This window comes from Triturus cristatus, chromosome 7 (assembly GCF_964204655.1).
Source record: "Triturus cristatus chromosome 7, aTriCri1.1, whole genome shotgun sequence".
NCBI lineage: Eukaryota > Metazoa > Chordata > Amphibia > Caudata > Salamandridae > Triturus > Triturus cristatus.
The window spans coordinates 1,616,235,718-1,616,379,896 of NC_140590.1; the positions used below are offsets into that span (position 1 = coordinate 1,616,235,718).

The following is a 144,179-nucleotide window of genomic DNA, read 5'->3' on the forward strand; positions in this document are numbered from 1 at the left end:
ATAAGATGTTTTGCACAATGAGTCACCATGTCTTGCAGTTTTGGTGAAACAGGAAGAGTGGTAAGCACCTGATCAAGTGGTAAGGGTCCTACAGATGGTCCAACTGCTGATGATGATGAATCACATTACGCCTCTCTTATCATCCACTACGGCCAGTCCGGCCCTGCTCTGATACCTTTTTGTATGTACGGTTTTCAGGTATTTCGAAATGGATGATTTGCCATGTGTATGCTTCTTCAGAGTATTTCCTGACAGTTTATTGCTGCATATATTGAATTGGAAACTAAACACCAACAAGACAGAAGTACTCATCGTGGGCCCAAACCCCGAAGCCTGGAATGACACCTGGTGGCCCCTCGCCCTCGGAAACCCGCCCACACCCACGGACCGTGCACGCAACATAGGAATCATCCTGGAATAAGAGCTCAAAATGGCCCGCCAGATCAACTCCGTCTGGTCCTCGTGCTTCCACACCCTCCGCCTCCCACGCAAGACCTACAAATGGATCCCCATCGCACACTGAAAGACCATCACTTACGCCATGGTCACCAGCCGACTTGACTAAGGCAACGCACTGTACGCCCGAATAAACACAAACCTCACTGCAAGCTACAGAACATCAAGAATGCCGCCGCAAGACTGGTCCTCAACCTGCCAAGACACTGCCACATCTCCCAGCACCTGCACACACTCCACTGGCTCCCCATCGAGGCTAGAGTCACCTTCAAGATACTCACCCATGCACATAAGACCCTCCACGACACAGGACCAGCATACCCGAACAGCAGACTCAAATTCCATGAACCCCAAAGGATCCTACGATCAGACCAGCTCTCCTACACTGTGGTCCCCCTGCACCAGAAAATCCAGATTGGGAGGCCGCTCCTTCTCCTTCCTCGCGGCCAAAGCCTGGAACGACCTTCCGCTCCACCTCAGACAGACAACATCGCTTCCCATCTTCATAAGAAACCTCAAAACCTGGCTCTTCGACAGACCCCCTCCTTGATGGACTGGAACCTGCATCCCCCCACCCCTAGCGCCTTGAGACCCTCACGGGTGAGTAGTAGCGCTTAACAAACACCTGATTGATTGATTGATTTTGGAAGTGGTAAGTGTTCTTCTTCTTTGTCCTGCTCCTTACATTGTTTTCTATCTTCAGCAGAAGAGATTTTCACTTTAATACTCTCTTTTTTTTAAGGTAAGGGAATTATACAATGGGGCTGTGATGGAGAGTCTGTCTCCAGAGAGATGCGATACTAAAATAACTGGTATGGTTTACAATGTGGATGGGTAGCCAGATTTGCAGTAGCATCGTAGCAGATTTCCAGATCCATAAAATGAATGAAAATCAGAGAAAAACGTTATGGTTTGCATTTGTAAATAGTTTAAAAAGTTATGTTATGTTTATTTGTTAATTGCTTATTTTCAATTGAATAATAATAATTGTGTTAATAAAATGCATTTATAAACTTGTGAAAATGTATATTAGTCAATTGAAATATTGGATCAAATTGTGGTACAATTTATATTTACATAAATCTGTGAAATTCACTAAAAAAAAGAAAGATTACAGGAACGTAATAATTAGGAAATAGTATTAAAAAAACCCATAGGAATTCACCCAAAAAAAAAAGGTTACAGAGACGATATAGTTAGGAAATAGCATAAAAAACTGTAGAAATTCACTGAAAAAACCAAAGGTTACAGGGACGTTATAGATAGGAAACAGAATTTAAAAAACGTAGAAATTCAATAAAAAAAACAAAGATTACAGGGATGTTATAGTTAGACTCAGACTTTACACACACAAAATCATACATTTTCAGCAGTTATACTTACCTGAGCTAACTATAACTTACTCCCCCACAATGTACTGCTTATGACCTCACATATTACATCACTCATGAGATGGTCAGTGATATCACTCATGACATCTCAAATGACATTACTCATGACATCATCCAGCAAAGTAAACTTTAATATACTTAATAAAATACCATTTAAATTTTTTACAACTCAGAAGAAGACTCAGGTAAGAGACGTACAGAACAGAGCTCACCGCAACCTGATCAACTACCACACTCACTTATCACGTAAGAGACAGTTCTCAGCGGATAGTCCAGTCTCTTCTGAACCACTACTCTAAATTCTAATGACCAAAGAAAAACGTGTATCTATATATGCTATTGTATTACAAATCACAACAACACCATTCGTCAACCTGGAAAGAGGTTTTAGTGCAAATGTCAGATTTACAGAAACCACTACAACATACAATCAGTACGGAGATCTTATCGGACAGATGACTGTGTGACACACCACTAGTAAAATTATTCTTTATGCTGGAGAAAGGTGTGAACAGAGAGGTGAGTCTGTTGTAAATGTCTACTACATTGAGCAATCACCTTGTATAAAGGTCTTAATGGAAAGATGAATTGATTGCAATCTACTACTACAGTCCTACATCACAAAGGCCAGAGGTATAAGGAAACTGGTCAGTATGTCATAAAACAAAACTATCCTCAGACATCACTGTGGAGGGAAGTCTCAATCATCAGCTTAGACGGTCTCAAAGTGCTACTATACACATTGGCGGGGGACATGTGTTGGTGTAGAGACTAGTTCACACATAAATAGTACACCTGCTTTAAAAACGAGAGTAAAGATTAGATATCATATGCTACAAACAGTATCGCTCAGTAGTACAAAAAGAATAGTATTTTAACGTATGCAGTAGTTTAGTATACATCTTTAAGTCTCAGAAACTTCTAAGAAACAGTTACACTCATTGGATGATGTCATCAGTGATGCCATTTGAGATGTCAGCAGTGATGTCACTCACCATGTCATGAGTGATGTAATATGTGAGGTCATAAGCAGTGGATTGCGGGAGCGTAAGTTATAGTTAGCTCAGGTAACTATAAATGCTGAATTTCTATGGATTTGTGTGCATAAAATCTGAGCCTAACTATATCATCCCTATACATTTATTTTTTGCAGTGAATATATATAACTATCTATTTATATATACATATATATATATATATATATATATATATATATACACACACACACATATATATATTAATTATTTGTGCGAAATCCAGTCCAACGGACAAAGGAATGGGGCACACCAATCCAGTACACAATTGTGCAAAAAACACAACACATTTGGCTGGAATGGCCTTTCTCAAGTTAATGTATGATGCTTAATGCAACTTAGAAATATGTTTGAATATCAGAATTTTAGATGTTTTTATCTAAAACCCTTGTTTGTCACCCATAATATTATGTCACGCAAAGTAGCAATGACATCTTTGGTGACATTAGGTGACCCCCTGACACATTACAGTGTTGACCTGTTCATTTTTAAAGCAATTAACGTGAGAAAAATTATCAGAATATAGTAGAAAAGAACTGATTTGTTTTTATCAAACCTGTAGTTGATCTTTCCATATGCTGTAATAATGTTTAGCCTATTTTGATGCCATTAATGTGAGAATGTCTCTTGATATATTATAAGAAATGAAATGATTTTTAATAACTGTGATTGCATCTGCCTTTTTAACATGTTTCTTAATTTCATATGATTGTACTTTTATGGCTACCTTTTTTTGATATTTGAATAAAGATTTAAACCTGAAGCTGACAGCATAAGTCAATACAAAGTGTTCTGTAAAGGAAAATTGTCACTAAACTAGCTAAGAGCCTACTCTACCCTAATAGAACCCATGAAGAGTTCCTTTGTTGGAAAAGAGCAAATTGAACTTCCTGTAAACAGATGTCCTGGTAACTCAGACGAGTTTCCTACAGTCGCAGTAGCAACTATAAAAGTATCAGTAAAAAAGGAATGATTGTTGCAGTGGCATTGATGAGGAAAGGGTATGGGTAAGAAAGTGTATAAGTCACCTTTAGTAATAGCTGTCAGCAACAAGGTAAAGTCTCCTCCAAGCAATTCTTGAGTCTGAAAAAGGGAATGTCTGTGAGAATCTAGGTAAGTCTGTGTCTCTGACTAGCTAAGAACACTCATTAATATAAAGTCACACAATCATGTATCAAAGCTACAAGGTGTTGGAAGGGAAAAAAGTAGGTGGTAGGTTGATGAAAGGATGGAAGTGAGAGGATGGAGGAGCAGAGAGAAAAGAAAAGCCACCCCTAGCCACTGTAAAGCAAGAACCAATGTCAGCAGTGAATTTTTACATCATTCAATCAGAGCACTGTGAGACCAAAACACTCCTGAGTGGGATAAACATGAGAAAAGGGAGGAAAGCCATAAACCTGAAGAAGGGAAGTCAGACAGACAACAAAGCCATTCAATCATGAGCAAGGAGCTGGCCCAAAGCCCAATCTGAATAAATGTAAAGTATCAGAGAAAACAGATCTTGCCGACAGACAGATAAACTCTCTACAGCTGAGACCTACAAAGTAGCATGAATAACTTTGCAGGCCATTCACCAGGTCACCCCTTCACCCCAAGATTCCCTAATAAGCTGCAATGCTTTGATGATGTACTGCTTAATACAATTTGAGATAATTATACAATTTAATACATTTAAAAGAATGAATTAATTCATACTGAATTAGAGTTTGTTAAATGCAAAGTTGTTAAAGCTCAGTATGAATGCATGTTTAGAGACGGATTTCCTAATAGTGAAAGGATTTAAAGGGGTGGTTCTATATTGTGCTATTTATTCAGATTGCGGTTCATAATTATTTATTCATGAAGAGAAGATACACCACTGTGTCTGTACCTCTACAAGGCTGGCACGTTTGAAAAGAGCAACAGATGCCTCTCTGAATGAAAGCAAAATTCAATACCTTTTCTCACATCCTATAATCCCCAAAATTCACAGACATAGCACATGGTTGAGAAATGTCAGGGTATTCCTGAAACGGGATATGATGAGCTCATGTTATCATCAAGTCCTTTGTACTTCCTTTTAGGAGATGGGTATGAATCTGGACATCCATATACTCGATTGTTGAGGCAGCTTTCCCCTCCTCCCTTTCTGGTATTCCAACAAATTTAAGATTAAACTTTCTTGAATGATTTTCTCGATTCTCGAGCTGTTCATAGAAACAAATTCATTTTGTAAAGTAGAGTTTGTTTTAGCAGGCACATGCAAGGGGACAAGCTCGGGTGGGTTGGAGTGTTGCAAGGACCAATATCTGTAGAGTGTTGTATCACACAGCTTCTTTAATTCTGTATCACACTAACAGCGCAGTTCATCCTGTATTTTCATAAAGGCTCATTACTGCTATGTCTACACCTAGATGGATGCTGCTGCTGGCTGGTATAAGATAAGGACAAAGGAGAACTAAAAGTAGAACAGACTCTGGAAAATACAACTTTGATATTCCTTGTATCAAAACCAAGCAAACCACACATTTGCAAAGTCGATACACCTGACTTGCTCTGTACAAACTGTTCTGTGGAGAGATATCCAGGTAGAGCTGCCTCACCAAGTGCAGTTAGAATATTGAACCCAAAAATATTTCAGCCAAAATATCTACTATGACAATATATTGATGTCAACTTATTATAAGCATATTTAGATTTACTATTCTTAACTACACAACAATGTTTCTTGATATAAATACATTGAGCGATAGCCCGTGGAATCGAAGTTTGCCTATCTAGTACTGCACATTTTGCCTCCTTCCGACCTCTTTTTGCGATTGAAAGATTGCAGGTACTACCCGGTGAAATATGCACAGAGAGCAGTACAGGGGCAGCTGTACAACCAAAACCCTGAAATAACAGGATACTGTGCAAGCACTACTTCCATCCAATAGGACTTGCTGAGGATTGCGTCTGGCCTGCTACCAGAATGGGCAGAGCCCCGACCTAGGCTATGACACACCCATAGTGTTGGTGGCCCTAGTGGTGATGTGTTGGCCACCCCAGGTGATCAATGATCAGTGTCTCAGGAAAAGCACAGAACAAACCTGGCTTACTCTCTGAATCTTTATCAAGTCATGTCACACCCTCAAGGGGGCCTTCGCTAGGAAAGGCACACCCTAGCATTCACTGATGGAGGTGCAAAGCACATACAAAATGTACAGATCCATATTGACCGATGTCAAGTATCGCTAGTGATGTGTGCAAAACACAGCATGGAGAACAACAGTCAAACCCTGTTAAATCTTTGCAGTTGCATATATCAACATTATCTTAACAGGTGAACAGTAAACTGTACATTTTTTAGAGGGCATTATATAAAGCAGTGATATTTTTGGAACTCGAAGCATACTCAAATTGAACATTCTCTTTTTTTATTATCCGCTAAACAGCATTTTACTGTACAAAGTTAGTTCTCCTAAGCAATGCTTTTGAAATACCAATATTCCGGCTGTAAGATGGTTTGCGTCAGATGAGTATATTGTTTAAGCATCACATGTGCACTACAGCGGCTGCAGGTACACGAAAAGAACACATCCATTCGATTCCTTGATTTAATATTAGCTTTGTCCTGTGCCAGATCTCCCTACAAAGCTTCAATTGCAATTATGATTATTTCTATATTACAAAAATCTGAGAAAATGTCTTTATCCAGGAGCTTTCTAACAAATTCTTGAAATGGCCGACAGTCTGCAGCGAAGAAAAGGTAACGTGCACGTGCTGCTGTGGACACACTGAGAATAGGCAGGGTCTTCGCTGGAGGTAGGTCGTTGATACACATGCATCTTCACATTTTCTGAGTGTCCTGGTCCCACCTGTGCTCGATTACGTCCTGCGTACTGACGTCACTTAGGAACGCTCGATGCAGCTGTGCTTTGTTTTGTTGAGTACTGCACATCTGAAGCAACGAGCACGTGACCCTGTGGACAAAACACGAGCCAGTGTCAGAGTCCCGGATTCAGCCATCAGCACATGTGCCAACCTAAATATATGTTCATCCGATGAGTGATAGGGAGAAAGGGGCATGGTCTTGGGGAGGGTTAAGGCAAGTTGGGCCTTGGACCCGCTGCTCTGCCTAAATAGCCATAACTGCTCTCCCCCACAGCAACGTGGAACTCATATGGCAATAACTCACATCTCCTGGGAGTGTTTTTTTTTTTTAAATTGGAGCCCGGCTGAGTAGAACATTCACACCTGAGCTGGAAACACCTTCTGGTCAAGGGTTTATAGTTCACTGTGTACTTGCGGCTCTTCATCGTGTGACTGTGTGATAAGACCATGTGTCACTAGTGCTTAATTTGCAAAAGAATAAGCACCAGGGTGCAATGTTTTGCTCAGAGGCCAGCAACCAGCTCTATCAAATGTCGAGAATGATGAATACCAAGGCTGCATAGTTTTGATTCCACTTCTTGCCTCTTTTATCCTCCACCGGACACTCCCATATCATTTATCTCACACTTTCAAGTTCTTTTTCATCCCTGCTTTCTTTGTTTGTCGCAGTTTTTCTGTTTTTCCCTTTTTCCATTTTCTCCCCTTTTGTGTTTTTATCCCTCTTGCTGTGGGTGAAAGTCTGATGAGGAAAATACGTGCCAGAACCGCAAAAGATAGTGCCACTTGCTTATACCTGCTCAAATTAAGCACTGTGTGTCACACGGCAGGACTTTGGGAGCTGGAAGGCCTGCATCCGGACAGGGTAGTGCACAAGGAGGGGGGGGGGGGGTGTTAGAAGAGTGGCATTGAGAAAAGGTGGGCTGCAGAGCATGGGGATGTGGGGCAGAGCACCAGAATCAGGCGTCACGCCCAAGCACAATGCAGGGATCAAGGAAATGGGCAGGACATCAAGAAAGGAACAAGGTATACATCCAGGGACAGGTTTTGGGGGCGGGACAAGGCCTAGAAACATGAAAGGCATGGATGGGGGGGACAGGTCATTAGGACAGAGGCAGAATTCTTGAATGGGTCAGGGCAACAGAAAAAGGTTAGGACAGGGATTATATGTTAAAATCTATTAACATTGTTTCTAAAAAGAATTACAAATATATTATATTAAAAGGAACAATATTACAAGGCAATCATGGTAATGGTTTCTTGGTAATGGGGTCCAGGCATTGGGTTCACTGGTAATTGATTCACAAAAACCCCATGGCAGGGGCAGCACATTAACCAGTAGTAACTAGCAGGAGCGAGACTAGGGACCGAGATGGGTCATGGAAGGATAACTTGGAATAGTCCAGGGCAGTTGTGCATAGGAGCTTGCAAAGGAAGTCCAAAGTATACACGTACATCAGTGAGAGTGCATACGATAGGATTTAAAAGGGTAAAACCTACAGTATGATGTATGAATGGATGGTATAAGCCTGTGGTCTATACTCTATAGTACTCAGGGTGGATGCACTTCAAGGGCTGAGAAATCTTCCTATTCAGGAGGGATACAGACATAGTAAGGGTGAGGGGGGCATTAAGGGCCTCGTTTATCAAGGTTTCACGTAGTGCAGCAAGCCACCTTATTGCACTGCGTGAAAGGGAAGGAATGCTCTGTATTTAACATAAAACTGTGCACTCCTGTCCCTTCCTTGAGTTGGAGCTCTTTGGGCTGCCTAACGCCAACGCAGGCACCCTTGCACCATGGTGCAAGGTGTCCTACGTTGTGAACAGGATTGTTTTTGTGCAGGAAGGGGCACCTTCCTGCACAAAAACAATCCTCTGAAGCATGTTCCTCTTTCTATGTGTGCTGCAGACATAGAAAGAGGTCAAAATAAGCAGAAATGAAGGTATTTCTCCTCGTTGCGCCCCACCTGGGGAAGTGTAGCATTTTGACGCATTCAAAGGTGTGCCAGTAATGGTAAATTTGGAAATGCACTAAAATCCATGGGCGGGTGCATGGGAACACCCATGCTCCACCCTTGGAACGCCTGTGTTGCATTACTCTGGATTTATCAAGTCATGCAGTACCACACAAGGGGGACTTGCGTGGCTCGATGAATGTGACTTCGGTTTTGCGTCACCCTTGTGCTCCCTTACGTGACATAAGGGCGACACAAAACCTTCATAAATATGCCCCTCAATGAATACGCTTCGTGTGTGTCAGGAGTTATTAAAGCCTGCGGCGCAAGTATCAGGCCCAAGTCAGCTGGATTTGTGCATGATGGGAGAGCTGTCCCACAGTGATTACTTTTCTCAGGCTGTGAGGTGTCAACCGAGCGCTGGCATAAAAGGTAAAGAGGGAGGGCTCAAAGTGGAAGGTGGCAGCTCCTTGTGAGTGGACATGTGATGGGGGCTCACTACTGGGGTTGCAGGGGCGCTGAGGACCGGCGCCCTCTGTGTTGCATGGCCGTTCACACTCACCTGGTTCACTGTGACACTGGGGTTCACCAGTCTGAGGTTGGCGATAGTGGGCAGCGGAAACCCTTCACTCAGCTTTTCTGGAAGAGAAGCAAGGTGCAGGTGAAATACCAGTCCCTGCATGGAAGACAAGGGTAACTACAGCACTAGAGAGTTAAATTAGATTGAACCGGACCCTCACCGTTTACTTTGGGCAGCACGACCAGCCTCAGGGCCCATGACAGCAATGTCTGGAGCGTGTCAACCTGAACATGTCAACAAATGCATATATTATAGTAATTTGTAGGGCGAAAAACATTAGCAAACTGTGTCAAAGCCACAGACCCATGAGGGCTGTGACAGGGTATGACTACTATGCAAGTGATTTTGTCCAAACCTGATTGGCTGGCCTTGTCAGGTGGTCCATTGACCTAATGTCTACACTGCTTCTGGGAGAAGACACTATGTGAGGTAAGATTGCTCACATAAGGGTGAACTTCCCTTCTTTCTCAGCAGTTTGTCTGACAAAGCTGTTAATCACTCGGAGGCGTGGGGCCGAAGAGTCCTCCGACAGGGCCCAAAACACAACTGTCAACAGTCTTGGCTTCAGATCACTTGATGCACACTCACATCCAATCACAGATCAGGCAGAGAATCAAGTGCAAACCTTCTAGAGGCGTTCATCAAACACCTCCACACTAGCAGAACTTGGGTCTCCTCCACTTCCCTAGGCCAGTCACCCTCTGATAGGGCACGAGGGGGAGTCCCACCCATAGGCTGCCATGCACTTGCTACAATTCCTTACACCCCGTCTATTTCCCTACACTTAATCCCACGCCCCACAGACCAGCCTCCTTCATTTCATTTCCAGTGCGCACGAATATCTCTTCTTCCTGCTGAACCTGACATTCACACACATAAGAGACACTTTACCTTGAAAGGACCAACTTCAGAGTGAACCAAGGACAGGCTGAAGCTGCAGGAGAGAAGTAACAAGCATCAGTAAGGCTTTTCATCTACAAAGTGTGAATCGCAACAGAGCTGCAGCCCCAGACTAGCACAAGAATGGAGACTCACCCTCAGAACAAGCAGCCGGACAGAAAAACATAAAGTCAAGACAGAACATTCTTTGCAGAGCTAGTGTAGGGATGGAGTTACACCTCCAGCACCAGTATGAGGAGGGTTCTTCCTTACCTGCAAGATGCATTTCAGGACAACGTCCCCTCTACACTACAAGAGTTAGGTAGAGAACTCCCTCTAAAGAGCAAGCATCATTAATGACTCTCCGCCAACAGAAACATAGTCAGGAATGGAGCCCCACCAATTTATCAATGATCAGATTTCCATTTGCTGGCAGAAGGCTGGACTCTATGATGCTAGGCCATCTTTCCCATCCCTGACAGGTGGCTGGACTCTATGGTACTATCTTTCTAGTCACCTGCAGTAGGCAGGACTCTATGGGGCATATTTACAAGGCGGCGATAGAAAATCATCGCCGCTTTTGCCGCCGTTTTCGGCTCAAAAGCGGCGATAATTTTATCGCCTAATTAGCAAGGTCACACTAACACGTGAAACCTTGCATTAGCGCCCAAATTCTAAACGCTCAGCTTTGCATCTCTAATGAGATGCAAAGTGGGCGTTCCTGACCTGACATGACAGAAGACATGTCGATAAGCGATATTTCTCCTATCATCAAGCCCCACGCTATGAAGCATAGCGGCAGGAAAAGTAGCGATAACCCCGGTTATCGCTACTTTCCTTACGCCAGCTTCAGGACTGACTTAGCCATGATATCCTATGGAAGGTGGATATCATGGCTAAGTTTATGGGGCCCTATCAACAAGCGAACGCCACATTTCGTGAGATTATCGCTGGGTTTCCAGCGATAATCTCACGTTAGGCAGTTAGCGCTAGGATGTTTATCGCTTTTGAGATAAGCGTTGCTAATAGCACGCTATCTCAGCGATAAAAATCCACGCTAGCCGGCGATAATTATCCTAGTGCTAAGTGCGCTTAGCGATAATTATCGCCGGTTGTTGCTGATATGCCCCAAAGATACTAAATAATGTTTGCATTACCTCATGAAGGCTTGACTCCATGGTACTGGGTCGTGTTCTCATCTCCTGCGGACGGTTTAATTTTATGCGATTAGGCCATCTTTTCCTTCATTGGCATGAGGATGGTCTCTATGATACTGGACAACATGTCCTTCACTAACACAAGGGTGCAAGTTGTGGTACAAAACATTCCTTTCTCAACAGGAGGCTCGACTGTGGGGTCTCTGATACTACTCATCTCTTTTTTACTGACAAGAGACTGGATTCTACGGTAATAGCCACATGTAAGTTTGATGACAAAGGCCTGGACTGGGGTACTAGCAACACACAGACTATTTACCAATGACGTTAAGTATCCTGAAGCTTCCGAAATCCCGCCCATAGAATAATAATGACCATAGAGTGTTATGTATAAACAATCAGCTTCTGTGTGTTTAAGTGCTATAAAGCTGTTGGCTGTCATACCTTGGCCACAGAAGGTGCTAGAAATATTCAGGTTTTCTTAGGGATTTTTATATTTTAACGGTCATTCTTTTTTTACTTGTATAAATATAGATCTCTTATTTTCATAGGATATAGGCCATACTTTAATTGGGAGTATGATCGTGTCAAACTGTTTCTGAATGAGTAAACCCTGACTGTTCCACCTTGCTTCTCTTGGATAATTAAGTGTACTTAGGGATTGATTCCTGGAGGCTCACAGTCAGTTCAATAGATCTTAAGGCCTTCAGAAACCAGTAGAAAAGACCTCTCTACTAGCCCCACCCCCAGCCATTCCATGATCAAAAATGCTAGTTTTCCACAGGGTTGAGCAGGAAATTGTGTTTTTTCATGAAGACACAAATGCTAATGGTGTCCCTCAATACCAAAGGTCGCAGTCTTTCAAGGTTGATATTTTCCTGTATTGCAGTCAAATATGACGATAAAAAAGGCACAATGATAAGAGAAGCATACACGTTTAACAGAGGAGTTGGGCTAAGGGCTAGGGCGGTCGACCTCGGACCTGGGGAAGTGGGTTCGAGTCTCGGCAATGACGCTGAACATCCTGTGATTCTGGGCAAAGAACTTAATCTCCCTGTGCCTAACAAAGAATGAATGTGTGTCCTAATGTAATGTAACTGGTGCTATGTAAAGCGCTCCGATACCTGATTGGATTCGGGTCAAGTTCGTGCTATATAAAACTCTGCAAAACAAAAACAAAAAAATGTAGCCTCTGTATCTTTGATGAAAATCAGTGTTCTGTCCTGTGGCCTTATCTGTTTACTGTATGAGCAGTGTCTACCAGGTGCGGCCGGTGCAGGTAAAAGCAGTGGTGCAGGGCGGCGGAGGGGAGAGTTGACAGACAACGGAATATGGAAAATAAAATAAAAGAATCAATAAAACCACTTGCCGCATCGCCGACTCTGCAATGTAGCGAGCGCAAGGTAAGTGGTTTTATTTCTCTTTTTATTTTATTTACCCTATTCCGTCATCTGTTGACTCCCCAGCCACCCCCCCCCCCACGCCCCGCCACTCTTACTTGCACAGGTTGCGCTAGAGCGTTGCCTGAGAGGCGGTGGGGATGGGGGGAGACAGAGAAAGAAAGAAAGACAGACAGACAGACAGACAGAGAGAGAGAGAGAGAGAGAGAGCGAGAGAGAGAGAGAGAGTCTTTATTTGCCGAGAAGAGAAGGGGGCGGGGAGGATGGATTCAGAGCCGGCCTTTGCTAAGATAGCACCCTGGGGTGGGGGGCAGAATTTGGCACCCTTGTTGTTGGTAGTGAATTAAATGATGCAGCAGGGGGCCCCTTTTGTGTTCACTGGTCGGTACCTAGATGAGGAGGGAGTGGCCCCTGAACACAAACATCTCCGGACCTCCCCCAGCTCACCTAAATCCCCGGTAGCTTAGCTGCCTCACGCAGATGATGGTTTTGTTGATGCGTGTAAGAAGGGTCAGAGGCTGAAGGGAGGGCAAGGAAGGGGGTTAAAGGGGTGTTAAAAACATCAACGACGTATGATAATTAAGGACTAAAGCCATTTTTAACTGGCAAATCAGACAGAAAGGAACAGGCACGGAGAAGGAAAAGGCTGAAGCAAGATGAGAAGGGCGCTGCTGTTGGCATAACCTTATTGCCCACATATCCATGCGTCCCTCAGAAAATTGGCGCCCTGGGCCCAGCTCGCCCATGCTAAAGGCCTGCCCTGGGTGGATTGTTGCCATCGGTGTAAGCTAGTCCGTCAGATGGCTGAGCAGTGGAGGCCTAGGCTCCTCCGGAAGTTTGTTGTATTTAGTCACAGCTTATCATCAGAGAGTAACTGCAATACATTTTACTTCAAGATGACGGTCTCACTCCAGTCATCATTGCAAGCGGAAGGCTTTGATAGAACACCCTTTTCTTTTTAGTTAACGGGCAGCAATCTTTGAGTGCAAGGCCGGACTGTGAACGTAAACTGGCAATTAAGTCAGACCGGCCGCGGGGTTGGGGGGTGGATGCTGTTGGCAAAACAGCTACTGCTTTTGATACAGAGGATCGATATTGCAGCACTGCTGCAAAACCGGCCCCTGTACCACAAACGCCCCCCACTGGTTCAAAACCAGCCCCCACCCTTCCGGCCCACTGGGAAAACGCACGGTGCCCTCTATGGCCAGTCCGGCCCTGCTTGAGTGGCAAGAGTGCGAACTCAATGGCTTTAACTACATCTTCCCTTTGTTGCAGCAGACTCACCTCCAATGATCACGTCATCGTTTCATTCACCTGCAGAGGCGTTACTCTATCGCCCAAGGGTCATAGAGTTCTTCACTGGGCACTCTATAACATGATTCCTGTTAGAATGTTGACCTCTGTGGTATCCAGTCACCTTCCCCTTTATTATCAGAATACTAACCTCTATTGTACAGTACTACCTCAGGTCTCCATGGTACTTGATCAGTTAAGCTTTTTCCTAGTATTAGTTTATTACTCCCATACTTACTTCCCAAAGATTCGGCAAAAATACTCACTTGTTCAGCGCTACGGACCCGCCGATCTTCTGTTCAGAAACAACCACCTGTGCCTTCACACTTGCGTCCTATGAAGAGAGCAGACATAATGTTATCAGATTCCAGAGTCTCCCAGGCCCTGAGAGCACAGGATGGTGCTGGCCTTCAAAGAAGAGAGAGAGCCTTGTGTGGCCTGTTGTAGAATGCAGATCTCACCATACCGCTGCTCCCTGATCTGCACCCAGCCATGCTGTCAACTGATCCCGTCTGCCCATCCTTGCATGCTGTTATCTGCTGCCTTATCGGCACCCAAAAGTATACATAAAGTGATGGATGGAACACTTGCATTGATCTCAGCCACTGGTAATTACTCAGGCCACATCCCTATCCATCGTTATTTTGCACACCATGCCACCTCAGTTTGGACCCAGCTATATGCACATCAGTCTTGATCTTGCTCCAATGGGAACAGTGCAGCCTGAACTGCCAGGCCAGGTCCTCTCTGAACCAGAATCCCAGCAATCCAGGACCGGTTCTGCCCTTTTTATGGCTCAGCCAGGTATCGCTTGGTTCTAGTGACACAGTGTGGACGGGACCCACGTCTGGGCCTACCCGTCCCACTTAGGGCGACATAATACAAAATGGCTTAGTACATCAGGCTACCAGAGTGTTGTTTCCTGTTTTCTTTTGCTGCTGCTTTATTAATCGCTAAGAGGTGGATACCAAGGGCAATGGCAGAGGTACCAAAGGGCAAAGATGATGCTTAATTGAGGTCTATGCATTTATATTAGCCACTGGTTATCCTGAAAATCTAGCATGGATCCGACCATCTTGTACCTATGTTATATACCCCTGCTCTAAGTCACCACACTTCTTAGCTGCTTCCTATTACAACACCTGCTGCACCCTTTTCTCACCAGCTGCAGAAGGAAGACTGGTGCCAGGGTAGAGTTAGGGAGGACAACGAAGGCCAGGAGGGATCCATAGGCTGTCACTTCCAGAGATCCTGGGAGGCAGGTCAGCATGGGCTGCTTCAGAGCAGAGAGCTGCAGCATCATTGACATATTGGGGTACCGCTTGGGAAGCTGTGGAGAAACAGGGGAGAGAGTGATTGTTACAGAGAGCTTCATGCTTATGATTCTGCTGGTAGACAGACTTGGCAGGCAGTGCTATGTCATGAAGATGCATGAATGATGGACAGTGTAAGCAGTGACAGGGGAGGAGATACTGTGCATGGAAGTGATGGACTGTGGAATGAGTGACTGTACACCATCTACATGGAAGCCACAACATCGACTAACACTACAATTATCAGGTACATATGCACTGTTCTCCAGAATGATAACAACAAAACACACTCAAAAAGCCTACTATATTTGCAAGAAATATATTTATTTTGCCAACATACTCGTATTCCAGACAGTTTAAAAATATGCTTCACATGGTCAATTTATACATTCGAATGATCTAATTTTAGAGGGAAGGGATACGGGATCCTTTAAAACTGGGATTCGATTATCGTGTGCTCCATCACTGCGCAGAACCACAGCTGACACGTGTTCCGCAAATAAATTCCCACTTTATTAATGCTGTAAAAATATTTAGATACATGAAATTGAAAACAACAAGCTGGCATACATATTAGCTTGACTCAAGAAAAAATATCTAAAAATACAAAAAGAAAATGAACAGTTACACATAAAAACAAAATGACTGCTAAAACCTTGAAGATGAGAACATCTCAACTGGAGTATATATTTTGCCAATCGATTAATTATCTACAACCTGAGAAGGTGAAGAATGCACGGAGTGACTATAAGGTTATCGGGTATGAGGCACTGAGGATTGGGTAGGAGGATCAGGAAGAGACTGTCAGTGTGAAGAGTGACTACAATGGATCAGGATTAAATGGGCAGTGCCACAAGTGGCATTCAGTGATTAACTCTTTAGCATGGACACTGCAAGGGATGCCAGTCTGCCACTCATCAGAAGCAGAGAGTCCAAGCAGTGACTATCAGTCATCAGTGGGGATGAACAGAGCATGAAAGAGACGGACAGTGGAGGGAGTGATTATACGTGATCAAAAGATGGAGTGTAGCAGTACAAGGAGTGACTATAAGGCTCAGAAGGAGGGAGCGCAAGGAAGAGTGGTAGAGTGCAAACAGTGGTTGTATGTCATTTAAAGACGAAGGAGCATAGCAGTGCAAGGAGTGACCATTCGGCTTAGAAGGGGAATAGTGCACAGAGGAGTGGGGCAATGCACAGAGACTACAAGTGCTTGGATAAAAGCTAGTGCAAGGGGTGGCCAAAAGCAGAAGAATGTGTACACTTAAAAGAGTTACTGAAACGTGTGCCTCAACCATAGATAAACAGCATTAAGAGTGACCATCATGAGGGAAGGGGCAGTGAAAAAGAGTGGCCATGAGGGTTTAGCAGGAGGCGACAGTGAGTGAAATGAGGGCTCATATGTCAGCTGGAAGAGAGAGTTAGTGAAAGGAATAGGTGTAATCTGCAAGACCAAAGGGGGCAAGGAAAGACCTCGATAATCAGCCATGAGAAAGAGCCACATGATGGGGCTGCTGAGCGATTGGCAAGCAAGGACAGTCGAGGGGGTGATCAGAAGTGAGAGACACAAAAAAGGGACCAGTGGCAGGAATGGGTTCAGAGAATGGATGGGGGCAGTGCGAGATGAGCACAGTAGGAGAAATCAGTGTCATCATAAGAATTTTGGGGGCTCCGGAAGACATAAGCTGGGTGCCCCTGTTCATAGGAACACTGACATTTATTACACATTTCGTGGAGAAAGAGAAAGAGAGAGCGAGGAGATCAAATAGACAGAATGTTTACCTTCCCATGGGGGCCTTTGGAAGGTGGAGGCCCTGGGCAATTTCCCACTTTGCCCACATCTTAAAACGTCCCTGGGTGATGTGGGTGCAAACACAGAAAGGGGAACTGAGTGATGCATGTGGCAACACTGAAGGGTGCTTAGTGAGCGAGATGGTGCATAATGAGAAACAGGTTCAGTGCATAGGAGAAATAACTATCCTCTACAAGGAATCCATCAAATGCACAACATCGATAGAGAACACCACCCCTTTCATAAACACATGCACTTCAAGCTTTAAATCTCCGAAAAACTTCACCCTGAACGGAACTCTCGTTTACCGACCACCCGGATCATCATGAGCCACCTTTACCAACCTTATCACCAACTTCGTTGCTCCACTCATCATCGACCGCCAGAGTCTACATTTTCCACGATGACCTCAACTTTCACCTGGAAGACTGAAACAACCCCTGTGCCACAGCACTCCTGGAAAGCTTGAGCAACATTGAACTCACCCAACTCGTCTCAGAGCAAACACATATCGCAGGACACACACTGTAGCCTATTATCACCATGAACGACAGCATCAAATACAACTCCACAACACTGCTCACATGGACCGACCACTCCATCATCTACTTCCCAATCAACACTTCTTAAGTCAACACCCCTACCAGGTTCAGCGTTCTTTTCTGCAGCGGAGGCAAAAATCCCAGAAGCAGACTGGCCCTGCGCCCTCAGCACAGACCAACCTAGCCCCACAGACAACCTTGACAAGGACATCAACAACTGGATCAAGAACTGGGCAGACTCCCTTGCACCCATCAAACCCAACATGCATAGTAGATAAAACAAACAGGTCAGCTGGTACACAGAAGAACTCCGAGACACCAAACAACACTATAAACAGCTAGAAAGGAAATGGAGAACCAGCCCGACACCTGCGACAGAACTACTTAGAAGGCTGCACTCAGACGCTATCACCAGCAAATAAATGACACCAAGGAAAAAGCATGATAGTGGGCCGCATCAAAGCAAGCTCCAACAGCTGCAAAGAGATCAGCTCGATAAATAAGGTTTTTACCCAGTGGCCATCGACACTGTTTCACAGAACACCATCATCAGAAGACTCCACAAGATTGGTATACAAGAATCTGCTTTCAAATGGATCATAAGACATCACCATCATATCCTACACTGCTGACACCAAACTCATCATTTCCCTGATGGACAAGACAATCACCACCAGAAGCAACTTCATTAACTACAAGTCCATCATAGCAGACTGGATGTGAACCAAGTGTCTGAAGCTCAACTCCAACAAGAGGGAAGTACTGGTCTTCGGCAACATGTCCTCATCATTGGACTCCACCTGATGGCCGTCAGAGCTAGGACCAACACCCACACCCACAGACCATGCAAGAAATCTAGGGATTATCCTAGACGACAAACTCAACATGATGGCGCATTGTACACCTCATGCTTCCAGATCCTATGCATGCTCCGAAAGATATTCAGATGGACAGTCATGCAAGTGCTCATCACCAGCAGGCAACACACTATGCCGGAATCTACAAACAACTCCTACACAGACTTCAGATCATCCAAAACAATACCGCAAGACTCATATTTTAACTTCCCATGCTGCACCCACATCACACTGCACAGCACCTCAGGAAGCTTCATTGGCTTCCCATTCACAAGTGCAGCCAATTCAAACTTCTCACACACACATACAAACCCATACACAACACAGGGCAGGAATACCTGAACAGCCACATATATTTTCACCAACCCAACAGACACCTATGCTCTGCCTCACTCTTACTCGCACACACTCCTAGCATCCACAAAAGCTAAATGGAGGTCGCTCATTCTCCTATATCACATCCAAGACATGGTACGACCTCTCTCAACACATCAGAGTCTCCTCCTCTTTTCTTGAGTTCTGCAAGAAGCTGAAGACCTGGCTCTTTGTATAAGCACCTTGGGGACCACACACCTACACACCTGCCTAAGTGCCTGGATACTCTCTCGGTTGATTAGTGTGCTATATAAATCAACATATCATAACATACAGATGAGTGACAATTTTGTCTCCAGACTGGCTGAAGCTTTGCAAATCTGGAGATCCTCTCACATTGACTCTTAATACTTTTGAAAGTTAAAAGGGTCTCTTTTTTTAGTGGTTGCTTGTGTGATGTTTATGTGGCACTTTTGTCAGCGTACTAACAATTCGTACTCCCCAGTCTGTCTTTGCGCCCCAGGATTGCCGGTATTTCTATATATTCCTGGAAGTCGTAGGGAGCGCATTAGAATACCCCGAGCAGAGCACGAGTTACTATTCTCAGCCGGGTCCTCAAATATTTGGAGAAAGTGTTTTTGAGCACTGCCATACTTTCGGCAAACAGGGAGATTAAAGGTACATGCCAGTCGGAGCACCTGTGAAATTCCCTCCATGCACACCAAAGATTCAGTAGTGTAACAACAGCCCTGCAGCCCCAGGTGTGCGGATACGCCCCGAGCTCCAGGTAGCCTTCTCTGGCACTGTGCACGGGTGACAGGCCCCTGCACAGGGGGCTCCTGACTGGGTTGGAGCGTGGGCGGCTTCCTCCATGTACTTTGTAGGGGAGTCCCCTCAAGTTTCATTACACCACTGCAAAGACTGTGAGGCAATGACTGATGGGCAGCCTAACTAAATGGAACACCAGACACACAGATAGCAGACCAGCCTGTGACTTGTTATATGTGTTCTTCGATGGCTGTTTTCGGGAGAGTTTTCTACCAGTATACTCACCTCTGGAATAAAAGCGCCAAAGCTCTCTGTGTTCAGGTGAATCGGTGATTCCTTTGGGATCTAGAAGAAAAGACAGAGATCACGGTCATCCTTGGTAAGCATTAGGCTGAAGGTGGCCTGGTAGGCCAAGCAGAGGGAGCACAGATGTTTTTAGGCGACCCAAGCTCTGGCCAGACTTTGGCATGGTATTGTATACATCAAAGAGGATGCAACGCAACAGACACTCTGCGCCCTTTGGGATCAGGGCACTGACTTGGAAACAGCGCACTCCCTCACGTGAAATGTCTGGTTCTGCCCTTTCATTGGGTTGCGTCTGTGAAGTCAGTTTTCAGGCTCTCTTATGTTCCTTCACTGTTATGCTCAAAGCATGGCAGATGCACACGCAACATGACGCTGCATGCGGTTTCCTATGACCAGGGCTACTGGAATTATCCAGCATGGGAGAACCTATATGTGCGGCCAGGTTTATAAAATTATGGGGGAAAAAGCCAAATTATGAGGCATAACGTGACACATTTTGTGGTAGTGTTACATTAATTGATCATTTTTACACATGTTAACACTATCTGGGCAAAGGTTTCACCTCATTAGAACCGGTCTGACAGCAAAATACAGCAATAAGCAAAAGAAAGATGACCGGTCTAATGTTGCAAAGGGATTTTAAAGAGTTGCTGCATTTTTAGTGATTTTTGAGCCGTTTTAGCTAGAATTTTGTTTTTGTTGAAATCTGAAGATTATGCAGCGGATAACGGAGTATGTGGCAAATGCAGTAAATCCAAAATAATGAGAAAAAAACCCTGCAACCACAAAAATCACTTAATTCCAGTAGCCCTGCCTATGACAATGATGTATTTGAACTACTGTCTTGCTACACCCAGCCACAGCCATATCTGAGCCAGCGTGATGCACACTTTTAGGCAGTGTGAGCAGCTGAGCTGCCCCTGGTGAAAAGTGTGAGAAACTGGCACTGTTTGAGGTTGACAAAGGTGACAGTGTGACGAGCTGGCACTGGAGGGCAATGTGAAAAGGTGACAATGAAAGGCAGAAAGAGAAGCTGGCATTGTGTACAGTGTGTGGGGCTGAAACTGTTGGCCCACTTGAAAAGCTGGCACAGGTAGGCAGCACCGGAAGCAGGCAGTGGTAGGCATAGTGAGAAGCTAGCTCTGGAAAGCAATGTGCGAGCAGGTAAACGTGAGCAGTTTGGCAAGCTGGCACTGGTGGGCAATGTGAGAAACTGGTAAATACAGGCAGTGTAAAATAACTAGCTATGGTTGGCCGCAGGAGAAGCTGGTAAAATCAGGCATTATCAGAAGCGGTCCCTGGGGAATAGTTTTAGAAGTTGTGCAGGACATCAGTGACCAGTGCTACCAATCCAGCTTAAACTACCCGGTGATCAATTTGTAATGGATTAATTTCCAGGGCACTTATTAGGAGGCCACCCCAGGTTGCTCCACCTGACAGGGTTGTCAATGACAGAACCAACATAACTACTAACAGGGCTTTAAGTGGGCCGGGTCCTGCTGGTGCTCAGCTCCGGCAGTTCTAAAAAGCAGGTGCTGAGACGGGTCCCTATTGGGCCCTCTATTTCTGCCCTCACCCTCGGGATGGAAAAGAAAATCTTAACCCTGTAGCGGTGCCACCCTTCACTGCCTTTGATGAAACTTCAAAGAGACTCGTTATAGTTCTTTCACAGGCTCGTCATTTTCAGCATTTTCAATATTATATACAACTATGCCATAATTGCTGTTTTTTTAATTTATCCAACTAGCAACCATTGACAAAGCCAATAGCCCTGGCTTGTTGTAGGTGTAATGTTACTTGTTTTATTATATAGCTGGATGTAGTGACAGAAGCAGCAAAATACCAGTCGGGCGGCTCTCTACGCCAAGCAAAGATTTTTAGCACAAGTGTTTTAAGCCACACCCTTAATTACATAGGCCACGCCCCTTTGAGGGATTCCCCCCCCCCCCAGTTTTTTCATATCAGTTAAACCCCTGACTACTAATCATCGCACTGCTACAAGAGTAAAAATTCAGACTTTTCCAGGTCAACCAAAGCTACAGGAATGGCGTGGGCAGCAGGTGTTGTTCATTTGAATGTATGCTGAATTATTAAATACTATTTTTGGGCTCATCTCAACATTAAACAGACAGCGGCACCATGTGGTGGACTCTCATTAGTGCTGTGTTGGGAATTAAGCACCGGTGTCCAGCACAGGAAACCACTGGCTCAAATTAAGAATTGAATCTACCTGTACCGAATCCATACCTAAAATCCTTCCAGGCAGCTAGAGGTGATTTCATTTGCAGTGTAAAGTGAATATGATACCCCACTTACACATTGACACTCTCACTAAACACTGTTGAGTTAAGGAGCAGGAACACGAGGCACATGCCTTGGGCGCTGTGCAAAACTATTGTGTCTGTTCCTTTTAGCTCTTGCCCTCTCTAAACAGTGGCTTTTGACAATCAGGATTTTGTGTACTTTCGTAAATGTGACTTCGCCATGTGTCTGTCAGCCCCACCCCTGACTTTTTCTGCCTTTTCTCTGAAAAAGGTGACACCTTCAGAGCTCATGAACGGTTTTCGAGGATTCCATATTATACCACCCTTTTAAATCTGACTAGAGGAAACTTTAGCTGTGTTCCGGAGCTACAGTAAACACAACAAATGCACATAAAATAATGCACAAAACAAAATATATGTAGAAAGAGGCGTTGAGTCACGTTTTTTCGAATGTCAGTCATATTTAGACTAATCTCACAGGCGAGCCACTGGCCGCTAAAAAGTGTCAGTCGATGACATATGTAGAGTTGGCTGTTCATACCAGCTGCAATTGGCCATCAGCTTCATCAGTTTGCATGAAGAGTGTCTCCAGCCGAACCCCATTTTAAATTCTTTCTGTTGGGTACTAGCTTGAGTAGTTGACCCCTTCGGCAATCATTCCCACTTTTGATCAGCAAAAGGGGAAGCATGCACGGAAATAGTAGCGATGCAAAACTGGTCGAAAGCATAGAAGAGAATGAACACTTTTTCCCATATTAAAAGTGACACACTGACGGTGCAAGGGGCTTTTATTCTGACAGGAACAGTCTCTCAAATTGCTCACTCTGACCTCACTACTCTTCCCTGCCATCGTTTTTGATTGGATGACCTGCTGCTGGGTCATGGACTGCCTAGGAACACTAGAACGTGAGATCATGCTGACCACACAAGAGACTTGGGAATACATTAGACTATAAGGAGAATCCCTGCACCTAAGATGGGATCACATGAGTGTGATGGTGCTGGCACCATTGTAAACGAGAGGTTCGCCTCACAATCAAGTCTTGCCAGTGGGCCATTTCTAGGTCTGGCTGAGCCAAGACGTTGTGAAGAACGTACATAGGGGCCTTTAGTTCATCCCCCTTCAACCACCGTTTTTTATGGGTCAGCCCTCTTTAGACATTGGTTGTTTGAAGTGTCCGTCACATTTGGCGTCATCATCCAGCAGCATTTGCGCAGTTTTACGGTTTGTAGAAATGATTACAAAAGAAAATAACAGTTTTTGGAAATCTCCATAGCAATCCGAAACTCTACGGCCTCTGCCCAGGGTGTAGCTGGTGGCAGTGCCCACTGATGACAAACCACCTGTGTGCTGTTGCTGCCGTGAGCTTCTTGTATAGCGTAGAGTGGCTGGCAGGATCAGGCCACCAACCTCCACGCACCCATGTGGTGCCAGTATGTATAATCATAAGGGTGAATGGTGGCCATATTGGAATGGGGTTTTCTAGTGAAGGTAATGTAAAGCCTATTCTAAGATGGTTGACATTTATCCATATAACTGTAGAGAACACACAGGTCCTCAATAGAGGTTTGGCAGTCCTGTTGTCGGTCGGCCCGCCAAGCTAGTAGTGCGCCGGTCCGCCGGATCACGAGTGTAAACCATGGCGGGGGGGCGGTGCTGCGGCAGACACATGGCATTGGTATGTTAGGCTTATAGGAGAGTCTAACATGTAGATTGTCACACTGAGTGCACTCACTGCACGTTCCGGCATGCACCATGTAGTGCATGGCACACAGTGCAGGAACAGGGGTGCACTTCCAGGGGGGCACAGCATGTGCCCCCTGCATGCAACCCATACCCGAGAGTGGCAATGGGCCCTGTTAGGGCCACCTTAGTTCCCTCTCTGCCACCCTTTTCATGGTAGGCTCACAGCCATGAAATGGGCGGTGGACAGGCAACTCATAATATTCTCGGCAGTGCCGCACAGGCACCATCAGCATATTACTGCTCTGGACCGCTGCATCACTGCCGTAGGATCACGGCAAAAGTGGTGGTCATGTGGGGGTCCAATTGCCACACTCATAATACTGCAGGTGGATCCGCAGTGGTCGGGCCACCACCACAAGTACGGTGGTCCTGTGGACTGCCGTACTCGCAATAAGGCTCACAGTGTCAGAGTACTCAAAAAAAGGCGGCCTATCACCGCCAAAGAGAGAGAGGTGGAAAGTTTACTCTGGACGAATTGCCTGCGGACTAGTGTACCCCACCTGTGGAATTACGTCATCCCATTTACACTGCTCGCATAGCTAAACATACCACAATTTGGGAACAGATCAAATGTACCACCTTGCCTTGTTCCTATAGGTTGTAAAAATCTATAGAGGGGGAGGGTAGTTTTTAAAAGAAATATTGTTCATTGGCTGCCACATGACTTAATCCTGCACTAACACCACAAACCTCAATACCTAAAAAAAGAACATCACTCGTTCTGATCGCTGAGTTTCTTATTGTGGTTTTTGAACAGGGCTTGTCCTACTTCTATTTGAATCTGAAACACACACTTTCACCATCCAGTTGACTCTCCCTTTCTTCTGTGCATATCCTGTCTTTCAATTACACTTTTGTTTGAAGCGCTGACTCAAACTTTTTATAGTTACTTACTGCCTCCAGGTGAGCTGGAATATCTTCAGGCGGCCCTGGCTTTTTGGTCAACATCTCTTTGCATCATAGAGTGTGCAGTTTTGTGTTTTCCATTCAGTATCTGTACTATGTTATGTTATGTACATTTATTACGCGCACAGATACTCAAAGAGTGTACTAGAAGTTGGGAAGTATGGATATTGTTGATAAAAAGCACACTGATCTGCATAAAAAAAGGCTCTTGTGACTTGGAACTAGTGAAAAACCAAGGGCCTTATTTAGAGTTTGGTGGATGGGATACTCTATCAAATTCGACGGATGTCCCATCTGCCATATTATAAGGGACATAGGCTATAATCAGGCCAATGGAATCATAGGATTCCTCGGCTACAGCTTTTTTTTGTATAAATATGGATTTGCCGAATTTGCCACATAATCCATTATCTTCTCTATAATCTGCAGATTTTATGCTCCATCAGATCAAATGGTGCTAAAAAAGTGGCACACGGGAATGGGGATCAAAACATTAACACCTGCATCAGTCCTAACGTCCCTGATAATTATATCGAGCAAGATAAGGTGCAATGGGCTTGGGACACAATCCCCTAGGTCCCAAGTAGAGAAACAAGAAAAACAAGCATTTGCAATGCAATAGGTCTCACATTTATGAGAGTTCGATCTATTGAAACTGTAAATGACAATGCCTTTTATTTATGTTTTTTTTACACAGATAAATAAAGGGCATTGTCATTTACAATGCCAATAGCTTGAACTCTCGCAGAGACCTATTGCATTGGAAATGCGTTAGGAGAGAGCATGGCCTGTCTTTTCCTGTTGGCAACAGCAGGCAGGACAAAGCTCTTTGAGAAAATAGTGCTCAGAGGCTGTAATTAAAGCCTACTGTGCAACAACATTCATAACAGGCGATGTCCTCATGGGAGGTTACAAAATGGGAAAAGGTGGTACTAAGGAGGGAATACTAATCCTATTGACTAATGGAAAGTCAAACTTTACAATGGACAGTGACACAAGCCAATGAAATAAGAAATACCCCAACTGGGCAGTGATTGGCTGGCACATAGGCTATCGACTGTCTGTCAAACGTGTTAATTGGCCGATTGGATGATATGCTGATTGGCTAATTAGATGGCAGACTGACTAGCTGGCTGGTTGACAGACTGAATGGCCACCTGCCTGGTTGAATGACTACCTAGCTAATTGACTTGCTAACTGACAAACTGAATGCCTGGCAGGATACTGGGATGGCTGACTGACTGTCTTACTGGTAAACTGACTGGCAGGCTGACTAGCTGTCAATCTGGCTGGTTATCTGGGAAATTGGCGGACACCCAGAATTACTGCATCTCAATATATCAGACTGACAGGCTGACTGACAGATTGTCTAGATATCTCTCTAGCTGGAAATTCTGGTGTAAATGTGAGAAGCTCAGTCACGTCAGAGTTGCTCTCACCTTGTCCAAGAGCACACCAGTCTCTGCCAAAGCATAGCCAGGTAGAATAAACAGGGAGGAGGCGGTCTCAAAGTCGTAGACATCCACTTCCGGAACGAACCAGAGCTATCCTCGCGAGATCAGCTTAACCACCTGAAGTTCAGGAAAGACCTCTATTTAGATGAGAGGATGTAGCCTAACGGCTAGAGCGGGCAACCTCCAAGCTGAGAAACCGGGTTCCAGTCTCAGCAGGGACGCTCAACATCTTGTGATTTTGTACAAATCAGTTAATCACCCCGTGCCCAACAAAAATGAATGTGTCAGTTTGTAACGTAACTGGTGCTCATGTAAAGCGCCCTGATACCTTAAATAGAGTTCACGCTATATAAAACTCCCAAAAAAAACAATGCCTTTAGCCCACCGGTGACTGATCAAGAAGACGCTCCTTCCCGGTGCATAGGTCCCCCCTCTCACGAGGACATCTCCAAGTTTCCACAGGTCGGAAAAAATGTCAGCACGGCCCCTGTCACCAGAGCTTGGAATTAACCGAGTCGCACACGGAGTCCACCTCATAGCGCTCCAAATAAGCTGCAAAGCCCCAGATTTTAGCGCTATATGAAACTCCTTCTAAAAATAATAGTGACACCTAGAAATAGTGACTCTGGTGCAAAACACATCGTGAGGGTGACGCTGTTTAACTTAAATGTGTCTGAAACCTCTCAATTTCTCCACATAGAACAAGACAAAAAAACGTACGTGTTCCCTGAAAAGCACTTCCATATGAAGTATTTTGTTTACTTTTATGGGTGTTATTTCAAACGTTGCGCTTTGTTCCGCTCACCTGCTTGTAAACGGTGGGTCTCAGTCGCAGGAATACAACTCTGTGGTCAGTGTGCCAACTGCAGAGAGGTGTTTGTGCCCTACAGTCGCAGAAAGCCGGATCACAAGCACAGTTTGGCTTCAGAGAACGCACTGCACATCCAAAGCTGTTTAGCACCACATTTTGCACTCAGGACCTCGGGGTGCGTCTTGTGTGAATAGTTTTTGTGTTGTTTTTTTTTGTTGACAAACCCATGGGTCTCACTGTCGAGAAATCAGCGGGTGTGCGCGCTTTCCACTCCAGCGTCACAAGTCCCGATACAGTGTTCAATTCACAGCAGCGCCCACAGGGTTCCTTCGTATTTATCTATTTGAGTTTTGTGTAGCGCAAACTCGACCCGAAGGTATCGGAGCGCTTTACATGAGCACCAGTTGCATTACAGACGGACACATTCATTTCTAGACATGGGAAGAATAAGTGATTTGCCCAGAATCACAGGATGCGTGAGCCTCCCACCAGACTCAAACCTGGTTCCCTAGCTTCAAGGTCGGCGGCTCTGGTCGTTAAGCCACACCCCCCCTTTCAGCTCCTTGAATTATATAATATAAAATGTTATTATTGTTCGTTCTCTGCATAATGCGGTTTCATCGGTGTGTGCTTATCTCTGTGAACCTTACATGTTGTACGTGAAGCAGAGTAGTGAAGGATTTGAAGACTAACAACTGTCATTGACAACGCCTAGAAACGAAAAGGTGCCGCATGACGCTATATGCAAAGCTAGTGTGATGTGTCCCTGCGCATGTCGAGTCTCGGGAACCAATATAGTGTGCGGTAGTGCACCTAAGAACTGGAAGACACCCCTCACCCCAATCTCACCCAACCCGCAGTGTTTACTTGCCCGGGGCTGGGGGGGGGGGGCGGCGCCAGTGGCGTAACGAAACCTGAGGGGGCCCCCCTGCAAAGTACATGGAGGGGGCCCCCCCCACCGCCCACCACTTTGCCCCACCGCCCAAAACGGTGGTATATTTTTAATTGAAACCTCCAACATTTAATGAAATGCCTCTATATTCGAGACAGGAATCAGAGAAATGCCAAGGAGCGGTCCTATTGTTTGAGGACCTGCCTATCGCTGAAGACCAACTACATAGGGTCTGAATTTGAATTGACATTTATGGAAAATAACTTGAAACTCTGAAAGACAAACCCAAACCTGCAATTTAACAGACTAGACTGACAATATACATGAGCAGTACACAAGATATACATATCCCAGCATCCTGCCAGCTCCAAGAGAAATAAACTGGTGTGAATTATCTGCATGCCACACGCTTGCGTCTGTCAGGGATTTTGTATCATATTAACCACTCTATAGTAACTAAAATGAACTGAGGATGCAATTTCAATATCTACCATCAGGGCTTTATTTGTAAGCAGAGCATAAACAGGCAGGCACACAAGGTTGAAGATGAAAACTGCTTGGATGCTTCAGAACATTGATGCAGATGTGTGTCTGTATTTATCTTTTTTTTATTGTACACAAAGCTAATTACACAATTCCAGGTGCACATAATATAGACAGGTGCAAACAACACCATCAATAACGCATCATGGAGAATATAAATAAACCATATTAGCAAGTACCTAATGACAGAATCTATACTAACTGTAGCTGGTGAAACAAAGGAAAAACTCCAAATACTTTCAAAGTGCATAATAAAAGAATCAGCAATCCAGCAATATACAAAACTCAAGCGTGTTTTGTAAAGCAATCCCCCTTTCTTCTTGCATCAAGGTGAAAACAAATCCAGCAGTATGCAGAAATGAAGCCAGGTTGGTCAAACAATTCCCCCTTTGGTTTGTGTATGAAGGCGCAAACAATAACAAGCACAACAGAATGTATGACGTTACATCGCATACATTTACAACGTGGTATTTTACATCGCGTTCATTACAACACAAGTCGGTACAACGACTTGAGCTGGAGGGCGCTGGACTTAGGAATAGTATGATTTACTATTCCAACTCCAGTCTACGTACAGTAGGGAAGGTTTTGGAATAGTAAATCATACTATTCCTTAGGTTAGAGTGCCATCCAGCACAAGTCATAACGACTTGCATTGTAATGACTGCAATGCAGAGGCATTGCGATGCAATGCCGGCGTTGTAATGGATGTCTCCCAGCACAACAGCATACAAAAATCAAATCTAACCAGTTTAATCAGACTAAGGCCCTTTGGTTTGTGAATGGAGGTGCAAATATTTCACAATTACTTTTTAAACAATAAGAAGTACAGCAGGCAGCAGCATACAAAACTCAAACCAGTTTAGTCAACCAATTGCCCTTTGGCTTGTACATGCAGGTGCAGATCTTTCAAAGTTACTGTTAAAACAATAATAAGTACAGCAGGCAGCAGCATATAAAAATCCATGTACTGTACCCTTCCCAGGCACACACACATCTAGCGCAGAGTCACTGCTCCTGCGCAGCACTGCACATCTACCTGAAGTAGGCCAAGGGTGAGTCAAGCACACAGCAGCTAAACTTTAAAGTGAGCGAGCCTGTTAGCCTCACTCCAGTGACAGGGTAAAAAGGACCTGCTCACTTCAACTGATCACTACACAGTATACTGCCACCACTGCGCTTGTGCTGCTTCACACCTGGCGAAGGCTGTAGCCTTCCACCGCTATAAGGATAGCACTTTGGGTGCCCTCCTGGTCCAACAAGACCGCATACCGTGAGACAGACCTGTGTCATGGCGCACCCGCATGATCTGTGTTCACCTATGAGTCTAGACCATAGCAGAACGGAAAAGAGAGACCACGGAAAAATGAAAGCAAATGAAGCATACGGGAAAGGAAAGCAGAGAGCATGGGAGAAAGGAAAGTAGATACTAGCGGAAAACAAGTGACAAGTGCTAGATCCATGATTTTTCCACACCTGTCCTAATACTGATGGAGGTTGATTCCAAGCTGAGATTCTGGCTCAGAGAGCTCCACGGACCTCGATCCAGGCTCTGGGAGAGCTGCCTCCGTGCTTGCCCTGTTTTAAGACCAGTGTTGAAAATTAAGGGCAGCAAATGCATGTTTCTGTTGGTAACAGTAAAGGTGCGGTTTTTAAAAGTATAAACAGACTATACGTGTTTCGAAGGACGCCAACTGTTAGAAGATAAGGGAATATTTATAAAACGAAATTTGACCAAAGTCACACAATGTGATTAAATAGGAGAGGGGATGGATCCTGAAATTAGGATTACTTGGTTTTGTAGCATCAACGCTGAAGCACAATTCCTCTCCCTTTAGACTCAAAATCAGTAGGTGCATGCCTTCAGACACGGGCATATTGGCTTTAAAAAAGTGTGAAATCTCCTCTCCTGAAATCCGCGGAAAATCATTTAAACTGTGGGGGGTAGAGGCGGCTGGAAGTTGAGAAAAATCCAGGCCTGGCATCTTCGAAGTCACAATTGAGCCTCGGACAGCTTTCGGGTGTTTGTTTGGCCATAAAAGTGAATTCTAAAGCATCCGGACCCCAGTGCTTGGCGGCTGCTTGTTAAGCAGGGGTTTAACACTCACATAGCTGCCAAGGTTTCAGTTTGCTATGTGTGACATTTTCATAATTTCAGTGTAATTATGAGAGACATTCAATGACTATGAGTGACACTTTCTCGCGAGCAAAATTAAGCAATTTAGACCAGGGAAACATATAAATATCAGAAATTACACCCATTTGAGGAATGAAAAACTCTAAGAAGATCTTAAAACTACTGCAAAGCCCCAGAAATAGAAGAGCATTAACCTAGTAAAAAGCAGTAACTCATAGTTAATCCTCATAGAATACAATTTTGCGAATGCGCCTGGTTCATGTTGGAGGAGGTGTGTGCACAAAGACCTCTATAAACCTTCCAGCTGCCCTGCAGTGGGAGGATCAGTTACATGGTGTCCTGACACATTCCTGAGCAGGCTTAGGGCCTCCTGCAGTGACAGACACTCTGCGTGCCCCACCCATTCCATAGGACCCGGTTTCAAGCGCACTTCCAAGCAGGGTTGGATTGGGACCAAAAATGGGCCCGGACACCCGTAAAAAGGAGCCCATGTTTGTGGATCATGACCTATCATGAAACCTTGCTTGATATGTGTCAGTGGGCTAAGTTTTGAAAACATTTATGATAAATTTAGTGTTTTAAAACTTGTAGGGCCTGTCACTCTAGGTATGTTTTCCAGGACAACAATTAAAATGGGAAGCATTCAAGCAGAAAGTACTGCTTGTTTGTACCAATTCACACCTAGGAGTTCTCAGTAGAGCAGGTGTGTGCCTTCTCCACCATCATGCTCACTCTACTCCCACTGGAACCAAATAGACCTGTTTCTTTCTGCAGCCTTCACTCCGGACATGACTGCTTCTTGCATTGTCCTCAGTGACAAGAGTGTGCTTCCTGCATCCTCCAGACTGACAGAACCATTCTTCTGGGACATTCCCCAGACCTGATGTGTGTTTCCTGAACTCTCTGTATGGGCAGGTCTTGGCCTGATGCACTTTTCCGAAATGCAGGCCTTCGCTTACTGCATCCACTCCATAAATGGATGATGCACCTTGACCTCGATGGAACTGTATGTTGCACCCCAAGGCATAAGACATAACTCATGTCAAAGAGTATTTATGTGGTGCATATGTTGCCCCACGGAGTGTGAGCTGTTCACACGCTGCACTACACACAATATGTAAAACCAATGTATGCCAAGAGTGGTGCTTTTGAATCCGAGCTCTTTTTTTCAGTTTTGCATATTATTCTTTGCTCGGCTGTGTAACCTTCCCTTGAGAGAAAGTATGATTTGTTGTAAAGCACCTGAACATCAACTGGTGCATGTGTGCAACACACGACTCGTAAATAAGCAAAGCTTCTGTATTCTTTGTGATCTTTCTCTTCATACTCCAGGTGCTTTCATTGTTTGGTTCTGCTGACTCTTGTTCCAGTGGTGTAGCCTTCAAATAACTTTACCAGTGCATTTCCACTAAAGTTATGCCTGAAATACAGTACTGAACAAACTCCAGCAGCTCCTGCTTATTCCTGTGCAGGTAATCCCTCTCAACTGTGCCAAGGCACTCCACTAAAGTCTGGGGCACCTCCACTACTGAAATAATCAGAGTAACATACAGTTTAGACTAAGCATTTCAGTCACTTGCAACTATAATTGTAATTCCAGGTGGCACAAATGTGACCTTCGTTCTGTGCTCTGCAGAGAGGCCAAAGATTGGATGAGTGTGTAGTCAGAAAAACTTTATGACAAAGTGAAACTCGCATTGCTTTCACACTTAACTTTGGAGCCCTCAATGTTACCCCGTCAAGAACCCCTTCCACAATCTGACCAAGCCCTAACCCTTAGAAGCAACTCAGCTTGCGTGATGCGCTGCACAAGACTCAAACTGCATGACAAAATAAATTAATAAAAAACACATCTAGAAAAATTAAATACTCTTAGGAAACAGGCCTGCATATACTATACAACATGAGATCAAACTAGTAAAATGTAAATGGGACTGCATGGCGGACATATTTTTGGAGTTATTGTACATACTGTTGTGTTTTACTTCTATCGTTAAGGAGATGAATAAAGGAGTTATTAGGGACCGTTACTGTTTTTAACTGGACCCGTCCCACATCATCCTCTGGCCTCAGTCTCTACATGCCCGTGGGCTACTTGAAACCCGAGAGGCCAGTGTAATGCAAGAAGGCATTGATGCCCGCGGGGACTGCAATATGCCCAATTAACGTTAGCTGACCTGTCAGGGCACCGGAGTAACAAAACTGCTTTACTCCACCTCGTACCCTACTCCACACACCTCCTCATACATAGTGAGTGCCCTTCCTGGCATCTCTAGAGGATGCACAGGCCCAAGCACATGATCAGTTCGGAGGAGGCAAAGGCCTCACATTTGGTACTCAATCAGGACAGTCCATTGCTGTTCTGTGCGTGAGAGTAGGCCGAGCAGGCTGATAACTTTCCAAGGCTACAGCAGCTTTGGTTTGTATGAGGTGTTCCTGGCAGGTGGGTTTGCAAATGAGTCACTGAGGGTAAAAATACACCGGTTAATAGCTGGGCCTCATCTGCTGGCCCATCGCCCAATGCCTGAATTCCCAATCCCACCCTGCTTCCAAGACCCATAAATCCCCGATATGTGCTCCTGAACAATACATAATATTTTGCCCCACTCTGACAATCGTAGACATCCCATTGCACTACTTAAGTGCACTGTTGGCTCTCACCTGTGCCACCATGATGTGTCCTCCTGCAGTACCAGGGTGGTCCAGAGAGCATCTTTGACCAGGTTGTTGGAAAGAGGGTCACTCAAGCTGCACGCAGTAGTGCTGTAGACTGGCTGTAGGTGGCTGTTTGTACTGGTGAGAGAGTTGGCTTCTCTGGTTGATGCACTGACACTCACTGCCACTGCGCTAAGCTGCTCTCTATGATTGTCACTTTGATGGCCTTGGTCCGCTCGAGTCATCAGTCAGGAGCTATAGTGCACTGCTGTGGGCAGAAGCTTCCCTGTGTGCACGAGCCGATCTCTAGGGCCGCATTAGTAGAGGGGGCAGCTTTCCCAGGGCATGGCATAAATGGACTGGGATTGTTAAATACTTGCAGGATGATCCTGTGGGTTGAGTCAAGTGCTAGTATATTAAATTTAATTAACATTAATTAACATAACAGGGAGGGCAGGCCGAGCCCCGTTACCAATGTCTCGTGGCCATAGGCACCTGGGGCAGAGGGTGATGGGACATAGGTCTGTGGGGGGGAAAAACAGTCAGTCAGAAGATGATATTGTTTGGGTTACTTAGCTGCATAAGGATACACAACACTTCACACATAAGCACGCCTCATCAAATGGAGCATTAGAAAAAACACACAGCATTTAGGGACGGCCCTAGGGAGTTCCCTACAAGACAGAGGCAGCTTCAGCAACATTACAGGCTTTAATTCACAGCAAGAATCCAGACATATATAGGTTTATAAAATCGTGAGTCAGGAACAGCAAAACGAATGTGTCCTAGAGTGCACAGGACACCGCCATGTGTATAAAAAAAAGAAAAAAAACGATTGTTTCGTATTATTTTTGCTCTTTTTTTTATAAGCACCTCTGCAGTTTGAGATTGAAACATTCCTAGCGACAATACATCTATTCCTGGTGGTCACGTCACCTGCATGATCCCCGGCCCTAACAGGTTTTTTACGGTTACCCAAGAGGGCAGCCGAGGGGCAGATTTACTGCCAGGCTGGTCGCAAAAAGGGCCGAAATCTGCGCCAGAATCGGACTTTGCAACCCGCCCTATGTACTGGTGGGCTGGTTCTCAACCAATGTCCCCCTGACATCCTATGTCTATGTCTAGCGTCAAGGCGTGCCTTCGCGCCCTGCTGGGAGCTAGGCTCATAGCGGGGACTCCATCCCCTCTGCGGGGTGCAGTTAGGAGAGGGGTTTAGGCCAGGATTACTGCACCGTTTGTATGAGGGGTGGAGGAGTGTGTCCTCCCCAGAGTATGGCCGTAGAAGTGCTGTAGGAACTTTAACTATTCCATGTAGGGTCTGCTCATGAAATAAAGACAATGCCACCTGCACCTCGTGGAGCGCGTGCGCATCTGCAGAGATTTATTGAATGTTTTAGATATAACTTGGGCACTACTCATGGGCAGCGGCTTCAGATCACCTCAATCATTGGTAATGAAATCTGGAGTGCTCCGGGAGAAATCATCCCTAGGAGAGCACAAGTCTGATACACTTTTAACAGGAGTCACTGCAGGCAGAGTCTGACCTGGATAATGCCCTGAGAATAAGCATACGACCCGGGGGCCCTCCTTGCAGTGAGCATGGAATGTGGGGGCGGAGGAGGGGTCTGCGTAGGATGGAAAGACACGAGGCTGCAGTTCATTTGTGGTGGGCGTTCCTGGTGTTAGGAAAAGGGAGTTCGATGACCACCTGAGATTATTCAGTGATCACACGTCAAGCGCACACTGATTGACTTCCCATCCCAATCAGGCCGGATAATTACAGCTGTCAGTTCACCACACGCTGCCACCCGCACCCACAGTCTGCCTCCTGAAACTGTTATGAAATGAAGACCTGGGAACGGCGGGCAAGATGACGAAAGGCCTGCTTCGGTAGTGTCCACGGGAGCAGGCGCAGATGACTGCTGCTAAACTGACGTGCCCAGTTTACTCTGCGCACATTACCCACCCACCCTGCAGAGCAATGCGTGATGGCGCACAGACGGCGCACTAAATGTGAACGTGCGTGCGGCAATGTAAGCCCAGCCTCTGTCGCCGAAGGCTTGTTATAATAATGGCCTGCTGCCCGTGCACAGAGCCAGCCTTTGCGGTGCATGGGCCCGCAGGTCATTATCAATATTATAATGCTCCTCTGCCTCAAAGCGAGTTAATATTTATTTGGCCCCACAGTAAAAGCCAGTCTGCATTGTGCTGAGGGGGCCCCCGAGACTTGGGGGGCCCCCCCCGCACCGCGGGGGCTGCGGGGGCCTGTGTTACGCCCCTGGGCGGCGCACAGTGGCGTAATGCAAAATGTTTAGGCCACTCGTGGCGACCGTGTGAAATACTGGGGTCTCCTGCAGGGCAGGGGCTGCAGAGGCCTGCGTTACACCGATGTTCCTGTAGGGTGTGCCTGCCGCGGCATCGTTATTCGCACCCCTCTCCAACTCTCACAGCGCCGAAAACTCAAGACTTTTTAAACATGAACTACTGTGTATCAAACAAAGGAAATCAACAACGACGGGTACCCGGAGCAGGAGTCTGCTTCGCCGTGTTTACATTTGTTTGTTTTTGTGTGTTTCATCGAGAAGCATTTCTGTTTCAATACTCTGCGTCCGTGCACATCACACCTGGGCACTTGCAGCCAAAGGTTGTCACCGTGTGAGGATGAAGTCCTCTGAGGGGAGGTCACGTGCTTGGAGAATCACTCACTTATCTGTGCGCTAATAGCACGTTTTTTAATACTTAGTTGTTGAACCGGATTTAAGGCTGGCGTGTTTGTAAACTAGCTGGGTTTAAATGTGTGCAATATGAATACAGACACTGTTGTGGAAGAGGCCTGCTGGTGCTAAGAGCCCTCGCGCTGGGTATGATTCAGACTGCGTTGGCAAACAGTGAAACACAGTCAAGGCTTGCTCAAGATCACACACGTAAGTGAACTGCTGGAGAAGCTGGGAGTACAAGTCGGATCTCCTGGTCACAAAGTGAACAAGGTCATCCGTAGACTAAAAAAACAAGATTTAAAGGTCTGTTTACAGAAAGCGAGCTCGTGTGAGAATGCATTAAACAAGGTTTGGCAACGAGAGGGACAAACTCAAATAGCAAATAAAGTCAGCAAATAGAAAGCCAGAAAATCTGAGCTACAAACCACAAAGCCAATGCATGGTAAGCAAAGGGCGGAATGCATTCCTAGTTCAGCTTCATGAATGTCCTCAAGATGTTCTTAGCAAACACAGCTGCGCTGTCTGGTAGGTTTCGACCAAAAATCGAGGATAATTCCCTGTTACGAGGACAGTTTCTTTAGTTCTAACTTTTTATTCATCAAATACCTGTATTTTTCAAGTTGTTGCTTAAGCTTCAACTAATTAGGATGGCACAATTTTTTTGCAGCACGAATATTACCCACTGGGCTATCTCATTTACCTGTATTTTCTGGCTAAGTCTATCTCTTTATAACGCGAGTCGTTAATACTCATTGGCGAGATCTGTCCGTTATATAGACTTGGTTAAACATGTTTGTAAAACAACTATGGCAAAGGTCAAATCCAATGATGTCATTATCCTAGTTAGCATTTTTGAAATGTCAGAAGTCCTATTTCTGGACCTGGGATGTTGGCAAGCATGCCCCCACATACCCACAATTTCAGCATCCCTTTGAAAGGCGGCGCTGCAGCAGGGCTCCAGGAGTGTTGACATTATGGGGTAAAGCGAGCGCGGTAAGTATGTCCGCACTTGGAAGACCCTAGAGGCCTTTGGCGGGAGCGCCCCACTGAGGAGGTCACCCCCGGTGCCTCACTGATCGCCGACATACAAACACGTGGGTGTGATCCCGAGGCAAGGCCCGCTACAATGGACGCAGAAGAGAAACGATCTGAAAAGACACTGCACCAGGGACGAACGTCATAGGATATAACGGAAACGCGTGGAATGCTAGTAGTATAAAACCCACTCGTTATGAAATGCATACGTCTCATGACCGCTTTACATTCCAAAGCACGTGCGTGCAAGTGCAAACCATATATGCAAGCACGGGTGCCTTCCATGTAACCCGGTTTGACATCTGACACCAGCTGGGAGGGCAGATACTTAAAGGACCAGATAGATCAGCATTGTTCTCTTCTACTTCCAGAACTGCCGGTATCGCGGGGGTTCTGGAATTAGTGGATAAAAGGTCATGTGTAACACACTGCATAAACGTCGTGTTTTCCTTATTCTTATATTTTTATTCAGTGGACATGGGTTCAAATCGTTTCTAGATTATTTACATAAGATCATTACTTTCGAACTGATGGCTCATTTAATATTCGCTGTTCTTAGGTAGGAATGTGCTTACCTCATATTTCTGCTATTACTGACAATGTATAGAAATGTGATCTGTTTGCAGCGCATCTTGAGAATTCTGTGACTGATTACCAATAATTTTAGGGTGAATCTAGTGGAACCCCGGAGGTAAGGTCTGCAGCCAGTGCTACAGTAGGGGTTATTCCCGTCTGACAGACAAACAGACAGAGAGAGAGAACTCACCTGGAAACGTCCAGCTCTGGCAAGCAGCGTCAACACATCTGGAATTCTACAGCTGGAAGTTTGTTTTAATGTGTTCAGCACCTCTCCCGAGTCTCAGAAAAAGAGGCAACCACCTTACACTGCAAACAAGCGGCAGTAAAAGCGATCGCGAAAGCGATCGCTATTGAAAAAAAAAAAAAAACACGCCCGCGACTGGTGCGAGCGCACGCGCCACAGCGAGCCATCTGGTTTCCATTATCACGCCCGTGTCTGGTCACGATAATTGCAACCACATGGCCGGCGGTGGGCGTAACAGACACCAATAGGCCATGGGTGGAGCAATGCGCCCACTTCTGGCCTATTGCGTGCTCTGTTTGAAAAAAACACGTAATGAAAGCCCAATAGCGGAAGCCAAAAGGAAAAGCACACGCACGACCGTGTGCGATTCCAGGCTCCGTTTTAAAAACCCCAGACAAAAGGACTCTCGCTGCGCAAGCAGTGCTACGCACTGCATCGCTAGGCGCGAGACCTAAAAACCTTCTTGTCACTCTAATACAATATAGGCAAAAGAGCCAGTGGTTTCGAATTTTAAAGAATACATATAAAGAGTGACTTTTAACAATGCAAGATCTTACCGGCATTTTTTCTTCTGGGAAAACAACTGTTTATTGTAAATCTATGTTATTATGAATATGGTCTGACTAGGACATGTATATGTATTCAACACATGGAAGTGTGCAGGGATGTTATGCCTATGGTGCTAAAAAAGTGGTGATGTGTCCTTCGCAAAGGTTAATTTGCCGTCTTTCAGTTGCTTATTTCTGTATTTGGGTTTTAAATTGGTTCTAATGAGGTGAAATATTTGCCCAGACAGCATTACCATGTGTAAAAATGACAAAATGATGAACTAATACTATTAAAACAATGTGCAGCATTAGGCCACATAATTTTCCTTTCTTGCTGCATATTTTAGTCAAACCCGCTGCATAATTTTGGGCTCCCTTGATGCATAATTCCAGTGGCCCTGGCTATAATGCACTTGTAATATGGCAGACAGGACATCAGCCATGTTTTAAAGTTCTATGATTTTTCAATACTAGTAACTTTGATTTCCCCCTATCCTTTCACGATTGAACACTTGGGGAGAGGATGTAGCCTTGCGGCTAGAGCGGTCGACCTCGAAGCTGAGGAACCGGGTTTGAGTCTTGGCAACTACGTTCAACATCCTGTGAGTGTGGGCAAATCACTTAATCTCCCCGTGCCTAACAAAAATGAATGTGTCTATCTGTAATGAAACAGGTGCTCATGTAAAGCTCTCTGATACCTGGTTTCTCGGGTCTAGTCTGCGCTATATAAAACTCAAAAAAAATAATAATACTTCAAGTGGAAATGGGGATAACATTGTTTTGTGACAGCCAAAGTCTAAAAGCTGTGTTGTAATAGGCATGCCCGCTGAATAGAAAAGAAGGTGTTTTTTCTTATAAGTAGAAAAAGCTTTAAGTCTATGTCAGAGCTCGTCATTAAAATATAAAATAAAAACATAAATAAGAAACTCCTAAGAAATGGGAATGGAATGCAAGTTTCTTTTGTTTCTCATTTGTTGATTTGATGAAGAATACAATTGTCTGGCTGATGTAGGGAATTCCGCTATTTCCCTATGAACATATGCTATTCACTTGTCATTTATGTTGCAGTTTTTAAAAAACCCTGCCTGGTCACTGCACCTATATTGAAAGATAGACTGCCCTCTAAATCTACACTGCTATCTCACCTAACATAGATCTAACCCCCCCCCCCGTTCCCCATCGAATCATGATGCAGGTTCCAGGACATAGACTTCACCTCCCACCTCCTGACAAAAGGCTTTTGAAAAAATCAGATATGTGTGCACCCTGCACATCAAACCCACAGTAGTAGTAGTAAAGTTAGACTTTAGGTCTAAACTTAGACTTCAGGTCTAAACTTAGACTTTTGTTCTAAGTTTAATTTGGTGATTCAGGCCCTATATGTGTATTGGCTTTGTCATTACTTGTTTAAACGTGCAAATCTCGCTCCTCCTTCTTCCATTCTTAGTAATTGGGCAGCTTCATATGCTGGAGGCATATAGTGGAGGTGAGTGGTTTCTTTCACTTAGATGGATCAACACAATGCTTGGTTTGAGCTGGTGATTTCCGGTGCTCATCACTGACAACATATTTGTCAGCACCGACTTTTAATTGACGGCACTGGCACTTATGACAGCTGCCACGTGGTGGCGCTGTTTGTATAAATTAAAGATGAGCAGAACAGCAATTGTTTGTTAATTCAGTACGCATTAAAAACAGCTAAACCTGCCACCCAAGCTATTAGTATAGGCTGAACTGTCACACTTGTAGTGTGCTGGTTAGTAGTAGTTGTGCAGGTATTGTCATTTGCAACGACGGCACTGGCAATGGATGGTGCAAGCTGCAGAACCCTCTTGACTAGAGAGCCCTGGCACTTATGTGGTTTTTTTTTAACAAAATAAGCACTGGATCAACCGTGCCATCTTGTGGCTATCTTGGCAAACACGACTCGGGTTAGCAACACATCTGTTTCCACTGAACAAGCCTGTAACCTCAACCCAGTGCTTGAAATGGAAAAATAAAAGTGCAGGTACTCTGTAAAAGAGTACCTGCTTGTTTCTGAGAAGTGCCGGTACTCTCCAATTAAAGGTATTGCATTTCTCTCGAGAAGTGCCGGTACTCCCCTCCTCAAAATAAAAAAGTGCCGGTACTCCCCTCCTCAAAATACAAAAGTGCCGGTACTCCGTACCGGACAGACCCGGCCCATTTAAATCACTGCCTCAACCACTTCCACGATCTCAGAAACCCATCGGTACCTGGCATTAGCCAAGACAGTAGAATCTTCGGGTTGACAAACCCTCCCGTTCATTTTGATATCCCATTACCTGACCACCCGCCCTGAAGAAGCCCTAGGCCTGATGGCCAGTTAGAGGGCGAAACACGTGTTGGCTGTGCCATCCTTGTTCTTTTCTGACAAACAAATAAAAGCACAAACTTCTCACCAGTATCATTTGATATACTTGCATCAATTGGATATTTTATCATAATCAACCTAAAAATCCAGACTCTTGCCCGGACACACTAAACTCATCCTACTTCATATTAGGGGGATAGGGGTTTCTCCCCCTGTTTCTGGGCTAGAAAAAGTACAAGAACGATACACGCTTATTAGATGATGAGTAAGGGATGTGGATCTTTTTCCCCTCACCTAAACGCAACACACTCTGTAAAAGAGTACCTGCTTGTTTCTGAGAAGTGCCGGTACTCTCCAATTAAAGGTATTGCATTTCTCTCGAGAAGTGCCGGTACTCCCCTCCTCAAAATAAAAAAGTGCCGGTACTCCCCTCCTCAAAATAAAAAAGTGCCGGTACTCCGTACCGGACAGACCCGGCCCATTTAAATCACTGCTTCAACCACTTCCGAGTCGTACCCATCAAGTCATTACTATAACTTATTTATTCGAAATCTGAACATTTTTCTTTCACATTGTTCCTTATGGCCTGCGTTAAGTTGTTCATGGTTCTAAAACAAAGTAGCAGTGCACAGCTCCGAGTCAACAGACACTACAATTTCGCTTGGTCATAGCCTCCCGAATGTGTCCAGGTTTTGTTGTTGTGTTTTTTTGCATATTTACATAGCGCGAACTCGACTCGAAGATATTGGGGCGCATTACACGAGCACCGTATTTACATTACACATTCAGGCACGGCGAGATTAAGTGATTTGCCCAGAATCACAGGATGTGGACGCGACCCCGAGGCTCGAACTCTGGTTTCCAGCACCAAAGTCGGCAGCGTAGCCGACGGACCACATCCCCTCTCCTCGCCGGGATCTTTGGCTGGGAACGCTTGCAGAACGTGCTGAGGGTGGAAGCCAAGATTCGGGCGGCTATCTCTGCCCCTCAGCAGTGACGGAGATGTGCTAGCGAACCTGGCATTGAGACAGAAAACACAGGGGTGGGCAGCAGCCCGCCAGTAAAAAACTACAGCCATGAAATGTTTGTCTCAAGCAGGGGTCAGAGATAACTCTTCCACAAGAGAGGAAGTTAGGGGCCTCCTTCGATCGGAGAACTTGTACCTACATGTACAGGAGTAAATCACTTCGTATCACCTCTGTAAGCCTGGCTTCATTTCTTCTGAGGCTTCTCCAAGCAGTGGCCTCAGAGGACAACCTATTAAACATCTGCACAAAACTGAAACTTTGCATGCTTATCCAAGATATTCTTCCAAGTGACATTTATAGGTTTTTTTCTATAAACGTGTACGGCTATCCAATTATTTTTAAAGGAATTCTTAATTTAGGTAAAGCGAGTATGGCTAGTAGAGCACGAAAAATGCATTAAGATTCTTGTCATTTAAACATACATTCTTGTTTGGTGCAAGAGACGAAGAAATATACAACTGTACGCAGTAAAAGTGTCACCTGAGCAAATTGTATGATTAGTGAAAAGCAGTACAGAGGCGCTGTTCTTCATTATAACTTTCAATTCCAAGAAGATTCTGCTATCACATTTTTAATACAAATGATTTGTTTTTGTGTGGGAAACTCTGTGTTTCTGAAAGTACTTCTTGATTGATAATTCTTTCAAATTTCAGGCGATATGATTATGTGAAAATAGGTGCCAGGAAATTCCACATCTCATAAGCAGCAGAGCGACCGAATATGACATCACATTTCATCAAATTTCCTTTACTCCAGAGAGTAAGAGCCATGAGTGGCAAGAGCCAGGCAGCCCTTGTGAGATGTGTGGTAGAAAAGAATGTGGATCTTGGCACCCATGGGGCTGATGACAAAGGTAGACAATGGGAGGCCTGGACACCAATCAACAGTGTAACCCTCCGCAGACTGCGCATTCTGTGGGGGATCTATGAACCCATACAAGCGGTCTCACCATCCGCTAAAATCAATTTCAACGCCTCCAGGCCCTTCCCACATGATCCATAAAAGAACTATTTTACCACGCGCCCTCAAGTTGGGGAACACTAGCACATTGTTACTGCTATTTCTGGTTTGTATATTTTTAATTCTTATAGTGTTTTCAGATCATGGGCATGGCTATCAATGGTGCAGCAGGTGCAGAGGTACCTGGGCCAAGAGGCATCAGGACCTACATATGCCTGAGTATTTCTGTGTTCTAATACAGAAATAGCAGCCTGGGGGTATTTCCCTGTTTGCATTAGGTTCAATGGCACAATTGCTGCACCCCTAGTCCAGATACTCAAGAAAGTTGCAGAATGTACAGTTCTACTCCTTCATAGCTAGATAACTCTTGGGAGTAGTAATATATAGAACTGGAGAGGATGCACTGTCTCCTACCACCCCATTCCAAACACAGGTGCAGCGTTCTGTGGCGGGGCTCAACCTAGGGATCAGCCTGTGCTATGGCGTGGCACAGCCCATCTTCCTGCATCACCTCCCCCTGGTAGGCAGCATCTTCTGCCCAGCTCTACCCCCCCTCGCTGTTCACGCCACTGCCCACAGCTTACCATGGCATCCGTGAGGTTGATCTGGAGGACTCCTGACATGAAATAGACATATCCAGCCGAGTTGGCGAAGAACTCGGAAACTCCGATGTACAACATCTGGTTGTTCTGGTCAGGCATGGAGAAGGCCGCTGGAGGAAACGGGGGTTCACTGTGGTGCCCCACTTGGTAAAATTCACCCTAGGTGAGAAACATTGAAAGATGTGAATGGGACAAGGAGAGAATCAAGGATTGAAAAAGAGGAGGAGGAACGAGGAATGGAGAAGGAGTAAAGACAGGGAAAGTAACAGAACATGAGGGACTCACAAAATTCCTAGATGTGCACTCTTTACGTACTTCACTCGCTTCGACCGGCTGACCTCACATTAACCTGATGATCTGACACCAACCCGAAGCCTACAACTCCAACCCGAAGCCTACAACTCCAGCCTGATGATCCTACACCAACCTCTCTAGCATTTGACTCTAACCTCCTGACCTTCATATCAATTTACTGGTACCCAGACCTCCAATCCTATCTGCTGGACCACACTATAATTTGCTAATTCCACTCCATCCTTCTGATTCCTCTCCACCCTGCCAGACCCCCATTCCAACCTGCTGTGACCCCTCAGTCCAACTTACTGGTCTGCACTTCAACCTGCTGATCCCCTCCATTCTTAGGTGTTACCTTATTTTAGTCTACCAACCTCCAACTCCAGCCCCTTTCCAATACATTGAACTTCAAAACAATTTCCTGACTCTCACTCCAAGCCACAGACAGTCAAATCCTCTTACACAGTTACACATCTCTGGCTCTGTGCTCCCAGGCTGAAGATTTCACATCCCGTCTAGCAGCCGCCTAGTTCTGACATTGAAAGCTTGGCCAGCTTACCTCCTTCTCGCTACCCTAGATACTTTGTTTTTGGTAATCTGATGCTGAATATAAATTCAGGTATTTGAAGTGAGCAACCCAAATATCGTCTACCCACTAACCCAACACCATGAGCTTCAACCAGACCCTTGCTCTTCGATAAAACACCCTGATGCCACCTGGTGACCACAAACACCACCTGAAAAGAAGCAAACCTATATTAAATCCCTTGACCTTCAACAAGTCTGAACTCCAAACCACAGTCTGCCTTTAATGTTTCAAAATGCTGCTGTTCGTCTTCTCCTCCACCTTTCTCGATGCGTCTACGCCTTTCACCGTCTCCCCAGCCTTCCCTGGTTTGGTGTTACGAAACATATTGTTTTGAAAATCATCTGTTATAGAGCCTTTTGCAAAACTGGTCCTTTGTATTGTTAGCATATGCTTCGCCGCTACATCCAGGCAGACCAACTTTGCTCAGTATGTTTGAATTTTCTTGTTGTTCCCAACCGCAAAAATGCTGGTCAGGGTGGGAGGGCTTCCTCCCAACAGGAAGTCAAACACCGGAACCAACTCCCTGTTTCTGCCAGGCTTCTCTCCAACCACCTGATGTTTTGAAAAGCCCTAAAAAGTAGTTCCTGCCAATTCTACAATGGTGCCTCATTTGCTGCATCTCCATCAGGACGGCCCGCTCCGTCAGTCTCCACAGGTCTCAGGACAACCATTCGGATAAAGTTTGTGCTTTACAAATATTTAAAATGATGTACAATTGCTTGATCCTCACTTAAAATCCCTAATGCCTAGTTCAGCAACCAATCCGACTCCATTGCATCCCATAAAAAAAGATATCCTGGCCTTCATTCTAATGCCCCCGGTCTAACTCCATATCCCCATTGTCCTTGAATTTAGAACTCTGACATTTAAGCTGCCCACAAATGCTCAGTACAAATCCCCGACCTTCTGTCACCAACCTTTGAATCCTCAATCTCCAGGGGTTCAAACTCAAGCCACAGAACCATATCACAAGCAAATGCACCAGGCCACTTCCCAAACATCTGTATTGCTGGACAAAAGGCAGGTGGCCCAGATCAGAAGCTACCTTAAGCCAGACTCTGCAGTCTTCGGTCTTCACCATGCTCATATACCGGTTATTTTCGGTGCTGACCAATCCCTGTCCTACAAACTAGTCCTGACCTTCTCTGCCCTAGCATTTCCTATGCTGATCAGTTTCTGCCCTCCATCTCTGATGCTGACCAATCCCTGCACTCCTTCTAGAATGCTAGGCAAGTTCTGCCTGACCGCCACTGGTACCCGATACTGTGATCTGATCATAGTTTGTTTACCTTAAAATCCAAGTCCATGTGCAGATCCGTGATCTGTGGCACACTGATCAACGAATAATCAATTTCAGCAAATGGGTCAATCGGGGCAGAGACTGTGAAAAGAACCAGAAATGTTATTATAGTCTGCCAGGCTCACCTAGGTCCCCACACCCCACTCCGCCCCCCAACCCACACTCCCAATTTCGAATCCTACTTTCTCTTCCCTAACCTTTAAAACCACCATGCTGAGATCCCAGGGTCGCTGCACTCTGATCCTGTTTCACATTAACCCTTCAGTTCCTGTTTAGATCTGAGGTACAGTGCACACCACAAACCGAATTGACTCTACTAAGTAAACATTTACAGCCCAGTTGAATACTAGGCATTTAATCAACCACTAACAATGAGAGGGCTAATCAGTCATGTCTGGATTGATACCTTGGGTCTACAGGGCCATTTGCAGAAGGGTGCACAACTCACTGAGCAAGCTCGACCACATAAGTATTGAGGAACAGTACTTTACTTCCTCTGCAAATGAATGAGCAGCCTTTTAATATACCTGCTTCTTTATGGTTTCAGAGTTCTCTGCAAAAGGGAAGAATACTGGGAGAAATGAATTATTAAATAAATCCTGTAGGTGCCAACATGACTTGAGAGTCTGGTAAAAAAGAACAGAGAGCTTCTTTCTATGTATTGATAACTCCTGGAAGGGGTACCCGGCCGCGTGCAGCAGGTGTGCGGTTGGGCTGGTAGTGGAAGATGGAGCAGGAATAACTCTATTATTTTGGGTCCAGGTGTTACATGCAGAGTTCTAAACCTTGCCTGGCCAAGGAGCAGCCATAATGTTTTTCCTTTTATTCGTAAGAAGTAACTAAACCGCTCTAACCTGTCCAAGGGTGGCAACCTTGTTGGAGGCAGTTTATTGAAGAGGGTCTGAAGACCTTGTAGTTTGCACCTAAGAAGAGGTCTACAAGCCTCACATTAATTAAATCCATGTTTTCCCTTCCTGTCGCCTGTGCCACCCTGCTGCCATGCACTGCCCGAGGCCAGCCCCTCTGCCTGCTGCAGATTCTGGGAAACAGTGAACAAGAGCTACAGGGCGCGAGGATGAGCAGGGAACTCGGGTGAGCTGAACGCCACGGGCATCTGAGACTGAGCAGGACCCCTGCCTGTCCTCAGAGCGCATTACCCACAAAGCCATACACGGGCAAAGGCCGAGTATCCAACGCCAGTTTGTAACCCCCGAATAGGTCACTCCGATCTCCCAACCTGCACCTGGTTACCGTCCCCGCTGTCAAAAGAGCTAGACGTGGAGGACGGCAGTGGCATAACAGACCCCGCAACCCCGCAGTGCGGGGGTGCCGGAGCTCGAGGGGGTCCCCTCAGGCACTGTGTACAGGTGGGAACGGAGAGTTGAGAGCTCCTGACTGGGTCCAGAGCATGGGGGGGGGGGGGGGGGGGGGGGTCCCTCCATGCACTTTGCAGGGACCCCTAGAGTTTCGTTACGCCACTGGAAGACGGTCCTTTAGTTTCAACACGGACAAGCCCTGGAATTATCTTCCCTTGGCTATCCGGCCATAGACCATGCGCTGAGCTTTCCAAGGCTCTTGAAACCTGGCTTTTCCAAATTGGACTCTTCGGGTGTTTTTCTTGGGTCCTCAGTGGCTTAACCGCTCCTGACTAGCGCTGGGATGCCTACGGGTCGCCATGTGCTTTACAAATCCTTTAGCATAGCATAGCAGAGCGAGCAGGTGCATTAGGGGACTGAGAATGGAAATCAGCTATAGGGCCGTGTTGGGTGCCAGGAGCTCCAACCCTAACTAATGATGAGTAAATGTTCCAAGTCCTTAGGGTGAGCAAGGCCCCTGCTCCTTGAGGGTGAACAGAAGCCTCCAGACACAAGGTTCTGACCCATGGCCTGTTGGGTTACGGAACATTCAGGGATCTCAGGGGGAGCGCAGACTAAGGGACCAATGGGTGATTAACAAATTCAGCGATCTGAGGTGGAGAAATCTATAGATTATAGACCTGAAGATAAGGTGAGACCTGCGGGTCAGTTGCAGTGGAATAATGGTGTTTCTAGTCTGTGTCAATGCTAGTGGCTCTACAGGTTTAGAAAACTTCATTTATCAGCAATTTCTCCCCAAATTACTCCTTCGATACTAACCAAGCACGTTTCATGAAAGGTGATTATCCACAAATGCGGGGAACTTTTTAAGTCGAGCATTCGAGACCTCTTTATATACTTTAGTATATACACTTTAGTATATACTTATAAGTGTATGTACTTTGTGGGCTCTGGAGATTAGCCCTAGGACTTCTGCTTCCACTTAGGGACTGTTTTTTCTGTCCGACTGCCTCTATTTAACTGTCTTGATAAAAAACGACCAGCAGAGGTCAGTATAATACCAGAATTGCTTTCTGTTGAGGGACTTTCTTTTTTTAATTTTTCTGGCAACTGCCTCTATTAAACTTTCTTGATGGAAAACGACCAGCAGAGGTCAGTAAAATAGCAGAATCACTTTAGCATTCTCTAGATTCCAGGTAATAGAAATTGTCTTCCTCGGGCACCTGTACACAATAATATTTTTTTCAAATCTTGGATTTTCAGTGATATGACCACCGAAGGCCCTGCTTTCATATTAAAAACAGAGCTTTGGACTATACCATTTCCTGCTGAAAGGCAATATTTATCTCCATGTGTTCCCATACCTGGCGTGTCACGCAGTTTGGTGCTTACTTTCCCTCCATGTCAAAGAACAGTGGATGTTTCAGCACTCAGGCTAATGTGCTGCATAGCTAAATACAAATAAGGTCCCAAAGGCGAGACCGATTGCATTGCAAATGCTTGTCCTCATGGTGCCCAGGCTTACTTTTGGCCTCAGTCCGATCCTGCTGAGCCAGCAATTGGCATTATCAGAAGGACACACACAGATCTCTGCCACTTGTGTTCAACCCAATGAGCTATCTTATCAAGCTCCACAGTGGTGGTTGGCCTCAATGTCATCAATTATAATAGGAGTTTCAGAGCATTAACCCTGCAAGATATCTTGCGATACACTTTAATAGGGGAGCAGGTGCCACCTTAGCTTCATCCCTTGTGCTGTCGAAGAGAATCGGGAGCGTTCTTCATAACACATCAGGTTAGTGACCTTGCATTTAAGGGGTTTTGCAGCAGTTTCAAGACCATTTTAGAGCCTCTCACTGCTCAAAATAGAGTAATTTATGATATTTTTCTCTTTACATGAACATCATAGCTTGGTTTTACTCAGAAAAAAGTGAAACTCAAGTGTCATATATTTGCAGTAGAAAGTCACTTATATGAAGGCTGAAACAATGGAAATGTTACACGTAAGCAATCCGCAAACCTGTGTGCGTACGTGTGTTGTGTCTGTCGTGTGTGCTTGACCCATTCCCACATCTCTTGTATGGTCCCAACTAGAAGTATTGCATATCTGGAGTTATTTTCAGATATCAGGTTTGGGGACCTGAAATCCATATCCAGTCCCTGTCCAAACCAGATCCTCCTGCTTTGCCTGGGACAAAGCCCATAGCTCGCCACCAGATGCTTGTGGCAAACCTCGCCAACAATGGCAGTTTCACATCTGTCCAACTCCCTACAAAAAGAAAAAAGACTGGACCCCACTATGGGAATGCTATTTTTGACAATGTACAAAAATCCATTTTATTTTACTTTACACGTATATTTTTCGTTTTATGATCTCTCATCACTTTGTCTTTTATTTTTGATCCTTTTTATTTATTTGGCAGATGAAATTGGCATTTTGCGGACAAGAAAGGCAGGCGAGTACTGATGGACATTGGAAAAAATTTTCACTACAAAGTCTCGGTGCTCTCACAAAAGTTATTAACTCACAGCTTGGAAGAGTTCACTGGTCTTTTGGACCAAAACCAGTTAGCAGTAGCCAAGCCTGATGAGTTATCTTGAACCTTTAGCTGCCATTGGGACACCGTTGTACTAGCGCTAACTAGCACGCACAGGGTATGTTGTATTCCTCTGTTGACTCTCCGGGTGTTTATAAACATAGGAGTGATACCCTGAGACCCTACTACTTCCAGGTGATCCCAAAGCAACTCTAGGTGGTAGCGTCTGGTTTTTGCGTGTTGTAATACACTACATAAGCTGTTCTGGGTGGTACCATGCCAACAATTGGGGCAACATACTTGTGGTTTTCAATATTGGTTAATTTTTAAATGTTGTATGTATTTACGTGATGTGGAATCTGACATTAGTCGTATATGTTCAACCTTTCCAAGGTGTATTAACTGCGTATTTGTTTTTAGAAACATACCTTCGACTGACCCATGACATTTACTAAGCTTGAAACCTTAGCAGATATACTGAATCTGAGACCAATCATCACACCACATCCCCAGAGCACACCTTAAGTTCCTCACGACATCTAATTCTGGACAATCAAGGAAATTAAGGGAGTCTTGGCTAGGATTCTGTGGCAAGATTAGCATGGTACATGATCCAGTAGTGAGAACTGGCAGCATCATCGGTGGACCTACACAGGGCTTAAAGCTGAACCCGGAAACTGTTCAAAAGGCCTGGCAGAGTACCCACCAGTAGATCTCCATGTTGCCAGGCACATCACAGGACTGTGCCATGATGTTGCCCATCACAGCAGCTAAAAGGCAGGCTCACTGCAAGTATGCGGCATTGGAGGACCAGAATCTATGTCAGGGTTGAGCAAATTATGAGGCAATAAAAGGCAAATATTGTGGCAGAAAGCAGCACATTCTAGGCAGTACTATTTAACTTTCTCATCATTTTAAAACAAATTGATACTGTCTGGGAAAAGATTTCACCCACTATGTACCAATTTATCATCTGACTCCATCAATCAGAAAATAAAAGATGTTTAGTCAACTTTTGCAAAGTGTCTCCCACTGTATCACACCAAGTGTGGACCTTTGTAGTGTTTGACTCCTTTGAGCTAGAAGGAATATGCTACTTACCAGTATGCATCTGTTCTTGGCATGTAGAGCTGCAGAGCCACACACTTAGGATAAGATCGCCATCTGGTGTTGGGCTCGGATGATTGCAGGTTGTTGTTGTCTTCGGAAGAAGCCTTTTGGTCACGAGATAGGTGACTCCTCCTCTGGACAACAGTGCGCATGGGCATCCACTCCATCCTCAGATTGTTTTTCGCCATGATGGGAAATGATGGAGTGTATAAGAAAAAGAGAAAGGATGTCCGTGCGTAGTGTCTAATTAAGACAATGCTGGAACAGATACAGGTCCCGGGGAGGCGGGTGGGCGTGTGTGGCTCTGCAGCTCTACATGCCAAGAACAGATGCATACTGGTAGGTAGCATATTCTGTTCGAGGCATATGAGCTGCAGATCACACACTTAGGATAGACTATATAGCAGTGTCTCCCCTAGCGGTGGTCACCTGTATCCGTTGCAGCAGTTTGGAATAGAGTTTTTAGGACAGCTTGGCCTACGGAAGCTTGTTGTTTGGATTGCACATCAACACAGTAATGTTTAGTGAAGGTGTGTGTGGTAGACCATGTGGTTGCTTTGCAAATATCTTCTAAGGGAATGTTCCCTAAGAATGCCATGGAAGCCCCTATTTTACGCGTGGAGTGCGCCCTAGGGGGAACTGTAAGAGTGCGTTTAGCTTTTTGGTAACATATTTGGATACATTTAACTATCCACCTGGCTATACCTGATTTTGAAATGGGGTTGCCTTTATGTGGTGTAGTGAAAGCAACAAACAGCTGTTTGGTTTTGCGAAAAGGTTTGGTTCTGTCGATGTAATAAAGCAAGGCTCTTTTACCATCTAGGGTATGAAGGGCTCTCTCAGCTACTGAGTCTGGATTAGGGAAGAAGACTGGTAGCTCGACTGATTGGTTAAGATGGAAAGGGGAAATGACTTAAGGTAGGAATTTTGGGTTTGTACTAAGAACCACTTTGTTACGATGTAGTTGTAGGAATGGTTCTTCAAGAGTTAAGGCTTGTATCTCACTTACCCTTCGCAGGGATGTGATTGCGATAAGGAAAGCCACTTTCCATGTTAGGAACTGCAGTTCGCATTTATGCATAGGTTCAAATGGAGGGCCCATGAGCCTTGTTAGAACAATATTTAGATTCCACACTGGGGAAGGTGGTAATCTTGGAGGAATAATCCTTTTGAGACCTTCCATAAAGGCTTTCATGGCTGGTACCTTAAATAGGGACAGGTGTTGTCTATTTTGTAAGTAGGCTGCTAAGACTGCTAGATGTAGACATATGGAGGAATACGCTAAATTGCATCTTTGCAAGTGTAGTAAATAGCAAATAATGTTTTGGATGGAAGCATCCAGTGGACATATATCATTGTTAGTGCAGTAAATGGCAAATCTTTTCCATTTTGCAGCATAACACGCCCTAGTAGTAGGTCTTCTAGCTTCTTTTATGATATTCATACAGTCTGGTGGGAGGTTGAGGTAACCGAACTCTAAGACTTGAGGAGCCAGATTGCCAAGTTCAGTTGCTGTGGATCTGGGTGTCTGATTTCTCCATGGTTCTGGGTTAATAGGGCCGGGGAAAGGCGCAATTTTTGATGTGGAACTAGTGATAGTTCCAGAAGTGTCGTGAACCAGGGTTGACGTGCCCAAGTGGGAGCTACTAGGATCAGTTTTAGAGACTGTTGTTTGAGCTTGCGTACCACAAATGGAATGAGTGGGAGAGGCGGAAAAGCGTACGCAAATCTACCTGACCAGTTCATCCATATTGCATTGCCCTTCGACTGTGGGTGTGGAAACCTGGCGGCGAAGTTTGGGTATTTTGCGTTTTCGTGTGTGGCGAACAGGTCTATGTCTGGTTGGCCCCATTTTTGGAAGAATGGGAATAGGACTTTGGGGTGTAATTCCCATTCGTGGATTTGCTGTGTCTGATGACTTAGGAGATCGGCAACCTGGTTGTGAACCCCTGGAAAGTGTTCCGCTAGCAGGTAGATGTTTTGGGGAATTGCCCATCTCCAGATGTTCTGTGCGAGTTGGGACAGTTGGAGAGAATGTGTCCCCCCCTGTTTTTGTATGTAATACATTGTCGTCATGTTGTCTGTGCGGATGAGGACAGTTTTGTTCTTTAGATGTAGTTGAATGGATTTCAGTGCTAGGAACACCGCTAGAAGTTCTAGGTGATTGATATGGAGCAGTTTTTGTTGAGTGGTCCATCTGCCCTGAGTGGTGTGTTGAAGGATTTGGGCTCCCTACCCTGTGAGAGATGCGTCGGTCGTCAGCACTACTTGTGGAAGAGGCTCCAAGACCGGTCGCCCTTTGGACAGGTTGATGGTGTTCCACCATTTCAGTGAACGAAGTGAGCGACTGTCCACCAACACCAGATCGGTAAGTTGTCCGTGAGCCTGGTTCCACTGTTGTGCTAGACATTCTTGCAAGGGACGCATTTGAAGTCGTGCGTGGGGCACGATGGAGATGCAGGACGCCATCATGCCTAACAGTTGCATAAACACTCTTGCTGGAAGAGAGTGTTGAGTTTAAAATTTTAAGATGAGGTTTTGTATGTTGGCTATCCTGGCTGTGCTGGGATAAGCTATGGCCTTGGACGTATTTATGGTGGCTCCCAGATATTGATGTATGTGGGAGGGTTGCAGTTGAGATTTGGGATAGTTGATGGTAAATCCCAAGTGGTGTATAGGTTTGAATAGTGCGGTGAGTGTGGAGAACGCATTTGTCGAGAGTATTGGCTTTTATGAGCCAATCGTCGAGATACGGGAAGACATGCATTTGTTGTCTCCTGAGGTGCTAAGCATTTGCTGAATACCCTGGGTGCAGTTGTTACTCCAAATGGGAGGACTGTAAACTGATAGTGCTGTCCTTCTACCACAAATCTTAGATACTTCCTGTGAGCGGGATGCATGGGGATGTGAAAGTATGCGTCTTGAGGTCCAATGTGGCAAGGAAGTCGCCTTGTTGAAGTAGTGGGAGGACTTGTTGGAGAGTGATCATATGGAAGTGATCTGAGTGTATGTACTGGTTTAGTAGTCTGAGGTCGAGTATGGGTCTTAAAGTCTCGTCCTTTTTGGGAATTAGGAAGCATAGAGAATATACTCCTGTACCCTGATGTTGGAGTGGAACTGGTTCTATTGCGTGTTTTTGAAGCAAGGACCGAATTTCCTGTTTGAGGAGTGTAAGATGGTGTGGTGACATTGGACGGTGTTTGGGTGGTATGTGTAGGGGGGTGTTTGTGAGTTCGAGGCAGTAACCAAACTGGATAATTTGTCTTACCCACTTGTCTGTTGTGATGGAATTCCAGACAGGTAGGAACTGTTGGAGTCTTCCCCCGATTGGAGTGGTATGGTCTGGGGGGAGTGGGGGCAAGTCACTGTTTAGTGGTTGGAGAGGTGCGGGTGTTGGTATTGCCCCGTCCTCGGCCCTTGGTATTGTTTCCCCTATATCCTCCTCTAAAATATCCTCTGTTAGGGGATGTTTGTGCGGAGGTTTTGAAAGTGGAAGAGGTGTCTGTTCCCACATTTTTGGAGGCTCCCCTGTAAAAGGAGCGTCGAAAGGAGCCTCTGGGTTGTGGAGACTGTAATGCTCCATGATTTAGCAGTCTCGTTATCTTTCTTCATCTTCTCTAGTGCAGTGTCTACTGCGGGTCCAAATAGTTGCTCTTGGTTGAATGGTTGAGCAAGAATTGTTGTTTGTACTTCCAGCTTAAAGCCTGAAATACGTAGCCATGCATGGCGTCTAAGTAGTATGCTTGTGTTGACCGCCCTAGAGGCAGTGTCCGCTGCGTCTAGAGCACATTTGATTGATGCATTAGATATTAGTTTTCCCTCTTGGATGAGGTCATTGGCCTGGGATTTGTACTGATCTGGCAGGTGTTGTAAAAGATCTTCTAGCTGATCATAATGAGCCCTATCATATCGGGCTAATAGGGCTTGTGTGTTGGCAATACGCCAATGGTTAGCAGCTTGTGCTGCAACTCTTTTGCCCGAGGCCTCTAATAGCTTGGACTCTTTGTCTGGGGGCGGTGTGTCTCCTGTTGTTTGGGAGTTAGCCCGCTTTCTTGCATTTGAAACGACTAAAGAGTCTAGAGGGAGCTGTGCTTTAATGTACGCGGGATCCTGTGGGGCCGGTCTATATTTTTTTTCAATTCGGGGGTTAAGAACCCTAGCTCTAACAGGGTCTTTAAAAACCTCTGTGGCGTGTTTTATGACTCACTTAATCATGGGCAAGATCTGAACTGATTTTTACGACTGCTCAAATGTGTCTAGAAGAAAGTCCTCTTCAGGTGTATCTGAGTGCATGGTGACGCCATGGAAAAGCGCCGCCCTGTTTATCAGCTGTCCAAACCCTAGGTGGTCATCAGGAGGGGAGGGTTTGGAGGGGTATGTAGTGGGATCAGGACTATCAGGTAAAGGGTAAGCCCAGTCATCTAAGGGTGCCGTATCCGGGAGTGTGAAAGGATCATTAAGGTCATCCGGATCCCCCCCTCCCCCTAAATCATCATCATCCTGTGGAGGTGGTGTATGTGAAGGAGATGGTAGAGGAGAAGGAGGTGGGAGCAGAGGGGGTGGGATGAGAGGTTATATAGGAGAGGAAGGACGAATGGGTGAGGTGGCAAAGTCCTTCTTTATGGGAGCTGGAGGAGGTGTTGTGTCCAGCTTCCTTTTCTTGTATGGCACAGCGGTGACATGTCCGGTTTTTGGATTGATATAAATCCTTTTTTGCGTAGGATCCGGGCGAAAAAGTTCTTCATTGTCCGAAAGTGGCTTTGGTGCCGACTTTTTCGGTTCCGATCTATGTTTTGGGTGATCGGTAGAGTCTTTGTGGACTTTTTTCGGTACCGACGATGGTTTTGGTACCGAAGAACTTTTCGGTGCCGGCGGAGATTTTGGTGCCGAAGAACGTTTTGGTGCCGGTGGAGATTTCGGCCTCGATGGTTTCGGAGCCTGCTTCGGTGCCAAGAGGTGTTGAGTCTTCGGTGCCGAAGGTATTGTGGGCACAATAACATGTGGTGTGCTCGAGCCCGAGCCACCTGCAGGCTTATATTTCTTCGGAGCCGGGCCCGAGGGCGGGGCTTCTGAAGACAATTTTCGGTCGCGACTGGGGCCAGCTGGCGGAGTCTTGACCAATGTCTTTTTTGGGGGGGTTGGGGTAGGGGCACTGGTACTCACTCGTTGCCCCGGAGTGATGAGGTCATCAGAATCGTCCGCTTCGGATACGATTTGGAGGTCTTCGAAATCGTCTTCCAGGACATCCTTCCTGGGCAAAGATGTCCTCTGGCTCTGGAGCTGGTCTGGCCATGATATGGCGTCGAGCTCTTCGGTCCCGGATGGTTTTCTTGGAGCGGAATGCGGCGCAGGCTGGACAGTTGAATTCGTTATGTTCCGGCGAGAGGCACAGGTTGCAGACCTCGTGGTGGTCACTGTGGGGGAACTTTGCTCCACATTGGGGGCATTTTTTAAAAGGTGTCCTTTCCATGAGCCGTATCCGGAACCGGTCCGATTGGATTTCAACGTCGAGTTGTAAAGGTTGTTGGTTTCGAAAGCTGGATTTTCAGAAGTTTTCAGCCGGAGTGGAAAAGTTCATCCGAACCCAATGGCGGAAAAAAACAATCTGAGGATGGAGTGGATGCCCATGCGCACTGTTGTCCAGAGGAGGAGTCACCTATCTCGTGACCAAAAGGCTTCTTCCAAAGACAACAACAACCTGCAATCATCCGAGCCCAACACCAGATGGCGATCTTATCCTAAGTGTGTAATCTGCAGCTCATATGCCTCGAACACAGTTTTCTTATTGAAATCTGCAAATTATACAGCAGATGGTGAGATATGTGTGCCAAATCCATAATTATGCAGAACAACTTGCAGCCATGTGATTGCAAATTTCCAGTGTCCCTGGTTATTGAGGATTGTTGTGCTGGCTCCGAGGGCCAGCTGACATGAAAATAAGTGTAAAAAGCCAGGCAAGAGCTGAGCTTTGAGTAGAACATTCTGTAGCTCAGGGGAATGTAGTGCAGGTATGAGGCAATACTGAAAAGAAAATAAGACAATATCCCCTATGTAATGAAATTGGCAACTAACAGAGGGTCCCTCCAGCCCATCAGATGTTCCATGCATGCTTCAGCATCTGTAGAAGTTCTTGGAGGTCCAGCCCAGGGTGACCGAAGGAGGATTCCTTCTGAGGCTGTTGTTTGTAAGTCTGGACTGCACCTCCCTGCTGCCTCCTCCAAAAGCTCATGACTTACTAACAAGTCTACCAACTGGCGGCCATTTCAGCGTCCACAGCATTTGGGGGAGTAAGACATAGCGAGGAAGATAGCTCCTGAGCACATACTGCACCATCACTATGCTTCAGTTGAGATACTTTTGTGAGCTCTTCTTACCTGGTATGGTCTTCAGAACTTCCTCCAGGTCTCCGATGGCATTACCAACCTGCGGACACAGCTGGAGAGCGCAGAGGACAAGTCACTGCACCGCTGCAAGGTCGCTGGGCACAGAGCATGCGCTTACTTCAAACACTCCCATTCTAAAGACATCTTCGTTCCCCATCCTTCACACATCTCAAAGTTCAACTTTAGCACTCACCACTTGTCACACATCTCTGACTTATGCCATCAAAGACTGTGCTCTCCTGATGGTCCACACGCCTCTTCCCTCGCTCCTTATACATATCCCACTACTCACCCCTGTCACAAAGACTTTCATGCTTTCACCCCATGGCCTCGCAACCCACTAGCAACGACGAGAACGTCAAGAGGGTTTACCCCAAGATTAACTAATGAGGACATCTGTCCACTAGGAAACTGGTGGACACGGCAGGATAAGTCAGGAGCAGGGACACAGCAGTTAATAGTACCGAAGGTGGAATAGCATCATGGTCCAGAGGTCTGGGGGGGGGTCTTACTGCACCCGAATTACAGCTCTTTTTTACCATCAAACGTTGGGATAGGAGGACATTTTCCCTGCTTACATTAAGCCCCATGGCAACTTTGCTACACCATTGATCAGGAGAGGGGTAAGTCACACAGCGAAAAAAATATTTACCCACAATATAACACGCATGCCACATCACAGTTTCTGACATTCAAGCCTGTGATTGTTATGAAATGCCTTCTCGTTGGTTTACAGTGGTGTATGGAGCGGATGAAAAAAAAGAAAAATAATGCAATAATATTCAGACAATAAGCAGGAATATTGCATGCAAGGTGACTTTGAGGGACTGTTGCGGTTAGCCTGCCATGCCAAAATGATGACGCATGCTTCTCTCACATATTGGAATGGCACATACATAGGGGAGAGGAGCTGGCCTAACGGCTAGGGCGGTCGACCTCGAATCTGGGGAACTGGGTTCGAGTCTCAGCAATGACGCTGAACATCCTGTGATCCTGGGCAAATCATTTACTCTCCCTGTGCCTAACAAAAATGAATGTGTCCTCATGTAATGCAAGTGGTGCTATGTAAAGCGCTCTGATACCCGATTCGGGTCGAGATCGCACTATATAAAACTCTGTAAAAAAAATATATATATATATCAAACTGGTACATATAATGGAGCCACAGTGATAGGTTGACACACAAACAGAAAGGGTTCTGCAAAGACAGAAGTAGGGCTAGAGTCCCTCACACACAGAGCTCACACCGTGCAAGCAGCCAAGGCATGGCACCAGAACATCATGGACTAGATGTCCTCGGTCAGAAATATCAGCTCCTAAATATCGAGTAAACAAATATGGCCCCACTGGAGCTAATAATACAAAATTTACAGCCAATGGGTACAATGTTTTGGACAGAATATTTATGTCAAACAATATTTTTGTTATGGATATTCTGACATGCAACAGAGAGTCAGTCTCAGTCTCAGTCTCAGTCTCAGTCTCCTTGTTTTGCTTCCATTGGACTAATTAGACTAGCACACCTGAAATCAATGGTTGGTAGGTGAAAACTTCAGCGTCTGTAATGGCTTGGAGACAGGTGGTAACCCTACCTGCAGTTTAGTTAGTTTATTTATAGCTAAAACATATAAATATGTTACCAAATGAATGGTCGGTATAGGGCGATTAGAGGGTGAATAGTAAACAGTGAATTTGGGGGTAAGGGTGAATGGAATGCCAACAGAAAACCAGTGGCGGCTGCCACAGTGACGAGGTGGTGAGCCGGAGGGGGGCGTTAGGGAGCGTGGGAGGGAGAACGTGTGCGGGGGGTGGGTTTAATTATAATTTAAAAAATAAACACTTATCTGGAGCTGCTGCCTGCCTCCCGCCTCGTCCTTCCTGGTCCCAGCAAGCACTGGGGCAGCGTAACGGACTCCCTGTGCAATTCCGCGCTGCTCTCATACTATGAGAGCAGCGTGGGGATTGGCCTGAGCGGGCTGGGTAGATGCTCCGCTCAGACCATGGAGTCGGTGGATGTTTCTCCAGCCCAGCTGTTCGATGCTGTCAGGTAGGAGAAACCTAAGTGCGCATGTGTGTTATGGTCGGCCTGAGACAGCCGTCCAAACACATTTGCACACTTAGGGAGTGCACATAACACTCCTCCTCCCCATGCCCTGCCCCTCCTTGCACAAGCTGACTCCGAGCCAGCAAATGAAAAATAAAACGAAGCTAGAACATCGTTTTATTTTTCATTTGCTCGCTCTGAGTCAGGCAGTGGGGCGCTGCTCCTTCGCCATTGCGGAGGAGCCGCCGCTGCGAGAAACCCAATTTGGTTACAGAGGGATTATTTCAGCATTATATGGAACAACCACACCTAATATAATCTAAGGGACAATACAGAGGGACAAGGATTAAACCCTATGAAAGAGGGTCACCTCTGAGTTTAGGTGCAGCAAAGACAGCCTCAAATTTTGATCCTGGAGAAGTAAAGGATGCGACACACTAGGCCCTCTCACTGTAGAATGGATCGAAGAGCGCCCCGGGGATCACCATGAGGCTGATAGTGCATGTAGCTTTGAGTGTCAAAAAGACTCCTGCACAGTGGCTGCTTGCATGTCCTGAGGGTGGTGGGGCAGGTGGGGCACATGCAGGTAGTAGCACTTTAGTTTCATAAACACGAGGTAGTTGGTGGACTAATCCCCGAAAGAATGAAAACCCTAAATATTTTCTGGGCAGAAAGATCTTCCCTCAATCTTTCCATGAAGGCAGACACACTCTACTTCCCTACAGTAACAGTTGCCATGTCTGTCGAAGGCTGGACGCAAAGCCTTGCACCCCCCCCCCCCTCCCCTTTTATTGAGACATGCTCATTTCTCCATTTCATACTCCATCTCTCATAACCCTTTAATTGAAACCCACAGCACACCTTCACCTGACATCTCTCTAACATGAGTCAAGGGTCTCCACAGATGTGGAAGTATTTGATAAGGATCAGCCAGGCTTACATTTGAATTGATTGTATCCCTTAGAGGACCCTCCAGAGCCCCTGTGAACAGGTTGTACAGCCAGCTGCAAAGACAGAAACAAACACATCAGTCGTGGTGGTGGTTTGAAAGAAAGAGTACACATGGGGCGGCTTTGGAAACATTTCCTATCAGCACAGTACCTGGATCCACCATGGAAGGTGACATGAAGCGCCCCAATACTGGAGCTGCAGGTGTCCTTCCACACCGCTGGGCGACCACTATCATCCCGCGTCACACCAAGGACAGCCGAGATGGACAAGCCCTCCACAGTCAGGTCAAAGGAACCACTGTCTTTTCTGTGGACACAAAGCATGAGTGCGAGATAGATAGGCAGACATTTAAAATCTGGTACATAAAATTTAATCACACACGGTTACAAGCTATGAAAAGCCTTCACTTGGGCTAAATCCTCTGTCAGCAGAAACATGTAAGTTGGTCACAGAAGAGGGCTTGAAGGTGTTAAGAGGTGCTGAAGGTTGGGTGAATGTTAGAATGTGACCCATGCACCCACCCAAAGGAGTGGGTAAGGGTCAGAGGCTAGGTTTTGGGTTTTCAGACTGTAGGCAAGGGTCGGAAAATAGGGGAGTGGGCTGAAGAGGGTCTGAAAGCCAAGGTGCAGGACTAAAGTTGTGTAGAAGGGTCCGAAATTGGGGGTGTAGGTCTAAAACTGGGACATGACTGAGAAAGTGGCATGATGGCCTGAAAGTGTGGTCAAAGGTCTGAAGGTGATCGTGGTCAAGGTGGTCATCGAACAGCAATAGTCCTTTCCGACCTGCGCTATGGGAACTCTCCATTCATCGGTCTCCCACACTGGTTGACATTCAATTGGTACAAAAATGCTGCTGCCCGTCTTCTTCTCCTTAGTCTTCCCCTAGATGCAATTATGGCACAGCATCTGACTACCTTAAACTGTCTTCCTATTATAAGTGATCCTTGTTCAAAGCCCTCTGCCTTGTCATCAGGCTAGCCACAGCCTTTGCACCCATTACCGGCAAAATAGAATCATACGTTATCAACGCGCTCACCCCCACTGCTCTTTTGTACTTTCTGTCTTGATGGCCCCCAAGATCCTCCGTTCCAGGAGTATGGGTCGCATATTCTCTTACCTTGGACCAAAACACTACAATGCACTCTCTTCCTCTCTTCACACGCAACCAAATTATCTCCATTTCCGCAAATCACATAAAACTCATCTTTTCCCCCTGTGATTTTGAAGCTGTCCTTCCCTGCATTTTCTCCTCCAATCTGGTTCATCGCCAGGGCACCCATTTGGGTATTTGCACTCTCCACAAAAAATCTTCATCAGCATCACCTGGTCTGAAGATGGGAGTCTAATGGTGGAGCAAGTGTGTAATGCCAAAGACCTGGGCCTGGGTCTGCATGTGGGGGTAAGGAGCTCAAGATAGGGGTACTGGTTTAAGTTGAGGTGAAGGCCCAAGAGGCCATTGATCTGATGGGCCGCTTCCTTGAAGGTCGCTGTAGCTGAGGACGGGGGCTGAATGTGCTGCAGTGGGTCTGACTATGGGTCTGAGGATCGTTGTCTGAAATTGGAGGAGTGGATCTGAGACTATCCAAGGGTCTGAATGTTGCAGGGAATTACTGGTTTCATCCCTTTCAACTGTGGAGTGTCGATTCTTCTCTAGGTGCTGGTTCAGTGCGATTTGCTGCAAAGCACCAGGTTAACGTGAAGTGCCTGGCTTATTTCACAGTAAAATCCGGTGAGGCTCCAGCTCGCCTCAATCAGTTACATACAAATGACTAGTGAAATCGCTATGGAATTCAGATTTCTATTATGGCTCTGTTGACACTGCCAGCAAAATGGAAGAAATGATGGGCTGGACGTACAACAGAGTTTGCAAAGCCTGTGCAGTGCCAAAACCCACATTGCAGTGTGTAAAAGTGCCACAGAGTCGCAAGCAACATTGGGGCGTGCAATGTCTACACTGCGTATCCTGAAGAGTGACAAGGAAGAGGGAGCCTAAATTAGCATTGCGCTTCCTGCACTCACAAGGGTATGTATCAATGATTTGCAACCGCTCCTAAAGGGACACTGAAAGATGGCATACCGCGGAGAGCAGTCGGTAGAGTAGTAGCTGTCTTTGAGGGACACTTCCACTGTGCAAGTGCCAGCTATGGGCATCAGAGGGAGGAGACCCCAATCCCTCTGCCTACTGCTGGCTGCCTCAAAGTCCCTTCTGTGTTGGCCAACTTATTTGTTTGGTAATGTATCCGCTTCTCTAATAATGAGGGATAATGGGGATAATAAAAAAAACTTTGTGAATGCAAATGCAGTGATGTGGGTCTGCTGTCCCTTGTAACCCTTCCTATTTGTATTTGCAGTAATGTGCAAGGATTCAAGAGAAGGAAACCATACTTCAGGAATGTCAATGGAGCCGGGATCCAGCGAATCCTCACGATTGACTTCTTTCCCAGGTGTACAATTGAAATTGCTTCTACTCCATCTCCATCCAGTAGGTTGGTTTTTGGGATATGGGTTGCATATGATCAACAGAATTGGCTATAATAAATACCAAAAGTCCACTCACCAGTAAATAGAACTTGTAAAAAAAACAGGTAAAAATGGAATTTCCAAATGGGTTGCAGTGAATGAGTTGTTGGTGTAACCAGGTCTTGTGGTAAGCCGATGCATGATCTTCATCCTATAGGGGTCAACCTGAGAATATTTTAACAGAAAATGATAAGTGGTTCCAACACGCGGGAGAAGGGCTGGCTTGTGTAAGTAGCTCCTGCAAGAGCCGAACTGAAGGCTACCATGAGTCCAGGCCAGAAGGTTGGCCAGAGCCCCTCTAAAGGCTGCTTACAGGCACCGTGCCCATGCCAGGGAGACCATGTGAACTCAGAGGATGTAATTCACTCCACACATAGAACCAGGCCGTTCATGGCCTTTCAAGAGTCACCACCAGAGGTGATTGAGAGGTCACCAAGAAGAGAGCATTGCCGCCGTCTGCATACCCCTTAGAGCATGATGCTCTCTGTGACCATCTGGATTCGGGTGACCACCTCCCTCCAGGTCATATGGATATTGCTTCCAGACCTGGATTGTTGAGTGCTAGTCTAATGTCTTGAGGGTGTTGTAGTCTTGTTTTGCTTCCATTGAACGAATTAGACTAACATACCTGAAATCAGTGATTTGTGGGTGAAGAGTTTATAACTAGAGACAGCGCCTGTAATGACCTGGAGTGAGTACATCACCCTAATCTGGATAGTAAGGCCACATGTAAGTATAATATAAAACACCTAAATAGACAAAATAGTTCACTGCAGACGTGTTTTAGGGCAAATATGTAAGCTGATTCAGATGTTGTGGTCAATTGTAAGGCCCTGATTTACTAACATTTTGAGCTGAGTGTGTGTCACAAAAGTGCACTCATACTCTGATGCTGCACGTGTTACACCTACACATACTCCAAGGCTGCACTGGTTCCACGTGGGTTGTAGACACACTCCAGAGCCTAACTGGTTCAATTTTGTGTTGTACACACACTTCAGAGCCACATTGGCACCTCCAATTGAAAACACATCCCAGAGCAGTACTGGTTTTACGTTGGGATGTAGACACACTCCAGCGACGCACTGTTCCACATTGGGTTGTACACACACTCCACAGCCACACTGTTTCCACCTTGGGCTGTACACACAGTCTAGAGCCCTACGGTTTCCGCTTTACATTGTACATACACTCCAGAATCGCACTGGATTCGCATTTGTACTCACATGAACAGCACCTGCACGTGCCAGTTTGCAGTGATCATGATCTTGGCGTCACTGATCGATAACTTTATCCCGGTTCCAGGTACAAAGCCAACAGCAGACTCTGGAAGCTGGAAATCCTGAATCCGGATCCTGGGATGAAAAGTGGAGGAGAATGGGATCTCAGCAGATATCTAGCTGTGGCTACCCTGGAATAGATTCTTAGCAGCATCCATCATTACCCATCCTTCTCTAGCAATAGCTATCTCTTCACACCACCACCAGTTCCTCCTCAACACCCATCATCTTCATCCACACCCCAACCCATCCTTCCCAAACACCACCCATCCCTATCAAAGCCCACCCCTTCCCTGCTCAACACCACCCAACCCCGATCCATCATCATCAATCCCTCTTGAACACCACCCATCTCTGCCACACAACTGTTCCTCCCCAAACATTTCCACTTTTGAGTATTGTGACCCCATAAGCCTAACCAAGTACCTAACCTTAGTGTTTCCTGGCAGAAGAGCAGGGGTCACCTGCTTTGTCCTTCAGGGAGTGACCTTCCGTGATTACTTAGCTTGGCATCTGCCTGCTTCGTGATGGTCTACTGGAGATTTTGCAGGTACAGCCTCTTCCCGGTACCCTAGTGAGGATGCTTTTGGAGCCTCTCGTGTTACTTCTATGAAATGCCCTGTAGACTTCCCTAATTGAGCATTTGCTATCCCTCCCCGAAGTCGAGCTAACACTGTTAAGGGCTACAGCCTTGCGTACACAATCCTACTTTACAATGAGTCCTGTGGCATGCACCAACTGATCCTGTAAGGGGATATAACCTTTAAACTGATTATGTTAAAAACTTGGAATTTTCTTTGGAGAGTCTACTTGTACCTGTTCTATCAATGTGGGCAAGTATTAAAAACATATTCCTTTTAAAGCCAATGGCTTTGACCGGACTTTAACTTTAATGATTCCAATAGTTTTGTGTGAGCTTTGTGATAGCTTTCATCTTACTCTGGCCTCCAGACCATCCTTCCAGGGGCTACGCATTAACCCCTCAATTACAGTTACCACTGGAGAGTCAACTAAACTGGAGTTTTGTGTTCGACACCTGCCGGCCCAGTATCCAGAATCCTGAGCAGAATCCTGGGCCACAGATCTTACTCTCCAACATCATCCATCCTTCTCCATCACCATCCGTCCACTCAATCTCACTCTACAACGCCTTCCTCATACCTGCATCACTCCAGAATGTACCCATGGTGTTGGAAAGAAGGACCACCTTTCTGTGAACTACGTCACAGTGTGAAGTATAGTGCCTGGAGTCATTGGCATTAATCTACTGCATGTGTGTAGGTCTGGCTTGACATCTCAGCTGTCTACCAGACCTACAGTTACCAATTGTTCAAAATATACATAGAGTGGACTTTGATTCTGCCCACTGGAGTATAACTCTCTCACCTCATGCTATGGCTATTTGTTGTGTCATTCTTCCTCCTATGGAGTGCTTGCATTGCAATGCATGAGGGAGTATTTTACATCAAAAGAAGTCTACTAAATCATCACTCTTTAAATTCTTTAACTCATAGATGCATTATTTGTTTTCACTGCAGCAGGTTTTTAGGTTGGTAGTCAAGGTTCAAAATGCAAGCCAGACCTATTCATTTGCCAATGCATGCAATCCCTTGCTACCTGCAGGTATCTCATGTGCAGCTTTATTGGATTCCTATGGTAATGTAGATTTGCACCTAATTGGTATTACTATAGATCAAACTGAATGTTATGCAAAGGATTGCTCTCAAGCAGGTGAAAAGTTGATTAGATTATAAAAGGATTCCCCCATGTGACCGAGAGTTAAAAATTGATCTATAAAGCACTTTCTGGCCACACTGGACTATCTTACTGAATGAATTAGTACCTCTGCGCAGAATACTTACTCAGACACGGTGTAATGCACATCTCCGATCACTGGAACCGAGTATGTACCAGACTGGTCCGGAATTGATATTTTCTGTAGTTGTGCCTTGAGGACCTGCATGCCCACCTGACGCCCTAAAAGATTACATGAGCTCAAATGTTATGGCAGAAGAACCAATATCTTAAGCAGGTAAGATCAGGGCAGTAGTGAGGCACAGAAAAGGCAGTAAACACCCTGGTGGACCTCAAAAAAGTGAGTCAATTCTGATGCTGCAGAGGTACAACGCTTCTGGGCACTGCCCAAGACCATGTATTAAAAATGCAGAGTTTAGCTCCTTATTTTTTCTTGTGGTGGGAGGAGCCTCTTAAGGGTCTGCTATTCTGGAGCGGGTCGGATCTGCTCACTCACTGTAGTGGCTTTGAGCAGTACAGGGCTGGGAATGAGCGTTGGGAGTAGCATCCTAGTTGTATTCACCAAAGTCATTCGGGTCTACTAAACTCTTTCTCTTTATTGCTTCTGCCCTGGCTTTTTTTGAAGTGTATGTTGTTTTTTTTAATTAAGGTATTTAACAAAAACAGGATGCAAGGGGATAAAGTTTTACAGTAAGGTAAATTCACATTGAAGAGGCTTCCTGACGATGGGAATGGAATATAGGTATTTACATCGCATGCGTTTACACAGCATGCGATTACAACTCGATCCTTACAACGACCGCGTTGTTACATCGCAGTACCATTACAACACAAGTGGTTACAACAACTTGCTGTAGAGGGCGCAGTGGACTTAGGAATAGTATAATTTACTATTGCAACTCCAGTGTGTGCAACAGTAGGGAAGGTGTTGGAATAGTAAATTATACTATTTCTTAGTTTAGAGAGCCCCCTACAGCAAGTCGTTGTAACGACTTGCGTTGTAATGGTACTGCGATGTAGCAACGCAGTCGTTGTAACAACTGCGTTGTAATCACACACGTTGTAACGCATGCAATGTGATGGCTGTTTCCCACAGGAATGTTGTTCTTGCAAGAAAACTCATGCAACCTTCACATTGGATCCAGCAGAACTTCGCACCAGCAAAAATGTAAGTAGATGACAGTCTGTAGCCCAAAGGTAAATCACTCTGCTCACTCTAACCGGCTGCTGCTTCAAGGTATAGGATCCAGCACTTACCCCTTTGGGGGGCAGAAGAGTGGTGGGGTGTGTTTGTGTGTGTGTCTGTGTGTGTCATTGCTTCAGATTTACCTGATGGTGTCCTAACATTGGCCAGTTCTGGTTTCTTGGGATTTCTAGCGAGCTAAATCTCAATACAAACAATTACTATAATATTTCAAAAATAAAAGTGGGTATGCGTAACCAGGACACGAGTAATACGTTCATAGTAAGGACCGGTGGTACATACCATACTCAAGTCCCTGCTGGGTGATCCGTCCTTTCAAGCCAGCCTCAGTCGCCTCAGTGCCCAGGACAAAGAGCAGAGCAAGCACTCCCACCCAAAGCATCCTCTAATCAGAATCCAAGGTGGGCTCCTGTCCTGTGGGAAACACAGAGGTCAAGCACCATCTGGGCAACACAAACAACCCTAGAAATACTTACAGGCATCATCAAAAACACATAGGATGAGTGAACTTGAAAAAACAGGTGGCCGTATGCCCAATTCTACGAAAAGTCAAACTGTCGAGAATACCACCTACTCTACTTTCTTGTATGTATTATTACCATATATGGACCTGGAGTGCCCTGTTTGGTGAGTGTCCCATTGTTGCTTACTACTGCATTCCGTAAGCCTGAAAAATAGATTCAAGCTGTATAAACCCATGCAGAATCTTCGTTCATCTCAAAACAATCTTTTGTTGATCACTCAATTAAGAAAATCTCTCTCTTGTGAAAAAAACTTCCCGGTCCTGGCCTCCAAACTATGGAACAAGCTCACTCCAGGGCTCCTATTAATTCCCTCCCATTTTCTTTTCAGAAAGAGATTCAAAACTCATCAGTTCTCAATATAACTCTGTGCGGAGGTCCAGTCCCCCGAGCTAAGCCCACCACCCAATCACGGGAGAGAGTAGGGGGAAGATGGTGGATTGGAGGGAAATGTATTGTATTGCATTGTAATTGCATTTATATAGTGCTTAATACCCCTGATGAGGCGTCGTAGCGCTTTCTTTTTCGGAAAGAAGCACGCTACTCCGGAACTCATAAAGGATTAGTGTTGAATTAGTATACTGAAATATGACATATGAAAGTAATTTGAGTGATGGATACTAGTTAGTGGATTGAGAAGGTTAGCGGAGGGATAGAAGCGTGAAAAAGGTTTGCATGTATATAGCGCTTGTTACCCCTGATGGGGTGTTGAAGCACTTTTTTGGCGAGTAGCACGCTACTACGGAACCCATAAAGGATTTATGGTGTATTAGTATAGTGAAATATGAAAGTAATTTGAGTGGTGGATATTAGTCAGTTATTTGGATTGGCAAATGTGTGAAAGTGAAGGATGTGTGGAACAGATTGGACCAAGAATTGTAACACAGTTTGTCCAAACTCCCCAGCATGGGACGAGTGTGTAGTATAACCTGATATATTGTCCAAGTGAACTAAACAGACTTCCCTCAGCTGAGCTCATGGCAAGACAGAGCTAGCATTTCTGAAAGAATAAAAAAAAAGCTCTTAGGTTTATCTGCAATGTTTTAGATGCTACTGCAACATCTGACATTTTTCTTTAAAGACAAGCAGCTTTTTGTTACTTCTCACTCCTGTTTAGCACGGTTTCTATTGAATGACTGTCAGCAAGACAAGGCAGTTGGGATTTTGCAGAGATTTCGCTATTTCAGGGCACCTCTGTTTTGCCAATGTGCAGACTGTAAATCAGTCAGTGGATCTAACAAAGATGGTGGAATAGAGACAGTGCTTGTTGGAAGAGAGACCATCTCAAATTCTTAAATTCAGTCATTCCTTTAGAGAGCAGCAGACGGACATGAAAATACATCACGAGTGCCCCAGAGCATACATGCAAACAGACCCGATTCAGACGGGAGACTCCCGATTTTTAAAACCAGTGGTCTAATTTTAGCTGTTACCAACTAAAATTGAATCTTGTAAATGATAGTCAATAGGGAATATAAATTCCACAACATTTTTAGGTCGAAGCCTGCCAGATACAGCAGCTGTCTGGTTGCAAAGACATATTGGGGACATGTTGACAACTTTAATAATGTATTTCTGCCCATTGTTTACCATTGGCTTTGTGTTTTGAACTCACATTGGCTTGCTTTCTGTTTGCTGGTTTTATTTGTTTTAGGTTGTCCAGAAAGTCTTTGTGCCTCTTGTGGAGCATAGCCTGTTTACCACTACTCTGACTTGCTCTTTGTATTATTCCACGGGCCCTCGCTATCCGTGATCTTTTTTGTGAGGCACTCCACATGTGTTTTTAGTTGTCTCCATTGTATGCTAGTTCACAGCAGTAAACATGCTGTATTTTTTTTAAAAAGGTTTCCTGCCTCCAATCTTTCTGCTAGACTGATTTTAGTTATCTCCGCCGCTACCAGTTCAATCTCACATACCTGTGAGGAACAGTGTTCTGTCTATGACCGTTTTAGGTCTCGCCTGGCGATAGCAGCGCATGCGTTGCCCTCGCCATGCGAGTGCCTTTTGCAATCAATTCTCCCAAAGGCTTACATGCACGCGTCTGCATGGACAAAGATGGCTGCTCTCGTCATTTGTCCAAAGCAAACAGCATGCACGTGTCCGTAGGGACTGTGGACAGTCCGACGCCATTTTGTGGTCATAGCAACGAAAATGCCGCTTCGCGTATACTCGCCATTGTCACAAAGCAAAACATGCACGCGTATCTTGTTTTGCTTGTGCCAATAGCTTTCACACGCGCGCGCATGGCGGCGTGCTTTTAATTAGCCTGGCCTTCGCGCGATCGCTTTCACGGCTGCTTGTTCTTTATTCTTGCGCATTAAAAGTGAATAAACAATCTGGTGTGTATTAGGGAACATACCCGAATCTGCGGAGAGATGCCACCTTGCTCTTCCCAGGAGATCATAACTGGCCCAGCAGGTTCCCCAGCATTGCCACCCTTTTCATGACATTGTTTTGTGTGTGGGTTTTTTGTTCTTCCTGGCACTACTGCGCGGTTACACTTTACAACCCTACCACTGCAAGGAGTGCGGACCCTCATGCATAGCGTCGCGTGTGATAGGACTGGTACTAAAGACAAACCATATACCCTCAGACTGTGCCTGCATTGTCGCAGGAGGGAAAGACCGAGAATGAGGTCTGTGAAAAAACTGCACAGCAATCACAAGTTTGAGACACAGAATTTGTCCTTCAGCAATGTATTTTTGAAATGCCCGTACCGTTAAATTCATTACTTCGTTCAAATGCATTGTAATGGGGAGTCTATAACCGGTCTGAAGCAGTGTCAATCTTTTAAACTTGCTAATGTCGGGAAGCACTAGAGTGGGTGCGTCGTGCAAAAGTGAAACTGTGAACACCACGTTTGTTTAATTGGCTGTGTTCATCCCTGGTCAGTACTCTGGTTGACATTAACGTAACCAGTGCAAGCAGAACGTATTCAGTGAAAACAAACACCACATAAAAACCTCGGCGAAGCTCACTTGGGCGCTATGGATTTTTACAGATCTGTAACATTGATTCATCAGGCAGCTATCATTTGAGTGACGTAAAGGCAGCCCGTGATTCCTTTAAGAGTTCAACAAAGAGGTTTGGCAACACAGATAAATGAATACACGGTTTGTATTGCAAGTTGGTAAAAGAAAGCGAACTGTTTCAGTAGCGTAACGAAAGTTGAAGGGGCCCCCCTGCTCCGGATTTAATCTGGAGCTCTCCGGTGTGAGTACAGTGCTGAGGGGGCCCCCCTGCAGCTCGGGGCCCCCCCCCCCGCACTGCCTGTGTTACGCCCCTGAACTGTTTACGTTCCGTAAGGACAGCGCACACAGTTTACTTTCATATTAAATGCTGCCACCTGGCGGCCTGTAATTGCTCTTAGGTCTGGCGTCACCGACTGAGCTTGGGGCTTTGGCTGTAGCCACATGTTGGTATCCTTGACTAAAGCCAAGGCCACAGGAACTATGCGGTAGGGGACGGTCAAATAATGCGGCAGGTTTGAGTAAAGCAAGAAAGAAATTATGCAGCTCAATGCTTCACATTTTGTAATAATATTTTGTCGTGTTTACCCTGAGTAATCAATAAGCATTAGTTGCACCTCATTTGTACTGATTTAATATTCAATTATAGCAATAAGCAATAGAAAGGTGACCAGTCAATTTTTGCAAAGAGCCTTCAACTGAGCAGCAACACGCATCACTGCGCATTTAGTAACTTTTGAACCGTTTGAGCTAGACTTTTTTTGTGTGTTAAAATCTGCAGATTATGCAGCAAAATATGGATAATGCATAATTCCAGTGCGCAGGAGTATAGCATGTAATTGTACAGACATTGTGTGCTTCCACTGACAAAGGCTGCTTGAATTGTACTTGTTGAAATGCACTGTATTTTTGCAGACAGTAATTTTTATATGTATTTATATTTTAAGACAGTGTGCTTGGAGGTTGCATTGTGTACAAACTTGTGCTCAATACAGTAGGCCAGAGAGGCTGTAGGCCTCATTGGCCATAATTTTCACAGTGAATCAATGTAGAAGGGCTGATCGGTAATGAAAATGCAGTAGGCAACACTTGTTTACTGTGAAAACCGTTTGTTGAACCAACAGCGCTATATAGATGGCTGCTTATCACACTTTCTTAATGGCTGTAGACAGCTCCTTTGTTACATGGAATCTCACAAATTACCATGGCAAGTAAGTATTTTGGTGTTGTTTACCCACGCTGACAATACCTGGGGATAAAAAGTTTGCACAGTAATATTCCTTGGCAGGCCTTTTAGGAAGGTTGGATTTTGTTTTGCTGACTCCAATGTTCCATATATTTTTAATGTTATGACTGTATTCCTCATTGTTGCCTTCTGGAAAAGTTTATGCCCAATGCAGAAGGCCTGAGTTGGTTTAGGTGACAAGCCCACAATAAAGGCTATAGAGCTGAGTTGGTTCACTAAAAAAAGTAGTTGGATTTTTTCATTCTCATCTGTTTAAATATGAAAATGTACAACAAAGGCTAACATAACTATTGTGAAAAGCGCATATTAAAGCAATACACTTTTATGGGTAGATTGGTATTAGAACATGTTAAAGGCTTTAAACAGGCCTTTCGCCACATGGATTCTGACAGATTACAGTATGTTTGTCACACCATCTGAGAAACGTTTGGGGTTGATGATTTGTTGTGTGATGATCTTTGGTAGGCCCTTTTGAGAGAGGTTGCGTGATGCTTCGCTACCACCAGTTATTTTGTATTTATTTGTAGGTGCACTGAAAACAGCTTTGCCAGATGCCAAAGGTCTGATGTATTTACTTTGAAAAGTTATGACACAGAAAGTAAGCCTGACTTATTTATTGTGAAAATCATTTGTTAAAGCCAATATGCCTTGAAAGGTGGATTCATATGATTCTGTGCTAAAGACAATGAACAGGTATTTTATTTCATGTAAGGTCCCAGATGACCACGTCTGTCAAAGATTGCTGGTGCTGTGTACCTCCTTTGACAAACCCTGAGGGTGGAAGATTGGCACTGTTCGAATCCATTTTAGGCACTTGTTAGAGGGTTGTTTTATTGTTTTGCCAGCTCTAATTTTGTATATATTCATAATTTTATAACTGTATGTCTGAAGGTTGCCTCATGGAAAGCTTAGGTTCTATATAGTTGGCAGGAGTTGGTTATGGTGACAAGGCACTTTTAAAGATTATAGGCCTGATTGGTTTATTGTAAATGTTATGTCAGATGTCAACGACCTGATTGATTATGAAAAGGTATAAGCAAGGCAGTAGAAACAAGCATTGGCATAGCCAATAGGTCTCGCCTTTGGGACCTTATAAGTATTTAGTTATGCAGCACAATATCCTTGGTGCAACAACATCAACTGTTGCATGGCTAAACACGTATAAGGTCCCAAAGGCGAGACCTATTGGCTATGCCAATGCTTATTTGTTTTGGTCAATGCTCTTTACCAACAGCATAACAAACAATCCTCTTCCTCATTTTCATGCCCAAACCATAGCGCCTGGAGGTAGGCAAGGGGGCGGGGGTACACTGAACCCACTCCCAAAATAAACATTCTGGAGTTCAGAAATTCAATGAGCAATAAAGAGGTCTGTAAAGTTTGCATTTATTTTGTCACATTTGCTCTGCAGTCAATGAAGAGGTCATGTGTCAGGCTTTGTCTTCCAACAAATTGCTGTTTATTCTTGCTAACAGGAGCTTGGTGTTTATTTTTGTTTCTCTGACTTCAAAGTGAGAGGTGTTATGCCACACTCTTGCTGGGTACTGGGAGTGTGAAAGAGATGTGCATTTTATGTTTTTTCAGCGCAAAACAAACTTGAAAAGCCTGTAAATGAACTGTACACATATTTCAGAATATATCAGAATTAGAGGAAAACACAAATGAAGCACATTGGTTTGTAATTCTGAAGTGCGGTGGAAACACAGATTTTAATTCGATCAAAACTAATCAATAAGGTTGTTGTTTTGTTTGTCTGTACTTTACAGGCTCATGTTGATGCTTGCTATTTTGGAATCTTGTAACAGATCTCTACTTGCCTCTCTGTGATTGGCCACGGCCGCTATGTACCACAAAAATCCAGTAAAATGTGTTCTTAAAAAAAAGAAAAATATGTACAATAGTTGATGCCAATTTCCACACATTACCATTTGTGCGCTGTACAGTTTTATCAAAAAAACTGTATGTCTGTACAAACGTAATTGTCATTTCAATGGAAAATTTGTTGTCTGTAACGGCAGTTTGCTACCACGCCAAGTTTTAGTAACATATTTGCAAAAATGTGCTCCAAAATATACCACTAGCTGAATAGGACACTTTATTCCACACACATTTACAACGTGTTCCATTAGACCGCTTTTTTTACTACGCAAAAACTTTAACAACGCAGGCCTTTACAATGCAATCCATTACAACACATTGTCCATTACAACGCAATTTACTACCCTAACTCCACCCGGGCGTTGTAATGGGGAATGCGTTGTAATGGTTTGCGTTGTAAAGCCCTGCGTTGTAAAAGTTTTTGCAGAGTAAAGAAATGTGGCGCAATTACCTGCATTGTAACATATGCGGAATAAAGGATGTTTCCCCCAGCAGCTACATACTACAGGTTTACCACTCTCCCGCTGAATACATCAGCAACACTTGTTAACACACAAGTGATGAGAAAGACTAGTCTTCATCAATGAAACACAGATGCTGTATTATTTGTAATTCACATTTCAACATCTCTTTTAATAGGATCAGCTGAAAACAGTGCAGGGATACATTCAGAGGCCTTTTAACAAGGATCAAAAACTACTCAATAATATAATTAAGAGCAATAATGAACGTATGTGCACGGACATTGCAAACACAAAAACGCAATATCCTCCTTTAATCAGCAACACTCATTGTGCAACTTTTAAGAAAGCAGGGGGTCTTTGTCAAAGACTTTTTATAGCACTTGATACCTTAGCGGTGCCTGTTTCGAAGCATTCCTAGCTTCCTAATGTTCACAGATGAGAGACCAAAGGAATACGGAGATTGTGAGGCCCAAGATTCAATTTAATTCAAATTCAATAACCAAGTTACTTCCTTTGCACGCTTGACCCCATAAAGGTAGTGATAGCAGGCAGAAAAGGCTTACCCTAGGTTGTGGTAGAGCATAACCTGACATTCCACGCACAAGCCAGCAAGACAGTAGCAATTTGTTTTGGCCTGATCAGAATGGCAAGGAAAGTGCTTCCTCTGCTCCCTCCCCAAGCCAAGAAAATCATGGTCCAGTCTATTGTGCTCTCTAGACTGGATAATGGCAGTGCGCTCTATCTGGGAGCCCCTACCTCAGTAATCAATAAACTATAGATCATCCAGAACTATGCAGACAGACTGTTGACGGGAACATCCAAATCTTTTTCCGCAAAACCCGCCCTTCGTCTCCTACACTGGCTGCACGCGAAAGAGCGAATTAGCTTTAAATCGCTTTGCATTGTCCATAAATCCCTACAGGGGATAGGCCCTCCCTTGATCTCAGCCATAGTTCACCCATACAAAGCAAGGAGAAATCTTCGCTCGGATGACCTCCACCTTATCGAGACCCCCAGAATCAAACGAGCCAGAAGTGGCGGCAGACTCTTCTCTTTGAATGCAGGCAGACGTTGGAACGCCCTCCCGCTCCATCTCCAAAAAGAGTCTAGTCATGGCGTCTGCAGGAAACAACTCAAAACCTTTCTATTCCCTTAAATTAATTCATTCTGTCTCGCCCACCCGTTCACTAGTCACGCCTAGCGCTGGGAGGCCTCCGGGTAGCCATGCGCTTTAAAAATGTCCTTTTCATTTCATTTAATGTAGAGGGAAGTATGAAATGAAACCCTCAAAATGATGTCATAACTCACAGTCCACATCATGTACATCCTTCACTCCAACTACACCCACCTTACATCCACCTGCACCCTGACCCCCACCCTGCTTGCATCAAGGAAGCCCTCGACCACACGACAGACCAAACGTTTTGATCCCTGGGAAAATGTTTGCAGTGCCCATGGTGTACAGCATCACTAAAAACCTGTGGCAAAGCCAATAGGCCCCAATGGCAAAGACTAATGGCTCTGCCAATGCTTTTGTTTTCACTATCTCCATCTTTTCTGTTTGGAAATGTTGGACTGCATACCCTAATCATCCCCATTATTTCCTTGCTTTCAAAAATGAGTGACTGTGAAAGTCTTGATAATTCCAGGGATGAGGAAATAACGCAGAATACAAGTTTTTGGGGAATAACATGAAAGAAGCAGTGCTTCTACACTGACTCCCACATTATTTCCCCAGGTGTTTCCCATGGACGTCAATTCACCAAAATGTTAGGGGTAGCGGAAGTGACATCACATACCCTTTGACCTCTGAATACACAACAGGACATGCCATCACATAACCTCACTTCCGGCAGCATGAAAGGGAGTGATGTATTATGACCTTTGCCTTTCATGAAATCACAGGAAGTGACATCACCAAAACAGAAAAGTACAATGAGTGCAAAATTAAACAACATGTTCAGGAATAACAAAATAAAAAAATACGTTGTTAGAGGATGTACAAGTCTAATGTACTTATTAAATATATACTAACAGGGCTGCACCCATGTCAGGGATTTAACCAGCACACACCCAGGGTCAGCCATCATTTGCCAAAGACCCATACCATGCTGTCCAGTCAGAGCCCCCCACTGTCCAATTACTGCCACACGTGAATGTAATGCTCATCTTTATACTTTCAAACACCAGTGGTGATAAATTGTCACCCAACGTCAAATGTATGATGTTTTAACATCACACACAGGTAGAAAAATGAAGATGTCACACAAGCAAGGGGAAAATTGCCAGTTATTGCAGCGCTGGAGGAACGACAAACACACACTGGTGTAAAGCCAGCCTGCCAAGTGCCATACATCTTGGGTTGGCCTAATGTGCCCACATCATCACAAGGACTGAAGAGTTTCATGCAGTTCCAGCTGTGTAAACAAAGCTGAGTGTCTTACATGTATTTCCCTCTCCCCGTCTAGCAGTGGTGCCACGCTTCATTACAAACACAGGCGTGATACATCATGGCCGCTCATACTCATGCCTTACATCACGTCCTATTTATGACACGATTCAGTGCAATTAGTCTGATGCTTAACTCAAATTGGACAGCAACTGTGTGGTTTTAGCGCCTCCTTCTGGCAATCAATAAGTGATAGTTGTTTCAAAATGGCCATCCCCACAAGTGTGGTTCTTATTAGCAAACATCACAGTCATTAGAGGAAATAACCATGGAAGGGTTGAGCATCTGCCTTATTACCAAGGAGATTTTCCACTTTCTAAGAAGCATGGCCAGTGGAGTCAATTGGCAAATGGCACTGCCAGACTACCATATGTAAAGGCCCTGCAAAGCAACAAAAGATGGTATGTGGGCAGGCGGGACCTCCAATTGACTAGCAAATGATAGCCACAACCCACCTCGAACTTCACCATCTTCTAGGCAATACTCACTCAGGATTCATAAACAACCACAGCACCGAAACAGCACTCATCATGACCACCGATGACATTCAAATCATCCTGGAATGAGGAGAAATTGCAGCCCTCGTCCTCCTTGACCTCTTCGCGACCTCCAACACTACACCCTCTTCAGAAGACTCCATGAGATTGGCATAAAAGGATCCACTCTCAAATGGATCTGTTTCTTCCTCACAGGAAGAACCCAAAGGGTCAGGTTGCCACCCTTCACCTCAGAGACCAAGAAACTGATATGCGAAGTCCCACATGGATCATCCCTCAGGCCCATCCTTTTCAACAAATACATGACACCACTCGCCAACATCATCCGATCACAAAACAGCACCATCATCTCCTTTCCTTTGACATCGAACTCATCCTCTCCCTGACGGACAAGACAATAACCTCGAGAACAGGGCCGGCTCTAGGGTGGTGCGACTGGTGCAACCGCACAGGGCGCTGACTTCAGGTTGGGGCACTTGTTTGCAAGTATATTATGGTTTTAAAAGCACCTGCTGCTGCGTTCCCAGCTTCCAGTAATTTTCGGCCAACAATAAAAATGTCAAAATAACTCCAGTGATTAATGTTCTTCCTAGAGAGAGATCTGAGGGTTGTCTCGTGGAAGTTTTAACTCATGGTAAGGTAGCGCAGAGGGTTAATATGCCTGCTGCAAAGAGTGTCTATCATGCAGATCACAAAGTTCATATAATGTAAAGAGGTCAGTGGGTTACTGCTTTTGTCAGAGAGAGCCTATTGTTACTTGCATTTTATAAGTTTAAAACCTAATATGGAACAGTGAGCTGTTAACTGTCATCAAAGAGCTGCATGTAAACTGCAAGATATAGATTAGAGTGCTATGATTTTTTCCCCAGTCTTTCATTATCCTAATGGTGCAAAAATGGTTCATTTGGATAGAACTCAGTTCTGATTATTAAAGAAGACCCCCAACCAAGGTGCTATGTTTTTAAATCTGAGTTTGTGCTTCTCCAGACCAAGCAATCCCAAACTATAGTGTCTAGCAGTACGGAAGCCATCTGACTCCTACACCTTGTAGTCCTCTGTCTTATGTAACATTTCCTATACACTAATGTACACACGTATGATGGATTGTCTCTGTGTGATGTAAAGTACTCTGACACACTGGTATGAGTGGCGGTGGCGCTATAAAACGAATTAAATGCATCTGAAAGAGAGTGGTTATGGAGACTTGAGGGGCACTGTTAAATGGGGGTAGTGAGGGAATCCGTGGCAGAGGTAGTCATTGGTGGGCGCCAACAAACATTGTCACACTCGGCGCCGCCAGCTTTAAAGCCGGCCCTGCTCCAAAACCAACTTGAGCACTCAGATGACAATGGTAGCAGACTAGATGCGAACCAATTGCCTGAAGCACAACTCCGACAAGACAGAAGGGTCTTCGGCAAGAAGACCTCTTCATAGGAATCCATCTGGTGGCTGTAAGACCTAGGACCAACGCCCACACCCACAGACCATGCAAGAAATCTAGGGATCATCCTAGACAACGAGCTCAACATGACAGCCCAAGTCAATGCAGTGTACACCTCATACTTCCACATCCTAAGCATGCTGCAAATGATCTTCAAATGGTTATCTCAGAACACCAGACGGACCATCACGCAAGCACTTATGACCAGCAGGCTGGACTACGGCAACACTCTCTACACCTGAATCTCCAAACAACTCCTACACAGACTCCAGAGCAATCAGAACACCACCGCAAGACTCGTACTCAACCTCCTACAACGCAACCACATCACACCGCACCTCAGAAAGCTTTATTGGCTCCCCATTCACAAGCGCAGCCAATTAAAACTTCTCATGCAACATGCAAAGCCCTACACAACACGGGACCAGAATACATGAACATCTGCGTACACTTTTACCAATCCACCAGACAACTGTGCTCTGCTTCACTCTCACTCACACACATTCCCGCATCCACAAAACCAAAACCGGCGGTCGCTCGTTCTCCTACATCCCATCAACCTCCCTCAACACATGAGGTATCCTTGAGGGTGCACAAGATCCCAGATGAACATCGAGTAGTGGTTTGTGAAAACACAGGCCTACCGTGGGGCGGACAGAGGTTGGGGACAAAACCAGGTACACTCCCATGACAGCCATTTTGATTGCTAAGTTTGGACTGACCCCTGACAAGTACCAGCAAAGGTTCAGGGAAAGTCAGAAGCTCCCCAACCAGTCCTGGGTAGATTTTTTGGATTACGTCAAGTTTAAGCCATTATTCAGCACAAAGTGGACATGAATGTAACTGCTCATAATCTGTCAATAATGCCATTACCTTAATGCTGTATTGATTATTTATGTTTCTTGACTGGTAACTACCTTAATGCTGTATTGGCCTGAGGTTAGCAAACCAACATGAATGCAAACGCTTTAAAAAAATAATAATTAAAATGTAGTCTGTTTTACGTAAAGGAAAAAGGGCTACGTTTAACAAAAATAATTTCATTTTTGAAACGTTTGAGAGTACGGAGTGGTCCCTTGCACCACTGTCATTGCCCCCCCCCCCCCAACTTTTCTTTAACATGCAAGGGGATCCGTTCCCTTTTGCAGGTGTTTTACTAGGGCTTCAGTAACTTTTCGATGTTTTGCTACCAGATTTGGGCCCCAAAATATGTTCACATCGCCTTGCGAATTTCAATTTCGAAGGGATGCCGTAAACACGTCCCTTCCACAAAAACGATTTATGTATTTCTAAACCAATTCAGTAACCACTTTGCAGTCGCAAACCATATGAATTTGTAACTCGCAGGCTTTGCAACCGCAAAATGTTTTGTACATCTCACATCTTATTCTGTTTAGTCTTGCTCCCACAGAAACTCCCCCAAACATTATTTGTAAGTGGTGCCATCATGCACATTATTACATTTACTTGTAAGTATATGCTAATGCAACACTGCCCACACTCCGCTGGGAATCACACACATGCCAATAGACCCGATTACTTGCCTCTACTTCCATAGTAGGCAATGGGGGAAATACACTCTGCGGATAATTTTTTTTAGAATGTCCCTCTTTCCTCTTCCAAAGTGCTGGCATGTATGGAATCATCTCCGTTACTGCTTGGCCTTACAGATTAGTAACAATATGTCATATATGCTGAACGCGACACACTTTCAGCAAGTTCAGGGTTTCTAAGCCTACAACTCGTGTAGAAAGAAAAAACTACAAGTCCCAGAAAGCAACATGCTGTTTCAAATTACATACAAGGGTGGGGAGGGGCAGGGGCTCATTTGTGAACTTTAGCACATTAACACTGCTTAGTTTTACTTGCAGTAAAAGGGCACCACACAGAAGTCACATACATATTAGCAATATCAAAATGTAGGTGCTTTTGTAAATGAAAAGACATGTAAGCACCAACCGTGACTGTTTGCAAGGCTACTGCCAGCAGCGTACGGAGGTCCAAACGAACCGCTGTTGTCCAGCGGAACAGGATGACTGGCACCGAGTACCGATGGAGTCTTGATAATGTATTTCAAAGCGTTCAATCCGGAGCTTGCAAGTGAAGTATGCTGCTCCTGACTGGTGGAGCTTTGGGCCTCCGAGGCCTTGAAGGGTGTGTTGCTAGGCAACACTTGAGCAAGACCTTTAGCTGATGGGACAAATTGAAAAAGTAGCGAGTTTCAACTTTCCCCCAGCAAGAGAAGTGTGCATGAACTGCTTTTCGAAATCCTTTTTTCTTTGTATTTCATCTCTTTATTACATTTTTAACAATAGTATGCAAACAAAGATCAATAATCACTTATGTGCACGAAAATATAAAATTCCAAAAATACAGTTTGAAATAAAAGCATGAATAACACAAAAAAAGAAAGTAACACTGCGTTGTCTTCCTACGGAAATGTACTGCTTCCTTTGTTCCTGGTGCTGCTTCTAGAGGCGTAACACTAGCGGGGGGGGGGGAGGGGGTGGCTGGCCTTAAAGCTCTCGACAGAGTGGGGGGGGGGGGGGTCCTCCATGAACTGTGCCGGGAGGCCCCCTCTAGTTGCCTGAGTCTAGGGGTCGCAGGCGCAATGTCAGGGGGCGCATCTGCGACTCCTAAATGACGTCTTATGGTGTTTCCTGCTGAGATGGTGGTGGCTGTTTGCAGCAGCTGAAATCTGTGTTAAACTTTACAACCTGTAATCTGGATGGGTAATTGGGAGAAGATGTGGTCCATCGGCTAAACTGCCGACGTTGGTGCTGGAAACCAGGGTTCGAGCCTCGAGGTCGCGTCCACATCCTGTGATTCTGGGCAAATCACTTTAATCTCGCCGTGCCTGAATGTGTAATGTAAATACGATGCTCATGTAAAACGCTCCGATACTTTCGGGTAGAGTTCGCGCTATATAACTATGCAACAAAAAAAAATGGGTCTGGTAACTTCCGTTTATTCGGTTTAGCACACCATTTCTCCTTTCTAAAATATTAGCTGTGGGTAGGCGTACGTTTTGCAGGAAATTGTGTTTTACACTGCACATGTTACAACTGTTCTGGCTCATTCTGGTGTGTTGCGGCTTCTCCCCCACTCCGTTCAGGAAACCCCTTCAAACATCACTGACTCGATCATGGCCATCCCACAAACACACCTACCCATGGGTGCAGAAATGCGTCTTTACGGCTAATTTGCGTTCTTAATAGGACAAGTTAAAACAGTTGTTTGTCTCTCTCTGTTGAGACTGACAGCAATTGGGCCAAATAATGCAGATCTGAAGGTGGGTCAGAGGTGTGAGAAGACTGGAAATGAAGCCAGGCAGTTGGAAAGACAAGCTCTCCAAGATCAAATCCATGGGGCCACTCGGCCTCTACACAGAGAAAGGCACCCTGGGCTTTAAGTGGGGCGGGTCCCGTCAAGTCTGAGCACCAGCAGTAATTAAAAAGCATTTGCAAAGCCAGTGGGACTCACCTATGCAAGAGCTATTGGCTTTGGGCAATGTGTTTCAGCCATCATGTGCACCAGTGTGGATGCTGCTCACATTGGCTAAAAGTTAGTCGCATGGGGTGAGGGAGATTGGAGTGAGGAGACTGGGGTAGAATGGAGTGGGGTAGATTGGCTTAGAGTGGAGTGGGATAGAGTGAAATAGAATGGAGTGGGGTGGATTGGGGCAGATTAGAGTGGGATATATTAATCAGGGGTGAAGTGGTGTAGTTTGGGGCGGAGTGGGGTAGATTGGAGCAGAGTAGAGAGGAGTAGGGTAGATCGGGGTAGAGTGGAGTGGAATATATTGGGGAAGAGTGGAGTGGATTGGGGTAGATTGGAGTGGATTGGGGTAGATTGAGAGTGGGGTGGATTGGGGTAGATTGGAGTGGGATAGATTAATCTGGGGTGAAGTGGTGTAATTTGGGGCAGAGTGGGGTAGATTGGACCAGAGTAGATCGGAGTAGGGTAGATCGGGGAAGAGTGGAGTGGAATATCTTGGGGAAGAGTGGAGTGGATTGGGGTAGATTGGAGTGGAGTGGGGTAGACCAATGTGGAGTTGGGCATGCTAGGGTTGATTGGAGTCGGGTAGATTTGGTGGATTATAGTAGGATAGAATGGAATGAAGTGGGAGTAGAATTGGGTAACTTGGAGGTGGTAGAGTGTGGTGGGGAAGACTGGGGCAGTGGGGTAGGTCGGAGTGAGGTGGGGTAGATTAGAGTGGGTCGATTGGAATGGGGTGGAGTGAGGTAGATTGGGTCGAGTGGGGTAGATTGGGTCCAGTGGAGTAGATTGGAGTGGAGTAGACTGGAGTGGGGTAGATTAAATTTGGGTAGATTAGGGTGAAATGAATTAGAGTGCAGTGAGGTAGACTGGAGTGTAGTGGGGTAGAGTGGATTAGGGTAAATTGGGATAGATTGGACTGGAGTGTGTTGGATGGGAGTGGAGAGGAGTAGAGTGTGGAAGATTAGGGAGGAGTGGGGTAGAGTGGAGTAGGGTAGATTGGAGTGGGTTAGATTGAGTGGATTGAGGAGTGGGGTAGATTTAAGTGAGATAGACAGGAGTGGGGTAGTTTGGAGAGGGGTAGATTGGATTGTGTAGATTTGAGTGGATTAGACTGGAGTGGAGTTCGATACATTGATGTGGGGTATATTAGGGTGTGGTAGATTGGAGTGGGGCAGATTTGGTTAGGGTGGTGTAGATTGGAGTGCAGTAGATTGGAGTGGAGAGGATTGGATGGGGTAGATTGGAGTAGGGTAGTTTGGGTTGGAGTGGATAGGGTAGATTGGAGTGGGTGGATCGGGTTAAATTGGACTGGAGTGGGGTAGATTGGGTGGTAGATTGGAGTGAAGTGGAGTGGGGTTGATTGTGTAGAGTGGACTGGAGAGTGGTAGATTGGAGTGGGGTGGGGAATATTGAGTGGACTGGAGCCAGTAGATTGGATTGGGGTAGACTGGAGTGGAGTGGATTGTGATAGATAGGAGTAGAGCGGAGTGGGATGATTGGGTGGGTTGAAGTGGGGTAGAGTGGAGTGGGGTAGGTTGGAGTGGAGTGAAGTTGGGTAGATTGGAGTGGAGTCGAGAATGAAGTGAAATGAGATATATTAGGGAAGAGTGGAGTAGGGTAATTTAGGCCTGGATTTAGAGGAGGGTAGATTAGAATGGAGTGGGGTAGATTGAAGAGGGATGATTGGAGTGGGGTAAATTGGAGCGGGATGGAGTGAGGTAGAGTGGGGTAAATTGGAGTGGAGTAGATTGAGTGGAGTAGATGGGGTATATTGGAGTGGATTAGATTGGGGTAGGGTACACTGGGGAGGAGTAGATTGGAGTAAGGTATATTAGGGTGGAGTGGGGTAGATTGGAGTGGAGCGGAATGGAGTGGATTGGGTTAGATTGGAGTGGGGTAGATTGGAGTGGAGTGTGGCAGATTGGAGTGGTGTGGTAGATTGGAGTGGGGTAGCTTGTGTGGGTTGGAGTATGGTAGATTGGAGTGGAGTAGGGTAGATTGTGGTAAATTGGAGTGGGTAGATTGGAGTGGGGTCGATTGTGGCGGAGTGGGGCAGATTCGAGTGGAGTGGAGTAGAATAGAGTGAAGAGGAGCAGGGTATGTTGCAATGGAGTTTGGAGCTGAGTGAGGTAAATTGGAATGGGGTGAGGTAAATTGGACTGGGGTAGATTGGAGCGGAGTAGAGTGGAATGGGATAGATTAGAGTGGAGTCAGGTAGACTGGAGTACAGTGGGTTGGACTGGGGCACATCGGAGTGAGGTTGATTGGGACAGATTGGAGTGGTGTAGACTGGGATAGATTGGAGCAGATTGGGGTAGATTTCAGTGGAGTGGGGTTAATTGGGGTGGATTGGTGTAGAATGGAGTGGGGTGGGGTTGATTGGGTTAGATTGAGTGGAGTGTGATAGATTGGAGTAGAGTGGAGTAGACTGGAGTGGAGTGAGATCAATTGGAGTGGAGTGGTGTAGATTGGGATAGAGTGGACTGTAGTGGGGTAGATTGTGGTGGAGTGGGGTAGATTGGATCATAGTAGAGTGGACTGGGGTATATTGGAGTGGAGTGAGGTAGATTGGGTTAGAGTGGAGTAGACTGTAGTTTGGTAAATTGGGGTGGGGTAGATTGGGATGGGTAAATTAGGGCGGGGTAGAGTGGAGTGGGGTAGATTGGGTGGGGTGTATATTTTGTAGGTTAGATTGGGGTAGACTGTAGCAAAGTGGAGGGGTGGGTTAGGTCGGGGAACAGTGGAGTGGGATAGATTGGAGTGGAGGGGAAGGGAGTGGAGTGGAGGGGAGTGGAGTGTTTTGTTGTGTCGTGGAGTGAGTGGCGTAGATTGGAATGCCGTGCAGTTGATTGGCATGTCATAGAGTGTCTTAGAAAAGAGGGACGTAGAGTGGAGTGGTGTGGCACAGAGTGGAAGGGCATGGAGTGAACTGGAGTGATGCAGTGTGGAGTATGCATGGGGTGTTAGCACACTGCCATTACAGACAACATATTTTCAACTGAAGTGACCATTACATTTGTACCAAAATTTTGTTTTACTGCACACAAACAATAATGTGTGTAAATGTCATCACCTAGTGTATTGATTGTTTCCACCACAATTAAGAATTACAAAAAACTGTGCTTTATTTGTACTAGTTCTGATATATTCTGAAACATTAGCACAGTTCACTTTTTTATGTTGTGTGGAAAAAAACATCCTACATTCTCTCCTCTCACATTGGTACTCAGCAGGATTGACACACAAATTCTCCCACTTTGAAGTCAGAGAAAGAAAAGTAAACACCAAGCTCCCTCAGAAGAGAGAGCTTGACATTTGACCTCTGTCTTTGAATGCACAGCAAAAGTGACACAATAAGAGCAAGATTTAAAGGCCTGTTTCTAGAAAGCGAGTTTGCAGAAGAATGCAGTAAACAAGTTTTTGGCAACGGGAGTAACGACCTCAAGCTAGACAGTTTAAAGCAAATAAAGCCAGGACATAGAAACCCAAATTTGTGAGTTACAAACCACAAAGCCAAAGGTAAGCAACAGGTGGAATGCATTCCTAGGTCAGCTTTCTGAATGTCTTAAAGATGTCTTTAGCAATGTTAGTCTTCAACCTAAAAAAGGTGACTGAAACACGTCCCTTTCAGGTTCCATATTTAACCCCTTAAAATACAAAGCTGAAAGAAAGTTTGTCAGATCAGCTACACTAGGCCTGATAGGAAGTTGTATAATGGATTCGTTTTCCTTTGTATGGTTTCTCCTTCCACTCTCTGCAGCAGGACAGTGACAAAGTCACAAAAATCGAACAAGGCGTCTTTTTCGCTCTGAACCCTGGCCAGATTTTTAGACAGGACCCGACCTCAAACGTCCAGATTAAACAAGCTACTCCCCAATTTTCCTCAGCAGCACACTCCTGTCCTTTATAAATCTCTTCAATTTGACTTACAATACTCAAATGACTTCACCCTACTTTTCAAAAGTTTTAAACATAAATTCCTGCACCGGATTAGCAGTTGTTGACTATCTTAAGTACAACTATCTTTTCACTCCTGCTACCTGCCCCCCACTTACCTGTATCTCACTGTCTTACTTCCCCCAAGCCTTCCCCTTTTGTTCTACGCCCCTTTTTTCACTTCCCCTTTATTAAAGTATATCTTCCTCCCTCCCTCAAGATTATCCACTGTTACTTTTCTGCCTCCCATCACCTCTTGTTTTCTGACTATCACTCTAATGGACTAGTTTGCCTCTCCTGCCCCACTTACTTCTACTTAATTATTCCTTTCATGTGCACAGCATTCCGACTCTATGCTTCATTTCCCATTTTGTCATTCTTTATACTATTTCGCTGCTCTTACCTTACCAATAAATTGTAATTTCCTGACATCTATCCCACCTTAGTTGTGATAACATATTTGTTAAACTCTTCTTCAGTCACAGCTGAATGTACATTTACCATTCTACATATTAGTGATCTGTAAGAGAAACTAAGAGTCGCTGTTAGAAATGGGGGTCCCTAGTTGGCAAGGGCTTGAACCTTTGTCCAAATAGGGACCCTCTTCCTAGTCAGGATAAGGGAGTTACACTACAAAAATAAACCCTGCTCACCCCCTTGGTAGCTTGGCACGAGCAGTCAGGCTTATCTTAGAGGCAGTGTGTAAAGCATTTGCACATAACCCACAGTAATACAGTGTAAGCACTACAAAAGGACACAACACCAGTTTAGAAAAATAGCCAATATTTTTATATACTTTAAGAGAAGACCAAAAACGATAAAAATCCACAATACAGTACCTAAAAATCTACAGTTGTCAAAATAAGCTTTAAAAACAGGTCCTTGATGTCTATAGCTCCGTCCAGGGCTATCACGGAGTCGTGGGCAAACAAATCCCAACAGTTCTGGCTGTTCGCGGTGTCGCGGGCTAGCTACGGTATCGGGAAGACCCGCAAACAGTACCTTTTAGAAATGCAGGGCGCCGACGACCTCTTCGTTGAGTTTGCGAAAACACGGCATCCGCAGGTATCGGTTCGGGCGGTTGGTGCAGGAGTCGTCTGGGCCCTTGAAGTCACACGTGTTGCAGGTCGATTTCCTCTCTGTTGGGATCAGGAGCGCTTGCGTCGGCAAGCATCGGGTGCTGCGGTGCGAAGTGCAGCGGTGCGGCGTGCGGTGGCCTCAGGTCCCGGTGCGGGCAGCGGCTTGATGGCGGTGTCAGATGGCGTCGTCGGTGAGACCAGGGTCTTGATGCGAGATGAAGGCAGTGCTCGTCATGGTGCTAGCAGGTCACGGTGCAAGTAGCGGTGTCGTCGTTCCTGAAGTGCTGTCGTTGGCTGACGGACTGGAGTCGATGGTGCCGGCATCGGTAGGCCAAGGCTGCAGTGCGGGATGAGGGTGGTGCGTCGTGTAACTTTACGAGCGTTGCCCTTGAACCACGGTGCAAGCAGTGGTGTCGATTTCGGCGTGGAGCCACGGCGTCGAGGATACCAAGGCGACGTCATGAAGCGAGGCGGTGCGGAGTGCGGTGCCCACAGGTCGCGGTGCGAGCTGCGGCTCGATGGCGTTGTCAGCAGGCGTTGTCAGTAAGACCAAGGTCGCGTTGCGGCATTATGGCGGTGCCCTTTGCGGTGCTGTCAGGACACGGAGTCGGCAGCGGCGTCATAGACGTCGTCGAGTTGCTTTTCCTCTGTTGCAGCACAAAACACACAGTCCCTAGTGCTGCGGGCAGAAGAGCTTGAAGTCTTTGCTGTTCCTGAGACTTCTTGAACAGGGGGCAAGCTCTACCTCAAGCCCTTGGGGAAACTCACAGAAGTAGATTGCAGAAAGTTCAGTCCAGTCCTTTCACTGCCCAAGGCAGAAGCAGCCACTGCAGGCCAACACAGCAAAGCACACAGCAACATGGTAGTTCCTCCTCACAGCTTCTCCAGCCCTTCTTCTTGGCAGTCTTCTTGGTCCAAAAGAGTTCTAAAGTTCAGGGGTCTGGGACCCAATATTTATATCCCAAAGTCCTTTGATCCCTTAGGCAGAGAGTGTCTGTGCCCAGCTAGAATCAGTTCTGCCTTCTCTGGTGTGATTTCCTGGCAGGAGGTGGAGACAGCATTGTCAGAGGCAGACCAGGCCCTTTGGGGTGCATGGAAATCTCCTCCCCCTTCCCCCATTGCAGCCCAGGTCTATTCAGTACTTTCCTGACCCTATCTAGACTATCTGGAGCCACTCCTGCTCCCCAGCCTCCTGTCATCCAAAATCCAGACAGGCAATCCACATTCCAGCAGAGGCACACAGGATGACTCAGCAAGAAAATACCTACTTTCTATAAGTGGTATTTTCAAACACAGAATGTCAAAATCACCTTCACTAAAAGATGCATCTTTAGATTCTGAGTTCAGGCATTCTAAACTTTATTTTTCCACCTAGTTCCCAGGGCCAGTTATGTTTATAAGATGTTATAAACAAACTTCCCATTCTGTCCTATGGGGAACAGGTAGCCTTGCAAACGTGAAAAACGAAATGGGCTGTAGTTCACTATCAGGACATGCCACACACACCAGGGCATATCCTACCTTTCACATACACTGCACCCTGCCCACAGGGGTACCTTGGGCCTACCTTAGGGGTGGCTAACATGTAGAGAAGGGAAGGTTTAGGGCCTGGCAAGTGGGTGCACTTGCCAAGTCGACATGGCAGTTCCAAACTGCGCGAAGACTCTGCAATGGCAGTTCTGAGTTGCCTTTTTAGGGCTACTCACGTGGATGGCACAATCAGTGCTGCAGGCCCACTAGTAGCATTTGATTTACAGGCCCTGGCACACGCAGTGCACTTTACTAGGGACTGACAAGTAAATCAAATATCCAATCATGGAAACACCAATCCATAACACAATTTACCACAGGAGCACTTGCACTTTATCATTGATCAGTAGTTGTTGGAAAACGAGGCAGCATCTGTGAGGCCTGCACAAATAACATGACTATATTTGTCCTTCACTGGGAACCAAACACCCAATTGCAGCGCCTGACTCTCAGAGGGTAGCGTTGCAGAGCAGTCTGAGGCTTACTCAAGGGAGGTGGTGTGGGCTAGTAATCGTCATTTGCAGGTGCGCAGAAATAACACTCAATAAGTGATTGTCCAGTCTGTACTTTGCGTTATAAAAGTAAGAGTACATTTATTAAACACACACACTACGCAATACTATGCACCAATTTACAAATATACATAAGTTGTTGGAATTACTACTTTGTGACATTGCAAAACATCTCCACCCCTCCCGCAGGGGGGGTGGGTCTAGTACCACCACTCCTATGTATGCACATCATCTTGCCCCCAATGCAGTTAGTTGAACATAACCTGGAGCGAGGGCCCTGCGCACTGGCACCTTCCCAGTGGCGACCCACCCCACTACCTCAACAAACATTAAAAAGGGGTACACCTGCCTTGGTAACACAAGACCCTGACTGAGCATCTCCTACTGACCATAAAGTATGCGCCTCTATATCTTAAGGGCTAGCAGTCTGGGGTCTTCACCTAAGAGCAGCAGACAGAATACATGTTTACCCACACTTTAGAATGACAGTACTCAGCACATTTGTGTATCTTTAGAATGTAGTGAAATTACAGCCCTAAAGGCATCACAGATGAAATCACAGGATTACATATACAGCCAGACACCCTAGCAGGAAAGTCTGGCCACATAACCCCACTTTGCTTATGACATCACCTTATACAAGTTCTTCACATTGAACACGTGAACTTCAGTCCCTCTAAAAGAAATATCCATTAGTAAATGCATTTCAGTGCAATTGCACCTCTACACCTCCAGGGGATGCCCTTCTTTAGACATCCCCAACTCAGTCCTTCATCCCTTGGCACACCTTTCCACACAACTCCACCTGTAGAACAAAAGTTCCACCCCAGGAGATGTTCAAATGCTAGCTGAGCCCTTGAGGGGTTATTCTTTCTAGTCCCCAGGCCAACTAGGGTGGGACTTTTCTTCTTTGGGCTGGGGGAGGCTGCGTTGCTCCTGCAGCTCCCCCCCCTCCTTCAACAAATGAGGGTGACCCCCCTCCTCTGGGGGCCACCAGCACCCAAAACAGCCGATTTCCTAATGCCTTGCAAGGCATTCTGGGGCGCTTCAGGCTCCTTTCTTGAATAATACATGAGCGGCTCTCCCGCTGTGCCGGGGAGAGCCGCGCTGACGCTTTGCCGCCTTCCTGGGTCTCGTTGGGGGGCCCGGTCCCACCCAGACCCCCAGGTGAACTTAACAGCTCGGGGAGCCCACCCCCGGCCGATCGGCAGATTTTCAGGGACCCGGTCCCATGCGGGCCCCGCAATGCCCCAACACTGCTTCCCTGCCTTCTTTGGTGGAGGGCATCCTGAGGAGCCCACCCCCGGCTGCCCCCGCCGGCTCCCCGTGCGGCCAGCACCCTTGTGTGCTGCCGCGGGAGCCGGTACAGCAGTTCTGGTCTGCCCGCTCTGGCGGGCAGACACGGAGCTTCCCGCGGGATGGTCCGTTCTTCGGGGGAGTGTGACGGCACTCCCCCCACGCCCACCTTCACTTTAGGGCCCGGCGATGGGGTCCCGGCCCCCTCCTCATCTTCACAGGGGGAGCGACGGCGCTGCCCGGCTTTGGGGCCCGGGGATGAGATCCCGGGTCCCGCCCCCCTGCCAACCTTCACGGGGAACGCGACGGCACTCCCCGTCTTCATTTTTCGGTGGGGGCCATGGTGGGCTCCTGGCACCCCGCAGGGGCACCTTCATGGGAGCGCGACAGCGCTCCTCAGCTTACATCTTCGCGGGGGGGAGGCGCGACGGCGCTCCCCCGCCTCCATCTTCGGTGGAGGCCAGGGTGGGGTCCTGGCCCCCTCTTGGGCACTTCCAGGGGGAGCGTGACGGCGCTCCTCAGTTTCCCTTCTTCTGGGGGCAGCCCCCGGGACCTGACCCACCCCGGGGGCTTCTCTGAGACCGGCGGCTGAGCCCCACGTGCTTCGTCGTCGGTCTTCTTGGAGGTCAAAGGTCGCGTTCCTTCTGGGGGGCATATCTCAGCCCCCAGGGGTCCGATCTTCTCCATTTTCGCATCTTCTTGTTCCTGGTGGCGCCCCTCAGCCACTGGGAGCACTCTCCTTCGCCCTCCGGATCTCCAAGAGGGTGGATTCAGCAGGGATCTGTCTTCACTGGCTCCCTGCGCCAGCCTTTCGCCTGGCTCTCCTCCTTGGCCTCTCTGCTCTCTGCGCAGAGGCCACTGCTTCTGCGCACCGGTCTTGGGCTCTTCTTCTGGTGCTGATAGGGTCCTGGGGGCAGTCAGGTGGTCTCGCCTTCCAACTGCCCATTGCGCCAGGCTCCAGCACCTTCAGCCTCAGCAGACCACACCCCAGAGAGAGCTTCTCTTCCTGTCCAAGCACTTTTTAAAAGTTGAGTAGGGGGCTGGCAGGAAGTCTCTGTTGGTCCTATCAAACAGCGACACATCACTTCCCTGCCCCTGCTCCCTCCTTCTTGTCCAGCCTCTGGACTTGTTCAAAATGGCATCATCCAGGGTCTCTGGCCACATGCTCCCCTTCCCCCAGTGCTGCCTTCACCTTGGTTCAGCTTGGTGCCTGGCACCCAGCGACAGCGGTTGATGGATTGGCCTGTAGCTCCACCTATCTCCTTTCCCTTGGAGGGAAGATCTTTTCGCTCTGTGAAAGAAAGGTCATTAATCTAACCTGCCAGTGCCAGACCCCAGCCAGGGACTCAGAAAAATATGACATTTCTGGATGACCCAAAAGCAGTACAAATATGACTTTGGACTCTGAAGAATACTTCTTTTCACAACCGCTACAATGGAATTTAGTGTGCAACAATGGACTTTAGTGCGTGTCTGGAATCTGTAGGCCTTGTGGAAGTCACTCTAGCCATGGGCCCCACATCCCCGTAGGGGAATAATGAAGTGAAAACACAGTAAAACACTCTGACTTTCCCTGGCATGTTTCTTTCAAGTGTATAAAGCCTATTCCATGTCACCTACCAATTCTGCATAAGTCCTGCCACACCATTCACTTTGTAGCTGCTCCTGGACTGCGCACGCTAAGAATGTCCCCTGCGCAGCCCGTACACGTGTGCACACGCATGTACATATGTGTCTGCATGTAACCAGCCCAGTGTCCATTACTCCATCTGCTGCGCAGTGCCCTGGTCAAGCCAGAGGGACACAAGTAAAATCCCCATGCAGTCTCTTACATCCAGAGTTCACTGTGGGTGAGTCCCAGCTTATGAGGCTTCCCCACAGTAAAAGCTCAACAATCAGGTGCTCAAAAAGCGAAAAATCCGGGCCGCCCATAGTGTCAGAACCACCTTCTAACAGCAGTGAGAAAAGTGCGCAGAAACACTACGCCAGCAAAAACTGAGTCAAAACCGGGAGGTCAGAAAGCTAAAACTCAGGGGAAACACGCCAAAAGATGCCAAGTCTAACAGTCGCCATTTTGTTTCTTTATACAACAGGCCAGCATCTCTCTGGCAGAGTTGCGCTTTATGTTTAAAATTGATAGGACACCTGTGGCACAACAGGTACAGTCCTTCGCATTCAAATAGTATCGTATGCATATGACACACAACTTATTGTTATACTTATTAAGAGGAACGTCAAGCTGTAACACAACTTTCAATATTGCTTTACTTCAGTAGCCAAATGGCTAACCCCAAGCTGATAATATTCTCTTGAGTAAGGCCACTGTGTGGTGGTCTCCGACATCACAGCTGGATGACCTATATAAGTTACCCAAGGCTACATTGGCAGGAAGAAACCTGCTTCAGCCACTTGATTCACACCACTTCAAAACACCCAGAATAACCTTTGCTTATATCCCCCTGGAAACCTGTAAAACCATGATCCATGCATTTATAACCTCCAGGTTGGATTACAGTAGTGTTCGGCTGCTGGTAACACAAAATTTATGATGCATCCCGTCTAGAATGTCCAGAACGTGGACACTAGGCTATTTCTGAAAATGCCTAGACATCAGTCAGTATCCTCTGCCTTGGAAAATTTATGTTGGGTGCCTTTATGTAAGAGAATTCAATTTAAAGCACTTGCTCTCACAAATTAAGCTTCCACGTGCAGAAGGCCTAAATACCTGCAAAAAATGTTAACCTGGTATACTCCCACCAGGGCTCTTTAAGTCCTCCAAACAAAGACTTCTTTCTGCACAGAGATTTCAGAGATCCCGGATCGGAGGTTGTTCCTTCAAATACGAGGCTTCCAAGCTCTGGATTACTCTTCTTCCACCTCATATTATTCGCTTCATTTCTTCAGAGCACTCTTTCCGGAAATCCATTAAAACTTGGCATTTCACCGGTTAGAAGCTGAAATGAGGTTTTCATGCTACCACCATGGACTTCAATTTTGGTTCAAAAGAAGGCAAAGACAAGGAGATGATCAGGGGCGGCTCCTTCGTGTGGGCAGAGGAGCGTCACCCCTCTGCTTTCTCGCAGTGCGAGAAGCAGAAACATAAAATGGTATTTTAAATACCATTTTATGTTTCTGCTTCTCGCACTACGAGAAAGCAGAAGGCAGGGTTTGTTTGGGGGCGGGCATCTGGGCGTGTCTGCTGGAGGGTAGGGGAGGAGTGGCTTGCCCACTGTTGTGGGCGTTGACTGTTATATATGCAAATCAGTCTTGACCCTGTGCCTCATGGGAACAGTCCAGCCCGAACTGCCAAGTTAGATCTTTCCTGGACCTGAAACAAGCATCATGGGACCGGTTTTAGGGTAATACCCCTCATCAGCCAAGCTAGTTTGAATCCAGTGCCAGAGTGAGCAAGGGACCCACATCTGGGCGTGCCATGCCAACTTAGGGCAAACAAAGCAAACACAAGGAGATAATGGACAGAGCGTTGAAACATTTCAGACAATCACCATTAGTCACAGATCTGGGTTAAATCCATCATTGTTCTTATGCTTTGAGGTCGCCAGGGGTTGCAGCTGCAACCCCTAAGCCACCCATTGTGACCCCTAACACCTTACTTTTGCAGAGTTTTATATAGCGCGAACTTGGCCCGAATCCAATCAGGTATCAGAGCGCTTTACATAGCACCAGTTACGTTACATGATGACACACATTCATTTTTAGGGCTCGCGCCCTGCTTTGCACTGTGCAGCAGTGCTCGCGCAGGGGAGAGCCCTCTTGTCCGGGGTTTGAAAACGGACCCTGGAATCGCACACGCTTGTGCGTGTGCTTTTCCTGTTGGGTTCCGCTATTGGGCTTTGCATGCGTGTTTTTTGTAACAGAGCACGCAATAGGCCAAAGGCGGGCGCATTGCTTCGCCCATGGCCTATTGGTGTCTGTTATGCGCACCAAAGCCTATATGTTTTCAATTATCGTGCCCAGACACGGGCACGATAATTGAAAACATTTGGCTCGCAGTGTTTTTTAACAATAGCGATCGCTTTTTTTTATCACCGAGTCGGCTTGTCTCGCTGGTTCTCAATCGTGCACACGTCTCCCATAAAATGTACACAGTAAATACGTGTGCCCCATACATGGTCTTCGAGAGCACGCTGTCAGTGCTGTCGTGAATAAGCTTGCACTAGTTTTCCATTTCTACAGCCTCGTTTTGATCGTGAAAGCACCCGCTGCAGGCTCATCTGCGACCTCTCTGAGCCGTGCCCGGGAGAATGTTTTATGTTCCAGTGTTTGTGAGCTATGCGCATATTACATTACAGCATCACAATGCAATCTGTGCGGGATATAATAATGCGTGAGACAGAGTGTGTGTGTGTGTTCTACGTCAGCAAAGTGTGAGGACTGAAGCCACCACTCTGTGAAACGTCAGTGCGCAGCTCCAACACTAATCGCCCATCAGCATACGGCCACCAGTGCTGGCAGTGCCAGCCTTGCACAGCCTGGCCAGTCTCCCGCTCGGATACTCTGCTCACATGGAATCCTGGTGTGGGCTCGGTGGGCTCCTGGGCGTGTGAAAGTCTCTCGTTAATGATCGGTGTGTGTTTGGGGTAGGGGGGGGTGCTCTTCTACGTCCTTTTTGTATCTTAAAATGAACCCTAAACCCTACCTGCCCCCTCTGAGCCCAGCAACGAGCAGGAGGTGCCCCCATTGTGATCTTCTGGAGCTCCACGGGCTGCACGAGAAGGTTGCGCTCGTGGCTGTGGCAAAATGCCCCATATGTTCTTTAGCACATAACATTAGGGATTTTGGTCGCTAAGCAGATTCTGTATTTGTGTGACGCTAGAGCCGGTGTCTGTTTGAGTGCTGGTGTGTGTATGTGTGTTTGGGGAGGGGCGATATGAATTTATCGAGCACTGTAATATGTGCAGTGCTTGAAATTTTAAAATACCTGTTTGTTTCTGAGAAGTGTCGGTACTCTCCCCTCAAAATAACAAGCATTTGCAATGCAATAGGTCTCGCATTATTAAAGTTTGAGCTATTAGCATTGCTAAATAATGCAACACCAATAGCTCAAACTTTAAAAATGCGAGACCTATTGCATTGCAAATGCTTGTTTTGTTAGGCACAGGGAGATTAAGTGATTTGCCCAGAATCACAGGATGTTTAGCGTCATTACTGAGACTCGAATCCAGTTCCCCAGGTCCAAGGTCGAGTGCCCTAGCCGTTAGGCCAACTCCTCTCCCCTCTCCCCTACTTGCAACCCCTGGCAGAAAATCACTCAGCCAGTGTGAGCAGTGCTTGATTACACTACTGAAGGAAGCTCTGAGTGACTGCAACATGACTGCAGATTGCCTGAAAGCAGGCTGGGTCCACTGGCTTGGGCCTGTGCAGAACTCGTCCTCTCCATCGTTGCTATGGTGACCCTGGCCGCCGGTGCACAGTCCTAGACCTTTAGATTCTTGTGTATGTAACTGCTGTGCTGCGTGCCTGTGCCTCGCCTTAAGTTACTTGCAGGGCGGTCAATCTAGTATCAGGCGAAAGCGCTGCTACCAATGACGAATCTGGCAAGATTTATTGATCTCCCTCTGACTGGTCTCTCTCTTGGAGTCTGGCTTGTGTGCGATACGCGTGTCAGACTCCAGTGAGTTGTGGTAAATAAAATACCGGACTGAATTTCATACGGAATCTTAAAATAAAGTAAATAGCTCAAAATAACAAGAGGCAGAATCCGTGGTATAAGAGGTTTTCTAATGGGCTTTATTCCATTCAAAATGGCCGACTCGAGTCGCGGCCTTCAGGTTCCGTCACCACGAGGATTCAGGAAGTGAAGTACAATAATTTATTGATAGACATGTATTTTTATAATAAGTACATTACAATGAAACGAATGTAGAAGGCGTAACATTTGATAAGAAAAGTGACAAAACAGTGACATAATCGAAACTAGGCGTAATAAGGAATAAAAGAAACATGATTGGTTAGAATTATCAGACATAGGTGGATCTATAAGATAATACTTGGCATAGATGCGCGCGCAGCAGTATGACGTGTAATTGACGTGCAACTAGGGGGTGAAGGGGACTTGACATTTAGCTCTACATGTGGAGACGAGAAGTCTGGGGGTCAAGTCAACCTAATCCCAAATCATATCTAACATCCTATGTTTAAAGAACTATGTTATCCACAAGGAAGAGACTCTCGGACAGAATCTATTCTATACTGACTGTGTGTGCGTGTACAAGCGTCTAAGTGTCTATATGAGATGCGAGGGATAGAAAACTTTCCATGGCAACAGGGCTATGAATCACTTGCAGGAGGACGGAAAGGCTGAGTCCTCTGCTTGTGAGCTAAAGGAAATGTTTACCTAAATCACTGGACAGGAATGCATCGGCTGGAGAGCAAAATAGATAATTCGAAGGTGAAATACAACTTCTTGGCAGACAGGCGAAAACTGGCCGAGGCAGGCACCGTTAGCTGCACAGGGAGTAGGACAAAGTTCATGGATACAGATGCGAGCTCAAGCTGAAGCTGTCAGAGACAGAGAGCAGGGAAAGGCTTGAGGACAGAATCGGGCCTACTTGCCTGAACTGTAAAAATGAAGTAACTTAGCCATATAAAGTCGGTGGCCTTTCATACTTAGGAATCGAATATCCAGCCCATTGATGGCGGATCTGACAGAGAACATGTTGACGGTAGACACACATATGTTTGCGTCTTAGAAACTGGAACTGGAGGGAACATACATGTACTTGTAACATGTATATAGAACCGTTGGGGTCCAAGATAGGGGACATAACTGATCAGGAAAATCCACATTTCCACATTCCCTCCTTGTCCCCTTCTTGCCCTTCACGAGACATCAATCTTCATCATTCCATTGATTTGCTCATGGAGCATCATTTCTTCTTCCTTCCGGCATTTTGAACGAGAACTGTGATATGGAATGCATGATGTGGCACACAGACCACAAATCGCTGGTCCACATTGTAGGCATAAACAACAACTGAAGAGCATAAGAAGGCCAATACCTAGGAAGGATAAAACTCTCCATCCCCAGGCTGATATCACACTCCAAAACCACCCGGACCACGTCCAAGTGCCTGGATTTTCGTGTATCTGGCTTACAATCTTATGAAGGCGTGTTATAGCTTTATATACAGATGGCGAATTTTCTGGTATGAATATGCAGCAGCTGGATCCGATGACCCTGCAAGCTCCGCCCCTATCGGCCAGGATGACGTCAAGGACAAGACGATTCTGGAGAACAACAATTCTCATCACTGATTGTTCCTCTGTCAGATTGCCTAGGGCGGCTATAGTCTCGTTTACTACAGCTTCAAGAGTCTTCGTGAGTCTGCGTATCAGCTTACTATTTGATATTGTACCTATATAGGGAAAGATACCTTTATTGAAATCTACATACTTGTCCCATGCTGTCTCAGTATAATCGATAACTGGGAGATCTCTTTGTTCTCTATTGTGTACTAAATGAACATTTCGATAATAATCAGGGGGAGCTAGGAAAACAGGTGGCAAAAGGAATGCTATGTAACAGGTACCATCCCAATCTAGAGGCAGACGCATATATGCCGTCTGGCCACATATGAAGTAAGAATGGCGAGAAGCTCTAAATGAAGATTTACCTTGATCACTATATTCTACTGTAGTAACGCATTGGCTATGGCCCATATGTATGGAACCAACTTTTCTTACACATAATTCACCCTTAACTGGAAATACTGACATAGTGGGCAGAATTAGTTCAACTTCGGATTTGACATTCAGAATCATAAGATTAGGCGTAAAATTACCTAATTTATACACTTCATTTTCTAAATCAGTTCCTGTTCTACTGGGGTGACCCTCCTTATTAGGGTGACAGACTTTGAATAAAACTAGATTCAGATTTCCCCATATCCAATGTTGTTGATAAACTGCTGTGTCTGGGTCTATGGAATTTAATAAACTAAACCATGCTCCACAGGAGCCATTGTGTGTGAACGGATGTGGAAAGAAAGGCAGAACTCCTTTGGTATTCTGATAGGGAGGAAGTCGGCCACACACCCAACAATTGGTGGCATTACTAGTCTGATGGGAATGATGTAACATACTAATGAATGTGTTATTGCGCAGCGCAAGTCTATAAGATAATTCATGTGGCGGTAGGTCACTAAAAGAATGTTCATCAGTTATATTGAAAACACGTTTAGAAACAGGATAATACATATGCAACAATATACTTGCAGTAACTATTAAAAAACTCAAGGAAGACAAAATTAATAAAGTCACAATACAGTGGTTACGCAGTAATTTACAATAAGCATGTCGTTTCATTATGATTCTGGACTCTACGTGATTCAGACCTAAGGGGTACATGTCGGGACAGATTCAACCGCTTCACCTTGGAGAGGACTTAAACAATCAAATCGTCCGACAGTTTAGATCTGGACCTGAGTTTCTGTTTATAGAGTTCGGTGCTACTGGCCTCAGCCAAAGGTAGCTTTGAGTCAATGGGGGAAGACACACGGGCAGTACTGTCTGTGTCAGGAGGAAGTCCATGAAATTTTTTGATATGGCTGGAATGAATCCACCCTTTGCGTCCCTCGATCTTCACGGCTGTTCTTGTGGTCAACAGGACCAACTTGGGTGCTTTCCACCTGGGCTCCAGTTGACTTTTCCTGTCGAAATTTCTCACAAAGACAAGATTACCCGGAACAACGTCATGGGGTTTCGCCTCAGTGTTGTCGGGAAAGGCTGCAGCTACCTGTGAACGAGAAGATTGTAGTGCAGACATCAAGGAAGCCAAGTAATCTGTCAGCATGTTACAGTCAATGTCAGTTATTTTGCGTGGTATAGGCGTCCCCCACATATTCGGTGGTCTACCAAAGATCACCTCATACGGGGATAGCCCTGTTCTAGAGTGTGCTACCATTCTCATGTAAAAGAGTGCAACTGGTAATGCTACTATCCAGTCGACACCTTTCTCTCTACATATTTTGGACAGTCTGATTTTCAGTGTCTGGTTATGTCTTTCTACGAGACCTGCTGCCTCGGGGTGTCGGACACAGTGGAATTTCCACTGATATCCCAACAAGAGTGAGACATGTTTCATTAATTCGGATGAGAAAGGCTGACCGTTATCTGAATATACAACACGTGGTAAACCGTACCGTGGGAAGAATTCTCGAACTAGCTGCTTGGCAGTAGTCGGGGCAGTGTAATCTGATACGGGATACGCCTCTGTCCAACGGGAGAGAGCGCAGACAACTACGAGAACATATTTGAATCCTCGACAACGTTCCATCTGAATATAATCCATCTGGAGGACTTCAAAAGGATGGTCAGGAGGCTGAAATCCACCCTGCTCTACGGGAACACTCTTTCCTGGATTAAACTGACAACATATCATACAGGTACGAACTTTTTGTTTAGCTGCTGCTCGTAAATGTTTGTTGAACCAAATGTGCTGAATGCTGTCTAGCATAGCCTTCTCTCCTAAATGTGCTGGACTGTGAACTGTAGCTATAATGGCTTGAACCATGGAATCAGGGAGAAACCATACAGATTTCTCCTTCGTCATCCATCCTTGATCTGTCTGGATCCCTCCTAGTTCCGTCCACTTCTTTATTTCTTCTGCTGTGGCATGTGTCTGTATGTCAATTACGTCAAGTGCGGGATCCTTAATTGTCATACACTGTGTTGGTGTCTGAACTATTGGCTTTGTCATGTCTAATGTGCGATTCTGAGCAGTCTGTTTAGCTGTTTTGTCAGCTAAATCATTGCCTTGAGAAATGGTATCAGTAACCTTCGTGTGTGCTTTACATTTCATAATCGATATAGCAGTGGGTAGATGTATTGCGTCTAACAAGGCATGAATGAGGGGTCCGTGCTGAATGTGGGCACCATGGGACGTTAGATAACCTCTCTCTCGCCACAGCACGCCGAAGTCGTGTACAACTCCGAATGCATAACGTGAGTCAGTGTATACATTAACTTTCTTATTTGTGGCTTGAATACAGGCTTGCGTTAGAGCAATAAGTTCTGCTGCTTGGGCTGACAGAGTATCTATACAATGTGTCTCAATAACTTCAGTGTCTGTTGTGACTGCATACGCGGCCACTAAATCTCCTGTACTTGTTCTCATGCACGATCCGTCTACATACAACGTCAGGTCTGGATCTAACAATGGAACGTCTGTCAAGTCTTGTCTAGGTTTCGTCTTTATTTCAATGATTTCAACACAATCATGAGCTAGTGGGTCTGTTCCAATTACAGGTAATAGTGTAGCAGGATTCAATGTATTACACCGTCGGATCTCTATGTGTGGTTGAAACAATGTCAGTTCATAACCGGTAAGTCTTGCTATGGTCAAGTGTTGTGTTTGTGTTCGGTTCACAAGAACCTCTACTGCATGTGGTACTTGAACTGTCAATGGGTGTCCTAATACTATGGCATCGCTTTGTCTGATTGCTAAAGCTGTCGCTGCCACTGATTTCAGGCATGCAGGCAAAGCCTGAGCTACGGGATCTAATGTACTGGAAAAATAAGCACATGGCTTGCGTGATCCTGCTTGATCCTGAGTGAGTACTGACAAGGCAGTACCTTCGCGTTCTGTAACAAAGAGTGTAAAATGTTTGTTATAACATGGTGTTGCTAAAACAGGTGCTTGACATAAAGCTTCCTTTAGGCTTTCAAAAGCTTGTGTATGTTCCTGAGTCCAAGGGAGAACAGTCGATGTGGCTGCCTCCTGTGTGGTTAACTGAATGAGTGGTTTTGCTAGAAATGCGTACTGAGGGATCCACTGCCTACAATATGAAGTGAGGCCTATGAAAGCCCGCACCTCCTTTTGTGTCTGGGGTATTGACATGTTAGCAATTAACTGGATGCGATCTGGTGTAAGCTGCCTTCCCTCCTTGGACAGCGAGTGACCAAGATAAATAACTCGCTGAACACAGAATTGCAGCTTAGAAGGGGACACCTTGTGCCCCTTGTCGGCTAGGAAATGTAAAACTGTCAGAGAAGCTTTTTCACATTCTGGCTCGCTTCTCGCGGTGATCAGCAGATCATCGACATATTGAAGCAGTGCAGTATTGACTGGCATGTGGATACTGTCAAGTTCTCGTTTCAGTGCTTGGCTGTAGATGCTGGGGCTTTCTGTAAATCCTTGAGGAGCGCGTGAGAATTTAAAGCTGCGCCCATTTAAACTGAATCCGAACAAGTATTGGCTTTCCGGATCTATTGGGACGCTGAAAAAGGCATTCTTGAGATCAATTACAGTAAAAAATGTTGCTTCGGAATCAATTGCTGTCAACAATGATGATATATCAGGGACCACAGGGAATTGTGGTACAATACACTTGTTTAGTTCACGCAAATCAATAACCAATCGGTACACTGGTGGGGCAGTAGGATCAGTTCGTTTAAGAATCGGAATTATCGGTGAATTACATACATTGGAGTCTGTTTCTACAACTACTCCCTGGGCAATTAGCTCATCAATGATTTTCAGCAAAGCCACTACAGCATCATGCGGTAACTTGTATTGTCGCATTCGTGGTAGTACCACTCCTGCTTTCAATGTGACTCGATAGGGTGTAATGTTCATGCAGCCAACATCCGTAGGGCCTTGTGCCCATAGATGTACTGGTAAAATCTGTAGTCGGGGATCCATGTCTCTAGACACATAGTGACCTTTAAAATCACGCAAAAACAACCTTACTCCTTCCGGAGAACAACATATTATGGCTCCTAGTGCTTTCAGAGTTTTAATTCCTAACAGATTTTCTGGGCATGATTTAGTAAGCAATAAATCTGTAGTTCGTGTCAAAGGTCCTATCGTAAGTGGTAGAGGCTGTGATACTTCATTAACAATAGGTTTTCCTGAAAAACCAAGGGAAACATTTTGAGAGCCTGAGAGGGGTGCCCCTGGAACTTCACTACGTTTTATGGTTGTTCGACTTGCCCCTGTATCGAGTAAGAATTTTCTATCTTGACCTAATAATTCACTATGTACATAAGGTCCTTCTTGATCTACCGGAATCTCGATAAGCGGTAAGTCAACTTCCCTCTCTAGGCTGGTTCATGCGTAACGCTGATACTCAGGGTATTCATACTGTGCAGTCTGATACATTTGTCGTGTTGTGGTTTGTGTGGCAGTAGCAGGCAACGGTGGTGCAGCTGGCACAAACTGTATGGGTTGCTGTGAGGCTGGCATAGACTGTTGCTGAACTGGCATGGACTGTCCATGCTGCATAGCTCCTCGTTCATTCTGATCTTGTCTAACTAATCGTGGTCTCTCTTTTGCAATACCTGTAGCTATATTACGTTTCAGGACTTGACAATCATGTACATAATGGCCTAGTTGTTTACAGTAATTGCAGGTTCCTTTTACAGGAACTGCAGAATCACCAGAATGTGTCACACCCTTTTTGTGACCATCTGCTGGTACTGTCTGAGAAACTAGCATTTTCATTTTTGTATCCTTCATGCGTTTATGCTCGTGTTCTTGTTCATCCCTAATTCTATTGTGATGATACTGTAACATTTGTAGCATTTGCGACGGAGTGTTACTTTGCCAGGTACTCTCGAATTTCAATATTCTATTCTTCACTGGAGGCAATGCATTTTCCACTAATTTTGTCACAAATAGATGTGGATATGAGTCACTACTTGCTTTTATACCACTATTTATACCAAAACATTTTTCAAATCGAGCATAATAATCGCTTGTGTCTTCATCTTGCTTTTGTTTACAGGCTGTGATTGCACCCCAATCTTCCTTTTTTGTAGTTAATAAACGTGGCAGTACCTGTACTAGTAAACCTGGTAATAGTTTAACTTTATCCCCGAGCCCCGAACCTGCAGCTCGGCCCCTTTCTTCCTCTGCTAATGCTGTCCAGTCTATCTTTTGGTCTCCCACTTCCCACTCTTTTTCTTTCAGTTTTTCATAAATGCCAGCAGGCAAAAGCACCTTTAATATCGTCATAATATCAGGAAAGGTGTACTCTCCCATCAGTAACATGTCTTTAATTTCTCGGTGGAAACCCGCTGGGTCTTTGTCATGACTAGGTACTACTTTCTTCATTTCTAATAATTCCATTTTTGATATGGGTGTGTAAACAAATACACGGTGAAACTCATTGTCTTCGCCTTTTATTGGGTGCACTTCCCGTAAAGGATTTTGTCTATCCATGTAGTACGGTGCTCTTTCTCTGGGGGGCAAGGAGAGAGAATCTGGATTTACAAAAAGGACGTACTGCTTACGTGACACTAATATCTCTTTAATTAGCTTGTTACTAGAACCTCTCCATCTGTACGTAAGTAGTTCCGTTAATATATCAGGTAAAGGACCAGGGTCAGCATGTTGGCTCTTATATAATATGAGGAGTTGCTGAATCATATAGATTCCAGCTAAACGTTGTTCATCTGTACTGAGGTTGAGAAACGTGTGTGCTACGGTCTCATCACCGTATTTTTCAGGACTAACAACCCAGTGAACGGCTGATCTGGCTAATTCTTGCTCATCCATGGAATCGAGGAGGTGGTAACCTCTTCGTTCTCGTAGTATTTTATCTGCGGCTTGAAACGAATGTTCAGGAGATTTCAGATTTATTACAGGCGTCGGATACGTTCTGCTATTATTTGGACATACAGAGTGTATTGGATCAGAAAAACATCTAGTATTTTCACAAGATCTTCCTCTGCCTACATAGGCTATGGTCTCTGACTGTCTTGCGGAATTCCCTGATTCGGACACTTCATCTTGCTCAAACTCGTCTGTTCCCAATCTCTCTTCATGAATACGCTCTATTTCTTTACGGATTTTTCGGCACATGGCTATTATACAATTTTGCTTATCGTGTCTCCCTTCTGATATATTCTGACTCCATCTTGTAAGAATAAGCATTGCATTCGGGTCTACCCCCGGACGATCTTGATTTCTGATCACACAGTTTATGAGGAAACGTAACAGTTCCCCCTGTATCTCTACTTTCTGGAATTCCATAGCTCTGTTAATACATCCTGGATCTCGTCCTGTTTGAACAAAATGATATATGTTATCTAGATGCGTAATCATCCCTGGTAACCTCGCTAAATACTCTGCGGCTCGCCTGATACGTAATGATGCCAGGACCATTTCGTCCTCTTTACCAACCACCGGGTCATATCTACAATTTACAAGGAGTTCCTTAAGCGTACGTTCATTTACGAACTTAGGTGTACGTGAATGTGCTGACTCTTGAAAAACAAGTTTATTTATTCTAGGTGGTGTGAAGGTACTGCTAGCACCTCCCGTGGCCCTATCTGGGGCGTCGGGTGTGAATGGGTTCGTCGAACGTGACACAGCAACTATGGGTGTCGATACCCCTGTAGAGTCGACTGCGGAGACAGATGCGGAAACAGATGTGCTTGCCGACGCTTGTGTCGGAACTTGCTGTTGCACGGGGACAGATACCTGATCCTGACGTTGAACCCCTCCGCCAGACGGTCTATGTGGTGTGGCGTTAGCATACTCGGGAGCTGCATCGTCTAGATATGAGGAAAGAAAAACATCTTCTGCGGTTCTGGGATGCCCCTTTGGATGTACCTTAATTGGAAATAATGGGGGTGGCAAGTCTTTTGGCATCTCTGTAACAGCCTTAGGTAGTCCTTCGGCTAGAAGGGGATACATACCATTCATAAGAGCATTTCTTTGTCTATTCACTTGTTCTGATTTCACTCGGATACCTTCCTCAATTAATAAATTTTCTTGAACTTTATTTGAACTTTCTTTACTCCTCTCTTCTTGTCTACGTGCTTTTTCTGTTCGTCTATGAGATTCTTTACGCCATAACTCAACAGCGTCTTTCTGTGACTGTCTGACCTTTCTTTTCCATAACTCTTCCTCCACTTTCATGATGCACTCTGCATCCCAGGTTCCCGCTGCGGGCCACCTTTGACTTTCCGGTAATCCCTTGGTATAATCTACCCATAGATCAAGAAACAATATGGCATCTAAGCCATGCTTATGGTACATGAAATGTCCTGGAGTGTCTCTAGGAGGAATAGGAACTGCTTCTTCAAGCACCCCTTTTCTGGTAGTAATCTGTCTTAACTTCGAGAAGAGCGGCATATTGACAACTGATCTGATACTTACTCTTGAACTTACTTAATACGAGAAAAACACAATAATGAACAGTGAACAATGAACAGTCATTCATACCACAATATGCAAGACATTTCTGAATACTTTAAACATTAAACATTAAACATTATAACAATGATCGACAATGATGACAGTCTGCCTAACTAATCACCACGCTGAATTCTTGACAATAACTGAATACTTCGGAATACTTGATATACTGCTAAACAGTACATATACACTGCTAAACAGTGCAGACCGGATTTGTGTACCCAAATCCGTCTTGACCGGCACAACCTATGTGCGCGTCAACACGCCTCCCCGGCGATGGTACTCACCGAGTAGCTCCTTGAAACGGAAGGCCTCAGAGAATGGACAGGACTCGATAACTGCGGACATCGGACCCTCTGGACGTCGGGATTTCGGAAAACCTGGTGGGCCTCTGTATACCTCGGATCTTGCTCTCTCAGCTAGGCTCTGGTCGGGATACTTCGCACTTCTCACCGCCTCGTCTGGGTTGATCGCAGCCTCAGTCGCCCCCGCTTGACCGGAGGGAGCTTACAGGAAATCCTGCTGGTACGCGTTTATGGTCCGTCCAGCTGTGGCAGGAGACCGGGCCTGCAACGCACCGCCGGCGCGTGAGATGAGAAAGTGTCCCTGTTCGGGCGCCATTATGTGGTAAATAAAATACCGGACTGAATTTCATACGGAATCTTAAAATAAAGTAAATAGCTCAAAATAACAAGAGGCAGAATCCGTGGTATAAGAGGTTTTCTAATGGGCTTTATTCCATTCAAAATGGCCGACTCGAGTCGCGGCCTTCAGGTTCCGTCACCACGAGGGTTCAGGAAGTGAAGTACAATAATTTATTGATAGACATGTATTTTTATAATAAGTACATTACAATGAAACGAATGTAGAAGGCGTAACATTTGATAAGAAAAGTGACAAAACAGTGACATAATCGAAACTAGGCGTAATAAGGAATAAAAGAAACATGATTGGTTAGAATTATCAGACATAGGTGGATCTATAAGATAATACTTGGCATAGATGCGCGCGCAGCAGTATGACGTGTAATTGACGTGCAACTAGGGGGTGAAGGGGACTTGACATTTAGCTCTACATGTGGAGACGAGAAGTCTGGGGGTCAAGTCAACCTAATCCCAAATCATATCTAACATCCTATGTTTAAAGAACTATGTTATCCACAAGGAAGAGACTCTCGGACAGAATCTATTCTATACTGACTGTGTGTGCGTGTACAAGCGTCTAAGTGTCTATATGAGATGCGAGGGATAGAAAACTTTCCATGGCAACAGGGCTATGAATCACTTGCAGGAGGACGGAAAGGCTGAGTCCTCTGCTTGTGAGCTAAAGGAAATGTTTACCTAAATCACTGGACAGGAATGCATCGGCTGGAGAGCAAAATAGATAATTCGAAGGTGAAATACAACTTCTTGGCAGACAGGCGAAAACTGGCCGAGGCAGGCACCGTTAGCTGCACAGGGAGTAGGACAAAGTTCATGGATACAGATGCGAGCTCAAGCTGAAGCTGTCAGAGACAGAGAGCAGGGAAAGGCTTGAGGACAGAATCGGGCCTACTTGCCTGAACTGTAAAAATGAAGTAACTTAGCCATATAAAGTCGGTGGCCTTTCATACTTAGGAATCGAATATCCAGCCCATTGATGGCGGATCTGACAGAGAACATGTTGACGGTAGACACACATATGTTTGCGTCTTAGAAACTGGAACTGGAGGGAACATACATGTACTTGTAACATGTATATAGAACCGTTGGGGTCCAAGATAGGGGACATAACTGATCAGGAAAATCCACATTTCCACAGAGTGACCAACATTGACCAAGTACAACCAGGCATGTAACCTCTCTAATTATATAGGGTCTCCATCTTTTCCTGCTATATGATATGCAAAATGATCGGTTGGAAAGCAATTTTCCAAAGGATTAATTGGTGTGTGGTTCACTACATTAAAATTACGGAAATTCCAGCTTTAATTTCCTAAATTTTATAAGATATTTCACATTTGAAACTTTCTGGCCCTCAAAACAAATGCAATGCAATGGATATTAAAAAGTACACTCACACCATTGTTTGATGCACACAATAGAATGTACAGATGCATTATTCACACAATGCTTTTTTCCTATCCAAGAATGAATGTTGTCAATAGCATGTTGCGACAGACTTTCACGTTTTGCCAGAACCGTAGAGAGTAACATCCTCTTCGTCATTGTGGTAAATGAAGACGCACGGTAGTCCGTAGCAAGGTGAAACAGGATAAGGTTTATTCTTAAGATAAGAGTCTAAAGTTACTGGTAAATAAAGTATGAAGGAAGCCCCACCCGGAGCAGCATTCTTGCTGCTCAGCCCACGCATTCAACTGACACTCTCTCAAACCGTGCACACACCGGCATTCTAATTACATCACAGTCACTCCGGCTGAGCAGCAGCGGACATAACACTAAGAGGAGAATGCATGGCAAAAATGAAGATACCACACAATGTAAGAAAGATACTAATGTGGTGCCAAAAGCTGATAGGCCCCGACATAAACAAGCATTGGCATAGCCAATAGGTCTCGCCTTTGGGACCTTATAAGTGTTTAGCCATGCAACAGTTGCATAACTAAATACTTATAAGGTCCCAAAAGCGAGACCTATTGGCTATGCAAAGCGGCCGTGCGGCTGAGAAAGTGATCGCGATCAAACATCAAAGCGCCCGCGCACATGCACTGTAGCTCTAGGCTGGCCTGGTAGCACTTTTTGGAGCCCTCTCAATAAGTCTCGCCAGACCAGCGCATGCGCTGGGTCAGACGAGAACTAAAAAACAGAGTAGGACATATAAGATTTAGAATTGCTTTCACAGTAACAGCCCATGCGATTTTGACGTGTGTAAAGTTTAAAGTGTTCTCAAAATGAGTTGTAATATGATTTAGATGTTGAAGTTTTGTTCTTAACAATACATGAATTGTTCTATGTCGCTATATGAAAGCTTTCGAGTGCCTTTTTACTGTCCAAAAAGGAAATGTTTTGATACCGCTAAAGATATGCTACATGATTAAAGTAGCGAGTTAATCCGCATAATGTGTTTGTTTATATTAGATACATGGAAAAACATATATGTATATAAAGTGACATCGCACATTAATTGATTAGACCTGGAGTTAATAGAAGGAACTCCGAGGCCGAAAGATTTCTTTATTGATGGTGATTGAGTTAAATAAGGCAGCAGGGGCCCGTTTTGTGTTCGCTGGTCAGTCCCTGGCTGAGCAGTGACTGGCCCCTGAACACAAACATCTCAGGACCTCCCCCAGCTCACCTAAATCGCTGATAGCTTTGCTGCCTCACACAAATGAGTGTGTTGTTGGTGTGTGTCAGCAGGGGTAAGAGGATGAAGGGAGGGCGTGGAAGGGAGCTAATGGGTTGGTAAAAACATCGCCCACACCAGATTAAAACCACTTTAAACCTACGAACCGCTTTAAACTTGCAAATTAGAGAGAAGCGAGCCCGCAGTGACACAGACAAGACTGGAGCAACATGACAGGGGTGCTGCTGTTGAAATAACCTTAATGCACCCAGCTCCATGCGCTCTCAGAATATTGGCACCCTGGGCCCAGCTGCTCGCCCATGCTAAAGACTGGCCCTGCCACTAATCCAGCATAAAGCGCTGTTCGGCTTTATTGTCCACTTGCTGCTTGATAAACTGCTTGATAAACTATTTTTAACTGCATTCAATTCATAAATAAAAACCGAATTGTGCTTTGTGGTGGGGTTGAATTGGAAAGAGCTGGTTTCTCAAATATTGAATGATTCTCACTGGCTCAGCACTTGGGTATTTCAATCTGCCCTATGAGTCCGTAACACACACCTTTGAGCCTGTACACTGCTTGTCTCGAGCATATGTGCTGCTAATAATCCACCCTACACCTCTGTGTTGCTCTTTGCTACTTCTTCATTCCCAAGCCTGTGTGCTACTTGTCTCAAGCCTATGTGCTACTTGCCATTGTGGAACCAGTGTTCTGCTTGCCCCTGAGAACTTGTAAACCATCAAACCACCCTTAAACCTGTGTGCTCCTTGCCCACACTCGAGTCTGTTGCCTTCCTACCTGGAGCCTTTGTACTACTTGCCTCTCCTCCAATCCTGAGGATTACTTGCCCACTCTTGAGCCTGTGAACTTGCCCACTCTTGAGCCTGTGAACTTGCCCACCCCTGAGCCTGTGAACTATACACCCACCCTCGAGTCTGCATGTTATTGCTCACCAATAGACACCTGTGAATCCAATGCCAGTGTTGAAAAAATTCAGCGATAATCAGGGTTCAGTGAGCCCCTCAGGCATCTTGGCCCTGGTGCCACTGCACCTGCTGCACCAATGGAAGCTATGCCCACTGATTATTGCTGTATTTTGTCATTCAAACAGCCATGGGACCCTTTTCTGTATTGCACTAGGGAGCATGACTGGTGCTTCAAATGGGCTGGTGCTGTCAGGTTATTTTGTGAGGGCGAGTACCTGCACTTCTCAGCAGAGGTGCGATATTTTTAATTGCAGAGTAATGCCATTTCTGAGAAACAGTCAAGCAGGCACTCTGGCATTTGGCACCTGCCACTGCCAGTGCTTACTTTGAGCCACTGGTTGCATTTTTTTTCTTCATCAGATTTTGACCCAGAACAAGAGAGTGAATATCACACAAGGGGGAAGAAGCAGGAAGAGAAAGATAGAAACAAATGTGAGTGAAACCATGGGTGAAAAAGACCACGCAAAAGTGATATAAGGGGGCAGGGAGTGTCTGGGGATAAATTAAAGAGGCTTGAGAGATGGAATCAAGACTATGTAGACTTGGTATTTGGCACACTGGCATACAAAAGCACTGCCTGCGGGCTTGACAGCGAACGTTTGGGCCCGCCACTTATTCTTTTATAAATTAAGCACTGTTACCAGCAATTCTATTTTCCATTTTAAGCACTGCCAATGACACACTGGCTATGCTACTAATCGAACGTACACCCGTGAATATGGTTTGAAGTATTTCTGTTAATAAGGTACTTCTTTTGTATCTGTAGAGATATTCCAGCCTCAGTGTGTGATGTAAGTAACCAAAAGTTAGATGCATCACCTCCTATGATAGCACTAAGTCAAAGGTCATGCAATGTTGCTTACTTTAATTTCATGGGGGTCCGAAAGGCAGGTGATGTCACTTCCTGTGAAGTCACCAGGTCAAAGTTCATGTGATGTCACTTCTTGTGACACCATTCAGGTGGGTCAAAGGGCAGGTGATGTCACTTCCTGTGATGGCACCAGGTCAAAGTTTGTGTGATGTTACTTCCTGTGACATCATCAGGGTGGGTCAAATGGCATGTGATCTCACTTCCGCTACTCCTAGGATTTTGATGAATTGATGTTCGTGGCCATCACCCTACTGGTGTCGGTGCTGGGACAGTCAGGTCTGAGTAGCTGTTGCGCTTTGCAATATTATTATTAGTTCATTCATTTATACAAATAAAATAACATTTCGTGACTTGGTGATATACACTGTCCAGTGGCAGGTTTGAGCTGTTGATTTGTTTCTCTTTTTACCTTAACTTACTGAAATCTCTGTGTTTTTTGTATACATTTTTAGTAGTTATTGGATATGATGTTTTTTGTTTTAACTTTTTGAATTTATATGACGTGTAGAGCACATGTGGTCAAAAGCAAAGACCTGATAACTAGAAGTCAGGCTTAGACACAGGGAGGCCGAGGACACTCTGTTTGTGGTCAATGACAAGTGCTTGTGTTTATTTTTGCCACTGGACAGGTAGATCTGTTCCCAGAAGCACACGCCCTTTAGCTGCTCGCTTACAGTACCTCAGTATAGTTGTGGGAGAGAGGATTTTCTGTTGCTAAGGCCTGATAAACATCTCTTTGTGTTAGATGTTCAGAATGGTATGTGTGGTTCAATAAAGCAAAGCTTTACTGAGAGTGAACAGTGGTAGGGACTGCAGTGAACTGTGAGCTCTACTGGCATCATTAAACACTGATTTCAATAAGAAAATGTCTATAAATAATCGTGAACATTAATAGTTTGTGCATATTCATAAGTGCTCCCAGTAGGCTCCGATTATATGCAAATACATGTAGACAAATGGGAGCCAGATTGGTGGTTATTTGGTTTAAATGGAGAATCAGGGTAAAACAACACTGACAACATTATATATTGGGGTCCCATTATAAAAGAAAGACATTAAGTGTACTCATTGGTCTCAGGCCATGCATGGATGCAGCTTTATGACTTTAAGATACTCACAAGAAGTTACAGAAGTAAGCCTAAAAACCATACCCCTAGCAAACTGAAGTGAATTCCTGTTTGCGAGAGCAAATATACATCCTTATATCTGTTCATGCAAAAATCTGCCAAACAGGTGCAAATGTGTTCTAAGTCTTTTCTTCTTTTTCCTCCAGAGGGAATTTTGTTTTCCAGCTGGAGACAAAAAATCCTCCTTTGCCTGACCCCACCTTTGTTAGCGAGGAGGAGAGGTCACTTCCTGCCCTGGCAAAAGTTGTACTCCTGCCGTTATCAGGAATACACTTCTGACCATTTTGATGGTGGGAAGAGGTGAGGGAAAAGTTGGTGAATACCCTCAAACATGTAAGTGTGTTGGAGTGCACATACTCACAGGGCATTCCAGTTCTGGAACTACCAGTCTACTTCCAGCTCCTGCAAGAAGATTTGTTCATACAAATATATTCATGAGAGTAAATCCTTTGATGAGTACACAGCCAGCTTTTGCATTTGTGCACCAAACTTATAGCTTTGCGCATGAAGTCCAGAACTTTTTGGTTTTTTACAAGGTCTTGGAGAGATCATCTACTTGTAAATGTAAATTAGAAATGGATCTAGTACTTGGGATATGCTCGCAATCATGACAAATACGGGAACTGAGGCACAGTGAGATTGAATTATTTTCCCCAAGATTTATACAACATGGTCAAGTGGAGAAGTGTGTGTAGTCTAGTTTGCCCACAGTTGGAAACCTTGGAGTGAACTAGAAATTGAATCTGGATTTACTTGCAGTATAATATTGTGAAATTGTGCAAATGCATACAAGTAAATTTGTTAAAACAATTCACAAGTTGCTTCCTTAATTAAGTGAAAAAGAGAGCAATTATACATGTTGAAAAATGAAATATTGTGAACTCAGCTACAATTAGAATTTAGGCATGACCAGGGCCACTGGATATATGCGATTGTGTGGCTGTGGCATTTTTCGCATAGTTATAGATTTGCTGCTTATGCCACATAATACATCATCTGCTGCATAATCTGCAGATTTTAACCAAAAAAAATGTTCTAGCGCAGACGGTTCAAAAGTTGCTGAAAACGCAGTGACACGTGTTGCCAAGCAGTGGATGGCCCTGCGCAAAGGTTGACTGGTCACCCTTCTGTTGCTTAGTTTTATATTTGGGTGGTAAACTTGTACTAATGAGGTGCAACCTGTGTCCAGACGGTGTTAATTTGACTTTTCTTGCTGCATAATTTTGGCAACCTGTCGCATAATTTGGCCCTCCACCATAATACCAGTGGCCATGGCCATAACTAAAGTGCTGGCATGTTGAGAGCCCAACTGTGATCAGAACGCTGTCCTAGCCAGATCCCATTCATATAGAGAGTCACTTCAAAGCCTGTGAATATTCAAAAGTTTTACATAAGTAGAGCCCTGGTATCTTCAAAGTCCAGCATAATCATAAAGTTAGTTAAATCAAGGCCTTGCCATGGTCCAAATCTAGAGAAAATATGAGCCCTGACATAGTCAGGAAGAGTGTTATCAAACTCTGCTTTAATGACATTTGTTTCATAATTTGTCTCTTTACTGGATCACATCTAGCGGAACAAGTGTGTGTCTTTTTAAAGGACAAGTAGACTTCTGAAGCATCTTGGAAATGAAAATAGCTTATAAACACCCCTGTTGGACATCATTGTCAGCAGCCTTCTCCAACGCCTATTCTAACATGCCTACAGGCAGGTTTATGCTCAGATGTCATCTTACTGCATAGATTTAACCCATTATGCTCAGGCTGTACTACTTACCAACCACCCACCCAAGATAGCTGACTGAGTGGTAGCTTTGTCATCTAGCTCCTCAGTTCAAGAAGAGACCTTGTCCTTATTTCCCACTCCCTCCACGCCCTCCACTGAGGCTCTTCATCTGTCTGAGGTCCACTGTCAAGATCTACAGCTTACTGTTACCCTGGGGATAGAATCTCTCTCCCTTCCACACTAAGACTTACTATTGCTGAGAGATGGAGATCTCAAGACAGACCCTAGAGGCCGACCCTTCCTTCAATAGGCCTTCTCCACTCTTCAGCTGGAACCATACGGGTTCCTGTATCTGGATACTCCAGGTTTGACCTGCTGCATGACATCACCAAAAGACCTCACTCAATGTAAGCCGTCAGTTGCCATCACAGCGCCGCCGATGTGGCCATCTGTGGCATGGGTTCACCATGCAGGAGAGGGGTCCATTTGAAGCTTCATCAGTAAAATCAGGCGCACTCATCATCTTCACCCTCCAAGCCATCCTAGAACAACGCATTCCTCCACTTTGCTCGTACAGTGAAATGCACACTGATCAGAAAAACTACATCAGTTGACTATGAAGAAGAATCATCATGTTCTTATTTCAAGACAGCTTTTGCATGCAGCCGAGGTGGAGAATGGTTGCCGCAATCTGGCTCCTTCCAGTGGGCATTTGGTGGCCCCTCCTTCCATCCATGGCCCGACACTGTCCTTGAAATGCAAGCATGGCCCTGAAACACAATCTGGCTGAATTTCCAACTCAGCGTCCACTCTGATATCTGCAACACTAGACCTTCAACCCAAACTTCAGCGAAGAATGTGCTATTGCGACCTAACTACTCCTTGTTGGAAGGTCGTTGCCGAATCTGTTTACTTTACCACCAAAAAAAGTGCTGTAAGCTGACCATGAAAGGTTGGTCTACCTCTACGCAAGTGAGGGAACAGTCTCGACAGCCACCAACCGGCTTGATCGGAATGCGCTGACAGCGATCTACAGGAAGTTTCGACCTGATTTTGTTCTTTCACTTCCAGGGCAAAGAGCTGTCCTACTCCCAACAGCCAGCCTGCTGCCTCTTACCCATTGTACAATCTCTTAATTCTGATCCTAGCAAGGCCGCTTACCGGGTTCAAGTCCTCATGAGTCCGACTACACTCTGGCCTGTCCTTTTAAGACCACAAGTGTCCCTTCCATACAAGCATACACAAGCATACACAAGCATACACAAGCATACACGGATAGCAGTAGAAACAATGTGAGTTAAAAGACCCAGTCAACTCCTTTAACTGACCTGCGCATAAGTGATCAGAAGGTCTAGATAGTCACTCTGACAATTCTTACCAGCCATATGATAATATTTCATTCATTCTTTCTTCATTCTTTCAGGGTTTGTGCAGGCCTGCTCCTGAATTGACAGAAGTACCCATCTCAACTTCACGGGTATTCAGCTGAAAAGTACCCAAGTCTGAGACCTGTTCATATGAAGACCAAGGGTTTCATCTAATACAGACTCACCAGTCAACAGTGGCCATCATATGCCTCCCTGCTCAAAACATAGGAGTATCAAATGCCACAAACCTATATCTACAAGAAGGTTCTGCGACCTGGCGTGAATCAATCGCTCTAATGGAAAACCACTCACCCACATCCACAAAGTTAAATCAACTCAAGAACCACCAAAGACCATCACCCACAAATTGTTGTGCTGATAGAACAAACAAACTCATACCCATTCTGCATGTCGGAGACCTGGCTACATGACTTCTCGCAAAACATCATGGACTCAATCTCACACCTGGCTCCAGGATCAAACAGTCAAAGAAAAATGAGGTGTTGGGGGAAAATGTTCAGAGTCTCTAATTATTGTCGCCAGTCTAATATGCTTCTGTCATCCTTCTTTCGAATGCAGGAAAATGGCACTGGAAGAAAGTCCATCCGTAACCATCTACCCACATATAATGTACTGGCCACCTAAACCCTCAAACAACTTTGCGTGGTGTTCTCCAAATTCGTCGCTCTCAACCAGATATTATCTCCAACTAACAATTACTTGGGAGGCTTCAATATTGACTAGGGAAACCAGCACTCGATCCTCTTCTGAGAACTAAAGACTGACAATAGGATGCACCACCTCAATCAACATTGTACCCGCCCGACGCCTAACAAAGGAAGAATCTTGAACCCGATGTTCTCTTCTGTTGAGGGCTGCTCGTGCCTCTTCCCGATGAAGATGACTGGACTGACCCATACCCCCAACAGTTCAGCTTTCGCTTGGTAAACCTTTTACACAGGAAAGCTCAAAGTTCCAAAATCTGGGTACAAAACCACAAATAATTCACTACAGAGGCCTTAAACGAACGCCTGTTACCTATAACAAAATGTATCAAAATAACAAGTTCAATCTCACTTGCTCCCATTACATGAAAACAGTTGACAAATTTGCCAACTGCCTCACAGCAAAACTAAAAGCTCTGAAACGCACACCCAGCAAACCATGGGTCAATGAGGCCTTGAACAGGTGCAAAAAGAAATTGAAAGAGATGGAAAGACTACAGCAAAAAGGCAAGTTGGGCAGATCAAAATCTAAACTTAAGAAAGTCAGAAAGCTCTTTAAACTAGAAATTAGAAACATAAAAGCAACTTTTTTCGGGAATTTACATCCCACTCGCAGAAACCCTCTTGTTCCTTAATCAACATCATTTGAGAAAACACGAAGTCAGGAAGAGCAAAATGTAATCTCCCCCTACTAAGAAATGCAACAGATTCCTTATTTTTTCCTCTAACAACCAAATTACTAAACTTAAATGAGACCTTTCTGGTAAACCTTCCCTTTGGCCTATCTTGACTCCTAAAACAACCAACACTTGGGATTGATTCCAGAAGCTCAATCTAGCCAAAACACTTCATGAAATGCATCCTACAATCCTACACCGTATTTCAGAGACTCAATCCCAGCTAAAACAATCAAAGAGAGTTTTAAACTATTCGCACCTTTCAGCTCACACTAACCAATATATTACAATCCCAAGGTCTGTTCCCCAACAATCTAAAGTTGAGTCAGATCTCACTCATACACAAGAAATCTTATGTTGACCATGAAACCCTGGAACATTTCAGACCCATCAGCAACCTCTCATGTTACAATAATCCACAGACAAAATGTGTTGCCCTCCAACAAGCACATAAGCCACAATGACTTACTTTCATACATCCAAATAGGCTTCGGAGATGTTCAGAGCACCAAAACTTCAACTCTGAAGATCTTAGACAATGTTTCACATTCTTGACAAGGGTGAAGTTTGCCTACTACTCCTCTAGGATCTGTCAATGGCGTTTGACACTATAGACCAGAATCTCCCCCTCAAGACCTTGGAACCTAGAATGAGCCTAAGAGAAAAAGTTCTAAGCCGATTCCACTTTTTCTTAAATGGCTGGTCCCAGCTCGTAACATTGGGGAACTTCACATCGGAAACTGAAAGAATGACTTGTAGTGTTTCGCAAATCCTCTTCCCAATCTTGCTCAATGTTTATGTGGAACCATGTGAGCTGTTATTCAACAATATTGCCATAAACCTACATCAATACACCCATGACACGCAGTTGTACCTACAATTATATCTGGTGAAAGAATTATGCATCCTACAAAAGCAAATAAAAATAATGCATGACTGGATGGACTCTCATTACTTAAAACTTAACAAGTCGAAAACAGAGTTCTCCTAATCGCCCACAAATCCTCAAACACAATCGATCCACAGCTGCTCACTGGACTATCCAAGATGGGGCTTAACCAAACACAGAGCAGCACAGTCAAGCCCGTTGGGTTCACGCTGGACTCCTCTCTCACTCTGACAGTGAGCACAATGGTGCAATCTGCCAACCTCCACGTCCATCAACTGAAGAAAATCAAACATCTTCTCTTCCAAGTAAGCTCCGCAACCCACACTCTCATCATTTCAAGAAATGACACCAGCAATACCACACTAGCAAGTTTTCCCACATCAACTCAGACTACCCGCAAAGTCATCTTCCAATCCACAGCTAGACTTATTGCTGAGAAACAAAATTTGACCATATCTCCCCCATTTCTGAAAGATCACCATTGGCTTCTACTGGAGGCGTAGATCAAGTTCAAGTTCAGATGCATCACCCACAAAGCATTACACTACGACCCGGGTCGTAGTCACAATGACAACTTTCACACATTGGATTCACGGCTTTTAATATTTCTTTTTCCTGCACATTCATAACACTTGGTGGTCTTCTGCCTTTTGCTATTTGCTCTCTCGATTACTTACTGTATATAGAGAGGTTCTTGCTTTTGCAACCACAGTGGTTATAATATGAGCTTCCTTGTTTAAATTCTAGTCCTGAAAAAGTCAGTGGATATTTTCACGGAGACGAAACACGTGTTGGCTAGGAGTCCTTTTGCTGTTGGTTGGAGCCACAGGTTATGTACTTCTATGCTGGTGGCCAGAATTGACTGCTTGAGAACAAAGCTTGGAATAAATAAAGAACAGAAGAAGAATTCTGTGAAGTAATTTGTGTGGCCTTTTCTGATTACTATGGACTTTCTTTGCTCAGGCTATTCATTCCTTGTTTCATTTTATGTGTGGACAATTGTCTACACAGCTGGTAACGGTGGGTGATTGTTACCCAATATCCTTCAGCATTCCTATTTGACTATATGTACCTTGCATGACTTAGCGCATTCCATACCCTTCCACCTTTCTTTTTATATTCTTCGTTTTTTATTGTGTTCTCCCTTTTTACACTCTCCGTCTGCCCTCATCCCACCTTCCCTGCCTACAAGGCCCCCACCCCATTTTCCCCACCCTATTAGCTAATGTAGGTTAAGGTTGGTAAAACACTTTAATACATGTTCTGGTGACAAGGCCCTTCTTTAAAAACCTAAAATAAATAAATCAACAACCTTTCAGGAGTGCTGTTGGTTGGTGCCCTGGATGTGTTGCCACAATCAGTGCTTGAATAGAGTGGGAACCGGCGAGATCCCGGGACTGGCAGCTATTCTCGCGCTGGACCAGGTTCCAGGTTGACCCCAGAAAACCACCCCAAAAAATCCCAAATCACCACGTGACCCTATTGTCTGCTGACCCAGGAACACTTGCAGTGTCTTTAGTGCACATTAGGTTGGCTCCACTTTGTGGAGCTGCAACAGTCTTATTTTCCTTTCCATCATGACCAGCTGCATTTGTCCACTTCGCAGCCAATCCAGTCCATTTTGGTGAAGCAGTGGCTGGGGCAGCTGTTGGTCACATCTGGATCTCATCCGTAGCACTCACACACAGCAGCTCATCAGGACCCTTGACGCATGCTGCGGTGTCACTTCACTAGCTGCCCCTCGATAGAGATTTTAACCTGTTTTTTACTTTCCCAGGATCTGTGTCCATTATGTCTATTCATAATCAACAAGTGCACTTATATCATGTCAGGATACGCGTATTTGATTAAACTGACACATAGTACATAATATAATGCAGAAGGGAATACACAAAGAGACAAGATGGAATTGGTAGGCCAGCTTATTCAATTATGGCTGAAGTAAAAAAAAAATCTAAAAAAAATTTATCTGGAACTAATAAACATGGGGAACACGATTATTCAAAATCCAGCAAATGCATTTTTGGATTAATATCGGAAATTAATAAACAGAGAGAGGCAGAGTATGTCAGAAGGTTGACCAAGGAGAGTGTGTTAAAAATGATGTTTAGAAGAGAATACCAGATACGCTTGTCTAGGTTTGTATTTAATCTAACAATGATATGACTTTAAATAGTACATAATATACATTTATTTGCTTGGCACTTAATAAGAATTTATTTCTACGTATCAATACACATTTTAGCAACCTCAAAATACCAAAAATGTAGATAGTACCTGCAGGTTTTTTAACTTATGCCTCGCACGCTTGCATAGAACTGTCAGAAATGGACAAGTATTTCACCCACCTATTTTCCCAGAACGGCTACTTATGATAACCTGCAAGCAACACAATGATGTTTGGAACAAAAGCAGTAACCAACTGAGATATTTTTCTAAAATGCACATCTGTGACCTACGCAGCAAGCACATTACACACTGAGCTACATTTATAAAATATACAAGCCTGTGACTCGATGATTGAAACAGGCCTCGTCGCCAGCAAATGTATTCACCACTAGAGTTTTACAGGCGAACCTGCTGGATGCACATAGACCTGCGCAGCAGGTGCTGTAACAGTGTACGCTATCTTATAATGCAACATGTATGTAACTGTGTGGGGATGCCCAGTAGCTTTTCTATGGCATGTTGGCTTGCAGCTAATTCTTTAGGGCAGAGTTTGTAAAAGAGTAAAGTGTAACCTGACAGTCATGGGCTCTGCTCCCGAGGCCTTCGCCCATTTCTGTTGCTGCACACCCCTCTGATTTTTTTGTGTGCATTTCCTGCACTTGTCAAATTATAACTGCTTAATTTGAGCCGGTGGTGAGTGGGCACAGCGCTGACTTTTGGAGACATGGGTTTATTTGAGCTAGAGCCAGAGTGAGGAAAGCCTAGAAACCGATAAAGGATGAGGAAAGGAAAAATGTAAAACGGTGACCTGCAAGAGTTTAAGTCAAAATATCTCAGTGGGTTATTGCTTTTGTTGCATACATCCTTGTGTTATCTGCCTTATAAGTAGCCATGGGTTGTAGGCTGGCATACTGAAGAGACTTTTCCATATTTACCAACAGTCCCGATTCAGGGGGAATACTCGGATATTTTTAAGTCAAAATTGATTTTTTACAACATTCTGCATTTATTTGCTAATTAATGGGAGTATTAGATCCCCATAATTTTGTTTTCTTGATCCTCTTCATCTCTGCTCCCTGTTGTTAACATGTATGGGATGGTGGAAGAAAGAAGCAATGGGGTCGAATCCAGACTAGACAGCCTTAGTGTTCTAAAAATCGGTTCCGGAGACGAGCGCCTAAAAACCACTTTAAGCCTTTGTTAGGCGCTCGTCAGAATTGCTGTTAAAGTTAGGGCTTGCTCTTTTCCTTAAACAAGCCCTGGCGTGAAAAGCGCTGTTGGCTAGAACACGCCAGCACCCGCGGTGAGGGTATCACGTGACATCACATGCTGTCAGAGGCACCTGACAACTCGCTTACCTCTCTCTGTGATGGCTGGAGGGGAGCTCCTGTGTTGGAAGAAAGCGGAGTATTTGAGAACCAAAGGAAAAAAAACCACAGACCCACCTCAATGGAATGCAGAAATGGCGCAGCGCCAATATATGTGCGCCTGTGGGTCGAGTCGCACTACAGCTAGACTGGATCGGTCCGCGCGCGCCTCAAGAACTGAGGAGGAAATCTCAAAATACCCGTCGTCGCATAGTGAAAGAGCACAAATGAGGAAGTACTGCCCACCGGAGGGGGGTGTGGGCGAGAATGGGCAGCGTCTCGCGCACGCCCCTCCTGCCTGGTCCCACGGGGCTATGTGTCACCCTGGCCTACCGCACCAGACCCGTTCTTCCGGTCGACAACTCAGCACTTCGAACTCTTTAAGAAAGCAGGCTGGCACAACCGCACCTCATTGCAGAGACTGCCCCGAGTTCTGTCATTGCTTCCAGATATATGATACAACAACACCATACCTTGTCAGGACTATTGTCTTTGTCAATGGTTGTTAGTTGCATAAGATAAATAAGTACCAACTATGGCTTGTATATAATATTGAAAAAGCTTCCACTTAAAGCCCGGGTGACACCACGACGATGTTGCTGCTCCTGAGTTTCAAAAAGAGAAGGGTAATCCAGAGAGAAAATGACTCTCTTTAAAGGATTTCCCTTCCCCTACAACGCTCACCTTGCATGACGTCATGCCATAACTTCTCCACTAGTGAGAAGTGTGAGGAGCGCACACCGATGTGCCTGCTGTCACTGCAGTCCGGAAAACACGGGCCGCCTGTGCCAGTGCACAAAACAGACCCCGATAGAGACCCGTTTCAAGGCTCCCTTGAAAAAACATTGCCGGTGTTCAGACCGGGCCCACTTAAAGCCCTGTGCATATATATATACACACACACATATACACACACACACATATACACACACATACATATATTCACACATATACACACACATACATATTATATATATTTTCATTAGATGTAAACTTCTACACAGGGCCTCGCTTTTGTCTGACACCAGCTTTAGAACACGGAAGCTTCCCTTGAGAATAAGATAACACCCTAACGTTATATCTTGAGTTGAGATCACAGGGCCTTTTGGATGCAAAAGCTGTCCGGATACCCCGGCCTGGGCTTCCTGTTCCTGTTGTCCAGCCAATCACACTGCATATTGTAAGGGAAAGATCACGTCATGCTGCCCTGGCGCAGCTCAGCTCGTGGTTCCTCCATGGAGGCCACGAGGCCAAGGAGGAAGCTGGGCAAACAGAGGAACTGCAACGTGCCTTCAGGGCAGAAAACTGTGCCCATCACAGCCACGAGTGGCGACTCCGGGGTATATTTTTCCCCTCAAGCCACTCTTGGCGCTCAGGGTGCAGTTGTAACAATTATATCATAGAAACCAAACTTTACCAGTGGAAATAGTCTCGGGGCAACTGGCTCGGTGCTGGATTAGGGTGAAGACCACACCTCTGGCTCCGAACGCCATCTTCTCTCGCACCATCTGGTGGGGCGACCAAAGTGGTCGACCCAGGGGTGGCATCCGGGTACTGATGAGCACTGGTGGGAACAGGCCGGCTAGCTATCTACTGGCATGTTCTGGTAGTTTATACCTCACCAAATAAACGGGAAAGAGGTACCTCTCATACACCACCCTCCTAACTAGACCGCCAAACACACACAAACGAGGCGGAGGAACGAGAAGATAACAAAAGATGAATGTGGCGCACACAAGGTTTGTTGAAAATACCCTCTCCCACTAGTAGTGGCATGCTTCATCATTGGGCTTGTGAACAACATCCTTGCACAAACCAACACCTGGGATGGAGCAATAGGGTGGGGAAGACACTACAAACAAGCAATTTCAGGGATCATTCAGGTGCAGAAATTAAGTTTTAAACTGGCTCAGGAATATCCCTGTATATTTTATTCATGGATTTTCTGGTCAGGATAAAAAAACATGTAGAAGATGGGATGGTGGTGTTAAGGAGAGTTATTACCCCTACATCCCCCCTATCTGCAAGATTGTCAACATGTTTAAGCCGTTCTTAGTAGCCCATAAGGGTCATCCGGCCTTCGTCAAGACTATAGTTCCGGTATAACCCCTACTCTCCTACCTTACTTAGTCGGTAGACAAAGGTCTAACAAAATCTGGTCTGTTACAGTCTAGTCACCCTTCACTAATTCAGTTTCATATATTGAATCACTTGAATGGGTGTGTGAGCAGGAGCATCTCCATATTGTCACACATTTGTCAAAGAAGAGATGCCGCATCACAGAGCCTCCCTGTACACAGCGTTCTGTTAGGTGCCAGGATTGCCTTGGGCACCATCGTCTCTGGGGCTACCTGCCACAGCCTCCTCAGACAACATCTCGCCCTGCTCCACCTGGTCGTCACTCTGCTCCTCGAGCACGGGGACACTCGCTTGAACCATGACACATTCCTGGGTACCGTGGTGCGGCCTTGCTGGACAGTGACCATAGTCCCCAGGATGTCTACCACCTCCAGATTTCCTTCTCAAATGGCGCTTGGAATTTCCACCCAGGGTGGCGATCCCGCATGTCCATTAGGTCACCCATGGACAGTGCCGGGGCGGCAGCCCACTGGGCCCAGCTGGCACGGTTGTTGTTGTCCCTCGGTTTCTCCTGAACCTCTTGCAGATTAAGAGTCGCTGGCTGCCAGGTGGGCCCTGCTGGGATGCGGTCTCTGGTAGACCTATGTAACAGCAGATACACGGTCCTCACCCTGCTCCACTCCAATGCACGATTCAACGTGCGCATAAAGCGCTCCACTTCCGCATTCGCCTGGGGCAATTTTGGGGTCACTTTTCGATGGCTGATGTTGAATAATGATGGGTACTCCTGGAAGTCCTGCCCTTAGAACAGGGACCCGTTGTCGGCCTTTACTTAGTCTGGGAGGCCCAGCATGCTGAAGACTTTCTCTAGAACCGGCTTCACCTTCGAGAAGGTGATGGACTGTACCATCTCTAAAACCGGATACTTTGTATGACTGTCTATGATCACCTCTGTAAGCCGCCCATCAGGAAAACTTTCCAATTCCGTGCTAACTCGGGACCAGGGTCTTTGGCAGGGTTCCTCAGTGATAACTGGGGCAGACCATTGTTCCCCGGTAGCGACCGCGCAGGAGTGGCAACTGTGTGCCTTTTCATCAACCATGGTGTCTGGTCCCGGGATCCAGACTTTGTCTCATAGTCATGCCTTGGTCTTCACCACTCCTTAGTGACGTTAGTGAGCCAGGTCAACAACCCTGGCCCGCAGGCATTGGGCAAAATTTATGATGCATCTCCCTCATAACATCAGTCCTTCAGTACTGGTGTTCAGTTTATCCCTGACCCTCCTGAGCTAGGTCATTGTCGACTGTTCAATGGGAGTTAGCAACCCAGCACTGTCCAGGAATTTCCGCCACTGCTTCTAGAGGAGCGCCTCTTTGGCTCTGGACAACCTTGTGTTAGTCATGGTGGCCTCCATGACTTCTTCGATCGACAGGGCCCGGGGGAAATGCCTCCTGCAAGACTATCCATAAAAACTCTTCAGCCTCTTTGTCCTCCTCAGTCCTGCCATTGCCAGGCTGCTCCTGGTGGTGGTGAGACAGGTAGTTAGCTGGGTTGTTCACCCCAGACCAGTACACTGTTTCAAAGGGATAAGGGTGCAGCTGCACTGCCCACCGCTCAATGTGGGGAGGGGAATGTTGAAATGTTGCTGTGAAGAGCGGGACCAGCAGCGTGCAATCCGAGATGACTTTGAATTGATGTCCACACAAGTGCAGATGGAAGTGGTGGCAGGCCCACAGGATCATCAGCTCCTCTTGCACTATTTGAGCATATCGAGCCTCAGTGATCAACAGCGCTTTGCTGGCATATTCAATTGGGACCCATGACCCTTCACTTTTCTCCTACAAGAGGAGTACCCCCAGCCCAATGGGGCTAGTGTCCACAACAAGTTGTGTCTTACATCTTGGGTCGAAGTAGGCCATTGTGGCGGCTGCCAGCAGTGCATCCCTCACCTAGCGAAATGGCGTGGCAGTGCGTTCCATCAACTCCCAGGTGGCATTCAACTTTGTCAGTGCTCTCTGGGGTTTGGAAAACAGGGCCAGGTTCGGAATGAGTCGGCCACAGTAGGACGCCATACCCAGGAAGCGTCTCAGCCCCATGGCTTTCAAGGGAATTCACACCTTCTGTGTCGCTTCCACCTCCCTGGGATCCACCCTTAGCCCCGCTCTCTCTCACTCTCGAGAAAACATATCCAAAAAATGTGATCAAATTCTTATAGAAAGAACAATTCTTCCTGTGGAGTGACAGGCCACAGTCTTCCAGTCTCTCCAGCGTTGCTCTCAGCCTTACATGATGTTTCTCAAGGGTCTCGGAAAAGATCAGGATATGATCACTGATGTTTAAAACACCTACACGGCCAGATAGGCTCTCACGTATGGTGTTATAAAAACACCTCTGCCGCCGAGGATATGTCAGAATTTAGGCGCTGTTATCTCCCGAGGACAATGTTTGTCGAGAACGTTGTTATATAGCAACTGGTTGGATCCAGCTCCAGCTGCTGGTGTTGAGAACAAGTTTTAAAACCATTGTGCGCAGTTTAGGTCTGCCACTATGCCATCCATAGTAGGGGTGATATGCCGTTTACGCCGAATGGCCTAATTGGGGAAGCGCATGTCCACACAAAGCCAAACAGCCCCAGGTTGCATTGGTTTGGGCACAATTACAAGGGGTGCGACCCAGGATGTGGGCCTGGTGACTTTAAGGATCACCCCTAGCTGTTTCAGCTTCTGTAGTTCCTCTGCCACCAATGGTTGCAGGTGGAAGAGTGCTCTCTAGTAGCAGAGCACCGTGGGCCTCAAGTCGTCATCAATGCATAGCCAGACGTTGGCGGTCTTGAGCCGTCCCAGTCCTTCAGGCAGCTGGGGGAACTCTTACATGATAGCTGTAGCCTTCGACTCATGGATTTGCCTCGTGAACGATATCAGCCCGAGGTCTTCTGCCATGCGACAGCCCAGGAGGGTGCCGGTGTCACCTTAGGTGACATAGAAGTGGGCCCTTGTCAACCTTCCTTCGCTTACCATCACATCTTCCACCACTCCTACCAGTGGCAGCAGTTCTGTGCCTCCATAGGTGTATACCCTCGCTCTGGTGGGAATCAGCTTAGGGCATGGGGTTATCCTGTCGAGCTGGGTGGAGTCCATGACATCGACCAATGCTCCTGTGTCAATTACAGCCCTCACCAATGAGCGTCTAATTTCCACGGTGCACATGGGCGGTGAGCGTTTCCTGTTGCCTTCTTTACCCACACAGGGGATGGTGAACACTTTATTGTCATCATCTTCATCGAGCACAGGACAGGGCTCTTAGACTGCTCCGTGACGGCTGGTCCTTGGGCTCCTTCTCTTCCGATTGACAGCTGCCACAGGGCTGACCTAAGCTTGCCCCTGTTCGCCACTCTCGGCCCTCTCCCTTCGCTCCGGTACACTTTGGCAGAATGGTTCAGCCGCCACAACGAGAGCACAAGTGCACTGGAACAGGGCAGACACCCAATGTTTGGTGCTCAAGGCCACAGTAGCCGCATCTGCCCACCGGTTGTCACAGAGTGTTGGAGGTGCACAGGTGAGTGGGCCATCTCTGGCTAGCATCAATCTGCCCTTCTTTCACCTTCACAGCGCTAGTTGGGGACACGCCTCTCGCCAGAGCCACCTCCATGTTGTCAGCTCGGCTGTTTGCCAGCTCATGCAACCTTGCCAGAAGTAGGATGGCATCCAGGGTGATTCCCAGCTGGTGTACGATGATCCTTCGCAATACCGCCGCCCTTTAGCACTGTATCAACTGTGCCCTTATTTTCTTGGGTTGGTCAGTGTTGGCACACATACTCACCAGTTTCCAGAGGCGTGTGTAGTAGACATCAACGGACTCATCCTCCGTATCTCTAGCCTGTCGCAGCTTAAACCACTCGTAGTTTGGGTTTAGTTGAGGATCGAAGCGCCAGTCCAGAGCCGCAACAGCAGCATCAAAGTCTGCTTTGGCACCGGTGTTGAGCAAGTTTTCGAACAGTTCATACAGCTCTGCCCCTCCAAATTGAAAAACAGAGATCTCTTCACCACCCCATCTGTTTCGCGTCTGGTGTGGAAGCAGTTTTCCATTCTCCCAACCCATGTGTGCCATAGTGGGGTGACCATCGCTGGATCCACTAGTTCGCTGTATGGTGGCAGCGCTGTGACAGATAAGTAGGCATATGGGGTGGCTGGCAGCCCTAGGGGTGATGCCTGTCTCTGCTTGGACATTGCTTGAGCAACACCATGGGAACAGAAGGCCTCCGACTGCCTTCTGGACCTGAGTGAATGTGCAGTTGGTCATAATGCAAGGGTTGACATCAGTATTTCACATGACGGTTCCCCGCAATTGAGTGCTTCTTTGCTGGAGAGTGAAGCGTGTACCGCTGGTCGCTGCCTCATGCCAGAAAATACCCTTAGGCAGCCAAGGCAACTGCGGGTGCTCCCGCTGCACATCAAAACGTTCTTTCCCCAACTCAGGAGATTCCTCCATGAGGGTTCAATACTCAGTATGGTCCCAGGACACACTCTCACCTGGCAATCCTCCAGGCGGCGAGGTGATTGCAACACGCTAGCAAGTGGCGCTGCACACTCTCCCTCAGAGTAGGCCACCAGCCGCATGAACCTCACTCATGGCAGAACAGACCCGTAGGTGTCCGATACACCAGGGCCTCAGCAGGGGAGGGCCCAAGCCTGTAAGACCAACAGGAGCAGCAGAATGAATGGATCCTGAGGCCTAACGACAGGCCTCATGGGATCACCCCGTGCCCTATGCCACAAGCGGCATACAAACTCTCGTACCACCGGAGGTAGCGCTCCGTAGACAGCATCTGCGTGGTCGTGACCAGCCTCGTCACCAATGTGGAGCCACAGCAGCTCAGTGATGCAGGTAGATCTGGATAGATTAAAGCTGTATAAGAGAACGCACATGGACACTTAATATGAGCATAGCTGGAGTGCCACGAGCAGCAGCAGCAACGTTTATTTATACTCTCTGGCCGCGCCCGGCCCTAGGGGTGCACTTGCAACAACTGTATCGTAGAGACCGGGTGGCACTCTACACCTGGCTAAATGCCTCACAAGCTAAATATTGGGCCTCATTACATACCAATTCAGATCTAGCCCTGAACAACCCCCAAATGAAAAAAAATCTAACTGTACTTCCCTGCGTGCCTCCCTCCCCCAGTCACAAATAACCACATCTTGGGTTGCCACGTGGCTGGATTCTTTTAGGTCGAAGCCTACAGACAGCGCAACTGTCTGGTTTGCTAACAACATCTTGGAGACATTCGGAAAGCATTCCTGGGAATGCATTCCACCCATTGCTTACCATTGGCTTTGTGGTTTGTAACTCACATTTGCTTTCTTTCGATTTGTTGGCTTTATTTGTTATAGACTGTCCAGCTTGAGATTGTCGCCCTTGCCCAAACCCTATTGAGTGTATTCTTCCACTAGTAATGAATTTCTGTAAACAGGCCTTTAAATCTTGTTCTTGTCACATTTGCTGTGCGTTCAAGACAGAGGGCAAATGTCAGGCTCTGTCTTGCAGGGAGGCTGTTGTTTACTTTTCTTTCTCTGACTTAAACGTGAGAGGATTTTGTGACAATTCTGCTGGGTACCCATGCGAAACAGAAAGGCTGTATGATTGTTTTTTCTGGCTGGGTACTCGGGATGTGCTATACAAGGTTATTCTTTTTTTCTAGTACAAACAGATATTTCAGAACATGGAAACCACAAATGAATCACATTTTTGGTAACTCTGAAGCGTGGTGGAAACAAACATTTTAATTTGACCAAAACAACTCAATACACTAGGAGATGACATTTCCACACATTGTTTGTGCGCTATATACTTTTATCAGTAAAACTGTATGCTTGTACAAACATAATGGTAATTTCAATTGAAGTTGTGTTGTCTGTAATAGCAGTGCACTACCACGTCATGCATACTCCACAACACTGCACTCAACGCTGCACCACTCCACACTATGCCATTTTACTCGATGCCTCGACACCACACTACACCACTATGCACCGCTGCACTCTTGCCACTGCACTCTAAGCTAGCCCACTCTAATCTACAACAATGCCCTCTATGTCACTGCACTCTATGCCAATTCCCTCTACTCTGAAACAATCTACTCTATTCAAGTCTGCACCACTACATTCTACCCTTCTCCACTACACTCTACTCCACGCCTCTGCACTCTAAACCAATGCACTCTATGCCAATCTACTCTGCACCACACACCACTATACTGTACTCTGCAACACTCTACTCTATGCCACTCCACACTACACCATTGCACTCTATGTCACTTTACTCTGCTCCATTCTACACCATTGCACTCTACGACACTCTACTCGGAGCCACTAAAGAAACTCTGCACCACTAAACTCTACTCTGCACCACTCTACTCCAATGCACTCTGATACTCGAACCTATTGTGCACCACTCCACTCTATGCCACTTCACTATACACCACTCTACTCTGTGCCACTCTATTGTAAGCCAGTGCAATCTACCCCACTCTGCTATGCACCACAGCACTCTTCGCCTATGCACCACTCTACTCCAATACACTTTATGCCAGTGCACTTTACTCCAGTGCACTCTATGCCACTCTATTCTGCAAGACTTCACTCTCCGCCACTGAACTCAATGACACTCTATACCATGGCTCTCTACTCTGCACCACTCAACTCTACTGCACTCTATGCCAATGTAGTGTATGCCACTACACTCTACTCTGCGCCACTACATACCACTCTACACCTTGACGCCTCTGCGCTCTACCCTGCAGCACTCCACTCTACACTACTTCAATCCACACTGAAACAGTCTACTCTGTCACTGCACTCTAAGCCTCTGCAATCCATGCTGCATCACTGTACTCTACATCTCTGTACTCAATGGTCTCTACACCACTATTCTCAAAGCCAATGCACTCTATGCCCATCTACTGTACACCACTGTACTTTATGCCACTTCACTATAGTCACCTCCACTCCATTAAACTCTAATCCACTCTGATACTCTACTCCACTCTATGACACACCACTCTACAACACTACTCCACTCTACAAGCTCTATGCAACTCCCTCAACGTCACTATACTCCACTCTTTTCTATGGCACACTACTCCACTCTACTGCTCCACTCTACACCACTTCTATTCAATCCACTCCACTCCAATCTATGACCACTGTACACTACCCAACTCTACTCCATTCAATGTCATTCCACTCTCCTACACTATTACACTCTATGCCACTCAACTCTATAACACACCTCCACTCTATTCAACACCCTCCACGCCACTCCACTCTGCTCTACACCACTCCACAATGCTCTTTGCCACTCCACAACACTCTACTCTGCACCACTCACCTCCTCTCTATGCCCTTCAACTCTATGACACTTTACTCCCTCCACAACACTCTACACTGCTTCACTCTATGCCACTCCAAACCACTTCAAGCCACTCCACTCATCTCAACACCACGCCACTATGCGCCACTTCACGACTCTCTACGCCACTCCATAACACTCCACTCTACTACACTTCACTCTCCTTTACCCCACTAACCTTTAGCCATGCTGAACAGCAGCCACTCTGGTGTACAACATGGCTAAAACACATTGGCAAAGCCAATAGCTCTTGCATATGCAAGACATATTGGCTTTGCCAATGCTCATTTTGACTAGCCTGGCATATGTTTTTAAATCCAGGGCAGTAAATATATTGGGAAAAGTTGTGAAATCCAATATTTTTTTTCCTTGTGAAACGTAAGCCTAAAACAGAAAACACAAAGAAATCAGTTGAAACTTAATTGGAAACGGTCCACATCATTTCACAACGATTATCAGAGCACACAGAGGGGTAAATGCGATGTCTGACTGCGTCGGGGTTGACCACTGTTGAAGCCCTGGCTTTGAGACCCTGTAACACCGCTGTTAGACTTGGCATCGTTTGGCGTGTTTCCCCTGAGTTTTTTGCTTTCTGACCTCCCAGTTTTTTTTTTGTAAACAAATTTTATTCGTCAAAGACACATTCAGCGAAGCTCTGTGGACCAGAGACTTCAACCATAGCAAGATACAACATACCAGCTTTGACATTTTCCTCATGAAATATCGTATAAAGACTACAAAAGAGACATGCAGAACCAAGGCAGTCCCCTCCCTTAAAAAACATAACACCACCCCCCAACACACCCCCTCACCCATCGCACTGTCCATCTAGGCACAGCAGCTGAGCTATACACGACTACTATTCTGTTCTCTCCATGACCCATAACCCCCAGACCCGGCTGCGCCTGGTACTCCAGTGTGCCATGCCCCTTTAAAGATGGAGGGAGATGGTCCACCACCCATCCAATTATTCCACTAATATGGGCTCTAATTCCAGTCCCCTGTAGTCCGCCCAGCGCTTCCATATTTTATAATGTTTACGGGGGCAGCCCCGTGCCACATAGATGGGGGCCTCTAGTCCCATACAAAAATCGAGACCGGTCTTCCAGACAGATATTGAAGGTGCGACTGTCGCCTTCCACGCCCTCGCTATATCGCGCTTGGCAAGAGTAAAACCCAGGATCATCAGATGGCGCTTATAGACATTGCCCCCTATGTCCTCCATCACATGCAGGAGCACCAATTTGGTGGACCGTGGGAGATCCCAACCCAGCACCTCTGACAAACAGGTCAATACCCCCCGCCAGAACCTAGTTAACACAGGGCAGTCCCATACAGTGCGTAGCAGCGTCCCCTCTGCATTCAGGCAAAGGAGGCAATGCGGAGAGGCCACCAGGCCCGCCTTATACAACCTAACTCTGGTGAAATAGACTCTGTGCAGATATTTAAACTGGATGAGCCGAAGGCTCACAGCGACAGCCGCCCCGCGCGGCGAGGCCAGGGCCTCCGTCCAGTCCTCCTCCTCCAGCTGACCCACATCCTCCTCCCAAACCACACGGAGATGCTGCAACGACGGGGAGCAGTGAGTCACCAGGGATTGATATATTCTCGAAATCTTGTGGTCTCGTAGGTCCCCCATGAACACCTTCGCCTCAAGTGGACTAAAATCGTCCAACTCCTCAAGACCCACCAGACTGGGGGAAAGAGCATGCCAGAACTGCAAGTATTTAAAGAATTGGGTACGCAGCATATTAAAGTCCTTCTGGAGCTCCTGGAAGGATTTCAGAATGGGCCCCCTCATAACGTCACCCAAGGTGGAAATCCCTATCGCATCCCAGTCCCGAAATCCGGGGAGGGCTGCCAGTTGCGGCAGACCCCCGTTTCTCCATAGTGGCGTCTCCCCCGTGAGGCGATTCCACCAACCCATCTTCCGCAGCGCCTGCTTCCAAATCTGAAAGACCAGTTGCGTCACACTTGGTAGTAAACGTCGCAGCGGAGCAGAATCTGACCTCCCAGTTTTGACTCTGTTTTTGCTGGCTTAGTGTTTCTGCGCATTTTTTCACTGCTGTTCAGTGTTAAAGTGCAATAGATCCTGTTGTACATTGTGTTATGGATTGGTGTTTCCATGATTGGCATATTTGATTTACCGGTCAGTCTCTAGTAAAGTGTACCGAGTGTGTCAGGGCCTGTAAATCAAATGCGGTTAGTGGGCTGCAGAACTGGATTGTGCCACCCACGCAAACTGCAAAGATGCATCATTTTCTGAAGGTGATATTTACATTCTGTGTTTGAAAATACCACTTTTAGAAAGTAGTTATTTTCTTGCTCAGCCATCCAGTAGGCCCCTGCTGGGGTTGTGGATTGACTGTCTGGATTTTGGATGTAAGGGGATGTGGAGTAGTCGTGGCTCCAGATAGTCTAGGTGGGTCAGGAAAGGGCTGAATAGACCTGGGCTGCATTTATAGTAGGGGGGGAGGAGATTTTCTTTCACCTGATTGGGCCTGGTCTGCCTCTGATGATGCGGACTCCACCTCCTGCCAGGAATCTACACCAGAGAGGGCAGAACTGGTTCTGGCAGGGCACAGACACTCTCTGCCTGAGAGTACAAAAGCTTTTGGGCTATAAAAAGTGGGGCCCAAACCCCTGAACTTTAGAATTCGTTTGGGCCAAGAAGACTGCCAAGAAGAAGAGCTGGAGAAACTGTGAGGAGGAACTACCAATTTGCTGAGTGCTTTGCTGTGTTGGCCTGCAGTCGCTGCTTCTGTCTTGGGCAGTGAAAGGACTGGACTGAACTTTCTACAACTTCTTTCTTTGAGTATCTCCAAGGGCTTGAGGTAGAGCTTGCCCCCTGTTCAAGAAGTCTCAGGAACAGCAAAGACTTCAAGTTCTTCTGCCCTCAGCACTGGGGACTGAGTGTTTTGTGCTGCAACAGAAGGAAAAGCAACCAGACGCCGTCTACGACGCCACTGCAGACTGTGTCCTGAAGGCACCACAGAGGGCACTGCCGCACCGCAACCCTGGTCTCACCGACGACGCCTGATGATGCCACCACCGAGTCGCTGCTTGCACTGTGACCTGTGGGCACCACACTCCGCACAGCCTAGCTTCACGACACCGCCTCGTGCCAAGCTACCAAGGGGGTGAGCAGGGGTTATTTTAGGAGTGTAACTCCCATTTCCTGACTAGGACGAAGGGTCCCTACTTGGACAAAGGCGCAAACCATTGCCAACTAGAGACCCCGATTTCTAACAACCGCCATGCCGAGCCAAGTCCGCTGTCGTATGACCACCTCTGAGAGGGCGCACCATGGTCCCTGGCCCGGCGCCATCACTCTGGCCCAGGTAGCTGACGAGGCTTTGGTGGAGCGGCCTTTCACTTGGCCTGCTGTCCAACTGCTGCCGCGGACAGGGAGGAGGCCTGACTCTCCTGGGAGCAACTACAGGCTAATCTCGGTGCCTGGTACCCGTCGCGCCACTGGAGCACCGAGGGCCCAGACAGACTCCCGATACAGTGGCTCCGGAACATCTCGCAGAGAGCTGTACTGAACCTCCTGCTTATCAAGTCCCCTACTAGGTTGGGGTGAGAGCCTGCAGGACATATATACCAGCAACAACAAAACAGCACAGGGCTCAGGACAGCAGTGACAAGATTCCCCCCCTCCCCCCCCCCCCATCACCCCCTAGACCCTTGCGCACATGATTGGTGGCCCTCCTCACAGTGGCTCCACAGCTGAATACGCTTCAGTGAAGACGAATGTCACAAGGACTTTTGATCTTCTGCTGCCGCGTGGAGCTCCAGCCCCTACCGACATCAGGTAAGTTCCACAATAATCCACTTTATCCTGCACCTTGGAGAGCTTCTCCTGAGCTTCGAGCTATCATGGAGACTGGGCCTCCGCGCACCAGTTGTACTTTATGAGCCTGTATGCCGGGTTAGATGGCTTGGAGGGCAGCAGCTTGACCTTCACCTTGGCTTTTCTGGCGGGATTTTGGGTTCAGCCCCGAGCACTGCAGTGTTATTGGGTGAACTTAGGCATGCCCGGGGATCGGAGTCTACTGGCATATACCACGCAGCAGTACATCTGGAGTATATAAGTGGATACCTGAATATCGCCCTTGCACTGCACACTAGGGACGATCCCCATTTGGCTAAGACCCACGAAGTCCAGGGGGCTCCTTCCAGAACTCAAATCTAAACATCCACAGACGCCATTTCTTTGACAGCTCCAGCTTGTCTGCCGGGATACATAATTTCCAGACGGGAAAACTGAGGGTTCAACTCGAATTATAGCTGTAGGAATACTATAGGTCGAAGACATCATGGCTACTGGAAGGGGGAAATAGGCCTGCACACTGAAGGACATGCTCATTAAAATCCTCGGACCCCAATCAGACAGGCCCCCCTCAGCCTTAGGAGCAGTAACCGCACCGGACTCGGGGGAGGGTGGGGAGGACAGAGACCAATACCCCAGTCACTCTCTCCTTTATTCAGGCCCTGTTTGCTTCTTTGCATGATGATCTCCAAACCATTAAAAAGGATATCTCGAATGACTTCAAGGAGGTACGCCGGGACATAGATAGCCTCGGTGATAGTGTTTCGACACTTGAGGATCACAAATCAAGCCAGGATCAAGAAATTAAACTACTCTAACAGGAAGTCCTCCATCTCCGTGACCAACACTTAGATCTACAGGCCCACGCAGAAGAGCTGGAGAATCGGTCATGGCACAATAACATCCACATTAAGGGCATTTCCTCAGGTGCAGAAGGGTCAGATATTACATCATCTGTAACTTAATTTCTTCGCTCGATTCTGGAAGCCTTGCCAAAGCCTGTAATCAAACTGGATCGCATTCATTGGGTGGGCCCCAAAAGACCTGCTTTGGCACCCCCAGCTGATATTTTGAGATATGTCCATGAGTTTCCGCTGAAGGAACGCATCCTCCAAATGGCTCGAATCAAACACCTGCTACAATTCCAGGGACTCAATCCGATTCTCTATCAGGACCTTGCCACACCTACCCTTCAGACATGCAGGGTCTTTCGCCCAGTCACTACACACCTCACATCAGCTGGCATATCGTATTCATGGATCCACCACTCCAGAATATTTTTTTGACTAGATGGAAAACTCCATTAGCTCCGTTCATTGGAAGAAGAATGTTAACTACTGGGCATTGAGGACACTCCCCTTGAGCAGTCTCAAGCAGACCAGAGCAAACTAGGAACTGGAGAGACCTCACAAGGCAGAGTGCAAGACTTTCACATACAGAACTGCACCCAGATCCCAAGACCATGGCTGAAGAGAGAAAGTCAGTATTGGTGACACTCACTGGGAATTCAGCTGGTGCAAAGGCAACATGAAGCTGGCTGCTCCATTCCGCTCCCTTGCTATGCACTCGTCGGGAGGTCTGGGCGCTGGTGGTGGGTGGAGTACTGGTCATTGCACACCCTACTGTCTTCTCTTTCATAGTGTTACATGCCCTGAACACTCTTTAAAATGTTTCAATGGTTGGTTGCTTGTTTGTTTATTTTTTGGGTTTATTTTCCTTTCAGGGAACCTACAGACTGTGATCTCACCCTCAGATTGCACCACCTCCGATACTGGCCCTCTCACATTAATCTACGCGCTTTTTACATCTTGCCGAGCACTCCCCTTCAAGGCCTTTTCATAGCATTCTGTCCCTTATGCTCGGATGACACATGATCTATTGATTCTCCATTTAATATCAAGGGTCTGAATAATCCTGCCAAACGACACACCATTCTGTCCTACCTGGAACACTCCGAGGCCCACGTCTATCTCCTCCAAGAAAAGCACCTCCTCACTAGCGATACTCATACGCGCTCCAGAGCTTTTCCCCAACAATATTTTTCATCCAATACCACTAAAACTGCAGGGGTAGCAATCTTAGTTTCAAACTCCTTTCGAGGGAAGATAGGCCCCAAACAGTCAGCAATTAGAGGTAGATTACTTACCTACTCAGTGACAGTAGGCTCTCATACTTTCACTTTGGAGAACATTTACACCCCTAATGAAGGGCAAGAACCCTTCCTTCGACGCACAGTGTCAGAGGTGCTCAACACTCCAGACCAGTTCATTATACTAGTAGAGGACTTAAATCTGGTTTTCAATAACGATTCGGCCAGATCAGCCCAGTGTTGTGGTCAAGTCGGGGCACTCAGTCGTGAAGGGGCACTTTAGTTGGGGGGACATAGGTTTATCAGGTATCTGGCGGACCCTACACACACAAATACAGGATTATACATTTTATTCTTATGCACACAAAACATATGCCCGATTAGATTACTTTTTGGGATCGTCCCGTATTCCTTCTATAGCCTCAGCTTTCGAGCTAGAACCTCTCTATTGGATCAAGCCGCAATGATGATTACAATGATCCTTCCCCGTCACAGACCTCTCCAAGAACTTGGTGATTGCGGGAAACCCCGTTAAAACTCCCTTGGGTTGTTAAGCAAATTACTAAGGCGATGGAGGATTTTTTTAAAACTATCAACGATGCACCAGATGCTTCTATTTTTATATTATGGGAAACACTGAAGGTTGCAATTAGAGGCGAGTTGATTGCGATCTCTGCAGCAGACAATAAGCTATGCAAGGATAAGCGGGAGAGTCTATCCCGTCAGGTCAAGGAGTTTGAGTGCATCCACAAACGCATGGGCGTCCCGCGGAGATAGAGCTGAATACGCAGCGCTCTGTACTATATTGGCAGAGATAGATGTGGACGCCTCCTAGCCAACAGGCTGAGGGTGCAATGCCAGGCGACGGTAGTCCAGGAGGGGTTTGACTCTAGTGTGCAGGATTGAAAAGATGACCCTTATTTTGCAGAGAGTTTCAGAGATTTTTATAAAGAACTATATGCAGAACAAAAGTTGCCCATAGATGGGTCGGTTACATACCTCCGGTATGCTCACACACCAAAACTAATATCAGAGCAGGCGGCACACCTGGACCACCAAATCCGGGTAGAGGAAGTCCTATCAATCATAGTCCGGCAAAAGCTACTTAATTCACCAGGTCAGGATGGCTTTTCCACGATCTTTTATGACATTCTGCTTGACCTTGGCCCCCTCCTCACTAGATTGTTCAATGCAATTGAGGACCCATCTTCAATTCCACCTCCTCTGGTAATGTATTCTATTGTCGTTATTCCGAAGCTGGGTAAAGACAAACACTGTTGCGTGTCCTACAGGCCGATATCACTTCTGAATGTGGATCTCAAACTTTTTACTGGCATTTTAGCAGCTGGCCTGGACCCCTTACTACCTAGCCTCATTGCTCCTGACCAAGCAGGCTTTGTATCCCATCGCCATAGTAGTGACAATACAAAGAGGACTTCGGCCTTGGTGAACGTTTTTGCTAGTGGGTCCTCTGTAACTATAGTCATCCAGCTGCAACGGTTAGAGTGAATGGATGCTCTGCTGCTCTGTTCCCAATTTGTAGGGGCACACAACAGGGGTGCCGGCTTTCACCCCTGTTGTTTGCATTATATATGAAACCAATGGCCCAGAGAAGTCGAGACAATCCCGTTATCAAGGGAACCCCATTCGGAGTAGAAGAACATGTCTATATGCAGCCGATGGTATAGTGGCACTAGAGGACCTCCTGCTCCTCCACCCCCCCCCCATTCCCGCTACCCACCTTTCTTAATGAACCAGAGCCTTTTAGCCAGGCCGCAGGTTTTCGAGTTAATGTACACAAATCTCAAGCTCTTAGCTTTAAGACAGCCACACAGGAGATCTTACAATACAGCCATCTTATACAATGGGCAATATCACTCCCCTATTTAGGGATCCAACTCACCGCCACGTCCCAGACAACTACTGCCCTAAACTATAAGAGCTTGACCCACCAGATAAAATCAGATTGACATGTATGGGGACCTTATCGTCTCTCAGAGCTCGGACTCTAACTAAGATTTTGTTGATCTTTCAGGCTCCTTGTGGAACCTCCCCCTGGAACGATTTAAACCCTTTAGCAAGAGTTCAATCATTTTGTTTGGGCAGATAGGCAACCCTGCATGCAAAATGAGTTAAGTTTTAGACTTCCAGAGGAGGGAGGACTGGGCATCCTGAATCTTTCCCGTGACTATCATGCGGTCCAGCCCAGGTTTTTTTCTAGAATGGTCCCATGACGAATCCGAAAAGCATTGGCTTTTTATGGATAGGGCAGTAACATGACAACATCTTTGGAAAATTCCTTTCCTTCACAAAACTGTCCATCCCAGGAGCCTTTATATCTCTCCCATCACTAGAACTTCCTTAGATGCCTGGGACAGACATCAAAGCGAGATGGACACACCTCATTTCCCTTTCCTCTGACAGCAATTGTTGGCATCCCAGATTTTACTCCAGGTCTGGATCCCTAGCTTTTAGACACTCAGGTCAGACAGGCTGCCGACCAATCGGTCATTTATTTGACAAAGAGTGACCCTTACCTTACGAGAGCCTGCGTTCGGACCATGCCCTGCCTGAAACAGAGGTCCCACTACCTTCTAATCAGACATTGGTTAATGCACCCTTCAGTTTGCCCTAAGGCACAACGGTATCTTACCCCTCTTGAAAAATGGCTGCTCTCCAAAACATCCAATACACATCTTATAACTGATGTGTACAGCCTCCTCCGATCTGCTATTTCTCAGCCCAAACCCACAAGCCGGAAACAATGGAAGACTGAATTGGACCGTTCGCTGACACAGAAGGAATGGGGAGAAATGTACTAACGTGCAAGGCATGTAACATGGCCAGTACTGAAATGGCTACCAAGATCGTCACATATTGGTACCTCACACCTACCTGTTTACACAAAGGTAACCCTGCTCGCAAGCCCGATTGCTGGAGTAATTGTGGCTCCCCAGGTACTCTACTGCACTTATTATGGAAATGCCCCAAACTCGCACCCTATTGGGAACAATTGCCTAATGACATCAATACTCATTTCAATACTCATTTCAATACTCAGCTTCCCCGTTTTCCAGCCTATATCATCCTGGGATTACCCAACGCACTCACCTTCCCACTTAAACCTTGGTGAGAATGACAAATTGGTTTGGCTTTGGGGGACAGCCTTGCAAAATAGTCTTTCACATTGGGGCACGGGACAGATTCCAACTTACCAGGGATGGTTACACCGATTATGGCATATCCCAGGGTTGGAGCGCCTGACCCTTTCCCTACCGAATTAGGGCGCCTCCTTCCCTGACTTATGGTGCCCTTTCTTAGCATTATTAGTTTTGGAGTTGCGAGAACTCACCTGCCCCAGGTATTTACGCCTTCTCCAATTTACTGAGGCTCCCTAAGAGAGGCTTTGAATGGACTTGTTCCATCTCAGTCCATGAAATTGCACTTTCACTCCGTCTCACATGCATTCTGGTTCCCTGGGGGGGAAGGGGGTGAAGGTTTTTTTTTAAGGGTATTTATACTGGTAACACTGCTGATGGAAATAATCAAAAGAGGGGGGGAGAATGGACCACTTGTCCTGCGTACCAGGTCCAGGGTCATGTTTGCCGTTCTGTAAAACCCTCATTCACGTACACAAGATGCAGTGGTATAGCTTGGTTCTCTGCCTTTGTTTAACGTGACAGCATCATCATCGGGTTTGTTCTGAGAATTTGCTGACCTCCACCTGGAGGAAGACCAACTGGTGTTACAGTAGGGTTCAGTAATAAAAAGTGAAAGGAAGGAAGGTGTCCTCGTGAAGTGAGTATAAAATTCCCTACGCCACCTGCGTGGTAAATACTTTAATGAGTTAGGTGGTGTGAGAAACAATAAAAACAAAAGGTGCGTGCGTTCGTAGATAAAGTTACCAATCTACCGCACTGGTGATGGTCGGCATGTTTCAGCCTTGTGTGTCATCTAGAGGCTTTCTTCAGGACCTGTGAATTCATAGTTGCGCGTTGTGGCGACTACTATGTGTGGTTAACTTACCACTTCATTATTTTTACCGCGCCGTGAACAGAAACAGCACAAGCGCAGACTGAGGCAATAGGTCCACAGAGCCACCCGGCCCCTCGAGGAAGCCCGGATAAGGGATGGAAGAGTCATAGGTACAACTGGCCTGACTTGAAAAATAATATTAACAACAACTGAAAACTCACCAAAGCTGATCTGTTTGTATGCTAAAAGACCCTGGAATCCCTACCCAACCCAACATCTCCATATGCATGCACCTGGCCACCACAAAAACCTCTTCCACTGGATAACTACTAATCTGCACTGACTTCCCACAACTACTCTGGTCTGTCTTTTCCTTCCTCAGCCATATAACAATCCTGACACCACTCACATCTGAGCTCAACAAACCCAGCCAACTCTTTTGCTCCCAGTAACTCAGACATCCTAAATTGACTCCCAAAAACAGATCACCACCAGTGACACGAGTACAACCTCGCTCTCATAAAAACAGAAACTAAGTAACACACCTAAAATCGGATGCAATGAAGATATTGAAATTGACTTCCATAGCCCAAATTCTACCTCACCCAATGCGTTTGCCCATCTCACCTACCATTAGCTTGTAGGCACAGAACAACTTACTGTAAAACACCATGCTCGCCATCTTACCTACAATAGTTACCACTGATGAAACTTTTGTATTTAAACTCATGATAAAGGTTAACACATACTCCCTTCTCTGCTTCTCCGAACCCATACTTAAAGGTAGACGTTGAGTCCCAGACACTAAAACTCAAACAGTCCAATACAAAAAATAGATTATAGCTTCACAATTTGAATGCCCCTCGCGGACTGCCTATTTACAACATGGATCACTGACATATTATCCACAGTAAACGCTCTCTTATTCCTGAAATGCCTACCCCACATCAATTCAAATGACATAGGGATAATTCTAAAATGGTTATGCTCTGCCCGTCCTTATTCCAGTCTCCGGGCCATTGCTCTGCACACCAGCTTCCCTGCCTGTAGAGATTGAAATACTTTCATCCCACAGCATCTGAAAATATCTGGATACCCCATTGCCAGGATCTTCCAGTGGAACGTCATTAAAATGCTTAAAAAGGCCAAGCACTTCCATTCACTGAACCCTATGCAGAGTCAATAACTGCCCTGCCACCACCAGCCCCAGCCATCTACAAAAGATCCTTCCTGCCTTACCATACGAGATGCAAGATTAAGGTGTCCAAGCAGTACCTGAATCAATCTCACCTTAGCATTTTCTTTCCCAGCATCTCCTCCAGAAAAGCTATCATCGCCCATCTTTTGCACTCCAGCAACCTGGCTTCATTCACCTCTGAATCCATTTCAGTGCCATAAAAAGTCAACACTACAGCTGGCCCAACCATCTTTTTAGGCGACAACGGATCACAGCCTCCTACATCAACACCTGAAAAGTTTGAAGCACTACCGGACATAATTCTGCATCCTGGGTCCTCAGAACAAGAAAATCAAACATATGAGTGACACTTTGGTCCCTCATAACACAACAAAAAACCCTCTGCAAAACCCTCAGTAACAAAAACATCATCTTTCTGTTTGGGGTAAAACTGTGCCAAAATCCCAGCAAGAGTATCTCATGTTGCAAAAACCTTTATTAGAACATTGGAAGCTCCACTAAAGACAGCAGAGTGCTCTGGGCTTCTAATGGCTGGTAAAAGCTCGGAGCATCAACATTCCAATGTTCGCCTTGGTTCAGAGGTGTTGCTGTGAACATAGGCCTCAAGGAGGCCCAGGGTATTCAACCCCCTCTGGCTCCGTAAGGCCTTTGCTTTACTATTTAGAACATTCTGCCCTCTCGGGGCAGAATGTTCTAATAGCCTTATAGCTCCTCATAGCTGGCTAAACCGGCCATTAAAGGCCCGAGCCGAACGCTGGAGAGGGCCTTTAATGACCGGTATAGCCCACTACTGCTGCTATAAGGCTATATTAAAGGCCCAACAGGTCTTGTCGTGCAAGTGTTGCCCTTTACCAAATCCGCTCATGAAAAGCCCAGTAAATGATAGGCAATCTGCTGGCTTTAAGTCATTGGTGCTGATCTCATAGGCGCAATCCTTTGAACCCACAATTCAGTATCTAATTCTTCCCACTTATGGTTCAAATGCTCTGTCAGTCTGGCTCGAAACTCATCATACCTCACCCAGGCCAATCCTCTGAATAGTTTCTGACCTTTCCTAATCACGTCAATGTATATAAATAGTGCAACACTGCACTCTGGAACCTTTCCACAACATACACTGGCATACATAAGAAAAGCAATTGTCTAATTCTTAATCGTTCCTGGCACGAAGGCCTTCTGGATAGCTTTTTTTTTGGAAATCTCTTGCTTGTAGTTTTTTATGCAATAACTTGAAAACGTCAATGTATTCACTCTTCCAAATCTTCTCTTTAGTGACAGCCATCAAGTGGGCACTCAATAGATGTCACCTGCATATAAGGCATTTTTTTAAAGCTTAAACTACTTGCTCTACTTTTCGGGATCCAAGATTATTCCCCTTGACATCCTCCATCACAACTGGGCTTAGGCGGAGTTCTGCTATGCGGAACTCTGCTAAGTGCCGAAAAAACTCTGCCACGCTCCGTGGAGTTCCGCAAGCAGTGGAGTGTGGTAAGTCATGCTGCTCGTGCTGATTTTTAGCGCTGGGAGTTTGACTTTAAAATCAGTGTGAACGCCATCACATACAGCACAAGAGGGCACTGCTTCTTTCTACCGCTCACGTAGATGTCCTACTCGAGCAGCAGCTTCCTCAATCAAGTGCTAGGTTTCTCAACGCGAGCAGTAGCGCCCCCCCCCCCCATCTTGAGAAATCTCACCAGGAGGTAGCCTAGCCCATTTACCTCGCTTGCCAACTTGATGTTGCGAGCCACTCAAGAGGAAAAACTCCACTTTATGCCACTTCCCAGAGATTTTCAGAATTCCGCGCTCTACGCAGAGCGGGGAAAAACTCCGCAAACTCTGCCAGCAGAGTGATATTCGTCGCCCGCCCCAAAATCACAACCAACACTTCTTCAGTAGCAATCCCCTTATCCATACATTCTTTTTTAAGCTATCCTTCACTTTTTGCCACCATCACCACTTTTGCCCGCACCAATGGAGAGCACAATGTCCCTTTCTCTTTTGGCACTGCTTAACCGGACCTCACGGTTGGGACCCACACCAAAGCCTGCCATTCAAATGCTATATGTACAGCTTCTTTTACTCCGTCCGCTGCTTTTGCCTTCTTGCCCACTTTCTTCTGTAACTCACCCGCACCTTCCTCTAGCTATTACCCTCCAGCCCGTATTCCATTTCCTCCTCAACAATCATTCCACTTATACCAGGCAGTTCATCATCATCCACCCCACCATTTCAATAATGTACACAAACTAGCTGACGCAGACCACTCTTCATCAGAGAGGACACCCAAGACCCACCCTGACTTGGTTGCATGCTGTCCTCTGCCGTCTGAATGAACACACCGGACCATGCCCTACTTTTGTCCCCAAATTATTGAGCTACACAAAACTCTCCTCCTATTCTCTGCCACAATCTTCTCTGCTTCTTGTACCGCCATGCAGCCAGACTCCTAATCCACAGTACCACCTGCAGCACATTCACCTTGGACTGAGCCACTAAAAAGTTCAGTCATTAGCTGCTTTTTCCCTGTATACCATGATCCACCATTTTGTTGTCTGCCCATGGCCACCATGCTGTGACCTGACCTCTTCCTTTGCTACAACTCTCTCTCACTTTTCAAACAGTGGTTGCCTGTTTCACCCCGTGAAGCCTTCTGTAATTAGCATGCACTGTCAGTGACCAGAATTCCTTCCCACCCCAACCCCTGGTAGCACTCCATGCCAACTCCAGAGCTTGCGTCATGGCAGGGTAGCAACGCCACGGTCACTACAAGCGCTCGCTATGTACCCCACCATCATTGGCCCAGCTGGCAGCTCTGACTCAACCTGTCGAATGACAGAGCATTGCACTAATAGCACTTCCCGGACTAAAGCTCATTGTGGTTTGCAGGGAACCCACCTGTCTATAGAGTGCACCACAATGGTGTTCACTGTTCATAGAGGTCAAGGAGACCTTCATTGGTTTACAGAGGCAAAAGTAGATAATACGAACTCTCTATTTTGTGGTAGAGTGGGTGAGCAGTTAGGCATATCAGAGAGTAGTGCTAAGCATTTGTGGTACACACCAAGGCAATAAATAATACACACACTCAATGAATGAAGTTGAGACTGGATTAGAAAAAAACAGTACTTCTTTCTATATAAATATTTAGACCAAGAACTTCGGGTACAAGGTAAATACTTTTCGCAATAAGAGCAAATAACAGTAAATGAAATAATTACAGTTACACAAAATTACACACAATACATTTAATATGGGAGGAAAAAGGCAATCAGGAAATCAGTGCAATGCAGGTACTTTTGAGGTTTCAC

General features: G+C 45.9%; 1 protein-coding gene across 4 annotated transcripts; it reads right to left on the minus strand.

Moving 5' to 3' along the window:
* Nucleotides 1–6,259: 6,259 nt before the first annotated feature.
* On the minus strand, nt 6,260–120,636 carry LOC146812521 (bactericidal permeability-increasing protein-like). 4 transcript variants are annotated; one of them, XM_085619533.1, is made up of 16 exons: nt 120,370–120,636; nt 66,903–67,034; nt 65,524–65,638; nt 63,608–63,736; nt 60,013–60,168; nt 59,852–59,915; nt 56,859–56,919; nt 45,511–45,602; nt 43,321–43,497; nt 19,864–19,923; nt 15,157–15,324; nt 14,261–14,328; nt 10,157–10,199; nt 9,426–9,489; nt 9,248–9,324; nt 6,260–6,822 (listed from the first exon to the last, which is right to left on the minus strand). In XM_085619533.1, the coding sequence occupies exons 2-16, from the start codon at nt 67,000–67,002 to the stop codon at nt 6,748–6,750; spliced, it is 1,449 nt and encodes a 482-aa protein (XP_085475659.1). In that variant the 5' UTR covers nt 67,003–67,034; nt 120,370–120,636; the 3' UTR covers nt 6,260–6,747. The 4 variants fall into 4 exon arrangements, with proteins under 4 accessions (XP_085475659.1, XP_085475661.1, XP_085475660.1 ...); XM_085619535.1 differs by having other exon boundaries at nt 66,903–67,029; nt 120,370–120,500; XM_085619534.1 differs by lacking the exon at nt 120,370–120,636 and adding an exon at nt 80,045–80,207.
* Nucleotides 120,637–144,179: the final 23,543 nt, after the last annotated feature.

Bases quoted from the DNA above. Each gene is read 5' to 3' on its own strand.
- LOC146812521 (XM_085619533.1), bottom strand. From the start codon at position 67,002: ATGCTTTGGGTGGGAGTGCTTGCTCTGCTCTTTGTCCTGGGCACTGAG. The intron at 10,200-14,260 runs GTGAGTATTTTT...TCTCTCCTGCAG, and splicing joins GGGTCCGTAGCGCTGAACAA to CTTCAGCCTGTCCTTGGTTC. The intron at 6,823-9,247 runs GTGAGTGTGAAC...TTTTGTCCACAG, and splicing joins CCAGTGTCACAGTGAACCAG to GGTCACGTGCTCGTTGCTTC.